The following is a 144,179-nucleotide window of genomic DNA, read 5'->3' as shown; positions in this document are numbered from 1 at the left end:
GATATGAAAATGGTTTACAACACTTTTTCTAAACATAATAATAAATCTAGTAGATTTAAGTTATTACTATTCTTCATTTTATAGGAAAATACTAAGTAGAAATCTATTTTGTGTTTCCTCTAAAATTTTTATGTTCATTATTTTTTATAACCATTTTTATAATATATACTCTTATCAGAGGACAAAGACTTGTCAAGAGAGACTGTTTAAATGTATGTGATCCAAGTAACAAAGAAAATCGACTCATATAATTCAAATAAATAATTTTATATGCATTTATGGTATGTCACGTTAGTATGATACGCCAAAGATTCAGACGCTAAATTCGTGTAATATAAGCTTTAATAAGCAAAGACGTTGTTTAACGTATGAATAATTTTTGATGATTTTTAGATAAATGGGGGTTGCTTCAGATTCGCTGTTAAGCAACTTCAATAATAATGGCTACAATCATAGAAATAAGGTATATTTTTTTTTAGATTTAGCTTTGCATTATTTAAGCCTTTTAAGAAGATTGTAAAATCAGAAATTGCAAATGAAAGACATTTGTTGCACTCGTTTAAATAAAACAATTTTATTTTTTCATCTGATGTAATCAGTTGAGGATTATACAAAACTTACACTATGATGTAATTTATAGTACATTCATTACATACAATATATTTTGAATACCAAACGCTTTAAAAATAATAAAAATTCTTATTTACATCTTCAATAATATAAATAAAAATAGCCTGAATAGGAGAACCATAGTAAAATTGTGTAAAACGTGCGCAAGTCGAGTGTGACTGACAAATCATTTGATAAGTACAATATAGTTGCCACGATTTGTACGGTCACATGGAAGTGGCTAGACTTTTTTTAAATAATAAAAGCTTGTTTCTGTCTTTGTATTTTTGTACAATATTACTTGAAAATGAATAGTATTATTAATTTTATTCAATATATTTGCTTTCGAAATAGTTTAATATACAGTTTCAAAGAACGCTGTAAATCTGCTTCGTCGTTTAACTATTCCTAGCAGCGTTATAATTTTGCTTGATCCCAACTGTCCTGAATGTCCAAAATTTCTTAATTTTTAAATTTTATTTCATATATGTAACTGGACCGTAATATATGACCTTATCTTCTCTATTCCATTATGTAACACGTGTATCGTGAAGAATTCCAACTTAAATTGTAATTAATAACATTTCTTGATTTTAAAAAAAAAGTTTTGTATGAAATGGATTTTTTACAATATATTAACTAAAAATATCAACAGAAGAGTCAAGGTAAGTGTACATAGCCCTACAATCGCAATATTTACATAATTAAGCTTACAGTATTAAGTGGGCACGGCAAACAACTGACGATGTGTCAACCGATTTCAAATGTTGGAAGGGAATTTCTCTTGAATTTATCTTATTTTTTGTCAATTTTTTCTACACATAAATTTCACGTATTGCCTGCCTTAACTATTTTTCGCATGCCAAACACTAATAAATGTAAGCTTGCTTACAACTTGTCTGGCCAAAGTTCGCAAATAGTCTTGTGCAAGAGTGACGTAAAAAACTGAAGAAAAAAATCACAAGATCTTTGATTAAGTACTTGTGAAGTTTCAAAAACATTTAGCCCACATATTGATACTCGTAACATGTATATATTTGTTACACGTATATAAGTGCATGCATGGATGTATGTAATAAGTCGTATTTACAAATTTTCTTGACTCAATTTCATCCAACGTAGTCCTTTTTTAAATTTTAAAACTTTTATTAAAGCTCAAAATAAACTGTATTTATTTGAATTATAATGATTTTTAGAAGTCGATTTTTGTTCGAGTTAATTTTACCCATTTTTATTGTCTTTGGGTATTTTATTGATGATTTGATGGACATTTTTAATGGAGAATATTAAGACTTGCATTCGTTGCAGAAGTGGATATTATTATTGTTCTAATTAGAAGAAATACAAAATATACAAACAAGAACACTTCAAACAAATAATGTAGTATCATGCATTGAAGTTAAGAACGAACAGTACCTATAGTAATTTTTGTGAATGAGTCGTTCTATAAATAGTGAAAAACATACAAATGTCAATTTTTGTTTTTTGAGTTACCTCACCAACTATTTAATATTTTTAAAAACAATCAAAACTTGCACCTATAAAAACCATAGAAAAAATGACTGTAATCGCTTTTTTTTAGATTAGAACACAAGTTATTAAAAAATTCAATGAAATAGTTTTAATGTATTATACAATAGTCAAGATATATGAAGTAGTTATTAATTAATTTTTTCGATATTTGAAATTTGGTATAAGCAGAGAAAAAAGGGAAAGGTCATTTTCAGGTTGTTGACTAGGTTGTGATAAGCGTAACATATTTAAATCGGTCTAATATTTCTAAACTGGTCCTACGATCATACGTTATTTTCACAACAACTTTACCTTTTTTTGATGTACCTTTAAAAAATTGACTGATGACACAATATATTTTAACCTCTAAAATTAATTATTCATGGTACTTATATACAATAAATTGGGGTTGAAAAAGGTAAAATCAAATTCCCTGTAATAAATAATGGTAAATACTAACTAAGCATGCAGATTTAATATTCTTAAGACGATTTCTTAATTAGGTGTGTATATATGGCCAGTTTAAAAATAAGGATTTAAGAAAAGCTTAAGAGGCAGGTAGGGTCATAATTTTTATAACAAATTATGACAAGTTGTACAATTTTCTTCCAATATATTTCTAATACGTGATAGGGTCGTTGCAAGCTTCAGTATAAAAACGAAATTGTTTTTTAATTAATAGATATGTGTCATAATCTTGCTTAATTTGTTCGCTCATATTTTCTTTTAAAAAATCATCTGCAACGATTTATTGAGCGTTATCAAGGTTTATACCTTCGTACTAGTGGTGAAGCAAGTTTGCAGCATAAGCTACAGGCCATATAGCTTCATCTTGTTTGGCACGCAATATGCGCTGGTGTTTATCTGAAGATGGTGTTAGCTGAAGCCACAGTTCTGTAGAATCTGCAACATTGCTTTCTGGACATTGACAAATGTTTATTAATTTACAAATTGGAGTTAAAAAATTATATTTAATAATTTTCTTTCAAAATTTGCACTGAATTTATTATTAACTACAGTTTGATCCAAATCAATGTCTTCTTCTGTTCAGATACATCTTAATAAATTAATGTTATTAATTATACTCAAGGTCGAATCTCGTATACAACAAAACCGTGTTTCTGCCAAAGATTTCAGTTTAGTCCCCCCATTTTTTGATTAAAATAGATTCTACCTCACATTCCTTGAAATAGTGTATAATATTAAAAATTTTAATCACTGTCTCGTTATCAATTAGTGACTTAAGAAGGAGGTTTCCCCTATGACTGGAACAAATAGTTTGAAGTAAACTAACACCATCAATCGTTTGAGCAAGTTTTGCACCTCTTACTATTTTAGCGTCATTGTCTGTTCTTATACCAAAAAAATTGGTTTCACATTTATCCTTTGCTTCTTTGACAGCTTCATTAATTTTACTTGCAAGATTTTTACCATCTTCTGTCTCTGTTATAACATTGTACAAAGTCAAGAATGTTTGTGGTACATTTACGTTGCGAAGAGAAAACACCGACTACTTTTGGTTAATAATTTTGTTCTTTTACCCATTAACTAGTAGAACACTGTTAGTGTTTTTGAACAACAATTCTTTTTTTTTCAACAACTTCATTATCTAGTTTTCTTAAAACGGTAGTTGAAAAATATTTCCAACCAGGAGGCTTGTAATTAAATGTATTGTTTTTCTGAGCCACAATAAATTCTAATAAATATAAGTCCTCAATATGCTTAAAAAGTATATTAGCAGTAATAAAAATTTTTGCTATAAAGATGTTTAACATGTTTGCAAACTCTTTTTGATCTGGATCTTCTACAGTAGTTTCATCCTAAAAATATTTAAAAATATTTAGAAAAAAACGATAGAGTAAAAAACATTTTATTTATCTTACACTTGCCACATGATTATAAGAATGTTAAAATTTGTAAATATACTTATACAAAAATACATGTCAGTTAGATTCTGTTTATAAAAATTTTTAACTACTATTTCAACCACAGGTTATTATTCTCTTCCAGTGGCCTCAATCGCGTTTCAAAAGCATCATTTGTTTATTTTATTGCACCTATCTACCTAACGAAAACTTGCCTGGTCTACGATGATCAGGTGATAAATCGGATGTAGTATGCTAAAAGATCAAGTGAAATATTACCTGATAAGTTACCTGACTTATTTCCTCATACTACAGCTTCGTTTGGACATCAAATAGATTTTATCAGTAATATAGCATAGGTGAAAATATTTTTACAAATTAACTGCAATGGGGAAGTTGTAAAGTAAAAAATTTTTTAACATTATTTTTGTATTTAATTTTATTAATAATTTATCATAATTATTTTGATAAACTATATAATAACTATAAAATTAAGAATATAGGGTGAAAGAAATAAGAGAGTCATCGTAAATAGCACTTAAAAACCCCCAGGAACCAGAATAAGTGGCATATACTGAGAGATAACTCAAATTATTTTCACCTTGTGCTGCACAGCTGTTTGACCACATTAACATCTATTTTTATCAACGCGCGAAAATTAAAATTAAAAATTTAATTAAAAGTTTAATGATTTAGAAGACTAACTAATGTAAAATTTTTTAAGGGAGTTGCGTCACTCCCGCGAGGAGGTGAAGGAGGGCAGATGTATGTAAATAAGGTGCCGTGATGAATATGCTGTACTAACATAGCCCAAAATGCATTTGTTTTTAACTTACCAGTACTCATTAATGTATGAATAATACACTTCAAAAAAATTACTAATTAAACAGTATAAAAATTTTTTTGTATGGGAGATAAAAAATAAAGAGTAAACAGCATAGTCAATCTGATATTCTGTCGATAAAAGTGTGCTCTGAGTTTTTAAAGTTAGAGATTTTAATGAAATAGCATTAAAGTACAAAGTCTCATCAAGGCCTTTACCAAGTTTTAAATCATAATTTTAAGTAGAACGGCTTCTAGAGGTGATTTTGTAAAAAGCCATCGTGCCATGTAAGGAATCGAGCTGACGGCAGACAGTGTACTCAGTACTTCCTTGTCTTTCGCATGAATGTAGCATACGAGCTAGAAAAAAATTTGTCTACGTTTGTGCAAATATCTCCATAACTGCAGATGCGATTTTGTTGAAACTTTTCAGAGAAGGAAACAAGGTAACTTCGTTAATTGTTTTCTTAAAATTTGGAGACGAAATTGTACACAAGTTTGATAATAACATCCATGCAATGTTTCTTTACAACATAAATTTTTTTTTTTTTTAACATTTTTATCGTAAAGTGAACCGCACCCCAACTCTCTTAATATTTAGTACATATTGAAAAGCAATTTCCTGATATAACTGTATTTTTATTTCTTGAATAAGCATTTCATATCAATTTAGATTTAGTGTGTGCTCATTCCGAAATAACCTTTACTCTTTCAGTAAATTGCGAGTTCTTTAGAATTATTAAGACGATTTTAGATTAATTATAATAATGTAACGTCGAGTAGCAGTGCACGATATCAATTTTTAAAATAACTAGTTCATTAAATATTTAAGGCAGTCGACACGTGCAAACATCATTCAACATTCATAACACACGCGCACCACAGCATTTAGGTACAGCTACAGAAATAACAACCGAACAAAGCAGCAACAAATTGTGCAATCCAGTAACCTTACGCGAAAACGGTGCACGCTACTCAATGATACTTCATACCCTGGTAACAATGCGCTCAATACATTGACAATAAGGTTTAGCAATAAAATTGAGGAATAAAGCCAGAGACGTTAAATGCCCTCCGGCAATCTTTCACTGGATAGGCCGATTTTCACCATTCAAATTGGGACTAGCTTTTTATTCGCCGAGATAATTATAAGGGCAGTGATATCAAACCAATTGATTGAGCAAAATAGGATAATTAGCGAGTATAACAATTTTTTACCTGTGTAAAGATAGACGGAAAGAGATAAGTAATACCAAAACTTCTTTCCCTCTTTCTGACGCGATAAGAGCTGGACGCGGGAAGGCAGCCTACATGTGTGCCGTACAATTGGCTCATAAGCACTCAGCCTAATCCTGTTTGACCATAAGTCATTAGTAACCTCCAATCTCCCCACGCCGAACCCTCTTTAGCGCGTAGAAATTGTGTATAAAAGCGGCCCGTACAGGCACGAAGCTCAGTTCCCCATCAGGTTCCTAACTCTAGTGTTTATCCTAGAGAAGAAAAGCCCTGCTCCCAGTGCACAAGTTGCACCTAATTCAAATCAATAAAAAGTAAGTCATCAAGTTATATATTTTATTTTTCTTTCACCCCAAATCGTTGCGCACGAAGTTTCAGTGTGTAATCCTGACTCTCGCGCGCAGCTGGACAAACCGCCACCGGGCCGGGCGATATCGCTAACATTACGTTAGCTGGCGCGAACGAAATTTTAACGTCTCTTCCAGACGCTCAGAAATCGCGGCCGTCGAGACTACGATGAACTCCGAGCCCCCGTAAGCCGCTGACGCAAAGCTAGAGTAAACCGCGCATTATCGGACGATAACACACGGTTAAGATCGGGTAGACGAAATCCCCAGATCCCCGTGTGCTGACGGATAAGTCCCAGTTAGGACCGAATGCGAGCCGACGGATTTGGCCTAAGTCGTAAGTGCTCCCCTGTCCCCATGCTATCGATCCCAGGCTATAAGGCGAAAGCCTTGGCCTAAAAATACGTGTCTCGACGTAACAAGAAATTTAATTATAAAATAATTTAATTATATTAATGAAGGTGGTCATTGGAAGACAGTTATTTTAGCCAGCGAGTGATAATTCAAGTTAAGATGGTATAAGTTATTACGGTATTCTGTATCTTCTTGTAGATGACAAATTTTTTATTATATAACTCGTCATCTTTTTGAAGTTATACTTCTAGAGGCGCGTTATGTGTTACAATAAGTCAACAATTTCAGAATTTTGACCTTGAGTAAACATGTGACGAAAGTAAATTTATCATTTTATCTTCCCCCTCACCTCCTTACCTTCACTGGGCTATGCTTGTCCCCTTTAACCTACCTCTACCGTCAAAGCTCACACACGAAAAAATTAAATTATTTATAATGACTTTAAATTTTTTGTTCTACGAATAATTCTAAATAAAAAAAAAATTTTTCCTCGAGATTTAAACTCGCGACCATTTGCACACGAGTCAAGTACGTTATCTACAGTAGTGTACCAGGTTATTTTGGCTTGGCTCGTCTACTACAGATGCATTGACGCCATATGCAGTCTGCTACACAATCGCCGATGCTTGCTTGCCCAAGGACATATTTTGTTACTCTCCTACTGCCTATGCGCCTATGATTTGACGCTACTGGTCACTTTAACATGTATTCTTATGAGAACGTCAAGAACTGTTGTCGACGTCAGCAGCTTCAACTATTTTGCTCCATAAGATTTAATACAGGAACTTAATGACAATGAAGGCAGTACCATAGAAACGTATAGCGGATACTAAAAAACTGTTAGGTTGCTAATCGCCAATGCTTGCTCGGCTGAGGGTACATTTCGTCAATTAACTATAATAAAAACAGTTGGGTTGCTTACTGTCAAAGCTTGCTCGCGTAAGGGCACATTTTATTGATAAATAATACTGTAATACTGTGGGGTTACATCACCGATGCTTGCCCACGAGTACATTTTATTTATAAATAATACTTTAGTACAGTTGGGTTTTTAATCGCCAATGCTTGCTTGCCCAAGGAAAATTTTTAAATGAATATCACGAAAAAACAATTGCGTTGCTAATTAATAATTTACACAAAACATGATATTTATTATTATTAATTTATTATGATTATTTTACCATTGAGTATGTTATGATAATTATTATTATCTATGAGTTCAAAAAGAGGACTTATTAAGTAACACAATGTCAACAGTAAATGTACAATGTTTAAAAAAAAAAAAAGATTTATGTAGTTTTTATCTTAAAAATTTTACTTTCATGTTTATGTACACTAACGGTTAATAATATTTACTAATAAACATGATGGAATGCCCATTAATATTGTTTCGAGATAACATCATAGGATGTATTCGAGGTAGAACGTTTTCCAAATACATTTTTGAGATGGATCATTTACTGAACTGACGTACTGTTATTACACTAATAGTAAAAATCGAAATCTCAACAAAATTCGCACATCATAAAAATAATTTAAAGATCAAATTTCACTATTGTAATAAATTCATAGCCACAAAATAGTTGTATTAAAACGTTTCTTAGATAAAATGTAAGAATTTTACATAGAGTAACAATGATTGTAAGATTTAAATTCATGAAATTAAAGAATCATACAGTAGTTATATCAGACCTGGTATAATTGTCGTACTGTCAGACTAATCATTAAAATACAGCATCTTGTATCACGCTTCATTAGTGCGCAGAGAGTCGTGTTCTTCGCTAGGGATGTATGAAATAACATGGTGTAAATCTCCACTCAAGTGTGATGCGTTGTGCTAGTCTTAGACCAGATTCAGGGAATAGTTCTAGCTTTCGACCAGCCTAATGAAATAGTACTAGCTTTATAGCGGGCTCGTTATATAATGCTAGTTTTCGAGCGGGCTTAGCGATTAGTGCTAGTCTTTAGAAGGGTGGTGTGAGTAGTGCTAATCTGTTCAGCTACAATCGTAGATGATTTATTTCAGTGTATATAGCTTGAAGTACTCATACTTGCTATGCAGATGAAGTACATCATCTTTATAGTACGTAAATAGATAAAAACTTATTTTTATTTGAATAAAAATTTGAATCTTCATCAAGTAATGACCAAAAGTATTACAAATCTTAATAGTAGCTTATGAAGAGTATATTTTTTAAGAGTTTTATTTACTGGTGAGCAAGTAATAGCAATGATTAGTCCAACTGTTTTTTAGTTTTGTATGAAGAATAAATTTATCTTTAGGTGAGCAATCGAGGGCGATAAATAGCCCAACTATCCGTTCTTTCATTTTAATAAACTAATTAATTCTCGGTTAAGCAGACGCTGATTATGAGTAGCCTAACCATTTTTTACTTATCTAAACGATAATTAACTTAATTTTTGGGTGAGTCAGCACCGGAAATGAGAAGTTAAATTGTTTTATACTCATATTTAATAAATAAGTTCTTGGATAACTCACGCTGGTAATGTTTAACCCAAGGTTTTTTTAGATTTTTACAATTGATAAAATTTTTAGGCAAGTAAGCATTAGCTATGAGTAACCCAACACCATTTGTTAGTTTTTTATAATACATACATTAATTCTTTGGTGATCTGGCATCAGACATAAGTAGTCTAACTATTGTTTAATTCTGTGCAACACTTAAATTAATTTTTTGGGCGAGCAAGTGTCAACAATGATTAGTCCAATTATTTATTAGATTTCTATAATAACTCAACGAATTTTTAGGCGAGTAAGCAGCTTCTATGAGTAGTCCAACCGTTTTTCATGTTTACACTAAGAAAAGTGGTGTAAGAAAAAGTGTTACAACTATAATAAAAATTACTATATTTTATAAGAAAGCTGAGATATACTCACCATATTATAAAAATTACAGTGCTACACAGTAATACCAGATTATATAAAAATTTGCTATTCGGCATAGTAATTTTTACTTTGCTTGGAAAAAGTTTTTACATTAAAGTAAAGAAGAAAAATTTATTTTATATATGCATATAGAGGGAGAAAATATAGATGTTAAACAGAAGATTATTATACATAGATTTAAATGTATGTACATATTTTTTTATAGTATACAGATATTGATGTGTTTTGAAAATATTTTTATTTCCAAAAAGATTTGCAGCGATTAGGATTTGAACCTCCATCCTTCAGCTTTCAAATCAGGCTCCGCAACCACTAGATCACGGAATATTATGTCTGCGCAAGTATGGATAAAGTACATGTGGGAGCGTGTACTGCTTGTTGTACACACAATAAAGTTAAAACTCAAAGGGTTTTCTGTAGAACACGGTGTTAACAACGGATAATTAGTCGATTTAATGTTAATCGTCAGCACGTATCAATTTTTAACTCTGATAGATTAAAAAATATGTTTCTCGTCATGATTACATTAGTAAAACCTCAAATTCAAAACTCAATAGGCGTATATACCTGTAAAAATCGTACAAAATTACTTTCGAACATAGTAATTTTTACTGTTCTAAATAGCAATACAGTTGAATGAGAAATTTTACAATGTCACATAGCAAATTTTACTTTAGGATATGAGACATTTTAAAACGATACAATAAAATTTACCATGTGTAGCAAAAATTATACTGTCACAATTTTTACTATGTTAGACATAGTAACTTTTATTATGCGGTGTAACAATTTTTGTAGGGCTACAACAAACTAATAATAATAATAATAATAATAATAATAATAATAATAACAATTATTATTATTTAAAATATAAAAAAAAATCACTACAAATGTATTATTTTGCGTCATCTAGTTAGTGTAAATATGTTTTCCTAAGAGATATAGTAATTTGTAGTACAGTTATAATACTTTTTTTAACACCAATAATTTCAGTGTAGAGTTGATAAAATACAGTTTGAAATAAATGCTATTAAAGACAGTTCAAACAAATGCCAAAAAACTACCATAAAGTTGATTGATTTGATCTAGTTCAAAGAGCTGTGTCTGCAAATCAATATACTTCAAAGTCATTTTTAACAATTGTAATCTATTAGTAACTTATTTATACAAAAGTACGACGAAAGGTGATTCATTTTCAATCAATTAATTTTAGTGAATAAATCAAGCCCATTTAAGTCGACTCAACAATAAGTTTGAGATTAATCTAATTTTCATGTGTGGTTATTTATTGTATTGATCCGTAGGACGCCTTAAAAAAGTCAAATATTCTGTTAGAATTACACCAATTATTTATGATTCCATTTGGAAATTATACCAATTAATATGCCATATCATTTTATCATCAACTTTACTTACATGCATGCGTGCATGCAACACGGTCACATGCAAAGCACAAAGTACTTATTAGTTTTAACATTTTTTTATACCTACAATTTTTTCTTTATTATTACTAGAAATAATTAAATTTGATTAAATAATAATGTTTCAGCACTGGTAATGGAAGTATTACTATTTATTAAAGATTTTTTTTTTGAAAAATACTTCATGCATTGCACGCGACCGCGTCGCACGAATCAACTTTACTTGCATGCATGCAACGCAAACGAATATGGCAGATAGGCACTACCGTACATGATATAACTTTTATTTTGTAGAGTATAAGCAAAACGAAGTTTGTTTAACGAACTTATCGTACCAAAACGTGACGCAAGTGTATGATGTACGTGATAGTAAATGAAATGTCATCTCAAGTCATGTTCTACTGTAATATTATATGTCATTTATTTTGTCTTATTAAGTATTGGTTTAGTTATCTATTTCATGATTCACTATGATTTTTTTCAATAAAAAAGCTTAGAAGCAAACGCTGTTACGATTTTTTATCTTTACCTTTAAAGACTTTATTAAAGTGGCTAAATACTCAACTACACACGTACAGCCTGTTATGCGTGAGGTCCTCAAATGTCTTAAAATTACAGTCTTTTCTCTCTCTATATAATTTTTCTTTACATTCTCCAACAAATTGCATACAGTTAATGAGGACATTTAGACTGATTACAATGTGTATTTAACATTATAACAGGTGTTAACGCATATAATTTGCAAAGTCTACTAGAAATGATTTTACCTCGTCTACATACATAGCTGCATTTGAGATATCGTGAAATATATTCGGCTAGTTCTTGTTATAGTTTTCTCTATCATTACATTTTTCTCTAAAAACATATATCTTAACAAAATTTGAAAGTTTTAAGTAAATAATTATTAGACAATACCTGTGTTTTTCAAATCATCGTTGCGAAATAGATTGAAAAATTTTTTTACATTTAATACACATAGCAGCTTCAATTTTATTAGAAAATTGGTCAGGCAATTTCAAAAAACCACTCTCATCTATCCTAGCTCCTCGTGCCATTATCATATGTTAATATCAGTTAAAGTATAATTTAGGGTTAAAATGATAAGTCTGCAAACAAATAGCTTGTATTGATTTTACAGAAATTACGTGAAAGCAATTTCATAAATAACAGAAACAATCTAGTCTTAAAAAAGAAACGATACTGCCATGTACAAATATAAAAAATTTAAGACGTACAATACTAATAATAAATAATGCGGTTAAGTACTATATGTCAGCTATCTCTCTGTAAAGTATTGTGTGTACTAAGTAAAATTTAAAAGTAAAAGTTTTGTTGAAACTATGCAAAAATTTGCGCCCTAATGTATAAAGAAAATACGAATTTCAAAAAGGAAATTTAAGGATCCATATATTTCAGCTCAGTCAGTCAGGATTTAATAGGCACTTAAGGTATTTGTGACAGCCACTGAAGCAGACAGCACAAACAAACAATACAATCAAAAACAGACCATACAGGCAACACAGTAATCACTGGTAGTAGAGGAAAAAGGCAGGTAGCGCCACGGGCTGCAGCAAGAGTAGGTATGTTTGCTAGTCACCGATAACCGACGATCAATGAAAATAGTTTGACCGTCAGTAAGGCAGCATGTGCACGGAACTGAGAAGATTATCCAAGCAAAGATCTCTAGGTGTTCGGTATGCACAACCCTAGGAAGTCATCATTCACAGAACATCCTCAAGCATGGAGACACAGCCAGTACATGGGACCTGCAGCGCAGCCTCATGCAGATTTATAGCAACAACCGGGACGATGATTCCCACATCCAGTCACAGCCTTAAGCACAAGCTCCAGCGGCGTCAAGAACCTCACCACTAGAAGCACGAGATGAGAAACAGTGGCACAGATACAAGAATGACGGTAACTAAGTCGAAAAACAGTTAACATCAGTGTAGTGCTACAGGGAAGACATTATCTAAGTGTACAAAAGTGAGGTTAGGCCAGAGCATCAGAGTAAACAGGAATACTGGGCCCCGAGAGACATGTAGACACCAAAATGCAAGGTGCAGGCCAACTCAGCTTCCGGAGTAGGCTCACCTGTAAGAAAAGCTCCATCCAGAGATGTTAGCTAATTCCTAAAATATACTGAACTCTGGAGAACCAGGAAAGTACGTCCAACACCACTTACCTCATCACAGAGTGAGTGTCAACATGTACAAGAAAGAAAAAAACGTTCTTCATCAGCTGATAAAGGCAAGAGTTGCCGTCCAAAAAAGAAATGTAGATTATTAAAATTCAGAAAAGATAAGGTTGAAAGAGTACTTAATGGTACTTTTAAACTAATCACCGATCTTCTACAGCAAACTATGACGCAAACAGAGAAAGGGAATAAAAAGAGTTATTTCATGATTTATAACTATCTTAATAATGCTCCAGTATCAAAGCTGTCCATCAAACAAATGAAATAAAATACAGCGGTAATAAAGATATGATGTTTGAATCTGCTATCAGTCAATGTGACAATAATAAAAATCTCAGGGATTATGATAATACAAATATCACCATTCCAAACCAGACGGATAATGATTATAAAAAAATGTTCAATAACACATACTTACAAATAGTTGATGAAAAACAGAAAAATTTATCAGATTTGGTATATAGGCTCCAAAAAGAAAATGGAAAGTACAAGTTTGAAAATTCACCCACAAATTTAGATAGCAATGGAGTTGGAATAAATGAGATAAGATTTCCTATAATGGAACTACTCGTGATAAAGTACCATGATACATATTGTATCACTTAAGATGATTTGGGTAGATAATATGTTTTTCTGGAAACTGTAAGTGCACATCACAAGCGATTGAGCAAGAATTGACCTATTAAAACGCATGAAAGTAATAAATTCAATGCAATTATAGCTCTGATGCTTGATTCCAGTAGCAATAAAAAGGATGGATCATTGTTACCTTACTATAAAACTGATAAACCAACGCAGCAGTAAGTGGATTATGTACACTGGGACGATCCAAATGAGCTGGTGGATCGAACTTACTCATGACTGAAAGATCGGCAGGAAATCCAAGCCATGATAATAAGATAATATCGATTATAAAAAAAGTCACAAGAAGGAGGGTATATATTCTGAGTCGTAGTTAAATTCAAGTCAGTATTTACAAAACAGTAGATTGTGCAATACTGCAACAGCAATAATCTCAAACGATGAAATGAATCTTACAAGTAAACCTACTCACATTCACCGATTTAAATAAAACTTCAAATAGTGGTAGAGAATCAAAAAATAAATGACACGTACTTTTTATCGGTGGAAAATGATTTCTAGGGGGTGAGATCTACCCTTAAGTTTTCATCCATAAAACACATTTTCTGTAATATTTTTTGTTAAACTCAATATTTTTCGAAAAAATCCTATGAAAATTGTTCCCATCAAAAAGCACTTATAACTTAAGAAAAACTTTACAGTCAGGATTACATCCCCTATATTTAAGGGGTTCAAACTATGTTTTTTATAGTAAGTTATTATTCTGAAAATTTTGAAATTTGTTGAAAGTTAACAAAAAAATGTTTTTGCATATTGCATAACACGCGCAGTTGACCAATATTTGTATTTTTATTAAAACAACCTCTTTTGGTAAACTGCCCTTATTCAAAATAAATTACTTATGCCGTTTAAGACAAAAAGTTAAGCTGAAAACTTGATACACGTGGATTTTTCGGGTCGCTGACTTCGTATACATTGTCAGATTTTGGAAATTAAGAATGATAAATACAATATAGCGGAACAAGGATAAGAATTCAACACATGAAGGACAGCGAGGGTTTGAAAATAAGAACTTTCGACTGATTCTTATACTTTTTATCATTTATTTGTAAATTCACTTGGTAAGTACAATATACATAAGAAATGTTTTTTATTAAAAAACATAATTTGGTTCTTAGTGATTTATTGAACAATGTTTTCCTTCAAAATTTCTTCCTTATTTTGTTTTTATTTCTTTTTTTTCTTTATTTTCATCTCAAACCGTACGAAAGCTCTTTTTTCTGAACGACTGTACAATGAATAAGTTTTTATTTATGTTTAATGAGCCAATCAAACTAGAATTTCCAAAATTCATTTTGAAAAATAGATATTCAAAAACTACTTAAATGTATATACAATTACTTAAGTGTGTACTAATATCGTATAAAATTATTCCTAACTGAAAAATAAGTACAAGATAAATTCTAACTCTTTATGGTAACCTATTAGTCCTCAGCAAAAGTTCACTAAATTTTGCAACTGCGTTTTTGCGGATTTTCACTGCTTTTTGAGCAATTATTATTGAACGTTATGACAGCCAACCAGTGCTGAGCATATTCATAGAACTTTGTTTTTTAACGATACATTAAGAATTACCTGCTAAATGTATCTGATTTGTATCCTGTAAACCTTAAAGGGGTGGAGTTTTATATGTATTTAACACGTGTATATCCAGGCGCTTAGGTTCATTATATATAAAGGCATTGATTAAACGTATTGTATGCAGTAAGAACTCCGTATGTCTAAAGTTCCCTGGTTATAAATTAAATATATTTAGCTGGTCATGGTTAACGTATTGTTAAATTACAAGGTTTAACAATGGGAATCATGCATAAAAGTTTTTTTTTCTATTTAGTCCGTCTTGTAGAGTTTTAAAAATAACCAACACGTATTTTTTTTTTTTTCTACAAATTAAAAATTGTAAAAGATACAGTACCTTAAAGTCACGGTTTTTGATAGCTTCGGAAAACGCCGTGCATAGGTGACTTTGTAAAGCATACATTAAACATGTGTATGTTACGATTACTTACGAAAAAAATAAGATGTGTAACATCATAATTAATTAAAAATTTTTCAAGATACAGCGATTTGAAAAAAGTAACAAACATTCACCTAACCTGAAATAGTACGGAAACGCCTAAATAAAATTTGTTCAAACATAAACTCTATCAACATAATACCACATCTAAATTTTCCTAAGAGTTTGGAGAAGAAATATTCATTTTTACTCTTATCGTGAAAAAACAAAAAAATGTTATTTACCTTGTAATTGTAACGTCATATACACAGGAAGTATATATATATATATATATATATATATATATATATATAATTATAAACAATAAAGAAACTTTAAGGTGCTTTTTATTTTGAAGTTTTATTTTTTAGAAAAAAAAAGAAATACATGTCGATATATTTTAAAACTTAATAAGACGGACAAAAAAAAATTTTCTATGCAAAATGCTAATTACTTTAACATAAGTACCAGTTTGCAAACAAAACGTGAAGTAACCATTGTATAATATGTCACTGAAATTCTTAAGAAACAAATTTTTTTTAAACTTGGCCAATTGTTTGCGGGAAACTAATGGATTTTAAAAAAAGTTAAATAAGATCTTCTTAACTTTAGATAAGCCAAGGAATTGGAATACATTTATATTTGGTTGAAAAACGAAATTTTTTGTATTGTTAACGAAATATGTTGATAACAATTTTTTTAACACCATATGGTAAGAATCACTTATGATTCGTTTTCTGGGGGGAATATAAATAGTAACACTTTCAATTTTGGGGAGCTCCTTTGTCCACCTGGGGTCTTATTTCTTTATACGATATACGTGATCGCTTTCGAGATTGACCGTCACATGCATGCTAAAATTTGACAAAAACGTAACAAACGTCCTCCACGCATGCACCAACTAGGTTGTATAACAATTAATCTCGAACGGTATAGCGTACATCGAATAACGAGATAAGACAACTGGGGTCTTATTTCGTGATTCGATGTACATGATCGCTTTCAAGATTGACCGTCACATACACACTAAAATTGGACAAAAATGTAACAAACGTTCTCCATGCGTGTGCCGACTACGTTGTATAGCCATTAATCTTGAACGGTATTGCGTATATCGAATGACAAAATAAGACTGCCAAATCGACCTTGGCTCATAGATAAAAATTCATGCTATTAACATGGTGTCAGTTTTGGTACATGGTTCGTACAAAATCTAATTTTGTTTCTAAATTTCCATTTTTTTAATTTTATTTGATGCCATCAACATATTAAATAATCACATCAAATTCAGCTGTGACATCCCGTGTTATATACTTAATATTTATTACTGCAAAACAAAGAGTTCATTTTTAAATTATAAAAAGCAAAAGCTCAGCGATCTCGAACTATCGAGCGGTATACTTGCTTCTGCAATCGCGTGATATATCCCTTACTTCTTTTAAAACAAGCTGTCGTCACAAAACTCAAACTACGCGTGCAACCTCAAACAATCTGAAAAACGCTTATCTTACAAAATCAATTCGCACAAGTACACAAAGTAATGTGATTCATCAACAATTTTAACATTCTTTACTGCGGATGTACAAAAGAAATATTTTACACAATTTCGACAGCAACTTGGACTTAATGTAAGACCTAAGAGATCAGCAGTTTTAACCATCAATTACTGTGTAATTATTGTACCACGACTGTGCTCGTGTCAGTCGAGGATAATGAGGTTAAGCTCTAATTTGTCGTTCGGATTCCCAACTTGATGCGTCCTCCTTAAACACAAGAGTATAAAAACTCCTCGCACGTAACAATATTTGCCTTTTGTCTTTCATCAAGTGCTCCAAAGTAACTATAAAGGTTGGAGAGTGACTTCTGTTGCGTTTTTCAATCGGATATAAGACTTAGTTCGGTGATTAAGCTACGTGTTAAAAGCGTGCATTTCAAGCAAATGTAAGACTTAGTTCGGTGACCAAGCTGTGTGGGAAAAGCTCGAGCAAACCAGGCCACTGAAGGCTCGACTAAAAAGTAAATCAAAGAGGAACAAGAAAGAGATGACTGTCGACGTGGGTTCCAACGTTAAAAGCAGCAGCCTCATTATTGTCATCGCGACGAATACTCTCGCGTAGGATCAAAATCATTGTTGTGGTCCATCTTGTAAGATATTGCAACTGCGTGCGCGCAAGCAGCGGCTTACCAACGATCATGGAAGTAAGTTAAGTTAAGGAAACTATAAATTGTATAACATTGTAAATGCGAATCTGAAACTTAATTATTTATACTATTTGTAAGATTCACTATTTCTGGCTTTTCTAAATTCATTACATCATCAGATAAGACATTACTTGGTTGTTGATTAAATTAATTTTCTTAATTTAAAAACATTTAAATTGCTAAATTATATGAAACACTTCAAGATCTAATAATTCTAATTGATGAACACATAATTCTTACCTTAATGAATAAATATAATATCAAGGAAAAATAAAACAGACGCTGTATGACAAAGACCTTTACAAGGACGTAACATAAAAAGACGAATAAGATACGCTACTACCGTATGCCATGAGACATAAACTCTAACAGTAAGTAAACGTCAGCTCAGCGTACACCACTCTATACGTATTGCTCGGTGAAACCTAACACCACAACACCAAGTCAACGATTTTAAAGAAAAGTATACTGTAAGTAGCAGCAAATTAGGCTTTCTGGCCGATGGCTGGTTCCTGATAGACAAAAACTTAATTTATTTGTTGGTAGAATGAATCTACGAGCTCCACCCTTCATTTATAGAAATTTGGACGTAACACAGCACTGTCAAAACTTACTAGATGAAAAAATTTACTTTTCCTACAACAGTGTACCTAAACTGACGCTAATAGCATGAATATTTATCCACGTGCCAAGGCCGTACTAGATGTCTATTATAGGTAGTATTGTTAACAAATTATCATATTACAATTCCGTACTTTTTATTTTAAAGTTAGAAAGACGTACCTTCATACACTAACGTAATTGTGAATAAATACGAATTCTTTAAAACCTCTGTTTCATACTTCACGTTAAGTGTTTTTTTGTTTCGATTTAACTTACCTGTTATACAGTTATGCGTGTTTGAAAGAATCAAGAAAAATATTAGTATACGTTTACATTTTATAGTTCAATTCATTAAACAACAATAAATTTAATTGTAAATTTTGAATTCATAGCTACATACAGAATGTTTATGAATCCAAAAAATATTTTGAAAGTACTCTTTCAAAACTTTAAGGATACAATTTTTTATGTAGAATTCATTACAACAAGAGAAGAAATATCATTTGCTCTTTATCTAGAAAATTCGACAAAAGATGAGGTTAATTGTCAAGTATTTGTTGATACTAATAATAGTTTATGCTTCAACGATTGCAGTGCTGTACCTGAACCTGTTGCAGTTAAAGATGATGAAAACATTACTCTGATGACAATTGTATGACCTACAACGATAAATCTGATAATTAGATTGATCTCAAGTATAAAAAAAAAGCCATTTAGTTTTAGCGCTTAGCAAAAATCAAGGGAACAAGTTTTGAGGTAGTACAACAAAAATTTAAGAAAGTTTTAAATCAGAGAACACTGTACAGATGAAAAAAACAACTAAACGAGGGTGGTGGAAGAATTGATCAATTGTATCATGTATCAGAGTACGTTTTGGAAAAAGTTTAATGCATCGTCTGACAAATCTGTCGCTTTACGTTGTATCGATTAAAGGCGATGGGCTTTGAAAGCCAGAGAAGATGTTGGGTTATCTGCTGATTTATTTGAAGCATCATGTAAATGGTTGCGTGCATTTAAAATACAGCATCACATCGTATCTAAAAAAAACTGATAAATATGTGACACGAAAACAACTGTTGAATAAAGCTGAACTTCGAGAAAGTGTACATTACCGACCAATTAGGTTTTAATTTACAAATACAAGTAGGTCATACACTTTCAGTAAAGGGTTCATTAAAGATTAAATGTGTCACGCAATCGTTAACGTCTTCAACACACAGTTATACAATCCCATCTTTAATAAAATGCAGATGATGAGTTAAAATCACCTTTACTCATTGTTCTAAAAATATTGTTGTTTACCCCTCCAAATCGGGAATATTAACCTCTTATCTAGTTACTAACTTTTGTAGAAGAAAGCTATACTACAGGATGGTTTGTCTTAATTTTTGAGATAATATTATATTTTAGACATTAAATATAGACTAAGAATAAGCGTAAGTGATAAATATGAGCGTGACGTTACAGTTATAGATGTTATCGGTGTAGGCAGTAGGAAATTGTTTTGAAACTATCGGAAGATTCGATGAAAGTGCAGTCTTGTACTGGCCAGCCTCCATATTGTTTGTATTGTATTGTACCATTATATATATATATATATATATATATATATATATATATGGCATTTTTTTTAATATTTACCCTCCCTGCTGTCCAAAAATGAAAACAGCTAAAAAATTATAATAAATCACTATTTTGTAGCTTTAAGCCTGTAGTTTACAAAAACGAGTGGCTCTTTCCGAAAATAAAAAGTGGCGGCTGATGGCATGACTCTGACTGTCGATGAAGACCGCAAAAAATGTTAAAATAAGCAAATGTCTTGAAATCTTATCATATTGCAAGCCAAAAAATGTGTAAATATGCTTCTTTTTGGTTGTTTCAGTAAAGTTAAGCATATGCGTTTTAGTATAAAGACATATTTTGGTTCTAACCTCAAAAAACAGCTCTAAATCGTATTTTTTTGTTAAAATATTCCATGTAACTATCGAGATAAGCACAAAAATATTTCTCTTATGCGAATAACCTTAAATAAACCTTAATTTAATAAGGTCATTAGTCTGTGAGAAAACAAAATCTGTCTGTAACCTATATAAACAGTCATTAACGTCTATTTTGCTAGTATAAACTTCAATTATCGTACTAAGATGAGTCACACTATGAATTTCGTATGAGAAGAACTGTGAAAATTTAAACAGTAAGAATTTTAACAAGACACATTAATAAATAATACTTATTGAATATTGTACACCCATACTCTAGAGATCCTTCAAGCTTTCCTACCAGATCTTTCGGAATTTGTACTAGAGTAAAGTTTTCTTAACTCAAAAATGGTTACATGGTTAATTCTAACTTGATATAAACAATACTCAATTTATAAAAATATTAAATTTCCAATAGGTATATTGCTATAAAAATCAAAGTACTATATTTTAATTTAATTAAAGCACTTATTTGTGCTCATTGGATACTACAATATTTACTCAATACATGGATTCTAAGCATACATTATTCAATCATTTACTAAAAACAATGGGGCTTGATCAAGAATTCATTTATATTAAGTATTACGACTTTAGAATTAATTCATCGTGATTTATTATTTAATCTCATTTATCGCCCTAAAGTAAGTGACATAAGTAACACAATAAGTTTTTTATGTGATCCACAGTATAAATTTAAACTTAAATTAATTTCATGATTACGCGTTGCAACGTTGTTCTCTCAATTCGCTACTAATTTCGATAAACTTGACATAGGCTTATCCTTTAGTATCAGTATCAGCTTATTACTAGCAATATGATTTTTTATTATTTTAGGAAGAAATAGCTGTACAATTATAAATTAACGAAGTTGGTAAGGTAGAAACTTTAGATAATATATATAATGCTTTAAGATAGTAAGATAATTTATAAATTATAGGTAATTTGTTAACTATTTTTTGTCTACGATATCTACAAATCGCTAATTCCAAATTTAAATCAAGGTGTACGAGGCGTATGCGTGAGCACACGCTAGGCTCAGGTAGGGTGATTGGGAAGACACAATAAAACACAATAAAATCAAACAGCATAAAAATAACAACTTTTAATGTCACTCACAGGCCAAGAAAACACAGTTAATATACACAAAAATTGTAAAAATCAAATTTATACCGGAGAAAATAAATACTGTCTATATTCTTAAAGCAACGAACTATTGAAGTATATAAAAGTGAAGAATGTAGAAAGAAAAGAGTCAAGTTGAATAACACGATATGTAAACACGCACTGGCCTTGAGCTCGCAAGAGATTTTGAAAGTTACTCGAAATAAATGTGAAACTGAAAGCACTGATAGAGTATAACTGATTGAAATATTGAATAACTATAAATCACTGTCTGTTAAAAAATGCACAATTACTGTCTGTGGAAATACACTAGAGTTTCACTGAGTCTTGCTGTTGATAATCACTGGTAGTTCGATGAGATTAACTATTTGAGCTGGTCTGCAAATTATGCAATGAGCAACTTAAACAAAGCACTAAGTGTACTGCACTGCACAACTGAGTTTTGTCCACTGTATAGCGAGAGTTAATCAGAAGATTTACACTAGCATTTAAGGTGATGTATGCACCTTCGAATGCTAGAGTTTGGCAACGTAACTTAAGAGAGTCTTTCTTCGACGAGAGCTGAGTATAATCTGGCGCTTACAGTATACAAAGCTTGCCGCGTGAATACGCACACACACACCTGCATCGCGCCAAGTCGACCAAGCGCACACGCACAGAGCGTTGAGCCGCCAGAGACAACAAATGTACACAATGTACACAAAAGCCGGGCCTACTGTCGGTCGCTCTCATTTCCAACACAAGGAAAAGTCGAATTTTGCATTAAATAAGGCTTTATTGTATTTTAATTCAGTATAATCTAATATCATTTCGATTTACGTGGACTAGTGTACCTATATATACGATGGTGTTATATACCGTCTATATATAGAACCATTTTATATATGGACACACTAGGCACAGTCGCGCCATCTGATTGATGAGCTTTTTGCGATATGCCTTCATACTAGCAAAATAGACGTTAATGACTGTTTATATAGGTTACGGACAGATTTTGTTTTCTCACAGACTGATGACCTTATTAAATTAAGGTTTATTTAAGGTTATTGGCATAAGAGAAATATTTTTGTGCTTATCTTGATGGCTACATGGAATATTTTAACAAAAAATACGATTTAGAGCTGTTTTTTGAGGTTAAAACCAAAATATGACCTTATACTAAAACGCATATGCTTAACTTTACTAAAACAACCAAAAAGAAACATATTTACACATTTTTTGGCTTGCAATATGATAAGAAGAAGCAAACTCGTTTCGACAAATTTACCTTAGTTTCTGCGATGTAAGATAAAATACTGTAGTCGAGGTAAGGAAGTACAATAGACTATACGCACGCCCTTAAAACTTAGTATTAGTGTATTGACAGTTCATAAAGGTAATAAAATTACTCGTGAAAGTATTATGGTAGCAGCATCCATGACTTTCTTAGGTGAAAATCCCTGTTATGTCCTAAAATTTTCACTTTTTTTCCTTAAATTTTTAATAGTTTCTTATCATACAAAATGATTAACGTTTAGGTATCATTCAAGGCGCTTGGTCTTTTGAATCATTTTAAAGACTTTCATATAGAAATATAAAATTTCTTTTTTGTTCGTTAAAATTTGATTTTCAAAAAAAATTTGTCATGTATAATAGCATTATTGAATGAAATAATTGTTGGAAAAATGTATTTAACTGTAAAATAGTCCAAAAGCCTTTTCCTTATTATGTTCTATAACGTATGCGGGTAATTGTTGTACAAACCGAACTCCATTCTAAGTGAACCATTTTTTATTTGGCAAAAACTTTTTTTGCGAGTTCTATATCTAAAAAAAGGAGTATCTATTTGAGGAATTTTTTTTTTTTCTTTAGTGAAAAGGATTTCAGTTTTAAGATTCTGGTAATTTTTGCTTGAAGACTCATTTTCGGAAATCTATAAATGCGGTTCATTCCAAGCTAGAGAAAATTTTTTTTTCTCAATTTGAAGGTTAAAGAGTAAATTTCAAGGAAAAAGTAAATCCAAAAAATTTTTTGAAAAATTTTATATTTTTATTAACAATTTAAACTTTGGAATTCATTTTTAACAATGGAACCCACCGCAAAGCATGTTTTAAGTATGACCATCGTATTGTACGTCCAATTTTCTATCGAAAGTGCTTTTCTTATAAATGGTGAAACGATTAATTATTACAATTGTATAAAAATTTAAACTAGCACGATACCTTGCGTCGGCACCCCAAGTTGCAAAGTGCACCTGATATTCTCGCCTCAAACTGTTGCTCTCTGGATTTTCTGATAAATAGTATATGTAGTACTTTTTACTTTTTCAACTGAATAATATTATTTGTATTAATACAATCGAATAAATCAGCACCTTCCATTATTCAATACATGTAGGATGGAATCAGTAATCAGTTAGAGGCAAATTAGAAAATAAATTATGTATTATTTTCTTGATGTTAACTAAAAATGAGAATATCATAATATCGTATCTTAATATCATATTAGTGTATATATTCATTTTTTACTTAAAAATTTTTACAATATTTTTTTTGTACAAAGAGAATTGCTTTGCTTCCAACTCTTGAAGTGAGATTGGAATCATACAATTGAATTTTAAAGTTACTTTTATCATTACAGCTTTTTTAGAACGTAACAACAGTCGTTTTTCTTCTTCTTTGTACTTGTCATTGGTTATATAGCTATACGTTGTATGTGGTAGAGCTTCTGTAACCTAACCAAATAACTCTTTTGGTGTACGGATAGGATTATTAATCCTTTGAAGGCTTGCTGTAACAGCAAGACGTTTCAGAAGTCCACCTAATCCGTCACATTATCCTTTGCCATGTGAAGTTGGGTAGAAAAGCCACTCAGCTGCCATTTTAAAATCTTCTAAGTAGTGCGTAAGATTTATAAAAATTTTTTTGTATTGTCCACTTCCCCTTTTCAGAAAGTATATTATTTCATCGATATACTATATCAAGTAAATTTAGAATTTTCTTGATTACAACTACGTACCATTTGAACTGGATTATTTTCTTTTTTTTAATTTATGGATGCCCAGACGAGAGGAATCACAGGTTTTTGGTTTCAGTGACTCATTAGTTACTGGTATTTTCATTGCAATTAATTGACGTGCATTTCCTTTTCGCAATTTTAGTGTTTCTTTCCTTGAATGTTTTGTTAATTAAAAGGAAATAAAACAAGAATCATTACGAATACTTTGGCCTTGTGAGATTTTAGACCGTTTTTTTAGGCATTTTTTTGTTTTTTGTTGGCTCATTCCTGATGCACGCGTTAACCTATAAACACAGGATCCAATCGTCGCAAAATGTTATAGTAACTATACAAAGAACATAAAAGTATTATAGTGCACAGTTAAAGTAAATAAGTTTACTACTGATGACTGTATCAAAAACTCTGATATTATGGAAGAGAAAATGAAGAAACTTCAGCCACCTAATAGAAAAAAATTACTAAATAGTACGAGGTAATTTTTTCGCATAGATTGGTGAGAGACTCTAAAGTAAAAAAAAGATAGAGCTTTTCCACCAGTCATAAAAACTTAGTTTCATGACCGTCAGCCAACGCTTGTTGGCACAAGATTTAAATTTAAGAACGAAGATTTTTTCCAATTAAACGACGTATATTGTACGATAACTATTTTATTAATATTGATTTATAAATGATATTCTCTATTTGAATAATAATCAAATAATAGTTACATAATGCACCATTTCTACACATGACGTAATATACATCATACTATAATCCAGTGAAAAATATGTACTTGGCAACTTGGGTCGCTCACGTCAAGTACCGTGCTAGTTTTTTTGATTTTTTTTCAATAGTAACAATCGCTTATCGATTTATAAAAAAAACCATTTCTGATAGAAAATTGGACATAGATTACGATGGTCATACTTAAAACAAGCTAAATAGTGGGCTTTCTAGCTAAAAATTGATAAAAACATTAAAAATGTTTATAACAATACGAGATTTATACAATTTTCTGTATTTTTTTTCTTAAATTTCTAACTTTTAAAATAAAAATAAAAGTTTTCTCTAGCTTAAAATGAATTGGAATTATAGATTTTTGAAAATGAGTCTTCAAGCAAAAATCACCTAAATATCAAATTGTTTCATACATGAACAACTGTGGAAAACAAACTGTAAGGTTAAAACTGTCACTACACGCGCATGTACATACCAGTAGGCCAAATCATCTTACTCCACACTCAAAGAAGCATAAACTGCCGCCCCTGGTTCGAAGTCATTTAGTTTAACACTGATATATTTTATGAAGTGAAGTATAATTCTCGATAGAACGTTATTTATGTTTAAACATCATTCAGTCTCTGAGCAAACGAATTTTATAGTTTGTTTTTCTTTTTTTAAATTAATGACGAGTGCGCAATAATTGGTGCCTGTGTAGTAATTCGGTAATTTACCTCTATATTGAAATGAACAAAAATTAATGAAAGAACCTTCTAACTTAAAAAAAAAGTTTACTGCCTGTCAATTATTGTTGGATTCGAGTCCCAGTCTAAAATAATTTTTTTTTTTTTACTATTTCCTTCGTATATTTGAAGTGATACTACTGTTGTGTGTGCTTAGAAAGTCGTGTATTCGATTAAGTTAGATATTTTGTACATATGTTTTGTAACCTTTTAACTACGAAACTAGGCATCAGTGATAAAACCACGGTTATCAAACACTAGAGAATAAATAGTGCTTCTATAAATCACATTCAAAAAAAAAAAAAAATATAGATATTACTAGACAATTCAATAGTAAAACTGAATGATAAATTTTTATAATAAAGAATAAATATAATGTAAATATTAAGTTTTAAGCAACTAGATGAAGTACAAAATAAATTTATAACTAAATCCATAAAATAAGTGGTAGACTATTTAACGTATTTAATAAACTTACAAAATCTGATCGAGAATTTTTGGCGAAATGGAAAATTACGTTAACGGAACTAACTTAAGTTGTGTGAAAACTGCTCAGAGATAACCAAAGTCTTTAATTTTTGCGGTTGAAATCAAAAAGTCGTTAATACAGCGATTCATCTTAAGGATGAATAAAAATTAAACATTAAAGAAACCAAAATTAAAAGTTCAGCAAAATACTGCTGTAGTCTTGAAGGTAAAAGATATTAAAACGTAAATCATTAATTAATTTTTTTATTTTCGGTGATTAATGAGTCAATAGCATGGACTTGTTCTGCAGCAAAATCATGGAGTAAGTAATAACTACAGGCGTGTTCTCATTAGCTAAAATAATCAGATAATCACAGCGTTGAAAGAAGCTGCCAGCTACAAACAATTTTTCAATAATCATTATCAAGCGCGGGAGAAACAGTAATAAAAATAAAGTACACAAAAAACTAAACGTTAGGGATCGTTTATAGTGAGCCGTTGGATCTGGCGCTCGCTACAGCTAGCGGTAGCCAACCACAGGATACCCAAGGCAGTGGATGGCTGCAGCCAGCAGCATTTCAGTCTGTAGTTCATCCATAGGCCTATTGTATTTACAAATTATACATGAGGATGCAGCTAGCCACTGCAGCCAGCCGCTGCCTTCTGTGATTGGTTGACGCTTGCTGATGCTAGCTATAGCCAACAGTGACTAGCGATAGCTCCAACTGCCTACTATAAACTATCCCTTACAGTAAAATACTTTTGCTTGATAAGAAATAACAATAATAAACAAACATTAATCTATAAATATATATAGTATATATAAACAAAAAATATAAATAAATAAAAAATATAGTAAATACGAGTAGTCACGGTGGCGCAACGGTAGAGTTGCAGTTCCGTCGATCTCCGAGGTTAAGCTGCATTCGGCGCTGTTAGTACTTGGATGGGTGACCGTCTGGTGACCATTCAAGTTTCGCCGTTTCGCCTGTGCTCTTGATTCTCGAGAGTCGATTAACTGTTTCTCTTTCGCTTCGACATCATGATCATAGGTGTGACTATAAGTTGGTTCAGATGTTTAAATGCGTATAAACATCTGGTCATAACTCAGGTGCACTGATGGCTAAAAAACACTATTCTTGTGTAAAAAAAGCCACATCTGAGTCTATGATGAACAATAAAAAAAAAAAATCTACATTTACGAGTAAATCGATACTGCACGTTTATTTTCGAAGTTCGTAGAAGTTTTCAATAGTTTCAAAGTATAAATCAAACTTCTTTAATTGTTATTTTAAAACTTAAAATCTATATGAAATTGAAAATAAATCTTCAACATTAACTTACTTGTAACTATAGATTATGTTCTATTTGTTATTATTACTTGCATCGATAATAGTCACACGAGAATGACTACATGTAGCCCGCAAGATGGTAAAGTAGTGAATACAAATTGTGAGTGCGTGTTCCAATGCAATATATTACAATGTTATGTTATATTTAGGATCAAAGTCAATTTTAATCGCATATATTCATTAAAACAGCTGTAACGAACGATATCAAATAAATCTATATGGAAATCACAAAAAGTTATAAGTTTTTATTTTACTTATATGACCATAGATTTTCATCCAGTAAACGCCAAATCAATTAAATATTTACATTTATTCTTTCACTTACACATTTTTAAATCCTTATTGCCAATGGCTACGTTCTTACATTTGTGTCTTTATTTTACTTCTTTTTCAGCGAACACTACTATGCAAAATGTTAAGAAAGACTTTCGCAATCTGGTTGTGCCCTGCTCTGTTAAATAGTTTTGTATCAATCTGTCTACAGCACGTACAGCTAAAGCAACTCTCTGTACTCATTTGCCGTAATATGTGAGGGTGACGTTCGATGCCCTTCACATTAAGCCAGACTTTAACGTTTGTAAAAAAGTCACAAAATAAATAGTTTGTTACTTTCTTGTGTAAATAAAAGCTCGTGCCCTTCTATTACTGATACTGCGTGTACTCTCGGGTGCACGGGTAACAGTTATTTACGAACCATATCCGAGTCACTCTCCCGAGCAGTTAATGCTCAACTCGAAAATCTCCGTTACCACCTCCACTAAGATCATCGGTTTCAGACTTGCGACTAACTAGACGCTGTCCACTATTTGAAGATGAAGAATCAGAATCTTCAGAAACAACTAAAAAGACAACAGAGAATAAGCCTTAAATTATTTTATGTATGGTTATCTATAACATTTTAATTTTAAAATAAAATTTAATAAAAAATAGAGAGAGAACTTTAGAAGTAGTTGTGCTGTACTCGTATGGTTGTTCTACACAGGAAGGTAGAGCTGGTTGGAGTCCCTTCTATTTTCTCTCTATTTATTATATTTTATAACATTCAGAAAGCTCATCCCAAATTGAATGTGATAAAATAAATCTAATCATTCTATGTTAGAACTTTCTAGAAGTCATGCCAGCTGAATCAAGGATCAAATATACCAATGCAGACTTACAGTACTTTGAACTGACAGTGAAAATGTTGCTGCAGTCATTAGACAATGAAGCTAGCATAGATGTTGATGATTTAAACTGACGTGAATGGCTGAAATTATCTTTGGAGGCGGTTGCTACACTAGAAGAGTTGCTTACTACGTCAAAATTAACCAAAGAAAAAAGACAATCATGTATATTGCTAGCAGCTAATTTCATTTTTATTTATCGCATTAAGAATGAGCTTATAAGATTTTTATTTAAAACTGCAGAAAAGTTGAGAACACAATCAGATGTATCAGTAATACTTACAAATACTGTAAGATCATGTATTATTACGAATCTTGCACACCTAGACATTGAATCATTTTTAGATAAAGCAAAATTTTCATTCGAAAAAAATATTATGGCAGTTGTCCAAGAATACGGTACATGAAAGATAAACCCCAAGCTCTCAAGTGAATATGTGGTACATCAAGATGACTCTGAGAGTAGTAAAATTAAATACTTTAATACTAAAAATGCTTCAATTTATAAGTTAGCAAATCTTAGTGAGCGGTTTGATTACCATGTAAGTGAGCCACTATAACGAATATAAAAGTCTGAAAAAAGAGATTCAGGCTAAAAACTTTACATTTGATGATAAGCGTCAGGAAGTTTAAATATATCACAGGAAGTTTTTAGATTAAATTATCGCATGTTATTCAAAATAAGATAGCTTGTGTTAATGTAAAAAACGTTTATGATAAGTTATTGTAAAATTTCGATAGCAAAATTCTGTCTCTGTAAACCTATACGTCCTCCAAAAAGTTAAAAACTATAACAACGTTGTTTCATGCTGTATAACGTCGGTGAAAAAAGAAAAGCATATCAATTTATTACTCGTTCAGAATTACTATACTGATGAAAATAAGAAAGAAATAGATAAAACTGCTCGTGGAATAGATGTTCCAGAACTTAAGATCCACTTTGTATGGATTAAATATTTATCACGTTTAGTTAGATATCAATTAACAAGGAATAAATGTAAGTGCTTCATTAGTGATAGATGTTTGAATTTCTTTGACACTGAATATAAAATTCAAAAACACGAAATCGAATGTGTAGTGGTTAATAAGTGTAAAGTAAAACTTCTCACTAAGAATTGAAGTGTGCCCCAGTTCAATAATTTTTATTATAAAGAAGGAATTTCTTATATTATATATGCTGACTTTAAGTGCCTTTTAAAACCAGTTGAAAATTATGATAGCAAATTTTAAAAACATCAAGCTTACAGTATCGGATATTGTATTCAATGCAGTTTTGACGGTACATGTTTAATATATCATAGGTACAAACAAGAGGAAGATATAAATGGGGCTGAAACTTCTGCAGAGTGGTTTGTGGATAAACTTAAAGCTCTCGCAGATGAACTAGACCAAATGTATAAGGGAGCAAAGCCAATGAATCTTACGAACGGAGGAATGTTAAACTTCACATTAGCATAACCATGTCATATTTATGGAAAAACCTTTAGAAAAAAAGTTAAAAAAAGAGAGATCATTGTAATTCAACAAAAAAATTAAGAGAAGCCACTCATGCAGGATGTAACATTAACTATAAAAATTCAAGATATATATCTGGTGTATTTCATAATCTGACTGGATATCACTTTCACTTCATAATAAGAAAATAGCGACAGCTGCAGACTTCAAAGATCGTATTACACTAATTGCTGCAAATAAATAAAATATATATCTTTTACAAAATATATTGGTGGTTGTAATATTCACTTTAGATTCATTGACTTATTTAGATTTATACTATCGTCGTTGGAAAGTCTAGCATCTTATTTGGATCGATACGATTTATCTTCGAGTGAATATCTGCAAGATGATTACACTCAAGATTAAGAAAAAAATTATTTTTCAGGAAAGATTTTTTCCGCATGCTTACATCACTTTCTTTGAGAAGCTAAAAGATGAAACATTTTTTAGCAAAGAAGACTTTTATAGCAAACTTATCAAGAGCAACGTCTCTGATCATGACTATCATTGTAATTTAAACGTATGCAAAATATTTAGTATTAAATCTCTTGGTCAATACTTAGATTTATACTAGAGGACTGACGTATTATTGCTTGCGGATGTTTTCGAAAACTTTTCACAACTTGTACATATGCGTATAGACATGATCCTGCACACTATTGCACTACACCTGGTTTAACATGGAATGCTATGTTGAGATATACGCAAGTTAAATTAGAGCTTCTTACCGATATACGTATATTATTATTCATTGAGAGTGGTATAAAAGGTGGTATAAGCTAACTGCGATGCGACAGAAAATAATAGATACATGAACAAAGGTTATAATCCCGTAGACGAAAAATTTCTTGTTTACAACGATACCAATAAGCTCTACAGTAGAGTTATAACATGGACCTTACCATCTGGTGGCTTTTAATAGGTGCGTGATCTGAATAGAGTAAATTCTTCCCATGTTTGGGACAATCACTTTACTGCTATATATTAGAAATCGACTTGGAGTATCCTTGGAGCTTATACGATGACCACAAAGATTTATCTTTATGTTCTGATTATATGACATCACCTAGTAGAAATCAAGAGAAACTGATGACTACTTTATACAGTGAGAAACATTAAATCATACATCGTCAAGCTTTCTAGCAAGCTTTAAAATATGGATTTATCTTACATTAAATACATAGAGCATTTGAATACTGAGAAAAGAAAAAATACTAAAAATTAGTTTGAAAAATTTTTCTTTAAGCTTATTTTATTAAAAAATTTAAGTTTATTAAAAAATTAATAAACGCGGTTCTTGGAACAACAATGGAAAATAAACAAAAAAAAGTACACGTAAAGCTTGTTAATAAACGGCATGGGCGCTACAGTGCAAAGACCCTTATTGCTAAACCGAGCTTTCACAGTCGTACAATATTCGCTGAAGGTGTTATGGTCATACAACTTTTACAAGCAGATATCACAACTATACAGCCTATCCGCGTTGGACAAAGTGTACTCGATGTATTGAAAAATCTAATACATGACTTCTATTATTAATACATAAAGCACCATTTTGCAGGTATGTGCAATTGACCATTCACAGGCACTGATAGGTTGATCTACGAAATTCAAGATAAAGACATTTATAAAGTTATGGGTAAAGATATCAATAAGATTGATACATCAGATTATGCAAAAATGATGATCGTTTTAATATACCTCGAAATAATAGAAAAGTGTTTGGGCTCATAAAGGATTAGAATTCTGGTAAAGTTATGCTCGAATTTATCGGTCTTTGTAGTAAAATATATTTCGGAAAATTGGAGCTCATTCCAATGCTGGATGAGTCAGAAAGCTCATCAGATCATTCTCACAGTCAGATACAAAAGCTCATCCTACATAAGGAGGTATACCAGCCTGTGAAAGTCACACCCAATGTTGAACAAACCAGAAAGCACACTAAATCCTCCTTCAAGCAAAATACAAAGGTTTTTACTCTTCTTGTGTATCAAGAGATAGAGCTTAACTTTGAGATGAGTAGTTACTTTTATCCTGACGATAGTAACTTTAAAATCGTGGATTGATAATATATGTCTGTATAAATAAATATATTAAACACGCGCGCGCGCAACACAAATTTTAACTTGTCTGTCTGTCTGTCTGTGTGTGTGGGCGTGCGCGCGCGTGTGTGTGTAATGCAAGCATTATATACTTCAAAGATAATTACTAAAACATGGAAAAATTTGCTGGCTGTCAGCATTATTTCGAAATTGTTAACATATATACAATTGCCATTCATATTTGTCTACTTTAATTTCTGTTAATATTTACAAACATATGTATGTTCATCGATAAAAAGAGTTGAAGGTAAAAAAAGTGAAAGTCCGTAGAGATAAAAATAGATAATAGATTTAACATCAGATTTAACAATCCAACTATTTGAAGAGATATCAAATTTTAATCATTTAACAAAAATTTTCTAAGAACTTTTTTCACAAGGTAGACATTAGAAAACTTGGTCTTCCAAAGTTCTTGTTTGCAAAAGCCATCATACACTGATGAACTTTTATGATTTCTGAAGTGGTTAATAGTTAGACTTGTTTTTGATATTTTAGTAACTGTGAAAATCTCTATAGACCAATTTGGTGGGTAATTTTTTTCAAAAGCATTTTTACCTCACTTGTACGCACTTCATTATTAACTTTAAATTTTTTTTTCTTCCAGGCTTACCTTGAGAGTTGTAGCGTTTCAAAATTTAGCTTCATCCGTTAATGTAACATTTTTTGGTTTCATAACTGTTGTGCGATTTTTCCAATTACTATAGGCTGTAATTAAATTTGGCAGTTATTTGAGCCATTAATAGTTATCATTTAAATTTAATTTGACTAACATTCTAATTTTCAATATGCGATTAAATCTTTCACTATCAATGCTTTAAGGATACTTTAAGTTAAACAAATGATTTCTTACTTTTCCATAAGATCTTAAAAATTTTTTACCTCTATCGGTATGCGAATTTCTTGGTACTCTTTCTCGATTTAATATGGATTCCACTGCTGCTTTTACGGCATTCTCTATTTTCGTTTCACTAGTACGGCCCATGCATACTTAATAAATATGTCAATAATAATAAGCATGTATTTATAACCTTTGTTTTCTCTAGCATTTGGTGTAATTTTAACAATTCTTTATTTTTCCTTAAACTGATAACAATAATGAGTTAGATTTTCATTTACTTATATAGCAAAGAAGTGTTGTATGCACAATGGTACAGTACACCACGAGCATTTATAATTGTGATTTCGTCACACAACATACAGTTTGTACCAGTATTTTCTAAACAAAAATCAACGGGTGCTTCAAAAGGACTAGGCTTATTTGAAATGTAATCGCTCTTTGACCATGAATATTCAAACATGTTAACGAATCGAAGAGATGAGAACTGATTGTAGATAAGCGACTAAATTTTCAGAATATTGTTCCTCAAGTGCCAGTCAATATGGTAATCATACAAAAGAATGAGATCTGAAAAAAACTTATAAAGTTTTTCCAGTGTCTGAATGGTATACATCAAGTGATTGTATAAGACCAGTTGTTCCAGTCGGTATAAAAAGAACTTTTATTTCTTTAACGTTGTTTTCAATGTTCATAAATATCTTCTCTTTTTGATCCATCCCACAGTCTAGTCACTAAATCGATTTCTTACTGGCTGTCGGTATCAATACTTTTGTGGATCATTTAGTTCGCAAAAATCTTCCATAGCTAGTCGTACATCCCAGTGAATGTCCCTTCAAGACGTTCATCACACATACGGTTTTTTAACAGATTTTGTTCAAGCATCAAAAGTATACTAAAAATACCATAAGAAATACACAAAAAAAATTACAGATCGATCAACGGTACCCTCTTTCACATGTTTAATCTTTAAAATTTGCAATTTTACATGTAACCTTATGGAAAAACCACTTAATATTACATTTATAAGATCTGTATAAGCCCCTCAGTTTTTGTTTGTATAAAAGATTACACCTAGATAAATCTGTTGTATTTTTAAATAGATCTAAGATTTTTTTTTTTTTTTTTAATAACACAAAAAAGAAGGGGTCAAGTATGCGTAAAAGCGTGTATGTAAGTTCATCCATTTGACAAAAATAATTTCCAGCGTTGCTACATATATTTGCGCTCCTCCTACCTCTTTGAATTTTGTTCTGAATCTCAAAGGAAAAATTGTAACAGAAGAAAACGCAGTAAGAATCAATTATTATCGTATGTATACAGTACCGAAATTTGTTTTTTTTTTAATTATGAAAATTGTGAAAACATGTGAAAAAATTGCATAAACAACAATTTATTCACTTATTTTAAAAGTAACAAATTTATGATAAATAAATGAATTTTGAAAAAAACACGTACTAAAAAAAAATATTTTATTAAACAACTTATTAATTGAATGAAGAATGAAACCAAATGAATGGATACACAATAAATAAAAATAACCATTGAAAATAAGTTACGAACTGTAACATAAACTGAAGTAATTGGTTTGTCAATGTAGGGCCCGCTCATTGTAGAGTAGGTAAGGGCCGTGGCTAGTATGCAAGAGGTCGGGGGGTTCAAATCTCTTTAAAATTTATAAAATTCAAAATGTGTGGTGTGGTGATGTCATGTGGTGCAGAGGAAACCGGAAGTATGTCACGGGGGACGAGGTAAGAGGAGGGAATCAAGCAAAATCCACTTCCATCACACTTTTTCTCAAGGTAAAAATCTGAAATCGTTGATTTACCCTTACGTATAACTTGCCTATAGAAGTATTACTTCAAAAACTTGATCTTAACTCTGATATCAAAATTCCACACTCCTAAGAATTGTTGGATAGATAATTATTATCAAATTACTTTTTACACCAACCTTACCTGATTTTTTGTTGTTGTTAAAAAGCTCTTAAAATCCAAACTTTAATTGTTCTGCTCACATTACAGAACAACTTTTAATTAAAACAATCAACATAATTATGACGTGCAGACAAAAAAAAGACGTATAAAGGTACCATCATTATTTATTATTTCGTAACAAGAAATAAAATGTTTGACGTTTACAGTAAGCAAATATTTTTCGTTCGTTTATATTGTTTCATTAAATAGTGTCTTTCAAACACAATGTTCAACATAATTTCCTGGAAATAAGCCTGTTATTCCATCCATAACACCTTCCCACCAACCGTCGTCGTTTTTCTTTAAAACATATATTACCGAGCTTTCTTGAAAACTTAGTTCATCTTCTTTATCCGCATAGTAGTCGTAAATAGCAATCACTGAAAAAATGAATGGTAGTTAATTATTGAAATCAAACAACCAGCTACATAAGCAATAATTACAATTATTAGTATTCTTATTGTTTGTATTTTTACAAAAGTCATTTCTATTATCTCTTAAACTAACTACTTTTTTATATAAGTAGTAAAAAATACAGTAGTTAAAGACACCTTTTTGTGATATTGACTTTTTTTTACCGTGGGCACAAAGTGCAGCTGCCGCTTTGCAACCTTGGGCTACACTTTGCGTCTCGTAAATCACTTTAGGCCCATTAGCAAAAAAGTTTTCTGCACCCTCCGTGCTCTATGTACTTTTTTGTTCTGGGATTCGAAGTGATTTACTAAGCACAAAGTGTGCCCACGAGCGTTAAATTGTACTTTGCACCATTGGTACGGGAAAAAATACACGTAACTCGAGCATGTACATATAAGAACCACGCCTTTTGGGAGCTTATGTTTGTACTATGTGCCGTAGTAACGTAATGTGCCATTTTCTATACAACAGTTTTTTTAAGCTACCTATTATTTATATACTACTGTTTATCCAACCATTTATTGCTTTGAGGTTTTCAAAAGAATAATTTAATAGCACATTTGATAACTTCCAATTTAAATTATTGAGATTTAAAATTGATCCTTGCAACACAGGGAATTTTTCAGAAATTCGTTAATCATTACTGACATCCAAGTTAAGGTTTTCGGCTGTAACTATACTAGATTGTACGAAATAAACCATCAGCAATAAGAAAGCGCATACATAAAGTAGTAATATTTTAGCAGATATGCTTGTACATCTTGTGATTCTCGTTCAGTACATGGACTAACGTAACCAGCAACCTAAAAATAAACGAGTGAGAAATCTAAAATCGTTTACGAACGTATCAATTGTCAAATGTCATTAGAAATTAATGAAAAAGGCAGAGAAATTGCAGAAGTGGCTGCGTAAAATAAAGCCAAATGAAAATATTAAATGTAGATTAAAGTTGAACAACATTACATACAATTACAGCATTTCTGACTATTTACAAAAAGTGACGCAACGAAAGGAAAAGTTGATAATCCTGTTAAAAGTGGCCTGCTGGGGTGGGCGACTTCGAACAACAAAAGGGAGTTACGGTGGTCGAGAATCATTTCCGAGGATGTTAAATTGGCTGTAGAGATCAATCAACGATGAGAATGTTGGATCGGAGGCTCTAGGCATGGTAAGGCAGTGCTTCTGCTGGATTCTGATGCCACCGCTGGAGCTGGTGCCGCTGATGGGTGGTTTATCAGTGACTTGAGGCAGTTAAGAAGAGACCATTGCCAGGGTATTTGTCTGCATCTCTCAGCTGTGAGGTAATAGCACCAAGGGGTCTACACAATGGTTGGCAAAAGTGGGTGAAAAAAGCATCGAGACGCTAAGTCTTATGTGATAGTAAACTTTGCTGTTTTATTAACATCAATTAGTGCTCTAGCCACTGCCGTAGTGTAGGTCTCGTCGAGCGAGCGAGAACCAAACTTTGGCTTATGATCAAATGATCCGGGTAGATACCTTCGAGAAGTCACGCAGCCCTTCTTATTTATCATAAGCAACTTTCTTACTTGCGATGTTTACCAGAAACTAGTAGTTGCCACCTAACGAGTGGTAGGCGGTACTTTCAAACGCAAAGTTTCAAATTGGAGCTCCACGCAACATTTGAGAATCAAATTCATGTAAAACGATTGAATTTAAAGATATTAATTATTTTTAAAACGAATAATTAATAAAATAATACGCCAGACGGTAAAAATCCTATTTTTGGAATTGACACTGATTAGTAGAAGTCATTCAGCCAAGCATATGAAGATTGTATGGTAGAGAATGGGAGCCACAAATGTCTTTGATTCATTGTGACGTATTGTCAAGTATATTTCTTTCCTTAAATGACTTATTAAAGTATAAGGTCGCAATCAAGTGTATTTATTTTAGTGTTATCTATGAGGCATTGTAACCTTTTTTAATGTGAATTCAATACAGTTTGTTCCATTTTAACATATAATAGAAAAAGTGGGCTTACAACACATCGCGTCGTATAAGAAATTCCAGGCACCAGGCAGGCAAGGATTGCCAGCCTTACCAGCGAGAAGTGATCCCTGAAACATACGGCTTTTCCGGGGATGCTAGTTAGCCTAGATCTGATGGCTCGGCAGAGGGCGCCGGCTGAACGAGCGAGGAGTAGAAGTCCTGAAATATGGAGTCCTCTCCAGGAAAAGACTACATAGTGGCCAGTGGACCCGATGCATCACTGGTGCATAGAGTGTCAGCTTAACTTGCGAAGTATTTCACCGAAGATACTTGCACTGTGCCCATGGATTAGGTAGAACATCAGTAAAAGGGTTGGAAATGGGTATGGCAATACACCTACACACATAAGTGATGAGTAGGTGCAGTGTGCCGAGATCGTGCTGAGAACTCGCACACACTTGTGCACAGCCAGGTTCTGATTGGCCAAGCGCTTGCGCGTCGTTCGAGCGTCCAAAACTCGAAGACAGCGTGCATAGATCAAAAACATTAAATCCAAATACCTAATCTCCCATAACCCACTGCGATAAATGTTTTTTATGCTTTTTAGTGTAAAATATGAGTTTTATCTAATCTCAAGTAAACAATCTTAATTAACCAAATAAAATTACTGGTATTTAAATAACATTCTACCTATAATAGCATGAATCCCAAGCAGCGTAATCCCAGTATTCACTGCGCTCGCTTCTCTGCAGTTTTATCTGCTCGAAAAACCAACAAACTTCCAAGCCAGTATTCCTTAACGATCCAACGTGCTCGCTTGTCAGTGCTTTTGTTTATTACCTAATTAAACAAAATTCCAAGCAGCTCATCCTTAGTTATCCAATGCAATCGTGTACCTGGATTCATTATAAATTTAAACATAAGCGAAAACTCAACAAGCTAATTTCTAGAGTCCTGCCGTGCTTGCAGGACCACGCTAAAAAGCTTTTCTTCAAAAATTAAGGAAAACTGAAATATCGTAGTAAGTACAATTAATATAAAACTATAATTTAAATGGAGTCAACAAAAGCTTAAACAAGTAAAGGTTAAGCTCTGGTACCTACTATAACCATATGTAAGTTTCAAGCAATACGGATCATATTGAGTGTTAGCTCAGTTGGATACGCGTTATGTTTTGGACCCGAAGATCATGGGTTCAAGACTAAGTGTCGAAATTTTTTTTTGTCATTTCATATTTTAAAGTACTTGATATTCATTCATTGATACATATTTATTTATTTATAAATTATTCAGTGCAGTAAAGCATGCATGAATAAAAAACTCACTCCCTTAAGCAAATACGCAAGGTTCACTTATTTTTAAATACGCTCATTAATCTACGTTTTAAGTAATTTATTGCTAGCTACCCAATACACTCCACTGCCTGAAATTTTGTCTATTCCATTAATAAATAAAATTTCAAGCTTAGCCACGTTTTTTTAATGATGCGTATTTAAAGAATTAAGAGTTTTATCCCAAGTAATTTTAAGCGCTCGCTTTACTGCGCTTTTTTTTTACTTAATAAGTACTTAAAAATTTTGGAGCCTCATCCCAACTAATTTCGAGCGCTCGATTGTACGCCTTCCTGTATTCAATAAGTTTTTAAAAATTTAGTAGCTTTATCTCCAGTAATATCGAGCGCTCGCTTGTGTGCGCTGCGATTTATGAAATCATAACTTTAAATATTGAGAGACGCACACCGAGATACTGTAAGCGCTCGCTTGTGGGTGCTTTTATTAATTCTAAGCATACATTTATGATTAATATGATTATATTTAAATTATGTATTAAAATAAAAAATTTCTTTCAAAGTTATCATTTAATATGACAAATATGTTAATATTATTTTATGTTTGTTGACGTTTGTCACGCTGTTATATGTCATTATTGATTAGACAGGCTTTCACACCACCCGAGCGGTACTGTCTTCGGCACGTTGGATTTTCATTGAAACTATCGTGTTTGTTGATGAAGTATTGCAGTAAAAAAAGTAGAGTTTTGGTAGTTGAATGATTAAAAATTAACTTGAATGGTTTGTTTATAAAAAAATTTAATTTTGTTGATCTACACATTAGTTTTAATAGTGGTATTTCCTCGCCAAGAGACCTTTTTTTTATTTTTCTTATTTCCAATTCTCTGGTTACTTTACAATAATACTGTTATTTTTAGTCAGTATTTCAATATCTAGGAATTATTTACTAAAAAGATCTCGAAGCCATAAAACCACTAAAACTTACTGCAAAAATACTGTTTCTCTTATCAAATAAGAACTTAATTTGAAATACAAGTATAATGAAAATAATAAAATACAATCGAGTGGGTAGAAAATTCACTTGTAGTACATATTAGCTCTATTAAACTTATCAAAATGGTTTTGCGTTATCACCAAGTTTTCGCAATCAATATTATGCGCCTTTCCATATGACTTTAAGAAGCATCGTGCATTAAGTAAGGTAACACTAGTTTGATTGATTTTTCATCCTTAAATTCATTTACAGCAGAAAAAATTTGCCTAGGTTCCGCGTTTAAGTGAGGTATAGAAAAATTCGTCTCACTAAAGAAGTTAAAGCGGGGTAAAGCTTGATTTTTTAAATTCATAATTTTACTCCAAAAAGTTTCTGTATCAAAATTTATTATTAAATTCTTTTCTTGTTCGTCAAAATTTGTACAAATACAAAATCAGTAAGAACCGAGTAATATGAATTATTTAACATGTTTTTTAAATTTTCAAACTCATTTTTAAACAAAACGTTATTAATTACTTTTGCACATTTATCCTCCTTTGTACGAATATTTCTCACAGCTAGAAAATCCTCTACAAGGTTTTTAATAAACGACACTAACTTATTGACTAGCCGAACACTGACAGAATTTTGTGCAATAAACATTGATACGCGCATCTCAACGGCATGAATTCTATCTTGAAATGATAGCCCTTGATTAACGACTTTTACGATGGTACTTGAATCGGTCGCAGCATTAAAATTATCGGTATGAGTAAAAGTTGTGCTATGAGCCATCAAGTCACTTTTACTGAAAAACTTTAAATCTTTTTGACAAACTTTACAGTAGGCCTTTTGTTTATCAGTCGCGTATTTAACAAGCCAATCATTCAATACCGAGTCGCGTAACTAGTCTTCCTGGAACGCAATAGCCGACCGTTTTTTTTATGTTGTACCCGTTGCGCTATCCTTTGGTCGTTAGTTGTTGTTTGTGACATCGTCAAGGCTAAAAACAAAAGCACTAAAAAAAATCGCGAAGAAATGTATTACGATAAAAAAAGAGGGGTATCCAATCATTAAGAAATTCATAGCGATACACTTTCTGCGATCAACAAAAACAAGTTACAATACAAACTTACAAATGGAGATTACTAAAAATTACGTAGACAAATAGAATATACAGACAATGCTGTAAATAATTACACGACCCAGAAAAACACCTACTCACACTACACACGTACGTGTGTGTTTTTAACATACTTTGATACAAAAATTAACCGAATCCCTTGTAAAACTGCAAGAAGCACGAAGATGCAGCTGCTTCTCAAAGAAATCCAGGTAAAAGAGAAATACATGCAAAGCTGTTGCTACGGTTTGACGTGTGACAACAGTTGACACAATCACGAGCATGCTTCTGCACGTGCAGAGTGTCTCCATTTGTTTGGGCTCGAATTACAATAACGCAATTTATGGAAAACCTGTATGATAATTTTGAACTAAGAGATTTTTTAAAAATTTGCAAAAAACATCTGCGTTGAATGAGTAGTAAAAACGTTGCACGTTTTTAAAAAAATAAGCGAATTCTCACGGCACATCAGATCAATTATGGCAATTTGTAAGTATCAAAAAATGATTCGACAACAATTAAACGTAACTAATGACAATGTCGTATATTAAATAAAATTTTCAAGTACAGACATAAAAATTCCGCTGTCATCGTCAAACTTATTATTTTACATAATTATGATAAAAAACAAGTAGTCTGATTAAACAAATGAGTAGTAACATTATAATTTACTTAAAATACTGAAAAACTGAATAAAAACACCCACAAGCGAGCGCTTACAGTATCTCGGTGTGCGTCTCTCAATATTTAAAGTTATGATTTCATAAATCGCAGCGCACACAAGCGAGCGCTCGATATTACTGGAGATAAAGCTACTAAATTTTCAAAAACTTATTGAATACAGGAAGGCGTACAATCGAGCGCTCGAAATTAGTTGGGATGAGGCTCCAAAATTTTTAAGTACTTATTAAGTAAAAAAAAAGCGCAGTAAAGCGAGCGCTTAAAATTACTTGGGATAAAACTCTTAATTCTTTAAATACGCATCATTAAAAAAACGTGGCTAAGCTTGAAATTTTGTTTATTAATGGAATAGACAAAATTTCAGGCAGTGGAGTGTATTGGGTAGCTAGCAATAAATTACTTAAAACGTAGATTAATGAGCGTATTTAAAAATAAGTGAACCTTGCGTATTTGCTTAAGGGAGTGAGTTTTTTATTCATGCATGCTTTACTGCACTGAATAATTTATAAATAAATAAATATGTATCAATGAATGAATATCAAGTACTTTAAAATATGAAATGACAAAAAAAAATTTCGACACTTAGTCTTGAACCCATGATCTTCGGGTCCAAAACATAACGCGTATCCAACTGAGCTAACACTCAATATGATCCGTATTGCTTGAAACTTACATATGGTTATAGTAGGTACCAGAGCTTAACCTTTACTTGTTTAAGCTTTTGTTGACTCCATTTAAATTATAGTTTTATATTAATTGTACTTACTACGATATTTCAGTTTTCCTTAATTTTTGAAGAAAAGCTTTTTAGCGTGGTCCTGCAAGCACGGCAGGACTCTAGAAATTAGCTTGTTGAGTTTTCGCTTATGTTTAAATTTATAATAAATCCAGGTACACGATTGCATTGGATAACTAAGGATGAGCTGCTTGGAATTTTGTTTAATTAGGTAATAAACAAAAGCACTGACAAGCGAGCACGTTGGGTCGTTAAGGAATACTGGCTTGGAAGTTTGTTGGTTTTTCGAGCAGATAAAACTGCAGAGAAGCGAGCGCAGTGAATACTGGGATTACGCTGCTTGGGATTCATGCTATTATAGGTAGAATGTTATTTAAATACCAGTAATTTTATTTGGTTAATTAAGATTGTTTACTTGAGATTAGATAAAACTCATATTTTACACTAAAAAGCATAAAAAACATTTATCGCAGTGGGTTATGGGAGATTAGGTATTTGGATTTAATGTTTTTAATCTATGCACGCTGTCTTCGAGTTTTGGACGCTCGAACGACGCGCCAGCGCTTGGCCAATCAGAACCTGGCTGTGTACAAGTGTGTGCGAGTTCTCAGCATGATCTCGGCATACTGAGTGGGTGGCCCCGGCTACTAGGCCAGTAGGCTATCACGGTACCCTTGTAAGAAAAAAAAAAAAAAAAAAAAAAAAAAAAAAAAAAAAAAAAAAAAATAGAAACGTTGCCTTAATTATAATAATCTTTAATGTAAAAAACAAGCTATACATGTATAAGTTTTTTAAATCGTTTTGTAATGCTCTAAACAATATAATACTTACAAAATATTTAGTCTACGAGCATCACACATTTTTAAGTATATTTCGTTAACAATAGTTTTATTGAATATTTGGAGCCACATAGTATATTACTTAGATAAATTACAGAAAACAAGGCTATGATTCTTCATTCTTATGTAAATTTTATTTTTCATTATTATATAAGACGTACACTCAACAACATTTTTACTCATATCACTAACAACCCATTTTGAATTTTTTCTTATTATTTTGATCGATGTTTTAAAATCACATTTTTTGATGTTAATAATAACTTTTTTTTTATACTGTTTATTTGTCGTTTAAGCTCAGTTGAGTCGTACACACTAGCCAGGTAAGACTTATAAAAAAAAAAAAATATATACTAGAAAGGATATAAGTATAACATTAATATGTTTTTAAATTTTTTTAAGTTTAAAAGTGTTAATGCAATAAATTGTTTCATCCTATATACTTCCAGCAAATTAATTAAAATTTTTTTTGTATAACCTAAATGTCTAAGTGCAGTACAAGTTGCGTGCGAAATATTGAGTTATGTCTTGAACTTAACCTTTTTACGTTTTCTATCTTTTTTTTTGTTAACTAGCTTCCGTTTCAAGTCCTTAATACTTGACTGAGCAGCTTTCAAAATCATTCTTCTTTCAACTACTCTCTCCTTTTCTGATTCTCCACTGCTATCAGAACCTCTTACTAAAGAATGTTGATACTAGTGTTACGTCGGCGCAACGTATTATTTGAGCCTAAGCTTTCGCTCAATAGCTCGGGATTCACACTGGGCGCGTAGGTGGGACGCGGGGTTAAAAGGGTAATTCAGCTTAAAGACGCGTTACTCAAAAAGGGGTACAATTGCTTTCACACGACTAAGACTGACTGCTGTGCAATATTCCGATGCACTTGCTCGCGGCTGTCTTTTGTCAAGAGCGGTGTATACCTCGTTCACGATCTAAAAACAGTTAACACCGTCACGAGTAAGGATATCGTATGTAATTTAACCTTGACACACTAATATCACGGTAGGCATTTGCCTTAACTCGATCGTTCGATGTTATTCTGATAGTATTATTACCACGGAGAGCAACGTATTGTCCGTGGCTGATTTGCTATTACCGGTGACCGAAGGGTGCCAATACTGTGGCGAGTAATGGCGTTCGCGAAAAACACTTTATACTGGAGATTGATTTGCTGTTACCGGTGACCGAAGGGTGCCAATACTGTGGCGAGTAGTGGCGTTCGCGAAAAACACTTTATATTTCCCGGTGATCCACGGGTATTAATATGGCATTCGCGCAAACAAAACGCCTTATACTTCCCGGTGATCCACGGGTGCCAATACCATAGCGATTAATGGCGTTCGCGCAAACAAAAACGCTTTATACTTCCCGGTGATCCGCGGGTATTAATATGGCGTTCGCGCAAACGAAAACACTTTACACTTCCCGGTGATCCACGGGTACCAATACTAGGGCGAGTAATGGTATTCGCACAAAAGGAAACACTTGGTCAAAAGAAAGAATATGATATGTGGTCACTTACTTTTATTTACAAGTGAAAGTTGCTATACAGACGTTGAACCAGCGTGGATGTAAGTCGCTCTCAAAGAAGATCAAGTGGCAGTAGAGACGGACTCTGGCAACCAGTTGATCGTTCGAGGGTGGTAGCGAAATTCGACTGTGTCCTCGCTTCGCAGAAGACTGGGTTGTAGCGGAGTCGGGCTCTCACTACTCAGTCTACTTCGAAGGGTATCGTCGAATTTCGCGTGCCGAACTGAATTGCTTTACCTCGCTTCGCAGTAGACTAGGTTGTAGCAGAGGCGGACTCTTACTACTCAGTCCACTTTGAAGGGCTATCATCGAGCCGAGTCAAGTCGAGTCAAACTCTGAACTACGAACTGCAAAACTGATTTTCCTCTGGGCCTACGGGCCTTTTTATTGCGAGAAGCGGACCTCGGTCATGCGCTGGCTCGAAAAACGCAGGAAAACTTGCCGGGGGAAAATTTTGAAGAAAAGACAATAGCCGAAAATCTAATTGGCTAGAACTGCTCTAGTTTATCCACTCAGAAATTGGCACATCCCACATCCGGCTTATTCTCTTCTGTGCGTCAAGAGAAGGGAAGGTGATTCACTTACTCATGCCCTTCCTTTCTCTTTTACATCAAAAGTTGACAGAATTTTAATATATTTTAATCTTAACATTACGACCAGGTATTGTTAATATTTACTAATGCTACACATTGGTTGTTCGTTCAGCTAAGTTCATTGCAAAAAGAGCGGTGAAAATCGCTTAACAATTCGGTTGATGCTAGGGTGAACAAACGATTGGTGAGATGTTAGTTAATACTACTACTGAAGCGCCAAAACGGTGGCTGCGGCCGTACTAACTTATAATTAGCGGTGGTATTTATATTATAATAATAATAATAATAATAATAATAATAATAACAATAATAATAATCATAATAATGATAATAAGAATAGCAGTTGTTAGAATACTAGTGCTTTGCTTGTTGTGAGTTAACATAATTTGTTTTACCGGTAGTTTGAATGTTTATAATGTTACGAAAATAATGCGGAATTTTGGTATAATTTTGGTAAACATGTTTTTCTGCTGCTAGTAGTTGGAGAGGGAGTCGTCTCGTGGTACCCTGGGGAATCAGGACTCTGTTACTCCTATTGGAGGCAGGCATACGGACTCTCTCTCCGAGTCAAGAAAAAGGGAAGGGTTATTTTCCGTTTTTCCTTTACATTCAGAAAAAAGTGTTAGAAATCAGCTAGATTACAAATTAGACTATTGCAGTATGTTTATGAAATTATTAATTCGATGAAAAAATGGTTACTCTGTAAATTATAAGTTTGTTAACTTGAATGGTAAAAATCGGATAGTTCTTCGAAAGTCGATAAGATTGCTTTCGTGGGCTTATGTAAAATTGTTGCTGGCTAATGGTATGCAGGTTTAATGGTGCAGCGTGTACAGGTTGCATTAGCAATATACAATAATTTTACCATTTGCTACTATCTTCGCTTAGCCTATGGGTTTTAACTCTAATTTATTCTAGTTTTTAACATTATACTAATATCTAATATTAAACTTCAGCGCAGCTGTTCCCAGTTAGATTATTGCATCGATTGATTTTCATAATTATTTTATTTTTACTTTGCTCGTTGTTTCCGGTCAGCATAGGCCAGCATGCATGTATTTCAGTCATGCATTGTCGTAGTACCTTAGCTAGGAGCATTCTTGCAGGTGATTCACCTCTTTGCAGATGCACATTGGCCTCTGCATTAAGTATTCTAAAATCGGCGCGGAATGTTTTGAAGCAAGAGGAAAAAAAAATTAATGTGGATACACCGATGTTACACTAGTAATATGAACACTTTCTTTTTCAAAAATATTGTTTATATTTTATTAGCAATAAATATATAAAAAAATTTATGTATATATATCTCCCTATATTATATAGTTGTGTTAACAAAAGTGAGTCTCAGCTCCTTCCCGCTGCCCCTCAATCCCCCCGCTCCCCCGCAGTTTCCCTTTGATTTACATAGTTATTTGCTTGTTTTAACGTTATTTTTGATCAAATTATATTCGAGTAATCTCATCCCCACTCCCCCTCGCTCCCCCTCCACCACCCCTTTACCACCCCCCCCAAAAAAACTTGTTTATTGAATGTTTTGCCATCATAAACGTTAAGAAATATACGTAATTTAGTACCCAAGTCATACCTCGTTTTTAGGATTTTTTAAGTCTCTGATCATAGGTCTCCCTCTTTCTATTTGCTCCCCCTTACTCACTATATGTCTCTGAAGTACTATTATTTGTTTAACTTAATTGAACTTTTACATTTCAAATCTCTTTCTGGTCCATGTTTACTTTACCCAAATACAAAATTCTTGATTACTTGAGGATTGACTTACTCCTTTGTGAGTTCCTTAATCAATACTTTAATACGCTACTAATGTTTCTACCACATTATTTAAAATTTAAAAAAAATGTGTATATTTATTGTAAGATGTTAATATAGCTCTACTTATGAAAGAAACATCATTATTAAAAATTTTAGAACATATATCATTTGTTTTCTATATCTAGAGGAATTCTTAAAAATTTAAATTTTTCTTCTCTTATATTCAGTAGCAATAAAGAAAATTTTTTATCAATAGAACGTATATTATTTTTAAAATAAAAAATATTAAACAAAGGCCAAAAATTAGAAAATTTTTTTGTTTCTTGAAGAATAGTAATTTTGCTACCGTTTTTTACCTCTGAAAGAATTTGACGGAAGTCTCCACCTAAAATTATTATTTTATTTACAAAAGGTTTATTACTACTAGATAAATCTTTTAAAGTCCTATCATTAATTTTTAAGGCTTTTTTCGGTATCATAGAAGATTTATTCCAAATAGTTACTTGTACATAACGTAATTTTTGTTAATTTTGCTTAAACTGGAAGAACGCACTTTCTATAGTGCTTAAGTGTAAAGGAAGTCTGAAAGTTCTGTGAGTAATCATTTCCTTTGAAAGCAGAATAGAAGCAATACCTGTCCAAGCCATTGTAAGAATTTTTTTTTATTGATATGAAATAATAAATCAATATTTTATATAGAAAATTTTTTTCAGATCGATCGATCAGGACCATCATTTTTTTGCAAATTTTATTATTTCTTGAAAAATAGTAGTAATAGTAATAATTGTATTACACAGATCTATCTCCAACTTCAAATTTAGATTTCAAGTTCTATGTAGATGTAAAAGGAAGAATTTTTTTTCGTTACAATTTGGAAGTCTAATTCACTGTCACATTTTTGTTTAGACACTTTGTAACTTTTTTAAACGAATTTAACGAAGTAAAAGTAAACGAAGAAAAAAATACCAATGGGCCAAAATTTTAGTCCTAGAAAATTAAAAGAAAAGTAACAATTAACTAACGATACTGTTAATATAAAATCAATTTGTGATTCTAACAATATGGTAATTTTTCAATTTTTGACGATATTTAAAATCTTTTATTACGTTGTCGTTTCAAATACATAAAAATTAGGCATTAGTCAGGGAAAATAAAAAATGATTGTTAAAAATTCATGTAATTAATTATGATCAACATACATTTATTACATATATCAATTTTAAGTAACAATTAATATAATTTGTTTTTTTTATCATACTTCATAAATCTATATTTGCAATTACGGGGGTTGGTGCGCAGATCGCGCAGGGGGTAGAGATAGTTATCAGAGTTTAGAACGAGGTCTTAGAAATATCTATTGACACGTACAGGATAGACAGCTCATTTAAAAAAGGGGGCTACTAGAAGGAGTAGTAAAGATCACCAATAAAAAATTTAAGGGCACATTCCTCTTTCTATACAAACTTAACCACTTTTATTTGAAATGAGCAGCTTGTTTTTCATATTTCCTTAAAAGCAGCCGAGTAATCATTTCCCAGCGTAGAACATGTATTCCCGAGTATTTCTGAAAAATGCCGTAGTCTTCCGAAATCTGTCAAATATACTTTATCGTATTTTTTTTCATACTACTAATCATTTTTATCATCTTTTAAGGCTTTATAAAATATTAATACAAAGCTTATTTTGAAAAAATTAGACTTATAACACAACAAGGGAAGGAGAAGTTGGCGGGCGGAGCGCGCAGACGGGCAGGGCCCCACTAATATGTATGTGTGTGTGTGTGTGCGTGTGTGGGTAGGTGTGTACCTCTCCGCTCTCGAATCTTTAGGCAACTCACATAGGCCCCAGCTAACTTGCTTGGGAGCCCTGCTAACTTTCCGATCGGGTATTGCATGATATTTACATGAATATCAATAAAAATTATTGTTTTTCATATCTCACTAGAATAGCTCTTTGCCCGATTCCTCTCAATCTTTATTTTTAAAAAGTAACAGAACCTTGAAAGTAGAAAGATTACTTTCTGTGCTAATGATAAGCCGATTTTTAAATTTGAAAATTCGAAAAAAATTATAAATAATAAAAATGGTGTTCGTTACCAATGTTAGTATTAGTCTGAGTTAAAAAATATTTTTTTTGGTATTTTGAGGTTATGTCACGTGAAATGTCTGAAAATTTGAGTAATGTCTGATATTTAATAGAATTCTACAAATCTTAACTATACATACATTGTTTTTCATACCTTAGCAAGATTGCTCTTAGCCCTTTCCCTCATAATCTCTTTCTATAAAAAGTAACACAACCTCTGAAGTAGTCGTGCATCCAAACTATACTGGCCGAACGGCCACTTCTTGTGTTCAGTGAACTGCTATTCACTGTTGTACATAGGTACACCTATGTATACATTTATACCTACATGTTATATACTTACGGGCGCACATGTGGTGAGTGTGTCATCATAAAGATATGATGGATACATATACACCTATGTACTTTTTCACAAACAGCTGCTTACGTATTCGTCCGACTTTTGGAGCAGCTTGTCTAGATCCGTGCGAGCTTTGTACAGTAGTACTATATACGTACAGGTTAAGCGAACGCTCGCCTCTCAGCCGAGCTACATGGTAGGCGGAGTGGGTAGTGTTAGGTTCTATTTTTGTTACGGAATTTCTTGATACGGTAGCCATGCTCAAAGCCCACGATAAAAGCTATGCAATAGTTAAAAAAAAAAGTTAAAATGAAAATCTTCAGAAATATTCCCCAAAACGTAAGCAACTTGTAGTGTCATTAGTGGCAGCACTGCACGCTTTTGAACATGCGCGTGTATATATGAATGTTTATTAGCATTACTATTTCGACAGAACGCATATAAGTATCGCATAAGCATTTTTTAATTTTAACGATATCTGCTTAAATAGATGTTCGATTAAGTTATCCTAAAACAGGCCAGGATTTCGTTGTGAATATAAGCCAGAGAACTGCTGAGAAAGCTAAAAGTGGTACCTACGTTTAGTAATTGTTTTAATTTTTTTCTTAAGCAAAACATTTTACACTGCGCAACTTCTATACATCTAAAGGTCAAGTGTAACACGACCTCTTATGAGTGTATGCAAGCTTATGCCTCTGGACTAGATTCCAAAAGTAAATAGCGACTTGATCGTTAACTTTATGCTTACATAACCTGTTTATTATTGAGACGCACAATTTTGAAGATGTTTATTAGTGAATGTTAAGAGCATGTAAGGACAGACATCAAAATTAAAAAAACAAGTGTTTTGAAACATCATCTGCTGATGAATGTGATGATTTGAATAAAACGGCATTAGTTACAAAGTAAAAAAATCTCCACCGACATTGCGAAGCTATTTTATGTTCTCCTCTGCAAGCATTCAATTTAATGTAGATTCTTCAAATAATGATAACATTCACGTCAAATATCATGCAATACTTAAACTGCCAGTTATTTAATTTGACATAACCTCAAAATATTAGAAAGCATTTTTACAGTTATGTTCTTACTGGCATTACTTATAACCACTTTTAACATCATTAATACGTTTTTTTCATTTTCTAAATTAACAATGCAGTCATAATTTTAGCACAGAATGGGATTTTTCTACTTAACTGGTTAGATTACTAATTTGTTAATTTGAAAATGAAAAGTCGGGCAAAGAGCGATTGTTAAGTCAAATTATCTTAAGATTACGTTGAAAAAAGAAAATCGGTTTATAATTGAGGGCTGTAGGTGGTTTTGAACGTTTTTTTTTTTGTTTAGCCCCACTATGCGCCGTGCTGAAGTATACTCAGTGCTCAGTTTGTGCTCACCTTTTATTTTGAGTGTTGCTGGTGAATAAATGTACGCCTAAAATTTGTGGTTAAAGTGTTTAGAATCTAAATGAACAAAGTTTATTTATTAATAAAGAAAGTGATGAAAAAACAGTAAAAGAAAATGAGTGAGTACTTCATATACATACATTTTATTACTATTATAATTGCAGTATTTTTTTGTCTTTTGAATTTTTTAATTTATATATAATATTGCTAGAAAACCAACTCAAATGTTTGACATAAAATAAGTGATCTTAAAATTAGCTTTTTTCACACACACACATACACAGAGAGACACAGACAAATTTTTAATTCTTATTATGTATTCATGTATATAAATATATATTTATTCCTTATTATGCATATGATAAACACCATTAAACCGAGCACGTGTACTATTTAGTACCTATGTTCTTTAAGTATAGGTCATACACATTAAATCTGCGCAGATAAAGTATCAGTGTTATCGACTGTGAAAGAAAACTAAACGTGACCATGTTAGCTTACCGTCACTGAAACTTACCCCAGACGTCGCTAAGTAGGTGGGGCGCTGAAATTGGGCAGCGCAAAATTTAAAAATTGAAACCCTCATAAATAGAATGTAGTTGTGATGAATTCGGAAATTCCGTACCCCGAATTTGATTTTTTTAGAATTACACACCTGGTGAAATTTTCCAAGTCTGCTCTACGTGTTATACATCTTTGGAGAAAGAAAAAATTCCTCTTATGTCAACCTACAATGGTTTTGCATATCCAAAAATTCGATCAGATTTACCAACGTTAAACCTTTTAAAGCAACGATTGATTTCACCGAGAATACCATTCACACAAATTTGTAGACTGAGACACGTTAATGGTCAGTACGATATTTATGGCCAGATAATTAATGTTCCTATCAAAGTTAATACAATGGTGAAACAATCGCCAAGAAACATTCAAGATGACCAATGCTTTTATGTGCATTTGAAAAAGAAGTTGATTCACAAAACTTGTTATGTCCACGAGCTTATTAATAAGAGCTATATTGAAGAGTGGTTGTCGTATTTAGTATCTACGCTTCTTTGTATTTATCATGACATTAAAGTAGATGAATCTTTTTTTACCGGCAATGAACGTACTTAGCAATTGAATATGGATGAAATAAGTGAACACGTGCTAATTGAAGACAATTTAGTTGCGCAGCAACAAATTCTTTTGTGGAATGATGATTATTTTTTGAGTCAAGCACCCGGAGAATATAACAGGCCAGTCATTATTTAAATGGATGAACATGCGGAAGAACTATCTTTTCCGACAATCTACGGTGATCAGTTTCAAACATACAGAGATGATGTTACTGTTACTCCATTCATGCAAGCTACCAGCGAACTTCGGCGTACTGATAGGCACGCGTGCTACTGATCCACAACACCTTTTATACATCGCTGCTAAAATCATGAGGTTGCGAGTTAGTGGATATGTCAACGTTACGTTTAAGCATGTTGGACAAGGTTCTTCAATTACGAAAGAGACCATTCAATCTGATGAATAAATTAATAATTGTTTAGAAACAAATCTCGCATTTCTTCGCTGCATACCAAATTCTGCTTGGTTTTGGTCAGATCGCAAAAAAAGTCTTTTTGCAATGATCAGGCAATTAGGGCTACCAACAGCTTTTATGACTCTGAGCGTCAATAAACTGACTGGAAAAATTTTCTCAACTTGAAAAATAGGCTCAACTTGTGAATGAAGATGCCGTAACTTGTGCTATGTATTTTAATCAAATGGTAAATTGTCTGTTAAAAGTTTTGCAATCAAAGAAAATAAGTCCATTCAGAAAATGTAGAGTAGTACATTATCTCAAAAAAATAGAATTTCAACATCGTAGTAACCCATATGCGAATGTTCTTCTTTGATTGAAAAGTGTCAGCGTCAGAGGTGTCTGGAAATATAAAACTAGTAACACACAAACACACATTCACGTGTTATAAAAAAATAAATACTTATAAAAATCAAGAATGTAGATTTGGTGTACCATTTATACCAACAAAAAAAAGTATTAATTTGATACCTATGAAAGACACTGATCCCAATTACTCAGAAGCACTTTTTAAAGAATATAAAAAAAGATTTAAATTTATAAGAATTCATCTCGAAAATTTTGACTACGAATTTTGATGAATTTTACTCGCATAATGATATTGTTTCTAATGATCATTACTACAATATTATTTGTGCTGGTATCAATAGACCAAAATCATTAAATAAAAAAACACCAGCAGAAAAATGGCACAACACTTTCAATCCATTTGTTTTACATCATTTGAAATCGAACATGGATTTTCAGATTATACTAGATGAATATGCTTGTGCCACATATGTTGTGGAATATGTCAATAAACATAATAAAGGGATTAGTAATTTGCAAAGACAAATAATTGACATAACGGACGAGCATCCGGAATTCGATATTGTCGATATCACGAAAAAAATGAGTATTTACATACTTCAGTCTGTTGAAATGCCGGCACAAGAACCTGTTTGGTATTTATTAAGAGAACCTATGGCCAAGTCATCGGTGGTGACAGTTTACATTCCAACGGTATTTCCTACTGAACGTGCAAGAATTAGAAAATGTATGAAGGAACTTTAACCTTTGGATGATGATTGTACGAACGCTTGGAAAGAGAATTGGTTCGTTAAGCACTAGAAAAGACCTGAAGAACTCCACGATGTTACTTTGGCATAATTTGTTGCAAAGTATTACCTAAATGAAAAGGTGACTTACACTAAAAGAGGTATTACAAAAATAACAAGATACAGGAACTACAATATGGCTGACAATTACAAGGATTATAGGCGTGAGATGGTTCTGTTGCACGTTCCTTTTCGAAGTGAAGAAAATGATATTATTGCTGGAAACAAGTTCATTAAAATGTACGAGGACAACAAAGATACGATATTAGAACGTAGGAAAGAGTTTGAATCAAATTTGGACATAGAGAAAACTTTAGAAATTTGTCAATAGTTGTACCGGAAAAACGATGATGAATAAGAAGACGAAGAATTATTACGAGCGGTGGATATATTGCATGAAAGAGATCCTTACGACTTATTATTACGTGATCCAAACTCAACTGCTAACGTTGATTTACAAAATGCATCTCTGCATAAACTTGGCAGTATAGCTAAAAGAAGAGAAAATGTAATGGATCATCAACAATTCTATGATTTAATGCAAATAGCCAATGATCAACAAAGAGATATTCTAATGACTATAATTCATCATTTACAAACTTTAATTCAAGAACCATTTCAAATTTTTTTTATGGGACCAGCTGGTACGGGACAACCATTCGTTATCAAACTGATTTTGGAAATTTACAACAGGTTCGCAGATAATCATGGTTACTGTAATGCCTATACTACATGTGCTTCATCCGGCAAAGCTGCCTTGGCTATTGATGGTACAACTGTTCATACAGCTCTCAAAATTTCTCTTTCAAAACTTTTGCCTCTGTCATCAGAAATGTTGCAATTGTATCGATCTCTCTTCAGATATGTCAGAGTACTAATTATTGATGAAATAAGCATGATTAGTGCAGAACTTCTACACAAAATTAATAATTGTCTAAAACAAATAACAGGAAAAAACAGATTTCGGAAGTATAGATGTTATTTTGATCGGACATTTACGGCCATTTCCACCGGTAAGATCAACACCAATTTACAAGACAATCACAACGAACATAATTGAACCGCATTTATGGAAAAAATTAAAATTTTATCAACTTACCACAGTAATGAGACAAGCTAATGTTGCACTTTCAAAAGTTTTGACAAAAATAAGTAATACATATGTACTAGATGAGCATGAGTTTCAACTTATTGAATCGAGATTTTTCAAAAAAGAGGACGTTGCTAAATTATGTTTTGATGAAGTTCGTTTATTTTTCAAAAATGAAGATGTTGCCGCCTATAACCATTCGATTTTGAGCCAATGTGAAGACAAAGTTCTTTCATCGTCCGTAGACGTCATTATTGGCACTAAAAGTACTGAGCAAGAAGCTAATTTTAGACTTAAATTACAAAAAAAATTTGTTATTGACACTGGAGGACTTCTTTATCACATTACTTTTATTGTTAGAAAGCATTATCTTATGACAACCAACATCGACGTTACTGACGGTGTATGCAATGGTGCTGTTGGGAAATTGGTAAATCTAGAATTTGATTAAAGTAACACATTGATTAGGGTTTGGCTGAAATTTTGTGGTTCAGATAAAGTGGGTAGAAAAAAAGGCAAAAAGCAGCCCTTCTAGCAGTGCAAAATAGAGTCAGAAGTCTTGCTGTTCCCATTGAATTACGAACAGCAAATATTTCATTAAAATCGGATGAAAATAAATGTATAGCCAAACGCAAACATTTTTCATTAACTTCAGCTCTTGCTATAACTATACAAAAGTTGCAAGGTAGAATTTTTGAGGAAATAGTATACGAGTATGAGTATAGTAAATCACATTCTCAGGAACTCATTTATGTTGCGCTCTCTCGGGTGACTAATTTGAAAAATTGTATATCACGACAAAAAAACAATAATTCTACATTCAAGTTTTATCATAATCAAAGGCAAGCTGCATCAACTGCATCTTTGTTGCAAGAATTCGAAAGACTGTATTTAAATAGTGTTCAGACGACAGCTCAAAGTGTCTTGGATTTCATTAGTAATAGAAATGGCATTTCAATAATGACTTTCAATTGCCAAAATTTAAATAGTCACTAATACGATTTACAAAATTCAGTTACGAGACAAACAAATGTGTTACTTCTTGCTGAAACTTGCATAGCGCATGATAATCCCATTGAAACACCTAATTTCAATTATATTGTGCAATTTAAACAAGACACTGTTCCAAAAGATAGGGTAGCTATTTACCAAAATAATAATATTATTAATATTATGACTCCAAATATTGAAATAAATATTGCACACGTTAGCGATGTTAATGTTAGGCGCTCATTTGTTAAAAATATTTGTGCGTGCTTATACAAACTTAGACAGGGCCTACACATAGCCGTAGCAGCAATTTACATTTCTCCGAATCCAAAATTGGACGAGGAACAGCATTTTATTCATCGCACTTTACTGGAGTACACTGAAGAAGGGTCGAAAATACTTGGTACGAATGGTAATAATAATTCTTTAGACAATACTATTCACCTTAATACGACTCTGCTTCAAGTATTTACTGCATCAAGAACAATAGTAATGCTAAATACGTGAAATGTTAATTACTGATTATTGCATATTGTGTGTTGTATTTAATTAACATTGTACTTTTTCAAAATAAAGTGCGAGATATCTCTTCTCTTTGAATTCAAAATTCAACAGATCTACTTAAGGAGCGACGTTGGCACAGTGGTAGGCGTGCTTATTAGTGTTACAACGTTGTTCTAGGGAGCGGATTTTGCCATGGAACTTTCCTTCAGAGTAATTCCAGGGTTTTTCTCTTGCCCCGCACATCTTTGGGCCTGGGTGAATGCGAAACAGTGTTAAGAGGTATAGGGATTAGCGGATCCGATGCGCCAGGCAGGGTGCATCGGCCTTACCGGCAAGGAGTGGTCCCTGAAATATGGGGCTTTTTCGGGGATGCTAATTAGCCTGGATCCGATGCTTCGGCAGAGAGCACCGGCTTAACTGTCGAGAAGTGGAAGTGCTGAAATATGGAGTCCTCTCCGCGGAAAGGCTACACAGTGGCGAGTGGACTCGATGCACTATTGGTGCAGAGAGTGTCAGCTTGACTGACGAAGGTTTTACTAGAGATACTCGCACTGTACCCATTGATAAGGTATAACATTAGTCTAACGGTTGGAAATGGGTGCGGCAATGCATCCCCACATATGGGTGTTGAGTGGGTGGCCCCAGCGACTAGGCCAGTAGGCTGTCGCAGTAACCCGATAAAAAAAAATCCAGACATGTGGCACTCAGAGACTGACGCGGTAAACCTATTGCGTAGCATTTTTCATCAACTTAGGCAATTATAATTATTTATTTATTTTTTATTCATGCAGAATTTTTTTTTTTTTTTTACTATCAACTAAAGTTTTTTCTTTGATATTAATTCAAGTTACACTATTTGAGCGTGGTGACAGAAAATAAAAGTTTTTATAGCTCGTGAAACAGTCAACGATGGTTAATTTTAACTACCAGAAAAAACGATCGATTAATATTTGACACGTCAATACTAGAAGAATAAGAAAATAGCAAGATCTAATATCATTAAAGATTAATTGTGAGAAATATAATTGAATGTTTCAAATCTCTTCCTGTTGCATAACCAGTAACATCTTAATCGAATAGTTACACAAATTAAAGATGTTAAACTTGTACGTAGTTTAATAGTAAAAAAAAAAATAATAATAAATTAGTGAATTTTACAAAATATTACTGTAGATTATAATACTGATAATTTTGATTGTTAACCTGAAGTATAAGTATATTTACCTGTATATTTGAAATCATCAAATCTTATGGTTCCAAATATTAATAAGCCACGAGGACATTTGGATAAAATAATTCTTACTCACTGCGTTATAAAAACTTAAAGAAAATTAATGTTAACAATGATATAAATATGTTTTTTTAAGTATGATTTATAATAGTTAAACAGAATATTAATTAGCAATTGACTAATTAATTAATTAGTAGCGTGAATATTAATATTCGAATTGATTAGGTTACGGGATTACCGAATTTATCACGTTTATATTCTATTTATAAGGGTTTCTATTTTTAAATCTCGCACCACCCGATTTCAGCACGCCACCTACTTAGCAACACCTGGCGTTAGTTTCAGTGACGGTAAGCTGACACGATCACGTTTAATTTTCTTCCGCAGTCAAGGACACTATTCACTGTGTTTTACAAAGGTGCACCTATGTATACATATATACCTACATGGATACTTACGGGGTGCACATGCGGTGAGTATGGCATTATGAAGATATGATAGATACCTACACACCTATATACTTTCTCACAAACAGCTGCTTACGTATTCGTCCGATGTCAGAGCAGCTTGTCCCGATCTCGAACGCTCGGCCGATCTACATACTAAGCGGAGTGGGGGGTGTTAGGTTTTTTTTCGTTAAGGAATTTCTGGATTCGGTCGCCGCGCTCAAAGCCTATGATGAAAGCTATGTAATAGTTTAAAAAAAGAAAAAAAAGTAGATCTACCTACTCTGACTTTAAAAGGTAATCGCATCCAGTGACCAGTCTCTTCACGGTTTTTTGTGCTATTTCTTTTTTCTACAAGTTATTAAAAGTAAGCCAGGACTTTAGTGAGGTTCAGTTAATAAAAGGACTCTATTTAACTAAGTATATATTTATGTGTTTAATTGTGCCTCGTACACGATTAGTCTCAGGAGATACATACAGATATAGGAGTAAGGTACAAGCTTATTGTCACAACCATTTTTTTCCAGCCATACCACGCGTTAGACGGCACGTTAGTATTGGATTATTTTATACGTTTTCAGTAGGCTCTAGAATTCAGTAAGGTTTCTGAGGTTGTGCATGCAAATTACACATGGTTGCATATGGAAACAGAGTTGAATGACGCTCTTAATTCGTTGGCCACTCCAAAGACCCGAAAATTACGACGTCATTCTCGGTAATTATAAACACAAACTCAATCCATAAATTGTAACTAATTAGCACCCTATCAAATCTAGATCCAATCTAGAATCAAGAGAATATTTTCAACAGGATTCATGGGTTAAAAATCCTCTGCTACCAAGATATTACAGATGAACACATACACACTTCACAATCGATAATGAATTCAGTACGGCATTAACGCTGAATACGCCAATACATAGCCTAAAATGCCTAACCAGAGCAGTCTACGGCGTGGCACCGGTACAGTAAATATTTCAGCAATCTGGCAATCAGTGCAATTTTAAATGCATTCAAATCTTCTACCCTCAGAGACATAGAGCTTTTCCTTGGAAAGGTAACTTGTTACAGTGCCTTTATACCAAACTTTACTCTTAAGGCTCGTCCACTGCAAGATATGTTCCTTAGAAAGCCATTTAAATAGACTCCAGATACGAAAAAAGCTTTCTAAAGACTAAAAAATATAACGGTTTTTCCACAGGTTTTAATGTCTTATGATCTACTACTGCCTGTAGTCATGATTACAGATGCAAGCAACGTGGGATTTGGAGTCGTGTTTTATAACAAAAATTTTTGAGGACGAAACGATTACCTTTTTTTTCTTATCCTTCAATTTTTCTTTTCCATGAACTTCTTGCTCCTTAATAGAGCTATTAAGCGTGAATCTTAACAGATGTTAAAGCTTCTTTTCATGGAGAAAGTGCGTGTGTATATGTAGGTAAAATGTAATTGCACACATACCTGAAAATAAATAATTTTTCTGCTGTAGGAAACACTGCAAGCTAGATTTTGACATTTGTAATTGTCACGTGCAACAAAAAAAACTTTTTCAGTAACGTCATTTAATCTACACGTAGAAACTACACAGCTCAGTAAAAAAGATAAAATTTTTTTTAAATAAGTTACTAGGCACATGTTGCATGGTCCCCATAGTAAGTTCAGTCCGTGCTTGAATAGAATGAAAAACTATACAAAAAAATTTTTTTCTACTTTTTGCAATGCAAACAGTCTTAAAAAGAAATTTTTAACATAGGAGAACGACATTTACCTCTGACAATAGTATTAACAGAACAAAAAATTTTAAGAAAATAAATATGAGTAGATAATTGTATGTCTCGCAGAATTAATATGATTTCCTATTTGAGTATTTTCAATTTACATTACTTGCATTTCCTTTGGTAACAAGAAATATTTTGTTACTTAGTGTAAAATGTGTTAAAGTAATAACTGCATTTACAGTTTTTAAGTCTATATTTCTTGTATTGATACTTGATTTCTGATTTAAACGTCGTACCTCTCAAAAATATTTACTATTTGTGTTGTAGAGGCTCAATAATTGGGCTGCTATCCTATCACTAAGGACACTGATTAAACTTACAAATAAATCAGTTCATCAGCGAGTACATAGACTTCGCTTCACATTATACATGCTTACTGCTCTGTTTAGTTTGCTCAATACTTATTCAAAACGGCCATGAATAAGGAGCATAAGTAAGATTACAAATATTCAAGTATTGTGAAAAGAATAAGTCGACTATAATTGGGATGCACTAAGAGAATGATAAGTTGAAAGATTTATGTTGGAATCAACAAACAACTATAATTTTAACTAGAAAATAAAAAGTTTTTTACGAAAGGTATATGATTAAACTTTTTCAACATTGTATCCGTTTAATTTAAATGAATGTATACGACATGTATGACCACAAACAGTGAATCGTTGATTCTAGTGAAAAATAACAAGAACTCTTTCTTGAACGAGCGTCAAGTGGTTCACTATGCCGGAAATGATGAAAATCACGTCAGAAGCAGAAAAAAGTATAGAGAAAGAGAGAGAGAGAGAGAGAGAGAGAGCACACACTGAAAAGAACAGTGTGCATGGAAAAAAATGTCACAGTTCAGCAGTAGAAGCTAGGCTCTCACGCTGGTGTTGCTCAGACACCGGATCGTTGGCAAAGTTAGACTAGCGCCGGATATCACCGCATTAGAAGGCACGAGCATTCATGGATCTGGGGCAGCAAGAGTACTAGTATGTGCGTGTGTATAGGCAGTTGAGCTTGGGCAGCGTAGAAAACTATAGTATGAGAATTACTATATTCATGACACACACGAGAACCCCTCACCGATGTCCCATGGACGGAGAAAAGTAATAGTGCTGCTTGGGCTCGCCGTTGACTGGATTCTCACGTTACCAAAGCAGCCCACCGTAACGCGTCATCGTACATCGAAAGAAATAAAAACAAAAGAAGCAAACACAAACAAATTAGCTTAAAAAAATTTTTTTTTAACTTCAATTAGATTCATTGAATGAAAAGCGTCGATTGGCAAAATTATAGAATTCACAATTTATCGTGTATAGCAATAATAGTTCAGTTCAATTTTTAAATTTAAAAAAAGGAGATACGAACAATATGTAATTAGTTGAATATTCTAATAGTGTGAATAGTGGAAAAACTCAATAAACAAAGTCCTTTTCAGTCAATTGTCACTTTCACTACACTTTTTCACTGGTTTGACTTGATAGTACTTTTGATAACAAAGTTAAAACTCCGACTCTGTGAGTAGTTTTACCAAATCGACCACCACCTTTTGGAAGGTGGATGTGGCTGTCTGAACTGTAACTACACGCACCAGGCCATCATCCTCTTCGTGAGTATGAATCACCTTTCCTAATGACCAATGGCTTAGAAAAGCGTTGTTTTCTGTTAAGAAAATGATATCGCCAATTTGTAAATTTAGCTGGGGCTTGAGCCATTTGTTGCAAAGTTGCATATAATGCAGCACCTCCTTCTTCCACCTGGCGCAAAAGGAGTTTTTTAGGTTGATCAGCAGTCTCCAATGGCTCACTCTGCTTGACGGATTTGTATCTTCAGAGTAGGGCTCTAGGTAGGCTAGCAAGAAAAACCCTATACGAAAATGCACTAAGGTCAGTGCCATAGTTGAAGCATCGTCAGAGCTGAGAGGACAGAGTGGCCATGAGTTTAAACAGGCCTCAATTTTCGCACATAATGTCAAAACCTCCTTAAATATGACGGTTAAGTTGCCAATCAACCTCCTAAAATGTTGGTTAAAGGGTTTGGCAATTGACACCTAGACACTGCTAAAGTGTGGCGCTTAAAAAGGTACGAACATCCACTTTACCCCTCTCATGACTAACTGGCTGTTGACCCCCTCGACAAATGCAGATGACTCGGTGAATAACTTGCTGAGTTCTAGAGAAGCTCCCTTAATGTTAAGGCGATATCTGAAATCAAGGTAGAGCTAGTGCCTCTGTGTGCACAAAAGCAGCTATACTTTATCAAGACAGCGTCAACTGTTAAGTCCAATACCACCTTAACATGTATGGTCTTAACTAACTGTATGTAAAAATTAACACGTTATCTTTAGTACTTTTAGCACTTATTCCTTTAGAAAACAGGATTTGCAGAGGGCCCGCGTAATCAAGTTCGTGACAGTGAATGGCCGAGTCGGAGATAAAAAACACGCCGGGAGCTGTCCCATTCGTTGGTTTGCACCCTTGGCGTTGTGTCGTACGCAAAAGACGCATTGGTGAAACACTATGGCAATAACTCTCGTAAATCGAGTGATCCAAAATGTGACCCACTATAAATAGTTGGTCAATGCATTTCTTGAGCAATCCTCTTGGTTAGCTGACAGCTTCTAGGCAGAATGATCGTCTATCGTCAGCAAACTGACAGATTTGGGTGGCTTTGAAACAAACATCCTTGCAGCATTGACCTTGACTACCGTTCGGAACTCGCTATTTTTCAGACCACGAGTTATTTTGGTATTGATCTGATGACGTTTTATGGGAGCAAGAAATCTTAGAATTTTCAAAAAACTTGTTGTTTATTTAAGTGAGTTTGATTGAGTATAAGCAAAGTAATTCAACTGGTTCCTGAAGCTTGTGCGTGTCTGGCAAAGCCTCCGCAAAAAAAGGCATGAGCTTTTTGCTCGTCAAGTGGCTAGAGAGACTCAAGTGTTACGAGCCATGCTGGACCAGTCCACCATAGATAAGAAACCAAGCGTTAGCAAGTCGTTAGATACTGAGTCGTGCAGTCCACTGGATTCTAGGCCAACCGTACACACCTCTAAGGGCGTCTGGAAAAGAAGAGATGATTTCGCTTGTCCAACTTGCAATGAAAATCGGCCACTTGCAGAGCTGTCTCTTAAGCCAGTCGATTTGATAATCGGTCTAAGAATTGACAATTGTTAGTGGTTGGCGAAGACTTGTCAGTAACAGTGTAGCAAGTCTAGTAAGGAGTAAGCTCCAACACAGCTATAGCCTTGGAAACGAAGCTACTCTTAATAGGGTTACCTTTGTCTGGGCCACAAGCAGCGTCATCATATTTCCTGGAAGCACGACATAGAGGCATGCTGCATAAGCGTGCTTGGATGGGTCAGTGAATCCGTAAAGGTGTCACACGTGAGCAGTAGTTGAGTCAGTCCACCATGGTATTGAGACATCAGCTACGTGCGTTGGGTCATCACAAAAAGGAGCCAGCGCTGAAGTAACAGGTTAAACAGAAAATTAGTCCCAATCCAGTTTGTTACGCTAAAGTACCTGTATCATTATTTTTGGGACAACAATCACTGGAGCTAAAAACTCTAGAGGTTCAAACAACTTTGCGACTTCAGACAGCATTGCACACTTTGTAGATTCAAATTAAACATGAGGGAGATGACGCACAGAAAGTGAAGTGTTCTGTTGGTGTATTCAAAATTAAGCAAAGAGTTGGTACCCCCTCTTTAGATTTCACCACCACGCTCGACGTATCGTTTGAAAGGAGTCCATTGAGTAAGTAAGGTTGACTTGCTTAGTTTTATGCCTGCAGATTCTAGCAGCAAGTTAAGCTGATTTTTAATTTCTCGGGTTCTCTCTAGATCATCCAAGCAAACAAAAATGTCATCGACTTATAACTAATAACGAAAAGAGGCAACAGCTTCTGGGTATATTTTTTCTCCTTTTAGTGTAAGCTGTTTTATAACCCGCAAGTCTCTAAAAGAAGCAGGAGCCGTTCTAAATGTCGTTGTCGCAGTCGTAAATTCCTGAACTGACTGCAAACTGTCAGCTTGTCAGAGGATGCTCTGCCACTTAGTGTCATCAGGATGGATATTGAAGTGTGGAAACATGTCGACTACATCCGTTGTAAAGGCATATCTGAAGAAGCGCCATTGTGTTGAGACAGCCAAGATTTCAGTTTTTGGTTTAGAATTAGGCAAGAGAACGTCTTTTACGGACAGACCAGTTAATCCATTTGTAATATGTTGAACACAATGAGAATTTCGTGTAAATCATTTTTCTTAGTAAGAGCGACTCACAATTATTTGTTATACCATGCTTTTGCAAGTGATGAAAAATACATTTTCATACAAAATGTATGTGCGCAATATGAGACAGTTTTTGCTCTGAAAATGATAGATGACACGATTATCGAGCCTATTTCAACCATCAAAAGTTTGAGCTATAATTACACAAACATTAATAAGAGGTTGATATACACACTTCAACTGTTTATTTTCTCTACACTTATTAGATAATATAGCTATAAAAATTTTCAAAGCTTAAATCACTGACACTTTGATGTAATCAACACGTAAAAAGTAGGATTGTCTTATGAAACCCCAGTGTTCGTGTAATCTTTTACCAAAAATCACAAACAAATTCATACTACACTATTTTATGAAAAATTCGCTGTCTTAATGACAGACATCACACAAATATAACAGTAATTTCGCAATATTTTTTACCACGCAATAACAATTTTTTTTTTCAAACTTCAACAAAGCGATAGCTTTGAGGCCTAGTCGCCGGGGCCACCCACTCACCACCCATGTGTGGGGGTGCATTGCCGCACCTATTTTCAACTTTTTTTACTAATATCATACCTCATCTATGGGCACAGTGTGAGTATCTCCGGTGAAACACCTTGCCAGTTAAGCTGACACTCTCTGCATCAATGGTGCACCGGTTTACTCGCCACTGTGTAGCCTTTCCCCGGAGAGGACTCAAATATTTCAGGACGTCCATTCCTCGCCGGTCAAGTCAGCACTCTCTGCTAAAGCACCGGATCTAAGCTAATTAGTATCCCCGGAGAAGCCCCATTTTTTAGAGACCACTCCTCACCGGTAAAGCTGGCGATCTCTGCCTAATGCATCGGTAATATCTACCTATAGCCCTAGTACTGTTTTGCATTCACTCAGGCCCGCAGAACTGTGGGGCAAGGAAAAACCCCTGGAATAACTCTGGAGGAAAATTCCACGGAAGAACCCGCCATGAAACAGTCAGGGTTACATAGGTACTTTTCCAGATGAAAACAGTATTTGAAAAAATCTGCATTCACCGTGAATCGAACCCACGACTCTTAGAACAGCGTTAAATCAGTTACAAGCACGCTTACCACTGAGCCAATGCCGCTCTCTGAAGCATGACTATTTATTATTTGAAAACTCTCTTTACCTTTCAATGTTAACAACGCTTTAGTATGCTTAAATTTTTAACCTTTAAAATAAAAGACTATTCCAACTTCATCATACTCTACGAGGAATGAAAAAATTACAAAACTTTGTTATAAACATGTATACATCTAACAGCACAATAAATATCATTAAAATTACTTGTCTAATTCTGCAAGTTAACCTCCTTAATAAAGGAATTTATTTATAGTTGTTGTATAATGAGGCGTTATTTAAATTTGTGTACATAAGTATCAGGTGATACATAGACAAATGAAGAATTAACATTTTTAGAACAAAGTTCTTTATGTCGCGTACTCGGGGGGCTGAAATTTTAAAACCGACAGATTTTTTTAAACGGAAGTGGTTTACCCGAAGTCTCCTCCTCTCAAGTTTCCCCCCTTACATCGTCCTCCTCACCTACTGTTCTCTACACATTTCCCCTCCTCCCACAATATATGTATATCTGCCGCCAACCGTGCCGTGCTACTCTTCTGCACACCTTTGCCCACCATTCCCCTTCACACACCCAAGCAATTAATTTTTAAACAAATTTTAATTTTATTTTCTCACAATAATTTTTTTTTAACTTAGAAATTTTTTCTTTTACAATTCTTGCCAAAAAAAAAAAAAAAAAAAAAACACTTTCCACTTCAGAAATTTGAACCCTCAACCTCCTGCATATGAGTCCAGTACCTTACCCACTCTGCTACGAGCGCTGCCGACTATAGAAACTCAGTTTCTTATACTTATCGTGTGGGTTGTAACTGTAATATTCCATTTTTATATGCATTCACTGATAATACATTCAATTCATGATAAATTATGTATTAATATTCTAAATAATACATAAAAAAAAAAAAGAAAAAAAAAAGAAAAAAAAGTAATGAAATTAAGTATAAAAAAAAAAAAAATAATGGAGTGAAATAAAATATAAGCAATTAAGATGTAATATTAAAAAATAATAAAATGAAATATGAAAAAAAAAACGAGAAATGACAAAAACGAAAAAAGGGAATGAAAAATATAAGATAGAAAAGTATTAAATAAAAAAAGATTAGAAAAATATTTAATAGAAAAATAAACAATGAAATGAAAAAAAGGGAATACAAAAGAATGAAAATAAATATAAAAAAAAAAGAAAATGAAATAAAGGAAGTATAAAAAAATGAAAAAAAAAAATAATGAAATTAAATATGAAAAGAAAAGAAATGAAATATGAAAAAAAAAATATAAAAAAAGGAAATTAAACAAAACAAAATTAAACAAGAAATAAAAACAAAAAATTAAATAAATGAATAAAATATAAAGGGAATCAAAACAACAAACCAGGGGGGATTAATGGGTCTTGGGACCCACGGTAAGAACGAAGTTCTTTAAACATGACATGAGTATAAAAACACAATTTCTCAGGTGACAAGGGGAACGCCAGACCCGTAGGAAGAACGAAGCTCTATAAACGTTAGTACTACATTCATGTAGTTCACTAAACAAAAACTTGAAAAACGAATAAAAAAAAAAACGAAAAAAAATAGTTCAGTACTCACGATGGTTAAACTTCGTGAGAACGTCGTGCATAAATACAGTACATCAACTATATTACCGAACAGGAGTTGAGCGCACCAAGACCCATATACTTATATATTAAAATGGTATTAATGTAACTTTATATCTGATTTTACTCATAGTTATATGAATGGCTCAATTATTAATAATTCGTATACATAAAGTCCAATTATTCTCGTCCTGAGCAGTGAAGAAGTATATTTCATGGTGTTGAAGTGTCTTCTTTAAAAATGATAAAGTCAGAGTAACGGATACGGTATCTGCAAACGTTTACTTAGTTATTAATATATATTACTAGCAGCCCCCCGTCTTATCTTTGCCCGAGACTTCCTAAATCAAACACTGTAGTGTGTTAACATGTAATGTAAAACTTTTTCGGTAAAAAATTTTACATCTGTTCCTGACACTTCTCAGAACAAAAATCTTCTTATTAAAAATATATGTGTTCAGAATCCATACAGTTCTTTTGGTCAAATAATAAGCTGTAAAAATAAAAAAAATTTAATTATGCTGAAAAGTACCGCGCATTCCTTAAATCATAAAATAATCGTTGGCCTTTAAAGGCCGTTGATTTGCAGTTTTCCCGTATAATCTATAAATAGGGCTATTTTTTAAAGTTGGAAAGATTCAAGGCTCACAAAAAATATATATTCAAAGAAAAAAAAATTTCTCTTATCTCACAACTTTATTACCAGGGCAATAAAGTCCTGGAGCTTAATCTCTACATTTTTTATCGCCACAAAAATACAAATACATGTTCTACTTATTTAAAAATCTGAAAGAGTTAAGAAATTACTGTGAGGGTACAATGAGAAGCTAATCTTTCACGTAATGGATGGATTCTTTATTGGTCGATTTTGACGCTGCTGTTCCAATCTCGATAAATTTTCTGAGTCAGTTTCTTGATGCCTAAAATTGTATTCATTAGATACATTTAAAGTTTTCCTTCCAATTCACCCTCTTGCAACTTTTGGCATGATTAAGTTTTTTGTGACCTGTGAAGGCTGTTTTCTGTCAACTTTAGTAAGTTCTAATATATTTGTCGGCAAGGTAGTTCGACGACCAATGGCCCTAAAAAAAAACGGTGAGCTTCTTAAGTAAACTCTTTCTTGACTGCAGTTTACAGTAATTGTGACTGCCTGCATACCTCAGGGTGATCTTCTCTGGCCTGCTGTTGAAGCCCCAGACTGATCGGAAGAAAAATTAAAATGTCTGAAGCTTTGGAGGTAGTTGTAGAGATCTTTCCCAACGTCTCGTGGTATAACATCAAAGACGTTGGTGTCTAAAGCACCTTTTTTTGCAGACTAAGTTGTTTTGGTGATCTTAGATGGGGAGGTTGGTTCGTGATGATTGCCCGTTGGAGACTGCCCATTGGCTCAAGTTTTTTTTCCCTTTATAACTGTTAGGTTCACCCAGCGCAGACCTTTAAGAAGATCGGTGATTCCTGATTGAATGCTAAGAGTCAAGAGGGTAATATAGGGTCGTCGGTCACCAGGGTTCTCAGCCTGCGAAGAACAACTTCGTTCGTGACGACCGTCAGTGAATGACTGACTTGGTATAAGAGTGACCGTCTTTCATTAACATAATCTTTTAATCGACGAATCGCTTCCGGAAATGGTAGTATAAATGCATTTGTTAGCAAGGTAGTTTAAACTCAGCTGGCCCTTAAAAGAACCGATGAGATTGATGGTTAAGTAGGGGACGTAAATACTTATAATGGCTCCTGAATACGGCCAGTGGTAAAACTTCCAGCTATTCCTTGTTATTATTCTTGATGATCAAGAGCTGGCTGCGGGTAGCTTGACTCTTCCCATTAAAGTCTCTGTGTACGGAGTCCACGATGGAGGGAGGTACACCGCTGACCAAAGAATATCTCGTCTTCGGGTCGTTTCCCAGATAACCAATCGCTCATCGTTAGTCAAGAAAGTGGGCCTAGAGAATACCTCCTCTGTAGGTATGCCGTTGGGACAATCACTAAGATGGTGGCCGTTGTGTCTACCCGTACTCTTCAGGACTGTCTTACCTGGCTTGCATTTAAAGTAGAAAATTCTCTGACGGCACCAGGCCGGATGGTGAAACGGTCACACCCTCTGAAGAGTTGGAGAAGGTTGTGCTCTGGCTAGATACGTCTCTTGGTATTACGCCAGAGACGTCATCGGTTAGAATAATTTTTTATCGGTGGTACTCGTCGAGATTCAGGACAAATGTAGACCTAGGTCACTTGCCCATTAAAGAAGAGTGCTGTCCGTGACCGGGATATGCAGCTGTACGACTATCATCTACATTCTCTATGCAGCTCGATGAACTACCGGAGGACGACTGCATCAGTTTTCGAGACGCTCCGGCATATTATAACTACACTTATTCAATTCTTTAGCAGGTAGCCTCGATTTTGTGTCAACGCCACCTAGCGGATCTGACTAAACTAAAGTGAAAAGCTGGTGTATTTCTGCAATACTTCGAGCTTATTTATTGCTACTGTTATTAAATTTTTTAAGATAAAAACTATACTAAAATCATTTAGTAAGTGTCAAGAATCGGTGTGCAAAATTTTAGCAAAATCGATTCAGTAGTTTTTGCGGTTAGCGATTACAACGGTTTCAGCGACTTCGCTTTAAATATTAAATTAAAGAATTGAGCTGTTAAAGATTTATGTTAAATACTTCACTCGGAGAACTATGTCATCCGGGAAGATACATGAATATCTACCTATTTTATACAGTTTTTTGTCTAGAGCATTCTATGAAATTCCCTTACCCCCAACCCCCCGCACAACCCCTAACAGACACTCGTTGTTCCTCCACCCCTCACGCTACGTTCTTTTGAAGAAGAATGTTTTGTGAGCGTATACATTTTTGAATATTTCTTCCAAACATGTTTTTGAAGAAAAACTGATTTAAGCTTACAATTTGGAGTAGGTTCTTACAGGATTTAGTAATTTAATTGTATTTAGTAATTATATAGTGTTTAAACTGCCACTTAAATGAATTCAAACTTTTCAAAAGCAGTTCGAAATGTCTCCTAGTTAAAAATGAGCTTATTGAAAATCAACAAATAAATAAAAAAAATTTAAAGAACAACCCTCCAAAAATGACTTTCAACAAAGTTCAATGAATAACTTCTGTAAGAGCCTATATTAAACTGTAGAACAAACTCTTTTAACTTCGTCTATTATGTAAAGTGATTGCACTAAAGTCATTTTTTTCGTTTTTATAAAAAAGCAATCACAAAAACAGGGTGCGTTACATGTGACACACCGCAAAAGTGAGAACTTTGTGAATACTCAAAATATGTGGGAATCAACTCAGGGCACAAGAGTTTGTATATGAAAAAGTGAGAGGTTGGAAGTTATGGATGTTTAAAAATGTGTTTATAGATGCGTGTTTCAGAAAGTTTGTGAAGAACATGTTTATAGATGCGTGTTCCAGAAAGAAAATATAATTATATCAATTAGACACACGCACGTACACACGAAAATTGTTACTTGAGTCTATCTATCTACCTTCCCGTTAGCGATTTTACGTTACTAAAATAATTTCTAAGGTTATGTTGGGGCAGAAAAATGAAAAATGTTTTTTAAAATTTGTAATGACTTCGAAAATATGCTACAGTTCTTCCTTAAATTTTTCACTTTGAATTCATAGGAAATATGCAACACACTGAAATTTGAGGTTCTGTTTTCGCATAACTCAACACCTTTCTTGCGAGTAATTGAATTTATCGACATTTCCTATCCAATACAATATTGCCAAGGTAACTTGACTTTTTTAGTTAAAACTACCGTTTGTAGAAAATTGTCATACGCAGCAATTAAAAAAAAGTTCCACCTCGACTAGGACTTGAACCTGGAACTCTTTTCTCACCGGGAAAGTGCGTTACCAATTTTGCCATCGAGGTCTCGGCAACTCCTCTTCTCAATTGCTACATTTTATACTTTTTTGGCGATTTTTCAGTCCAACACCTTTCTCATATGGTATGCAAGAGTATTAGAATTTACTCTAATTTATCGATCGGTAAGTATTAAATGCGAGTAATTGAATTTGTTGATACTTTCCATCCAGTACAATATTGCCAAGGCAACTCGACTTTTTATTTGTTTTAAATACCTTTCTATTCGTGCGTTGCAATGTTTTTTTTACTTCGAAAAACTTGTAAAAATCGTTATTTTAGATCTATCTAGCTTTCTTTGCAAGATATGGCTTATTCCTTGATATTTGGAAATTACGCCATTTCATAAGATCCCGTAAAATTAACATTAACTGTCTGCATCGATCTGCTGTGTGTACAAAATTTTTGTATTAATTTTCTTGAATAAAATAACAATATTAATTAGTGTAAGTGTGTATTGCATCCGTACATGCACGCACATGTATACAGTAGATGGTACACACACGAGAGCATACATAGACACATACGCGCATACGTACACACACAAACTGTACACTTTTGTACACAAGTTACACACACATACATATGTGTGTGCATGTGTGACATACTACGCACACGGCATTATGCATACATAATACCATTTACCTATATGTAGCGGAATCTGAAGGCGAATGTTGAGACTCGTACTGGACTACCTATTTTTTTTTAACAAACTGATTCTTTTGGTACCTAATGTTCTGAGCACCCCGGATCACTAGGTCGAACAAAGCTTAGCATAACACTCCCGGAGCAGGTTAACTATCTGTTAACATAAAAAATGGATAGTAGTATCGATAGTATCGATATATAATACAATACTATGGCCAGTCTGCGGATAAATGGCATAGTCACGCTAGAGTCTGAGGATGGAAGAAGAAAAGAAATTTTGGCAATCTGTGTATACTAAGCAATCATATACTAGGTTGTCACAGTTTTCATGCTGATATTTGTGTTAAAAACCATAGTTCAGCTGACACAATGTAATATCGCATAAGATACACTGTAGTAAGATAGTAATAAGTAGTTTTTTCTTTGGTTGAAAATTCGGTAATTAAATATAAAAGTAAACAATGTATGCAGTCACCACGGCATGCTTCTCAAATTCGCCTGTGCGGTGCTATTGTGCTACTTGATTAAAATCATTAAATATAATGCAAACATCAGAGTTGATAGAACATAATGAAGTTTAATAAAGCAAATAAATAGATAAAGAATTTTAGAATATATATATATATATATATATATATATATATATATATATAAATAATTTAAGAAATAATTCATTAAAAAAAGGGAATAAAGAGTTAATTAATTTTTTATTAGGGAGTAACTTCACTAAAATTAAAAGATTTTTGCTAAATTGTCTAGGGGTATGTGTCCCAATCATGGACCCTGGCCTTATTATGGCCCCCCATAATACAATTTTTGATAATTTCAAGAAATAATTTGATTGGATTAACTGACAGTTTCCTAAAAATTTCGTAATTATTACTCGGTTTACGATTTACCGTTAGCATGAAATATAAAAGCATGTAAATATTACTACAAATTTATCCAATGGATTAAATAGTTACGACAAGTTTTTTACTGTTCTATGCATCGACTCTTGTTGAAAATTGTAAGAAACTAATCTTTTTGAACAGCTATTGTAAATAATAAAAGAGGTATTTAAGAATTAAAAAATTGTTGATTTGTTAAATACGAGTTAAAAAAATAATAAAAACAAAATAGGGAATTTAAAAATTTATTTAATATTTATTTTTAGAAGGGCCACAATACGGGCACTATTGACGGCTTTGTCTCTATTATGGCCCCTCGATTTCGCCGCACCTTAACCTTTATGTCAGCAACCACTATCCTACTTATTGTTTTGATCTCAACAGTGCAGTTCTTTATAAAAGCCAAATCATGAGTAAAAATCCAAAAAAGAGATGTAATTATGATAGTGATAACTTGGAAAAAGCCGTAGCTGCAGTACGTGACGGAACACCTTTAAGAACAGCATGTAAATCTTTAAATGTTCCGAGATCGACGGTACGAAACATAATTCAAAATCTGCACGCTAAACCGAAGCCTGGGCCTTCAACTGTATTGACTCCTGAGGAAGAAAAAAGTCTCGTAAATTGGATACTTAAAATGGTGTCACTGGGATGTCCCATTACAAAAGATCAGTTACTTGACAGTGTTGCTATGCTTCTGAAATCTAAAAAAAAGGAAAATCCTTTCACTGATAATAGACCTGGAGGTCATTGGTTTGAAGGGTTTAAAAAGAGACATTCAAACTTAAAACAGAGATAGAGTGAAAATGTTTCACTTGCCAGAGCCACAGTAACTGAAGATTCATTGAAAAATTGGCATGAAAATATTGCCAAGTATTTGGACAACTTAGGATTGCAGAATATAGTAGATGGTTCTAGAGTGTTCAACACTGATGAAACGTCTGTAATGTTGAACCCAAAAGGTGGTAAGGTTTTAGCAGCCAAAAGTAGCAAAAATGTGTACAAAGTAGTAAATTACAATGAAAAAGAAAATCTTATTCTGCTAGTCACTGCCAGTGCTGCTGGAATAATTGCTCCTATACTTATTCTTTTAAAGTATCAGAGAGTACCTAGTCATATATATGAAAGTCTTCCAAAAGACTTTGTTGTTGCAAATTCAGAATCAGGTTGGATGTCTTCACAGATTTTTTATGAGTATGTGGCAAACAAGTTTTATCCTTTTCTTGTAGAGTCACCAATTGCTTTACCAGTTTTGTTGTTTGTTGATGGCCATGCTTCTCACATAACTCATACACTCAGTACTTTCTGTAATGAGCATGGAATTATTCTCATAGCACTTTTACCAAATACAACTCACATTACTCAACCAATGGATGTTGGTTTCTTTTCTCCATTTAAAAGTTATTGGAAAAAAGCTGTAAATAACTATAAAATTGAAAAAAATGCCTAAGCATGATGTAGCTATGCTGCTTAGCCAAGTATTTTGAAAAATGAATTTAAAATCAATTTTAAGTAATGCCTTCAAGGTTTGTGGCTTGCATCCCTTTTGCATGTAAAATATTGATGTATCAAAAATATATATTAGATCAGAAAACCAGCAGACTCATGCATGTGAAGATCAGACTGATGAACAAGAATCAAGTAATATAACTTAATCAATGCTTATAGATTCAGTAGAAAAGTACATTAGTCCAGATACACTTCAGTTATTCAAAAATCATGCAGAGAGTAAAAGTGAGTGGACTGGCTCTTCAGATGACAAAAAACTCTTTGAATTATGGGTTAATATTTGTGGTGATAAATTTGATTTAAACGCTAGAACTAGTATTTCAACTGAAACTGAGATGAGTTAATTGTAATAAAGAAGTCCTAACAATTTCATTTATAACTTACTTACAATTAACAAACATGTATTTACCTAACAGGCTGAAACAAATCTGCAGTCCATTGAATATAATACAATGTGCAACTCTGAAATATTACCACTAAACTTACGTGAAACAGTAAATTTTTCCATTGATGGTCAAGGAAACATTTATAATATGACTGAAGGAGTGAGTTATGCCGTTACAAATGAGCAATTACTCAGCGGGGAAGTAAGTGCTGTGGTTTCTAATTCAAATGAATTCTTACTCATCGATGGAAAAAGTTCTGCTGTACTTCATTTAAATGAGCAAGCAGTCATCGATAAAACAACTACTTCAGCTTCGCATTCAAATGATCTCTTACTCATCGATGAAACAAGTTCTGCAGTACTTCATCCATATGAGCAACCAGTATTCGATGGAACAAGTACTGCAGCTTCTCATCCAAATGAGCTTTTACTCATCGATGAAACAAATGCCGCAGTACCTGATCCACATATCAGTCATCCTTTAATGAAAAAGTCACACTGTACCTGACCAGAATGACAAGTCATCTGCCAGTGCAGAAAATTATACAGTAGGTGAAACAAGTGAAAATCAATCTTTAATTGCTGATTGTTGTAATGATAAGAAAAATTGTTTATTTTGGCCAATGGAGCAGGCTAACTCAAAGAAAAAAAGAAAGATCCAACCGAAATGTCCATCAATAATGTCTTCAAAAGAAGGATTAGAGTGGTTCCAGGAACAGGAAAATAAGAAAAAAAAAATTTCAGAAGAAAAAGAAATGAGAAAAAAAATTAGAGAAGCAGCAGCTACAGTTAAAAAAGAAAGAGTGGAAGAAATGAAAAAAGAGAAAGCATTGAAGAAAGAGAGGGAGAAATCAAAAAAATTACCTGTTTCTAAACGAACCAAAAAATCTAAACAGTCCTGATACATTTACCATAAATATAAAACTTTTATTACAAATAACAAATTTTATTACAGAATATATTTTTCATGAAATTTATAGGTTAACACTAATAACTACCTTGTTGTGTATTTAAAAAGCATTAAGAACTGATAAATAAATCCACTTTTCAATCAATTGGCATCCAGCCTGCTTTATTTTATTCCAGAAAATCTTAAATACAGAGAAACTAGATAAAAACAGGGTCCATAATAGGAGGGGGGGGGGCTAAAACATGGACAGGGTCCATAATATGGGGGGCCAAAATGTGGACATGGACCATTATAGGGGGAGCCACAATATGTTCTAAATTCCCTGGGAGGGTCCATAAAACAGACAAATTTTTTTTTTTTTATTTAATAACTTATAATGAAAAAAAACAATTTTTTCATATTGAAAAAAGTGTATTTTGTAAAAAAAAAGTTAAATTATCTATGCGTTACTTTTTCATGGTTTTAATTTATCGACTTCTACGTATAAAATTTAATTGAACCTCGAACTTTACTTAAAGGGGCCATAATTGGGACACATACCCTAATGGGTGGTCAACTTTCTTAAGTATTACATCCAACTTTTTTTTTGCGAAGAGCCCACCCTCCTCCATTACAGTACTTAGAGCCTTAGTTTCAATAAAAAAGTTTTTGGTTTTCTTAAGTAACAGTTTTCATTCGGACATAGCTGTAGTATTAATTATGGCCTCGACATAGCTTAAACAAAAAATTTAAAATTCATCATCTTACCTTTCTCTATGTAATTTTTTGGAACCCATCCGGGGAGATCTTCTTCTTCCGGGACAATAGGCTTGATCGTCCCTGTACATGACACTAATCGGCCAAACTGAGATAGTTCATCTTGATCTGCAGGTGGCGGTGGTGGTAAAGGTGGGCTATTTGTACCATTACGATTTCCTTGAGAAATTTTGTGGCTCACTATACTATGAACATTGTAGTCCAAAACGTCTGAATTGATCAAAACCAATGTCGAGGGAGGAGCTGAAATTAAAAAATGATTGTATCAATACTCATTATTTTTATGACTCCAAACTTTTTTCATTTACTCTGCTATAAAAATGATCTTAGCTCTTACTTGTTACATAATCCATATACAATGTCGTAACGTTGCTAAGTAGAGAAACTTTAGCTTATTTTGGAAAAAAATAAATAAAAAATTTTAATGTATTGCATTTAGTTCAATGTATAACACTTCAAGAGTATTTTTGTATCCTAAATCCTTACTTGTACCATCTTATTACTTTTTTCCTAATCCTCCTCCTCTTTCACCAAGAAAATTTCACTAATACAGTTTGGTCATTATTCTTGCTAGATACTGTTTTCAGGGGGCAGCATCTGCCTTAAGTACACCACAGCTATTCTCAGATTTAATAAAAGGATCTTATTTACCTACCATGCACTGAAATCGACCATGTTTTCGTAATTTTTGAGCAAAATACGGATATTTTAGTTATTTAATCTTCACTCCCGAAATGACAGAATCATTAATTCATAGAATTAAATTAATTAAAATCCTATAAATAGATCGCTATCATGCCACACTGATGAGTTCCGGTTAGTGATCAAGGACGAAACGATTTCCTTCCTCTGTTCTTCTATTCCTTATTTTTTCTTCGAATACACCACACGCTCTATGATAGAGGCACCAAGTATAAATTTTAGCTGAAAGTTCAACTTAGTTGTCATTTAGAAAGTGCGTATGTATGTGTGGGTAGAATCTAATTGGACAGACAGGCGCAAATAAATAATTCTGCTTAAATCATCGAGTAAAATGCTGGAGTTAAGTTGATTTAATTTCAGTTATTTATTCTTATATTTCATGAAACTTAAGTGAGATCCATTTCGATATCTCCTTAACACTTTACTTTAGCTTAAAACACGCTTAAGAAGAAAATTTTTAAGCTTCGTACAAAACTGCATCTTATAGAGCACTGTAAAAAGATTCTGTAATTATGATGGTACTGAACAAGCAATGGTACGACAGCTATGTTGAAAAATCGACGAGTGCAAAGGAAAACCTCAAAAAAATCAAACACAAGCTGCTTATCCCAAAAAGCCATTAATGTCATAATACTAAACTACAAAAATTTGCTACAGTAACATAGAACAGCACTACATGCGACTCAAGAAATGTAGATATATCTCATAATTAGGTATCACCAGATGTGCAAGTCATGTGTCCAATTTTACAGTAGAAAAAAAAACACATGAACGCCACTTAAGAAAATATGCTTTTAATGTTGTATATCTTGGACGAGAATTGAAATTTAATATGATTTTTATTTGAATACTGTACCATTTTGTAGCTTTTGTATTTTACGTATGGTAAGGTAGGTAAAAACATCAGTATTTTTTTAATACTTTGTTTCATTGTTGAAGACAGAAAAGTTTACTTTATCTTTATTATACTTCTCTCCTTCCTTTATTATTAGATTTTCCAATGTTATATCAAATCCATCCTAAACTTTTGCAGTTTTATATAAATTAACAATTCTTATCATATTTCTAATATTATCCAGTCTTAGACTTTCATTAACGAATTCAAATTCCATGATTTTTTCACATCTTGCAAATATGTGTTCAAAGCCTCTTTCATCACCTTTACAAAATGCGCAGACTCTTTCCTTATTCTATAACCAAAATTTGTTGCTTACATCTAAGTTTTCACACCTCGCTATAGCTAGATGATTTATCTTTAAGCTTTTACGCTGAGGTAACTGGCTGTGCCTACACGCATAATACCTTTATACCTCGTATAATTTCGCGATTCTTTAATTTTGGGTTTAGAATTTTGGTTGTCCATGTCATTCATGAACTGTATTATCATACCTTTGAAATTTACTTTTTGGTTTTTCCAGATCTCTAGTAAGCGCTCAATAAAACCTTAGCTGCTTCAAAATTCTTTTCTTTCCACTCTGTTTGTACTCAATACTTCTCTTTAAAAGCATCTTCGTAGCGTAACTTTGTGAGCCTATCCTTTCGCTGATTGAAGGTTTGCTGATCAAAATAATCACCTTGAGATCCAAGAGTACCCTTACCTTTTTGATGCTTATTTCTTCCATTATCAAATATCTTGAACTTTATGCATTGTCACCTTTCTTTTCTTAAATCCTACTTGACTGTCCAGCACAACGTTTTTATCTTTCAGTTCCTTTACTTATATCCCTCTAAGTATCTCTGTGTATATTTTTCATAAATAGTGAGTAACAACGCGAATTTCTTATAATTGTTTAGCTCGTTTTTGTCTCCTTTTTTAGACAATGGTACAATAACTGCCATCTCCCAATCTGCAAGTATTTGCTCACCCTTCCGGTCCTTTATTAGTAGTTTCTTAAGTTTTTTGATTACCCCTATTTCTGCAAAAAAACATGCCTCATTTGGTATCCCATCGTACCCAGTAGCTTTTTTTTTTTTTGTTTGCTAATCGCTAGTGCTATTTCAGCCTTACTTAGTTTAACCTTCTTTGACGTTCCCTCTCCCTGTAACACCTTCTTTTTCTGGGTTCTTTCTTTTTCTTTTTTAATAGGTTTTGAAAGTGTTCTTTCCATGTAAATAAACTAACATTATTTTCATCGTTCTTTTCTATTATTGTACTTATGTTAAAATCTCCATACATGCGGGTCATTTCTTATACTCATTAAAGCTTCTTTTTTTTATTCTTCGAATTCTACTTCGTATCATAATGGATACGGAGGAGGAGAAACTCACAGATTCACAGTGATAATGGAAGTAAGTCCAGAATATTACAAACAGATAAGAGATAACAACTACAGAGTACTTGTTGAGTATCAAAGTTGTAGAACTATGATACGGTCAATAGTAAAACGTGCTATAATTGATCAAGATTTGATCACAATAGTTTCCAATACAATAATAAAACAGTATGCTTAAAATGTTCTGATAATTATAAAGTTACTAAATGCAGAACTGAAACTCTTAAGTGTATGAACTGTACCTACAGTAATATAAAACATGAAACTGCTTACGACGTCAATTATTAAACAAATAATTCTACAAAGCATGTAATCCCACAAAATAAAATAAAAAAACTAATTGATACAACTGATGATCCCATCGAACCTGCAATACCAGCATGGACTGGTAAGAAAGCACAGCGACTCAATAGGATATATAATTAACCGTTTTTATCGAGATCAACGAATAAACACGCTTATTCAAAACAATGGAGCAAAACGTAAATATGTTTGATGACGTGCTGACGGATATAGTCAAGCCGGAAGTTGTTACTGTGATATTGAGTCTTTTAAGGAGGACATAAGTAACAAAGACAAAATATTATACCTTAACATAAGAAGTTTAAATGCAAATTATGAAAAATTAGAAATCTTTATTGAGAGACTTATTATGAAATCGATTATAATTGTGTACGCTGAGTCATGGATTCTTGAACATTACAAGGGTACAAAGTATAGTATGATTTTAGAAAAATGAATAGAGCTGATAGACTAGTTGTATATATCAAGAACGAGATTAATAAAAACATAGAAATAATTGAAATAGTGAAACTACAAATGATACATACTCAAATACTGCTAAATAATGGAATCAATATAGATCTAACCTCAATATAGAGATACCACGATTTTGATTGCAATGAATCCAATTTGTGTGTTAAAAAGATTTTACAGAAAATGAAAAATACAAAGAATCACCTGATAATTAGAGATTTCAACATAGATATAGCTGAGTGCAATGTGATTGGTGAAGATTTTTAAAATAATCTAACGGGAAATGGATATTATCAAGGTCTTATTGATACAACTAGATCAAAAGATTCCAGTGAAAATAGCTGATATATTTATAATATTTTTATTAAAAAAAATAACTTTGAAACAAATACTTTTAAATTCGAACAACCAATACCTGATCATTATCCTTTGTTTATTAAAATCAACAAATATCTAAAAATTATAGAAGATAGACAAAATCTTCATTATAACTATTATAAACTTATAACAATAGCTAATAATTTGGTTTGGAAGGATATAAAATCAAGACATGAACTGAATACAACTGTTAATAAATTTATTGACGTGATATAGTATAATATAGAGAAAATTAAAAAAAAAATTAAATACAAATAGAAGAAAAGTAGCGTCCCTAGGAAAAATTAGATAACTTGTTTGATAATTAAATCTTGTAAAAATAAAGAAACTTTATATAAAAAAATAAAAAATGATGACCAAAAATAATCAGCTAAAAATTTTATATACCAATTATGTTAAGGTACCAGACAAAGTTATAAACGAGGCCAAAATAAAATACGATAAAGAAACCATCGAAGCGAATAGTAAAAATTCTAGGAAACTTTAGAGCATTACAAATTTGAAAGTAGGAAAAAAAAAAAAATAAAAAATAAAAATATAAAAAATATTTCTAATAAAAAAAGATATGTCGTAAGTGAACAAATTCAAAAGGCTAATTGTTTTAACGAGTATTTCTGTAAAAAAGGTGTAAATGTAAGTAAAAATATAGTAAAACCAATAACACACAGTTTTAAAATGCTGAACGAACGTAATATAAACTCGATTTATTTAAATTCTACAATTACTGTTGAAGTCTAAGAAAATCATAAAAGAATTAAAAAATAAAAATGGTGGAATTGAAAGAATAAATACAGAAGTTCTTCAGTTACTACCTGAGAATATTAGTGATGTACTAGCGCACATGCTTAATATGTGCATTAATAAATGGATATGGCTTAACGCACTAAAAATTCTTGATGTTACACCTATATATAAGTTTGGATACAAAAAATAAATGTCAAACTACCGTCCTATATTGCTTAAGTCTAACATAGTAAAAATTTTTGAAAAAATAATTTACAACAGGTTTATAAATTTTATATCTCACAATAATATCATTGCTGAAAATCAATATCATTTTACATAAGGAAAAGGATCGAAAGATGCACTAATTTGTGTAACCAAAACATTATATAATAACCTAGATAAAAGTATGCCCATTGCGATAAATTTTATACATTTGGCAAAAGCTTTTTAGTCTATGAGTCATACTATAGTGCTTGACAAGCTATATAACAACGGTATAAGGGGTAATGCATTAGACTTCATCAAAAGCTATCTTGACAATAGGTTTTAGTGTGCAGGAATGGAACAAGATCAGAGTGATTTAAAGAAAATTAATATTCATGTACCAGGAGGGACAGTATTACGTACTTTATTGTTTATAATATACATTAATGATCTTTCAACGGCTATGTTTAATGATTGTATTATGTCCTATGCCAACCGATACTGCAACTATTTCTGTTAGAGACTCTGGCACTTTAGTTCATAGTTATAAAGTTATAAGGTTTTGATTATTTTTTTTTTTTTTGGAAAACATTATAATTAAAGTTAAGGTAAGCCAGCCTGCAAACAGGTATTTGTATATACCTCTGCAGGGTTGAAAGGGAATTCATATGTTTCTATTGCTCAGCATGTTCTGTATTCTCTGGTTGTAAGTAAATAAATAAATAAATACTTTCTTTTGGAGGCAAGTTATTCTCCAATCTCTTTCAACCTTTACATAATCATCTTCACAAAATTTAACGATTCTCTAACAACACAGCTCTTTTTTTGCCTTTCTCTTTATATTCTTTTGCTTCCTACCTCACCATTTCGTATAACCGATTTTTCTTACCTTTATTTCAACAACTTTTTTAATAGATTATTTAAGTTACATTTTTTCAACCTCATCCATAACTCCTTGGTATCAATTATATTATTCTTTCCCTCTGTTTTGGTACTAGCTTTAAAAATGGAGCATATTTTATCTAACCACGAGTATAGATCTTTTGTAACGAGATCTCCCTCACAAATTTGTCCTGGGGCATTAACTGTTTTCTTCATTCCCCAGTCAATAGTCACTTCTACAGGCACATGATCCAACTTTAAACTTATTAACCATATGAAACATTTATTCATTAACCAGAACGTATTCTGTGACAGATTTTGCCCTGGAATTTACAAAGGCGTACTCCCCTCTTTCATTACCAATATTCATTCCAGTTAATAAAAATTAACCTCTTTTATAAATCACTAATACCCTTTCCTCACTACTTGCTACTTTTTTTTTACTGATTCTTTTTCTACTAATTTTAGTTATATCTAGCGACAACCCGCAGCTTAAATCACCCACTCTTACATTAAAATTTTTCTTAATTATTAGATTGCCTTTCTCTTAGAAATCTGAACATTCCAAGAAATTAATAATCTTAGATAGGACTCCTCTGTTGTATACGGAACTAATTCTGACACAATCAACCCCACCATTACGATCAGCTAATTTTGATTTAATGATACCGCCGTGGCAACCCTATGAAACAGGTTGTAAAAACGAATAAGAAGGAATTTTGGAATGCAGATTGGAGTAATCGGGATGTTAATGCTTCTTGCACGAAAGTATAGATTTCAAAGACCTCTCTACAAAAAAAAATTAGTTGCCAGATAAAACCGATTGCGAAAGTTCTGGCAACCCCTCTTCAAAGGGTATGAGAAATCATATTTTTTCTAGAAGTTAATTACAGCTAACTTTGAACGCGTCTGTATCAAATATTCTTTATTGAAAACAATACTCTATTTTAACTTGTGTGAGTCTCTAGAAAACAGAAAAAATGGTTACTTGATGAATAATTTTCTGTCAATTATTATTAACAATCAAAAAAAAAAATTTGAATTGTTTTCTCGCTTAATAATCATATATTATTGTATGCTAATAACGAAAAATAAGTTTTTCTTAAGTCAATATACAAGAACAAATAGTGTTAAAATGTAAATATTTTAAGGTAATTTAAAATTTTTCGCTGGCCTACAGTCTTAAGAATTTGAGACGTCCATGTATATAGGCATCTCTTAAAAGATGTGCGGAGGTAGAGTTCTGACATGATCAAAACTGTAGAGCATCGTGAGTTACCTAACACTAGAAACCAAGTGTACCTCGTTTTAATATTCATTGTACGAAATTGTCTTCGCATGGAGATGAAAATACAAGGGATTTCAATCAAGAAAATAAAGCAAGTTATGGAGATTTTTGTTAATTCAGGTAAGTGATACTTCAGCTATGTAGTGTTATTGTTGCCCAGGTAAAAAATAATTTGAATATTTTCAGATATTCATACATCATACTTTTTTAAACATTAATTTCATGATTCTCAAATATTATTGTTATGCTCTGCTACACAAACGTGTTTTTGGTCTTGGGCCTTTGTGGCTTGAAGGGTCACCGGTACCAGTACTGTTATCATGTTGGTTGAATAACCGTCATTTCTATGGACATTATTTAAGTTTGATTATAAAAAGAATTAACAAAACATTTTTTACTATACTTGTAGGCAAGCAACCTTTAGTAATACGTAGACCAACTGGTTTTTTTATTTCATATACTTATCAAATGAATTTTTAAGCAAGTAAGTGCCAGCGATAATGAGCTTAACTGTGTGATATTAATATTGTCAGCTCAACTGCTTATTGTAGTTTATTATGATAAAAACTATTTTTTGGAAACTAAGTGACGGTGATGCGAGGATTAGCCAAACCATTCATTAGTTTTGTGCAGTGATAGGATTATTTTACACGCGAATTAGCACTACTAAACTATTTTTTCATATTTGTATCAGATTTACCTTAATTTATGGAAAATCAAGTGCCAGCAATCAGTTACCACATTGTTGTTTAATTTAGTGTTATGAGTAAATAAATTATTAGGCTAGTATGCACCTGCAACACCTATTCTAAGTATTTTTTTCGTCCAAATAATACTGAAAACAATTTTTAAGCAAGCAAATGGTGACAATAAAAAATTAACCTGTTACAAAAACGTATTATTAAAAAATATACTTTAAGGCTAGTAAGCAGTAGCAATGCATATTCTAACTGCTATTTACGTTAAAACAATAATTCAATTAATTCTTGAGCAAGCAAGTGCAAGCAATAAACAACCAAACTGTTTTTTAAAGTTGTATTAGGAGTAAATGAATCAATTGGTGAGTAAGTGCCAGCAATATTAAGCCTTACTGTTATTGGAATTGTATAATAATTAAATTTTTTTTGGGCTTTTAAGTGTTGGCGGTAACTAAACAAACTATTTCTTAATTATAAATTTCAAGTGAACCAGATTTTAGGGTAGGAAGCTCTGTTTATTAGTAAGAAAGACAATAAAATTAATTTTCTTGCGAGTAAGGGCTAGCAGTGCGTTGCCCGAATAATTTTTTAATTTTCATAAAAATATAATTGTTTCATGAGCAAGCAAGTTCCAGCCATGAGAAACAAAAGTGTACTTTGATTCGACATAATAACTACAAAGATTCTCAGCCACGTTAGCTCCAGCAGTAATTAGCCAAATCGTTTGTGAGTATTGTTAAGCAATTAAATCAATGCTGAGGGGAGCAAGCGCTAGCCAGGGTTAGCCCAACTGTTTATAAATATTGTAAAATAATGAAATTCATTCTTTGGCAAGTGAGAACTTGTGGTAAGTAGCCTAAATGTTTTTTTATTTGTACAATGATTCGATGAAGTTGTAGTCTAGTAAGCACCAGCGTACAGTAGAAAGAAAAATACTTTTTTGGTAGAAAATTTACCTGCTCCTCAACTCTTAAACAGTTTTTTACATTTTTTTTCAATCAAAAGTAGAGTATTAGTCTTTAACGTGCAATTGCTGTTTTCATAATAGAATGAAATATAACCACAAAAAAACTATAAGCGGAACAATGAGAATTACTGATCATCTTAAAATACATAAAAACATCTTTTATATTTGACATAAAGTTAACAGTGATATGAGCATTTGTTCTTGTTACGCAGGAATGATAACCAAAAAATCTTAATATTTAGCCTGAATTGCAAAATAACTTTTTTTGTACTCATTTTATGTGAGGACGACATATATATACATATATATAAATATATATGAGGGATTCTTTGTAAGCGAATGACTCCCCCTTCTCCAAAATTGGTTTAATTTATTCAAGTTTAAAGGAAGGTCTGAGCATCTAGTTTTTAATGCCAAGTGGCTTATACATTGAGTCAACGTTCCTGATCCAATCTGGCTGCCTGGACCTACAGGTGACCTACAGATTTTCTTCAACAAAACTACTATAAATTTCGTAGCATGGATCCTGCAGGGGTCCAAAAATGCTATAATAGAGAGTCTTAAGCTCTTCTATCAAAATAAGTATGAAAAAAATTTTTTGTCTGCTATAAAATTGAAAATGTCAGCAGTAACACGTGACCTACAGCTTTCTTTCAAGAAAACTATTATCAACCTCGCAGCATAAACCCTACAAAAGTCTAAAAAGGCTTAAACGAAAAGTCTTCAGCTCTTTTATCAAATGTTGTATGAAAGGAATTTTTTTTCTGCTATGAAATCCAAAATGGTGGCAATAACACGCGACCAACAGCTTTTTTCAAGACAACTACTATGAATCTCACAGCCTAAATCTTACGTTTGTCTAAAAAGGCTTTGATTGAAAGTTTTGAGCTCTTCTATCAAAACGAGTATGAAGAAGATTTTTGTCTGCTACTAAACTCTGAACGGCGGCAAAAACACTTGCCTTGCGTGATTTTTTTAATCAAACTACTAAATAACTCACGGTATGAACCCTACAGGGGTCTTAAAAGGCTTAAATGCAAACTCTTCTAAAAAGATGTATAAAGAAAATTTTTTGTCTGGTATACAATCTAAAATGTTAGCAGAAATACGTGACCTACAGCTTTTTTACAATTAAGCTACCATAAGTCTCATGGCATAAGCCCTACAGGGGTCTACAAATGCTCAAATGAAATGTCTTGAGCTCTTATATCAAAAGCTGTGTATTTCTTGTTAGCTGTACAATCCAAAGTGGCGGCAAAACACGTGACCCACACCTGATTTTGACTAAAACTATTATGAGTGTGCTACATTTACCTGACTGAAGTCTAAAGAGATTTAAACGACAATTCTTAGTTTCATTCTCAGAAATCAGTCTGAGTTAAAGTTATAATTAAAAGTGGCATCAAAAACACGTCACATATGCGTATTTTTCAAAAATTGTAGGATAAAAATTTTTTTTTGTTCTACTCAGGTCCTAATTAAGCTGCAATAATTATTCATTAAATATGATGATAATGTTAACTTTGAGAATATATAACTGCTGTGGTTTCAAACTTGACATGTCGTTATTAGTTCTGCACCGATGTATTAATGCTATAATACGAACAAATGGATGTATTCTCCAAGTAGGGTATAGTTTTATGGTTTTATATATATTTTATTGTCAATATGGTGGCACTAACCACGTTATACTAGTATTTTCGGTACAAAACGAATTCCAACAAACATTTTTTCAAGGTTTATTAGGATGTATAGTAGCAGGAGAGTGATATACAATATTATTCAAAATAAAAAGTATTACTTAATAGTCTTTCGAACAAAATCGTGGCCAAAAACAAGTTGTATTCGAAATTCCTTGACCAACTCAATAAATGTTGTCAGATATTTTTATGATAAAAAAAAAGAACTCATGATGTGAATCATGAAATGAGAAACAGTTTGTAAATGATGATTAGTAAATTTAGCATTTTGTAGCAGACGAAAAATTTTGTTTATACTTTTTTTGATAGAAGAGCCAAAGACTTTTAATTAAAGCCTTTTTAGACAGCTGTAGGGTTTATGCCGCGATAATTATAGTAGTTTTATTGGAAAAAATCTGTAGCTCACGTGTTACTGCCACTATTTTGGATTTTATAGCAGACAAAAAAATTTTTTCATACATCTTGTAATAGGACAGTTGAGGGGGCTCCAGCGGGAGGAGTTAGGAGGTCACAGGTAGCTTAATTGATAGATAAAAACACGCTGATTCCAACGGTGTCCTGATTTACCCCTCTAACCCTGAAAAATTTTGAGATATTTGCTCTCAAAGTTCGTACATTATACATAGCCTCTCATAGAGCAACGTGAAAACATCGGTATTTTCTAACAATAATTAAGGAGTTACATTTCAGGACTGTAACTGTTTTATAGAAAAACATCTTAGCTTTCAGATGGTACCTTCAAAAATATAGGTAACCCTGGAAATATTTGAGATATTTTGTAAAGTATTGATCAAGTCATTGAATTAGCAGGGTCATGACGGGATGCCATCTTGTTGTTTGTAAGGCGCGCACTTTTGAATATTTCAGAATTACACTGCAAGTACTTACATAAGTTTCATGTCATTTGTAACTCTTTTTTAATCGTGTTCTCTTATGGATTACTTACACATATTTTTTTTTTTTAAATAAAATAGAACATTGAAAAATTTTAACTGAAATTATTTTTTATTTTATCAAAAATTGCGTCAATAATTTTTTTATTTGAAGTAACTCTTACTTTATTATTCACACTCATAGATAATAATGAGGTGATGCCATTTGTAGGGTCTTTTTTATATGCATCTACTAATACTTCTATTGATATCGATTCTTTGGCCATTTTATAAATTATCTTCTTATTAATAATACATTTTAATACAATAAATTTTTGTTTGTTATCATCAATTACTTTTTTATTTCTTTTTTGCTGTTGCAAAATCATTTCAGCATCCTGAAAGTCTTGATGACTTTTACAGTGATGTGTGATTTCTTTCATTTTTTATAACACAAAAAAACGAATTCTAAATAAAACGCTCTGTACGTGACAGAAGCTGCTGTTTGTTTACCATAGGTACGGACACATCAAATATATAGATGATGGTGCTCGCTTATATATACACGTATATATAGATATACTCACAGAAGTGATACCAACTAACCGAATAGTTTTCGGGTTGGTACCAGTGCTCACTGGAGCCCCCTTAAAACGTATGTCAGCGAAAATACAAGAGATGGCTACGGAGGAAGTAGAAAGTTTGTAAAATGAGGGCATCACCCAGAAATCGGCAAACGATTATAGCTCTTGCGCCAGTGATGATAAAAAAATCAGATGGTATGCACCGATTTTGTATCGATTTTCATGCCTTGAATAAGGTGATGACGCGCGACGTGTACCCGTTGCCAAGCATGGACGCGATTTCAGACAGACTGAGAGACGTGAGATATACATCGAAGATTGACTTGAGGCAGGCATATTTTCAAGTATCGATGGAGGCCACAAGTAGAAAGTATATCGTTTTCTCAATGCCAGAATCGGGACTGTGGCATTTCCTTTAGATGCCGTTTGGCCTGACCAATGCGCCGATGACCTTTTCACAGCTTATAAATGCGCTTTTTGGCCCTGATCGGTCTCCAGTTATCTTGAAAATCAAATAATAGCAGCCAGCAACTTTTTCGAGCACCTGCGCTATTTAGAACCTGTATTTCGACGTGTCACGGAAGTTGGCTTAGTGGTTAAAAGAGAAAAATGCAAGTTTTGTACAGCACGATTAACTTACTTTGGATTTACATTAAACAAAGAGGATCTGGGACTAGATTCCGAAAAGTTTGCTTCTATTTTGAAAGATCCAGTACAAAAGGATATTAAGCAGTTGCACCGTTTCTTGGGAATGGTCAGATGGTACAGCCGATTTGTAGATGAAGATTCCGAACTAAAAGTTCCTATAGCTCAGTTGTTACGTAAGAGGCAAGCATGCGAATGGCAAGAGAAGCCACAAGAGTCGTTTAAGAGGCTAAAGCGGGCGTTAACGGAAGTGCCAGTATAAGCGAAGCCGCATTTTTAGAAGTCTTTCATGGTACAGACTGACGCGAGCAACTATGTTATAGAAACCGTATCAGTTCAAGAAGAAGACGACGATAAACACCCGATCATATACATATGTTAGCCACGTCTTAATTTCAGCTGAGAAAAATAATAGCGTAACCAAGAAGGAGCATCTCACCAATGGGCGATTGACGCCGTGATTGATGCACTTTCCTAAATATCAGGCGTGGAGGTAGAAGTTGCAGCCTTTGAAAAAATTAGTGACTAGTGGTACATTAATATCTTGCGAAGGATGTCAAAAAATCCGGTAAAATTTAAGGATTGGCCAGTTAAGGACAGGAAATCGTATACACATCAGGCCGATTCTCTATTAGATCCAATAGTGCATCAAGAGGAAAAGTGGCAACTGGTAGTGCCAAAAGAACATACGGAGCGTGTGATGACTGATGCGCACTGTATCCCATTGAGTGGACATATAAGTACAGAAAAGACTGAGTAGCACGCGAGTATTTTTGCCAATGTATGTATGATGACGTTAAGATTTTTGTAAAATCGCGCAAACTGTGCCAGAAATTTAAGATACCACAGACGGCTGATGGGAAAGCAAATCGTTGAAAGAACATGGACCGTCGTGGCGGAAAATCTAAAGGAGTTTCCACCGCAGAACTAGAGTTTCCACCAAGCAAGAGAGGTCATAAGTACTTTATAGTCTTTCAAGACTTATTCATGCGGTGGATTTAGGCAAAACCTCTACAAAAGTTAAATGGAAAAAGTGTAGCACGAGCGTTGGAAGAGTTAATTTTATTTTGGTGGGAAACGCCAGATTATTTTTTGACTGACAATAGCCGCAAGTTTGATGACAAACCAATTGCCAAGATCTTAAGAAGGTACATATTACAGCATTTTTCACGCGTGAACAAGCTGACGTTCAACATAGACAGCCACGACTGTGAGCGCTGATCATCGTCACTGAGATGTGCACGTACATGAGTTTCGACATGCAGTCAATACCAGGACTAAAGCATCTTTAAAAGTTTTCCCAGCGTTTTTGAATTAAGATAGACACCCTAAGGTGACGAAAAGCTTAATCCAAAAATTTGAATCAGGGGAACCACTAGAGAGAATTTCGACTGAAGCGTGGGAAGATCGTGTAAAAAAACTTGATGCATTACGCGATTTGGTAGCCAAGCGCATCAAATTATATTTCATAAGCATTGACTGATGTAGATTTGTGCAATGTTATCTGTGATATCACTGTACATTGTGAATTTAAATGACTTATATTAATCTTTTATCATTGACTCGTTTGAGCGTTGTAAGCGTATGTATTTAACTGTGATATCTCGTTTAAACATTAAGAGCGATATAGACTATATATCGAAACTTTTGTACTTCTCTAAACAAATAAATCTACTTTTAATTCCAATTCTAAAATACGAGATTAAGGCAGGAGAAATATTATAATCAGGGGGTGAAGAGACGTGCATTTTAAAAAAGGTGCTCAAGTGCTGAGGCAAACTCATTTTTTATCCAAGGTGGCAAAAAAACTTTCGGAAAAATTAACACCACAGTTTAAGGGTCTGTACGAAATTATAGCAGCCAAGTCGCGAGTCGTTTACATATTACGATAAAGGAATATTCTTTCCTTTCAAGCTGCAAAGTAGGTAACAATGCGATGTAAAGGATGAGGTAATTTTCTTTCGCAACTAAACCCTTATTACTGTGCTTTTTTGTCTTTACCTTATGTGTTATTCCTTGAGGATTGCTCTATTTAATTCTACTTTTTTTTTTTTTTTATTTATGTGAGCGTACGGTTAATGCCAAGTGAGTCAGAGGAGGCCAGAACTCTAGTCCTCCCTCGTCCCACAGCCCGAACCACTCGGCCCGTCTGTCCCTGGGTCACCAACAATCATCGGTAATTTTCCTGTCCACCCCTCTGAAAACCCGAGCTACCGAGTTCTGAAGGATCTCCTTGAGTCCCTCAGTGATTTAAGAGGCCAGCGGATAGCGAAGAGGTTGATTTGCATGCAAGCTTAGCAGATGTCTGATGGATGCCCAAAAGTGCAAATCAGGAGTTCCACCAGGTTTCCAACAGACTTACCGGTAACGCCCCGGATTCAGACCTTATTCCTCTTTATTCCTCTAAATCCTGCTGCACCTATTTTTGACTTGATTGAGCAAGAAGAGTAGGACGAGATCAAGAACCTTGTTGGAAGCCATAAAAGAGAAGCAGGAGTCACTTCACCCACACTGGGTCGAATTCATGCACACCCACGGGCCAATGATCTGAAATCTCTGTCAGATAGCAAGATCGATGAGTTTATCTGTAGCAGAGTGCTGCCATAAGTGCGAGACTTTACTGCCCTCTCTGAGATGTCATGCATGCTCTCCCTTTTTCCCATAGACGGAACTAATAGGGAGAGTGCCAGTGACTTGCGGGTGAAGGCACTGGAAGCTTGGACCATGACAATATCCCAACGCTGGTTCGGCTCTCACTTGGATACATAGGGGGAGAGCCACGGAATCTTGAGCACAAGATAAGGGCCATGGCAGATGGCTGACAGAGATCGCGGGAAAGCAAAGAAGGTGGAAAACGAAGGCTAAAGGGCCACAGGAAATGCAGCTGAGCGACTCTGAGTCGCTCAATTTTCCTTTTCAGTCATCCTTTCCTGGCGAAGCTGGGCCCCTTGTGTACGTAGCCCATTTTAACTTTCCACCCGTCTTCAGAGTGCAGGCTTTCTTTTTTTGAGACATTATGAAATTCAGCTGTCAGCGATTCCGCGGTATCGACATCCTTGGTTCAACCCCCGCAGGCTCACTACCTGTGGCCTGGAGAAGCATCCCAGATCCTGGCAGGTGTAGGTCCCATGGATTGGGAGGATAATGAGCCAAAACATTTATAACTATCTTAGCCAACAAATCAATTCTTTAGACGCAGGTTTCTTCGGCTCTAACATAAGAGAAAGCCTTTTTTAGGATAGGTTACATAATGTCATAGAAGTTGCAAAGGTACACTAAAGCTTAGGGCTTGCTTAGTAGTTAAAAAAAAAAATAAGAAAAAAAAAAAAATCTACCAAGATTTGCGCTGTCGGCAAATTTTTAAACATAAAAAGTCACTGTAGCCCAACTGTGCTCCACCTAGACAGGAAGCTAGGATGCCATGAGACCAAATCTCAAGAGGGGTTCTTGTCAGTTAAAACAGAGAGGGGTGATGTTCCGAGAGATGAGGATAATACCTACCAAACCGAGGGTGGAGCCCCCGCCTCATGCCTACTTCACATACTGGGTACGTGGACATAATTCAGGAAATTGCGACTCACCTTTAGTCCGTAGGTGCGTCAGTCGGCACCCCCTCTCAAGCGAAATGCGATTACGATCCATGTCAGAAGGCAAATTCCATGTCCCCACTGCCAAGGTACTACTCAGACGTGGCCTCGCACGAATATGCGTCCAGGAAAAACGCGAAAATAAAGAAGCAAGATCGGTGTTACTTTCACTTACACGAGTCTCAGGCTTATCATGGAGTCAATCCCGAGTCATATCTACACTCGAGGATCGGGTGTGCACAACCCCCGCAAAACATATACCGTGTTAGAAAATGTCAAAGCGTTCAGTGGCCCTTCCCCCAAAATACGGTATCGCGGGTGCAAAGACGATTAGGAGTGGATAGAGCGGTGCAATAATGTACGTATCGTATCCTATCTGCCCACTTTCCCTGGTTCAGCTTAAACCCAGGCATTTCAATTCATGTTCTTGGAGGAGGAGGAGGAGGCAAAGAAAGTGGAGAGATGACGTAGGTAAATGCCAGGCAACCCTAGGTGCTGTGTGTGAAAAAATAAATAAATAAATAACAGTAAAATATATACAGGTAGTGCAAATTGACACTTGTAGGTTTAGCTATAGAGTCTTAATTTATTGCGCCGAGAAATTAGAAAAATAAAGATTTTGGGAGGGGTTCACGCAAGGTGAATGATGGTGACAAAGAGCCAAGTAAGTAGGTCGATCTGGTCAATACGAAGCTTAAAAAGGAGAAAACGATAGCTTCAATGCAGTAACACTGGTTAATATTGGGTAATTGCTTATTGTGCCAGTCGAAAAAGAAGAGAAAAGGAGAGAGTTAATCAGTCGTAGTTGTATTAGAAATTAATTGTACACTTGGGCCAGAGAAGCACCCCCTTCCCTAAATCACAATACCTCGCCAGATACACGCCGTTACAAGCAGGCCTAGGTCACGATCTTTATCCAGGACCACGTCGAGAGGAACTAGCAGCTAATATATCAACTGACAGGAATAAGGGTCTTTAGACCCCAGCAACTTACTCATAACGTTTTTCTGCTAACGGTTGAGTTTAATTTTGGAGTAGATTGGAGCATTTAAGGAAATGTCTGTTTTGAGGGAAGGGGTATAAGTAACAAAGTCACGTTTTTTCCTCAGAACCTGAATTCATGTGAGAGAAAGAGAGACAGCGACTAATTATCAGATGACGCTGGTAGCCGAAGGAACAGAAAAAAAAATATAGACATATTAAGCTTAGTCAGATAAGTGTGTAAAATTGTAGTTGTTAAATGAATTTGTAGGTATGTTCTATGGAAAGCGAAAGAAAACACAAATAAGGCTTGTGCATGCCAATATTTTACTTGTAATATGAACATTGTACCGTACTTAGTTTCTTAAAAAGGCACTGACGTAACTAGCGCATGGGTACGAGGGTGTGTGCGCGCGTGCACGCGCGCGCGTGTGTGTGTGTGTTGGAAATTGAGTGTAGTGTAGCCTTGTATTGATTAGTGACAATAAATAAGAACGTCGGCAAAGATTTTCTTATGTTGGGATTCATGTTTCATAGGTGGTTTTTTTAACCAAAAGCCGCTGCTATCCAACCAGCCACCTGTAACGGGACCCCCTTTTTGCATACGAAAGGCCTAGCCAAATAAGGAGGATAAAACTGCCTTAGCTCTAACAACTATGAAAAAATTTATGTAATTAGTGTACTATATAAAAAATTTTTTTTTTTAATTTTCCGGACCCCAATCCATTCATAGGTTCACTATAGGCCCTAAATGGTAAATTTTGGTTTTTTAAAGATATCTCCGCTATTTTTCAACCGATCCCAAAGATTCTTATTGAATTATAAAGACAAAAATAATTCATATTAACTGAAATTTTTTCAAAATTTTTGGCACCAAATTCAAATTTTAGAAAATGTTTGAAATTTTCAAAATAGCGTACTTCTAAGAGTTTTATCGGTACAGACTCAAAGAAAATTTATAAATTGTATTATATTATATTCTATTGCTATGAATTTTTCCATATTTTTTGAAACTTGGCAACCTGGATGAAACAAATGAAAACCACTTTTTCACCCATTTTTTCGCTATAATGGCTTCAATATGCCTTAAATGAACTATAGAAAACATTGATATATTTTTTAGCACTTTATTTAAGCTATTTATACTTTAGAATACTTTATTAAGATGTATAGTTACTTAGTGAAAAGAAAAAAAGTTTGTAATTAATAAAGTTGAAAATAATGTGAAAAAATAATTCCAAACAGAATTGAGTGTACGCTGAAAATCAGTTAGAGTAACAGGTTCGTGCAAAGCATTATTTAAAAAGATGTATGTAACTAAATACTTTCATTATATAATATTTGAACTTCTGTTTTTCGTTCTTAAACTAAGTTCTGTCATCTACATGCTTAGGAGATATACTGTCCAAGGGCGATTTGTGCGAGGCCACCGTCTACACTCACCTACGCGTACGGAAAAGGCCGGAGAGAAAAGGGTATAGTACGATAGGATCTTGTTTTGATCAAAATAGATATAAATTTTTTTTTTTTTATTTATATTAGAGTGGTCTACGTCTGGCTCCTTTAATAAGGGTACTACTATGGGCACTTAGCACTTGGGAGAAGGAAGGGAAAGAGGGATGGGACGCCTCCCATTACTGAGAGGGGGTAGGGAGAAAATAGGCAATTATTGCTGCGAGAAGGTCGCCTAAACCCTTCTCGAGGAGCATTGCGTGGTGAAAAAGTACATGTGAAAAATCACAGAGGTACTTGCCCGAGAAAGTCGCACTATGGCCGGGAATCGAACCACGGTGTCCCGCGGGCCAATCCACGACCTAGCCGACTGAGCCACCGCGCGCTCAATAGATATAAATATTGACTGTTGCAGTAATTAATTGCAAACCCTTTCGTTTGATGCCCATATCATGGGGGTGGATTTCAAGCAGCCGGTCCACCATCTTGGGGAGGTGGCCGTATTGGATTTGTAATGACGTTTCTCAGCTAGTCATGTATTGTCATCAGAACTCAGAGCGTGTGCCAAATTTCATCCCAATCGAAGACCGGGAAGTGGGTCAAGTTAAAATTCCAAGATTTTCCTACATACATAGTTAGTTACAAGTAAAGCTAAGAAAAGCGTGTTAAAAACATTTTAAAAGACATGAAGTGAAACACTATGAATATAAATTGTATAAATGTAAAAACTGTTCTCATGTCTTAAACCAGTATCCAGGGATGGGTGAAACCGTGATCACACGTATGCATAAAAGAGCTGTGGATTGCAGATTGCGTCGAAGAAAGTTTTCTTACCCTTATAAGTTCGACTGGTGCAGAAAAGGCTTATTGGACTACGTCAAAGAAATTGAAAGTATCATGCATAAGCGTTGAGAGTACATTGTTTACATGTAGCTGAATAGAGATTCTATTTCGCACTCAGCTAAGAAAAAAATGAGCAAATCTTGTTTTCTGATGTCTAAGGGTGCTTCTGTGTGACCGTATCAGTTTTTTGCTATGCTAATCAATACATTTGAAACAAAATGTAATAGTTTCTATAAATTATATTTCGATAACATAACAATTTTTAACTTTTGGTAACTGATTTCAGCATTGATTTAGCACTAATATTTTTGATAGGGGTAACCACGTTCTATAGATATACAATATTTTGTACCACATCTCCTAATACTACATTTGTCGTCTATAGCCATTAGCATGCTATAAGTATTATAAACAAATGAAAAAAGACTGCTTATTCCAATCGTAAGATTCATAAGTATACAAACGACGTTTTTAGTAACTCTTGCACGTGACATAGGTTTTTTTTCCTTATATTAAAAAAAATGGTGTAGTAAAATCACTATGCTTAGCATAAGATAAAGTAAAAATCTATGCTTTATATAGGGATTCCGCGATCGGTTCGAAAAATGTTGCTTCCAGATGATAAAATTAAACGTCAGGATATGAATTTTCAGGGAGGCTGAAACCTTCAGAAATCTTTTGCGATCGTGTAAGTAATTTTATTATCCTAATCGTAAAAGTCACATCTTTACTATGAGAAGTACCAGAAGTACCATCGGACTGGTAATTATTCTATTTCCAACAAAAAGATTATGTTATTATCTCCATTATATACACCCATTACTTTTGCATTTATATAAATATCTTTATTATTGTGTTAAAATAGTATTAATACTTCTAAATAAGTTTATAGAAATACTGACTTTCATTACAAAATTTTAATGAATAACTTAATTTTAAATATTTAGGTAGCTTATTACAAATGATATTTTTGTTAGAAAAATTGTTTCATTAAAATAAACACTGAGCTACATGAATTGAAATATACTGTTAACATAAAATAAATAAAATTCAAACGTATTAACAAGTACTTAATCATATTAAAAAAAACTTTCGAGCCACAATTTGACGCAATGATACATGATCTGAAAAGTGTTTACTTTCTTAAATGTACATCCACGTGGAACCAGCCACCCGGTGCTGCGCTCGCAGCACGTTTTTTCAGGAGAACGGGCTATATTAAACTATCTCACAAGCAACGTAAAATAGATAGAAAAAAATGTAATGACATTAGTTATTTAATTTTGACCAGCTCTTTTTAATGGTGAAATTTGTTTTTTGAAAAAATTTTTTGAGTAATAAAAATCAAGTTTTAAGTTCAGGTCGATTTGTCTCAATGTTTTTTGTTTTTTTTTTTTTACATAGACCAATCAAAAGAGCAACGTATAAGCTACATATCCTCAAATTTTTAGATTGGGAGAGCTAAAGTTATAGAAATAGTTAGTAAATGATGACTACAGCGCGTGGTCTCGTACGTTGCCATGCACACGGAGTGGACTAGTCACTGCGGCTGCTGGGTGATATACTTTTTCATACTCACTTACAATCGAAGAAAGCAAGCTAAGAAAATATCTAAAATATGTAAGCCGATAGATTTTTAGCTGCTTTATTTATTAGTTTGTTTGTTTGTTATTGCTAACTCTTTTTTTTTTTTTTTTTTTTTTTTAAGAAAATTAAATTAGTGTGAAAGGGTAATGTTTCCTAAAATACGGTTCAACTTTACCTATTATTTAACAGTAATAAAAAAAATTATGAAAGAATAAAATCACACAACAAGTAAAATGTAAACTCAAAACTCTATTATTTCTTTTGTTTTTTACCTTTTCTAATGTTTTTATAAGAAACATTTTTTTTTACTATTTTAGATTTTTCATTAGACGTATTTTTACAGCTTTCCTTTTTAATTTATTTTTCATTTCTGACGTATTTTCAGCTGACCTACTAACTTTTTTTTAATGTCAGAAGCAAATGTGATAATTTTAAGGCAGAAAATTTTTTCATTTCAAGCTGGTTTGCTCCTTTCACTGGTATTGCACAGTGTAATGACAGTGTACCTGGAATCGTTTTCAACGATTGAAACCTATGTTTTAATTTTTCTTGAGTTAATACATAACTACTTTTGGACGAAAAAAATAAGCAAAATTTTCTCAATATTCTTTAGCCCAAAAAAGAGATCTAGAGGTGTCAAAATACAAGTGAAGAAATCATTCTCAAGCTGGTTCGTCTTGCAATACTTTTAATGATAGCACCGATACCATCATATGCATTTTTAACGTGAACTATCGCATGAAAGTGCCATTCTGCTTTGACCGAAAAATCTTTATAATGTGAGCACAAATTCATAAATTTGTATTTGTTCTGAAAGTGCCACGCAGCACCGTCGGCAAAATTCATGATTTTTTTAACGATAGGGAATGTTTTCTTTATAAATTTAATAATGATTTCTTGTACACAATAAACCACAACAGTGTCATGAATTTAACTGTTGGAAAAAATAATGATGCTTTTATGTTCACATTTTGAGTTTTAATCCTTCTAATAAATTACTATTATGGCTAGACTGCGTTGGTGATTGTTGTAATAGAACAGTTAAGCGTTATCTTGAGTTACAAAAGCGTTATTTTTAGAGAAGTCCATTGATATAAGAAATTCTGCAGTTAATAAAGAATTTCTTAAATTGTGATGCAAAGTGGCTGGCTGCTTTGCTATGAAAAAATGTGTTTTAAGCTTTATTAAATCTAATAACAAATTTTTAATAAATGATTCAGATGAAGATCTATAAGTAGTATGCAAAGTTTGAAACATCTTTCAATAGCTCCAACTAGTACACAATTTTTGGACCGTAATTTCGCGAACTTGCGAAATTCAATTTTCTTGTCAGGACTTGCATTTTTAAATTTAAGGTATAATTCTGTTAAGTTATACAGCACGAGTCTTTTCGCAAAAACGTGTTGCTGCCATCCTTTTATTTAAAACAAATATTGTCTTTCATTCTAGAAATTATCCGACTATTATCATCATTTTCGTTGAATACTCTCACTAATTCTAATTAATTATCAGCTAATTCATTGGTTGGTTTACTTCTGCCTAATAAAGAATCATTCAACAGCTTACTTTGCTTTGACGTACACTCCAAAGTGAAGGCAATAATTAACTGAGTAAAAATTTTTCATTCATTGAAATATTCTCAGCTCGTAGCTCTTTTTTCAAATTTTTCACTACTTGAAATTAGCTATCGGTAATACATTATCGAGGATTCGTGTTTTTTCAACATTACAAATGTACGCAATCTAGGGTAGCGTGGGAAAAAATTTACTCACAGATTCAGGTACAGCCCTCATATTTGGTAAATGCTTAACACCGTATTCGTACGGATCAAAACAACGTTTAAAACTCATACAGATAGCTCAATGCAATAACGAACACCAATAAAAAAGACGTTTTATTTCGATTCTTCCAGCACTTGTACTTTAAAAACTATGCACTGCATAACTTAATACTTACACAATTACTTTTAATAATTTCTTTGAAACTTGCAAAAGTAAATATAGTTAATTTAAATTTAATACACCATTTAATTGAAGGTTGAGTTGCTGTAAGGAAACAAAAAAAATTACAAGAGGTAATTCATATGACTTTTGAACAGAATAAAACGATAATTGCAAATCAAAATAGATAGAATACGAGTAAATTTGTCACGAAAACAATAACAAAAACAACAGAAGTTAAAAAGAATATACTTGTATGTCTGAATTTAACGCATCTCTTTTCGTCAGCTAATTGCCATATAGCGGACTGAAAAAAACCTGTACTTAAGAGCAAATTTTTTAAATTCAACTCTAAATTTACAACCATTTTTTCTAATTAAAAAAAAAGAGTTAGCGATAAAAAACAAACAAATTATTAACTAAAGCAGCTAAAAATCTATAGGTTAAGGTACATGTTTTCAATATTTATTTAGCTTGCTTTCTTCAATTACAAGCAAGTATAAAAAAGTGTATCACCCAGCAGCCGCATTGGCTAGTCCGCTCCGTGTGCACGACAGCACGTAAGACCACACGCCTTAGTCTTTATTTACTTACTATTTCTACACCTATAGCTCACTTACTCTGAAAATTCGAGGGGATGTAGTTTATTATTTGCTTTTCTGATTTGTCTATGTAACAAAAAAAAAAAAAAAAAAAAAAAAAGGAAAGATACTTTGAAAAAAATTGACTCGAACTTAAAACTTTTTTTTCATTACTAAAAAATTTTTTTCAGAAAAAACCAATGTTACCATCAGTAAGAACATGTACAAATCTATCGATTTATATTTTTTTTTCTATTTATTTTCCATTTCCTGTGAGCGGGCTTAATAGAACGCGTTCTACTGAAAAAACATGCTGCGACAGCGACGTAAACGTGCTTATGTACAATATACTTAATACTTACTGATTATGAATTTCCATAAGCTCTCATAAATAACTTCCTTTCAATTCTGAGGAGATACGAGTAAATAAATGATCGTAATAATTTATTTCAGTGTAAGAATGCAATGCACGAACCGTAAAGCAGTCAATGCGAGATTCCCGAATCCCCATCCAGAGTACTTAATATCTGCATGTAATTTTAATACCAGACATTACTTTCACTATCTTGTGTTACTTGGATCACTGCATCTTTGCTATCGGAGCACAATATTACCATTGTCTCGTATTTTTCTAGAGATGTTAATAGAATCTTAATTGTCTTGTAATTTTGAAAGCCAATTGTATTTAATATGCAGCTAGTAAAATTAATATGCTGAGCATATTTCTTACTTTTATCTATGCTCAGTACACAAATTTTGATAGCGGATAGTCATATAAACATATTACTAGTAAAATGACGATGCTTCAGACAGTTGTTAAAATCAGATATTATAAACGCTGAATAGTAAAAAAAGTTACTACCCTCCAGTAATTTTACTACTGCATTTTTTACAGTATACATTATTCAGAATGGAACGATCATAAGTTTCGGACCCATGTCTGGATGGATCAATTTAACTATTTACTATGAAAAAATCTCGTTGTGGTGGCGCCATTAATGCTATAAAAGTAAAAGACCTACTTCCAAATGGATATTGAAAGCGGGCGAAAACTGAGACCAAGCTTGGCTGTCACGGCTACAGATTGGCACCTAACCTGCTCTACAGTGGGTTTATAATACGGCGCTGATTAGGGCGCAGCCTGTCCTGACTTGGCATTACAAACCTCCTTGCGGCAAGGCTTCATTGCTTGAATTGGCTTATGCACTTTAGATTGGCAACTTACTTTTAGTTCTACTTGGGCTGTTTTTATACTGGAAAATTTGGAACTGAGCTCTGGCATAAGTGGTACCACCTAAGGGTTAAATATCACTCTGTAAAGTATGATGGGTGAATCCAGTCTGGATCAGGCATGTAATTAGTTTCCAAGTAATTATTTAAATACCATGAAATAAAATTTATTTGATTTGTTGCTTGGATTGAATGCTTCGATGTTTTGGTCATTTGATTAATCAACCATAATTTTTTTGAGAAAACACAATAAAATAAAATAATAAAGTACTATTAATAATGCTTACTAAGGCCATGATCATATGGAGCATGTAATCCACAATACGGAACAACTTAAGCCTATGAGAATAAGAGGTCTCTTCCGTGCTACTCTCGTGTACCTCTCTTTCACTCGCATGTGCTGAAGTGGTTCTGTATTGCAGATTGCGTGCTCCATGTAATCGCACCCTCATTCTTACAAATATCATAGATCCAGACTGGATTATAATCACACAGAATGACTGAGGTTGTTTCTATACGGGTAACTGCGTATGATGATGGACAGAATATGCTAGGTAAAAGAATAATACTAGGCAATATTATTTCATCTTTTGTAATAAATATAATGCTTTATATAGTATATTGTAATACGAAATATTTATAAGCAATATACGTTACTTTTTAAAGTATAAAAATCACATGACTCATAATTTAAAACTGAAAACAAAGTAGTATTAAATCACATAACTCTTACTTAAAGATAGAATGTGTGAGGTTAGCGGACAAAACACGCAGACAGGCAAAGTCCCACTAGTGTACATATATATAACTCTTATCTGAATTTAAATCACTCTTGAATTTTTTTAAATAGTATTTGTTTTTTCAAAGATTACAAAAATTGAAACATTTACTTTTCTTGTATTATACCAATTTTAAGTTATACAAACATACATGAAAAACTTTGAACAAAAATTTTGGAGAAGCATTCAAACTTTTTTTATAGTAAATACATATTCAAATATTTTGTTCTCTACTACACTTGATGTAATTATTGATTCAACATATAAATATAGTGATGGAGCTAGTGTTAACGTAAGTCACATTTGACAAATGAAGATTTATAGTATTAAATACTTAAGATGGTAAATATTTATAAATTAATTTTTTTACTGGAAGAAATTTAATCCAAAATCTTAGAAATAAGCTGAAACTATAAGCTGATTATTGAAGTAATTAATAAAACTTTCTATGAGCCAAAAGAAAAAGAAAAAAAAATCTTGTTAAAAATGACCCTTCTCATCAATTATATAGTGTAGTTATATACACATAAGTTTTATTCTAAAAGCTTGACTGTTTTAGTCATTTGAATAATACTATTTTTAGAATTCTGTTGAGTTTTCAACAAATTATAAATTTTATTTTGGAGATGGCAGAAATGGATTTAAAAGAGATTATTTAAATGAGAGAAATGGTCAGCGTTGGCCCCGATGGTCAAAAATTTGATGCCGACCTTCAGAGCGCTTCTTTATCAGCACCACCGCCAGCCAAGCTGTGAACTATCTCTGATATACACATATGCATACATCTATATATAATTTACAGCGATAGTTCACAGCTTGGCCGGTGGTGGCGCTGATAAAGACACGCTCTGAAAGTTGCGGTCGGCATCAAACTTTTAACCATCGCGGCCAACGCTGGAAAGGGCAACAAATAAGTGGAGGGGGAGCTGTGAGGGAGTGGAGAGGAGCAGGGACAGTTTGCTTGGATATAATTAAATTAAAAATTACATGAAAATAGGCAAATAACTACGTAAATTATGGGGAGCTAAAGTAGTAATTGTATGTTGATGCCAAGCGTTTGTGTACGGGCACTTTTATATAGTAGCTTAAAAAACTTTGTAGAGGCAATTGTTAAACAAAACCTCACAAAAATGTACATTAAAAAGGTAAATAATGTAAAAAATGCTATTATAAATACGTGACAATGTATTATTTTATAGTGTCTATTTATTTAACGTAAGTAAGAAAGGGGTCAATAAATATGTATCTTACGAGTAACTTATGCGGATAAAAAAATTGCAAAAATAACAAAAATTTATAACGCAGTCAATTAGTAATGGTAATGATACATAAATAGGTAAACTTCGCTGAATGTTACTCCCATGTTCTACATACAACAAGGCAGCATTTACGTTAATATATTACAAGATAACTTGTCTCCCTCGCAGATCATTTTTTCCGAGTATTTCTGAAAAATTGCATAGTCTTCTAAGTCTGGTTCAATTTTGACATACTTTTTTTCATACTTACTAATCATTTATATCATTTCTTAAAGCTTTGTAAAACAAAATTTGAACTTGTTCAGAAAGTTTAAAAGTTATAGCATAATCTGTTAATGGGGGTTAGCAAACAATGCACACAGAGAAGTAAAGCCATACAAGTATACATTTCTCAATATTATTAACTCATTTCGTCATCACCGCTGCCACTGCCTTCACCGTGTACAAGAATTAACAATTTGCGGAGGTAAAGCGAAACAAAAGAACAGAAAGAACATAATATATATACTAAAACCATTACGCTCCATATGACCCCGCTCTTATTTGAATATTCTTGAGGTTGGCTGAAGTTGACCCAATAGTCTTTAATACGTTAGGAACTCATTTCGCCAATGTCGTTGCCACCGCCGATGTTGTGTACAAAAGCATCAGTGTACATCAGTTTCTTATAGTTATTAGGTGACAGAAACGGTGGAAATTTCTCTCTATTAATGTTCCTTATTTTTGCGAGCCATCGTATAGAGCCCTGATGAATCACAAAAATTTATTATTTTAACTTTGTCTGTACCAATCTGTATGTCATCTTAATAGTCATAGGTAATCATTTTAATATCCATAGAAGTATTCACTGCTCTGCTTAACTTGCTAACTCTTAACTTATTAAAAAAGGTCGTGAGTGAGGAGCAGTAGCTAGATTAGGAATGTTGAATATTGTTAAAAAAAATAAGTGGACTGCAGGTGCGATGCACTAATGAAATGATAAATCGAAAGATTTATCTTGAAATCAACAAAAAACTATAATTTCGACTGAAAAATAAAAACATTTTTACGAAAGAAATAAAATTGAACTACTCTAACATTCGTCGGTTAACTTGGTATAAGTGAACATACGACATGTATAACCACAACCAGTGAATCGTTGATTCTAGTAAAAAAAAAAAAAAAAATCTTTCTTAAATAAACGAAAAGTGGCTCACCAAGCCGGAAACGACGAAAACAACGTCACAAGCAGCAAAAAAAAAGAGAAAGAGAGAGAGAGAGCCCGCACACTAAATAACACGATGTGCACGGAGAAACATATCGAATTTAGTAGAAGAAACGAAGATCTCATACTAGTATTGCGCAGGTATCAGTCCGTCGGCAAAGTAAGACTAACGCGAGATGTCACCACATTGAGAGGCACAAGCACTCATGAAACCAGGGCAGCGAGACTACTCGTATTTGCATGTATATAGGCGTTTAAGCTTAAGCAGTGTAAAAAACTATAGCTAGAGAACTACTACATTCGTAATACACGACAATTCCCCATTGCCACCCTACTGTCGGAGCAAAGTGACAATGCATCTTAGACTTGCTATTAACTTGGTGTTACGATTGAATTCTCACATAACCAAGAACATAAGGTCGAATTAATTTATCAAGATATTCGGTACAAATGTATTGTTCAATCGAAGATCGCTTGCCAATGAATGTACTCAAAGTCATCCCTAAGATAAAAAAAATTTTTTCCGATTTTTTATTTTATTTATTTTTTTCTTTTCGACACATTACTTACAATTAGATAATTTTGTTATTAACAATCACGTACCATTACACAAACAATCTTATATACTTCAATTCCTTATTGACATTACGATACTTTTAATTTTCATATTAAGTTTATGAGGTGCTGAGCCTTTACAGATAATATTTGAAGTTTCTAAGTAAAAATGTATATAAATGTCTGGTTTATCAACACTCCTATTAGTTTCTTGATCTAAGATATGATACAATCTACATCTAATTGTAAAAAAAGTATCTTCATTGTGTAAAGTTAAATAACAGTAGTTTATTGAGTAATTACAGATATTAAATATTTCTGAATGACCTCTAGCAATTTAATAACACTGTGAGCACTGAGTTTGTATATTCTAACTGCAGGAGCACGTCAAAACTTCGGGATTTTATTGATCTTTGTACCTCATCTAAAAGTTGTCTAACACTCATCACACTTCGAAAACAAGAGGTTAATGGCACTACATAACGTTGGGTTGTTCAACTGTGGTATTCAATAATCAATAAGGGGTTCTCTCTGGTTAAATAACTGGCCTAAAGTCCAGCTCCAACTATAGCTTAAGGTCTGGTTTAATGTCTGGATGAATGTATTGGTGAAATTATAGCTAAAACTATGGATAAATGTCTGGCTGCATGACTGGATTGATGTCCGGCTTTGTACACTTTGAATATTAAATTGTATAATTTTTTCTTCAAGCTTTGACAACACAGTGCATTAGAAAAATAGTTGTATTTATTAAATAGTAAAAAATATATCTACAAACACAATGCTGGGCCTCTGACTCCGAACTTTATAAATTGTTTTTTCTGTATAGGTTGCAAATGCAGTGAAACTCTACATTGTAATGAAATAATTATTTTTCAAAGCCGAAAAAATTTAGCTCTGCTAATTCACATAAGTTTATAGGCATTTAATATTGTGTGTTGTAAATGTGAAACGAACTTTTGACGTTGTACACGAATGATTAGAGATGGTTGCATGAGTATGCTCATGTGCATGTAGGTGATTGCGACGTAACTGACTGAGACAATGCTGTGAGTACATATATATTCTTGTACACAGTAAAAATGCAGTAAATAAAATGGTCAGATTTTATCAACAAAATGACATACTGTCTCCTTTATCGATGAAAGTCAAGATTCAAAGATGTTTTTATCAAGTGTTGCCTTTTAATTATTTCAGTTTCTGGTTCTCGCTATGTACTCATCACATTTCGAAAACAAGACTGCGTGAGTTGCTGGCACTATATAACGTTGGTTTGTTAAACTGTAATATACAAGTAATTATTTGGCAGTGCCCGTCTGGCTAAAGGTCTTGCTCGAAGTCTGGCCGAATGTTTGGCAAGTAAGGTTCCTTCGCTTCAACTTTTAGGCGAAATACAGTTGATACTAAGCGTTACATACTTACGCTGCTTTATGCAAAAATTAATATGCTTATAATTTCACTAACAACAATTAAGAAAATAATTGCAGGGACTAGACGCGTGGGGCCTCGACCGGGGGCGAGGAAACGCGAAAATGCCCGAATACAGGCATCGGTTTCGGCGGCTCGCCACAGGGAAAGGGAAAAGCAGGGAGAGGCTAGAGAGAAAAGACGGGAGTGGCATTCAGAGGAAGAGTTCCTCATGAACCGGACCTAATCGGTCGAGTGGTTGAAGGGTGCTCAGCAACTGCAGGCTTTCTTCTCTGGGTCCTTTTCGGGGACAAGGCCTTCTTCATCCCAAGCCCCTCGCCTCTGCCTGTTTTTTTTTCCCGGTTTGCGTGAGTAAAAAGGGGGCTATTTAATAGGCAATTGAAAGGAGTTCGCGAATTATCATTACGATAATTCCTCGCCGCAGAAGCAATAAATCCCTTGTGGTGGCTTCGTAGGCGCACTTATCTCTCTTTGCTGACTAACTAGCCTACCTCCTTCTTTTTGAAGTTCATTTCTTCTGTTGTTTTTATATACCGTGCTCCCGTGTTGCTAGCCGATGTATCCCGTTGATTCTGCAAGGAGCCCACGATTGTACTCCTTATGTTTTTATTATATTATATCTGAGAAATTGTTGAGTCCCATAGAGTATAGAGTGTAAGGGATTTCGGTTATTAGTTACAACTATTATTTTGCGTTCTATGGTGATTAACCCAAAAATAAAAACGAAAGTCTGAAGTTCGTCATTGAACTAATTAAAATTATGATTTATTGATATTAGAGCCACGTCAATCGTAAATATTGTGTAAGTATCACTTCGGATTTATTAGCCAAAAACCAAATTTTGATATATTAGACAGGGATTTTCGGTGAAAATTTTACATGAAAACGGTATTCGCTCATACCTCAAACTTTTTCGACGAACTAAATGAATAAATAAAAGCAAGAATAAGCCCAGGAAATGTAGTAACAGTTAAGAAACAGCTGAAAAATTTCAAAGAAATACAGCATTAATTTTGTAAGTCCTGTTACGGTAAATAGTCTATTGGTTTACTAAGCGGAGGTCTTTTGTTATCCCGGTAAATAATTAGTAATATTATTTCAATTCTAGTACGAGTTTTTCACTCAGATATCAGCTTAGTAATAATTTTTTTATCAAAATGAATACCTTTCCAAGTAAGCCAATATTCTTTACCACTAACAACGCATCATATGGATCGCGGTATATCTCAGAGGGGGTTTTATTATTATAGAAACTAGCTCTATGTAAGTAAGGGCAAAGCTTTTCGCTGCAGCGTTGTATTGCAGAACTTTCTCCGTTCCTCAAATATTTCTGGTGGTCTGCCTTCGATCTTGTATACAAATTACACAGAATGAAGTACAAAATTAATCATACAAAGACAACACAACGGGAAGCAGTTTTTTGTTAAGACGCTCCTAGGGGTCAAAATGAAACAATGCTTATTAACATTGTAATGTTAAAAGTTATTTTATCTCTGTTTGAACTAGATCTTCAAGTTGTTAGATATGCATCAAAACTTTAAATATACGTTTAATATCCCAAAACAAACAATAAATGTTATGTAGGTTTTTTCCTGATTTCTATTATAGCCCTGCAATATTCATGTTTGGAAACTCTTTTATTAATTTAGTTATAAATCCGTTTATGCACTAGCAAAGTATCTTGATAAATTTCATAAAAATATTATGTAATTGACTTTAATAGATTTTTCTGTGATAAAACTTACCAGGCATATTGACATTATGATCCAGATTACATGTCATTCCAGATATAACAGAGTTGCTACTAGATAATGTTGATGATGCCTGAGTAGAACTTTGCAAAGGATAAACCGTTCCAATTTGCGGAGCTGGTATTATGTGGTTATGCATTGAACAAGATTGCTGAGTTGTATGTGTATGTACTGGAAGTGTGCTATATCCAGGGCCTCTTTCTCTTCTAGGATGCCCTAAAGGGTAGTTAGGTGCATAATGGCTCGGTACTTGAGGAGGAGCCACGGCAGGAGGTGTCCGATACTCTTTGGAACCTTTACTTAATGTACCTAAAAAATGCGTGCAATATATGAGTATAGATACTCTTGCAAAACATGTACAAAAAATAGCTTTAAGACAGTGCCTGTAGTAAATACCTTTATAAAATAAAGCGTCAAGCAAATGCATATATTAAACAAAAGGTTTGAATACATGTTACAAAAAAAAACTTACTTTGTCAAAAATTTCTATTCCATGCTAACAGTGAGAGATTTTCTCAGAGATTTTAGCAGTATAAAAACGTGGTAATCGTGTTCACGCAAATTATTATTTTTTAAATATTTTTTTCGTACTATTCTTTAGAACTAAGGATTTATAAATCATTATTAAAGAATTTCTCTCCTACAACAACCCTACCCAACTGTCACCCACCGATCAGAATAAAACTTTGCACATTGATATAATACTAAAAAATATTCAACCCGTATTTTTTTATTTTTTCGGAATCCACTTTTTAGGTATAGAAACCACCCCTAATAAACCCCTACGTGGCTAACCCACGTAACTATGGGTAGAGTGAGTTTATTCGACTGCTTTTCTATCAGAACATTACAATCTTGACCACAGATAGGCTAACCTACCTCAACCCTAATATATCACATCCCCACAAACCGTTACAACCCTTATAAACTACCCCTAATAACCCCTAAGCAGCCTAACCTACGTAACTCTGGGTAGAGTGAGTTCATTCGACTGCTTTTCAATCAAAACTTTACGATCTTGACCACAGATAGTCTAATCTATGTTAACCCTAATATAGATTATTCCTACAAACCGACACAACCCTAATAAACTACCCCTAATAACCCCTATGCAGCCTAACCCACGTAACTCTGGCTAGAGCTAGTTTAATTACTTCTTTATGTACAAAAAAATTAATTTATTGATTTTAAACAGTTTATAACACTCTTACCACAATCTTTTTTATCTCACCAGATATTCAACCGTTAAAAACCACTTTTACCAACGCCCAAATAGGCTAATCTATCTAATAATTTTTTTAACCCACGTTTAGCGTCATCCAGGAAGAACGACGAGGATGGAGTAGGTGTTTGTTTCCTTTGGGGTGCTAGATTGTCGTGAGTCCCCTTGCCTCTTACGTACTTTAGCATTTACTTTAACCCATCCTAACTACAATCTTATGTTGATTGACTATACCTCTTTATCGCTTCTACATACAGTAACTCATTATACTGACTTGTAAGTGGTAGAAACTACCCTTGCATGACAATAAAGGCGGAAATCTTAATATTCTTAAAATTAAATGAAGATTTATGTGTACTTATTATCTAAACTCACCCTCTCAAGTCTGCTCACATATTTCTCTAAATCTTAAAGAATCCTATCATCCTAAATCTTGTAAGCCAACGTCTTACTCTAATAAAGACCACTTAACTAATCTAATTTAGCGCTTTCATCTTAATTGTCACAATCGTACGTTAATCAACCAAATCTTCGTATCACTTTTACAAAAGCTGATCTCATCTCACCCTCTTACCTATCCTCTATCAGCTCTGAAGGGGTAAAAAAATATCCCTGAAATATAGTGGATTGTATTACAGGACACGCGTGTGGCACGAAGTCCCTTTCATTTGCAGGATCATCATATTAATCATTTACATGATCGGCTTTCGTTATTCCCACCCTCCCTTTTATTTCAATTTGATTATTGATGCAATAAATAACTATATTCGTAAATTCATTTGCAATATACATACATATTTATCAATTTTTATTTTTAAAGATTGTGTTAAGCATACAAAAAAAATGTGTGGGTCTCGGGACACCCAGCAGAAGTAATACTTTGATATGATGTGTTGCGGAATCCAATGATATCTTAATTATATAGTGCAAGATATGTCAATTTATTGATTTTGATTTTAGAATCATATGAACTAATTGTTCGAAGAGTTAAGTAAAGTAAAATAAAAAAATAATTCGCTTTTTGTGTCTCTTGATTTTATTTTCCCTTTAGCAAACCCGTAAACATTTTTGTGTTTAGCCTATTCTCTCACTTTTTTTTGCTTTTTCCTAACGTTTTCTCGCAACCTTACAATTTTTTTCGGCTAGTTCCCCACGCTGAACCCGGCATAAAGAACTTCGTCCACACCGATTACAGACCACTGAATTAGTCCAATTTAAATACTTTTTATTTAAACAACACTAATATTATGGAAATCAATCAAACTATCTAATAGCTCTAATATTAGCAAACAATCTTTTTATCCTATATCTACCCTTTTTCTCAACCAACTCACCTATTATATATTGCCCATCTTAATTAACTAACCAATTTTTTTTTTTACGCTCTCCCAAACCAACTGAATATTCTTACCGTCATCAATACTAACCCTAGTATAGAACAGCTCTATCTTTTACAATCCTCTAACCAACTCTTATTCTAATAGTAAGTAAACTAATTATTAAATGAACATAAAACTGGTAGTTCACAATGAGTGTAATGCAAATAAATAAATTATAAAATTTTGTATCTATTCTAGCACTCTTATTACATGGTCGTTGAAACATAATGAGATACCCTGCTAATTTTTTACCTAATAAAAAAAAAGCTCTTCAAAAAAGGTTTTATTTTTACTAAATTCATGCTTAAACATGTTTGTACTTTAAGAATGTTCATCATTTGCATTCGCATACATCAATAATGTTTAAAATAAAAGTCATTGATTAAGCTTGCTCATCTTCATATTATATTTTTCACTAATTTTTTTCCATTCCCAAATCAAAAGTTAAATTTTAAAATAGTAGTAATAAAAGCTTGTTTTTTATTAAAATGATAATTTATAAATTCATAATGCTGATGAATCCAAAAAAAATTCTAACTGTGCTACATTCTGCCTTTGATGGCTCTGAATGCAATATCAAATCAAGAAAAACTCTGAAGAACGATCTTTTGCTTTTAATCTAGCAGATATTGTAAAGACATGTTCCGATTTCTCATTACTTATCGAGACTAATGAGACTTTATCCTATAATGAAGAAAGCGTCACGGCTGAAGCAGTAGAGGTTGATGATGATCCTCAGGTAGGTGAAGAATCTTATGATCCTGATGAAAATGATACAAATCTGTTATCAAAAAATGGTATAGACTTGGATTATAAGATAAAAGTGGTCACTTAGGGGCATTCAGGTAAGAAAAAAAGAAGAAGCCTTGAATCTGTGCAAAGTAAATTTGTAAAAGTCAAACATCGAAAACTGCTGTACAGATGGGAGCAACAAATCGAAACAAAAGGATCAAAATCAGAAAAACTAATGAAAACTTTCAAGTACATTTGAGATGGATTGGATAGTGATTTTAATAAATGTTTACCAATTTACGACGCAGATTTAAAAAAGTGGGGACTCGAAGCTAGACAAATTGCACAGTTATCCTCTCAATCGTTTAAGGCTTCATCAAAATGGATACATAACTTTAAAGTGAAGCATGGAATAGTCTCTAGAAAAATCAATAAGTTTGTCACTGCTGCGCAATTGACAAATATTTCTGAATTGTCAAAGTCAGCTTCGAAATTCGTAGAAAAAATTAGCAAAGATGCAGAAAATGTTTATAACTCTGATCAATCGGGATTCAATTTAAAAGCTCATGCTGGCCAAAAGTTGTCAAGGGGTTACTAAAAGTAGAAAGACTTGCTCAATCAATTAACTCATTAATCCATAGTTATACGGTACAACCAATTGTTTCAGCTGATGGTAAACTACATTCTCTCTTACTAATAGTCTTGCAAGACACTTATAGCCCATTTTGGACCAATCGTAAAAAAAAATGTATAGAGCAAATAATATTTTTATTTGCCCTTCTAATTCTGGTAAATTACCATCTCAAATGGCCGCAAAATGGTTTGAACAAGTAGTTTTATCTTTTACTGGTAAGAATTCTTCACTGTTATTGGATTCTTGGTCAGGACAAACCGAAAAAGTATTTGAAAAGACAGATAAAGGAAATGAAACTGTTCAAATACAAACTAAACCCGCTGGAACGACTGGTATGATTCAACCGTTAGACGTGTATGGCTTTAGACCGTGGAAAAATTCAGTAAAATGCTTTTCTGATATAGTATTATTGAACGATATCAAAATAAATCTACATTTGCGAAAAAGTATTTTAAAATTATAGTCATTAACACACTATCAGTTTTCAGCACCTAGATTTATAAACATGTCTCAACACGAATGGTGGACATGTGACTACGTAACAGAAAGACCGGATACATTTAAAACTCCTATACAATACCGCTTTCAGAATATTGATGAAGAATGTACACTGTGCAGCCAATTTTTGATTATTAAATGCGCTTGGTGTTCGATAAATTTAAAAATACAGCATTTTATTGCTATTAATGAAGACAACTCACCTCACTATTGTAATAAACTTGCATAATACATGGCATCCATTCATACAACAACATTTGTCAGGGCTGTAAAACGTGAGAGGCAAAAGGGACTTACGATGATCAAGCACCCCGACGTAAGAGACAAGGGAACTCACGATAATCAAGCACCCCGACGTGAGAGGCAAGGGGACTCACGATAATCCAGCACCCCGACATGAGAGACAAGAGGACTCGCGATAGTTAAGCACCCCAAAGGGAACAGACACCTACTACGTCCTCGTCGTTGTTCCTGGATAACGATAAACGTAGGTTAAAAAAATAGTTAGATAGGTTAGCCGATTTGGGCGTTGGTAAGAGTGATTTTTAACGGTTTAATATCATGTGGAGATTAAAGTAATTATGGTGAGAATGTTATAAACTATTTGAAATCAACAAATTCATTTTTTTGAACACAAGAAAATGATATAACTAGCTCTACCCAGAGTTACGTGGATTAGGCTGCTTAGGGGTCATTAGGGGTGGTCTATAAGGGTTGAAATAGTTTGTGGGGATGAGGTATATTAGAGTTGAGGTAGGTTAGCCTATATGTGGTCAAGATCGTAATATTCTGATAGAAAAGCAGTCGAATAAACTGACTCCACCCAGAGTTACGTGAGTTAGCCTACTTAGGGGATTTTAGGGGTGGTTTCTACCCCTAAAAATTGGATTCCGGAAAAATAAAAAAACACGGGTTCCATATTTTTTAGTGTTATATCGATGTGCAAAGTTTCATTCTGATTGGTGAGTGACAGTTGAGTAGGGTTACTTGTAAGATTGATTTACTAATTAATTAAAAGTATAAAAATAGAATAAATTATTTTTTAACAATTGCATGTCCGTAACAGTATGTAAATGCATGCATCACATATAATATAGCGACAGCTATTACTAGTTTTTCTAATGACTATCTTTAAAAATTTTCGATTTTTCTTGGACACAGTTAATATGTACAAGTGTGCACAACCTGATATTCACTTGGCTACAGAGAAATTTTTATTAAATTGACAAGGATATAATTTGCTATATTCCTAATAAAGTTTACGTGATAGGACTCAATTTTTGTGACTTGTAGATTTTGCAATAAATTAAAGGTATTTCGATGAGGTTGTGTTGGAAGTACAGCAAAGTACGTACACATTGTTTCATTCAAATAAATTATTATTTATTTACTGATTATCAACTGGAGATACGAATACTCACAATAAAGTTTAAAAAATTTAGAACAAATAGTCTTACAGATATAAGCCTGAGACAAGTTTACACTTGGTGCAGGTACGAACAGAACTGGAGCGTTATAGTGCACACTTGCACGAGTAACTACAGCTAACTACTGCTATACTATACATCTATACACCTATTCGTAGTGTTAAGCTTACTATACATCTATTCGTAGTGTTAAGCGACAAGTAGCACCACCCCAATGGTTAAAAGCTCAGCCAATTCTATAACTATTCATAAATAAGTGTATTGGATTTCACTGATTACGTACATGAAGGATCCCGTAAATACGTTGAACGACAAAATGTAGCAAATGCAAAGCATATTTTTTAGTGTGCCATAAAATCAAAAAACCTTATACCAAACAGATGTGGTCTGTTTATATTTGAAATCGAATAATTTATTTAGAAAACCACATGAGCTGGAGATTGAAATAAGCCCTCTAAGCTCCAAAAGAAAAAAATGATATTACTGCAACGGTTTTGCCCTACTGGCTTTGGAGAAAGCTGTTAACACATTTTAATAGTCTTTTGTCAATGTATATGGGTTATAAAATGTAATTAATATCTGACACTGAAGGATATTAGTTTTTACACTCGATGTATCATATATTATAATCAAATAACCTTGATAGTAATTGTCCTAAAATGTTCACTGAAAACAAATGTTGAAGTAGTGACATTTTTGGTTATGATACACGCTTTATTCGGTATACTAAGAAAAATAATTTTATTTATATTTGAACTATTATCGCAACTAGAGACACTAGAAGGAAAGCGATAGAGCTTTTGCTTACTCATTTTAAGACGAAAAAATTAGTACTTTTGTTTACTACTGTTCACCACCAATATACTTTCTACTACATACTAAGTAGTAGAACTGGTTCCATTTCCAACCGTCAGGTTGGCGCTACTTGTAGCTTAACACCGCGAATATCAGTAAAACTAATAAAGTCGAAGTTCAATTACAACATCCTCTCTTTAAGATGTGAATTACGAATTTACTTATTTTAAATAAATTTATAAGGACATCAAATCGGTTTTAACAAATAAACTATTACAATTATTCTACAGTATTTATGAATTAAATGATTTATTGATAATTAAATATCTTACAAATAGTATTAAGTCGAATTCAAGTCTAAAACAAAACATGTTTGGACGGCTAGAGTCCAATCAGTCCGAATAATCTCTTTTTGACGCAATTGGGTAGTGATCTTGTCAAAATGTTCTTTTAATTTTGCCTAAATTAATTAAATAAATAATTACATTTTACACGTCGTAGAGCCGAATTTCGAAGTTTTTATAAGAGTAATGTTGATGAAATTATACTGAAATCTAATCATTTTTATTTTTAGAGTGAACAATACATATTATATGAATGTAATGAATTAGAACCAGTAGTTAATTTTAACTTCGAAGTGTACGCAAAGACATTTGTGTCTCCAAAAATAGCTTTTATCTTTCTTTGAGGCGAAATTTTTTTATTATGTTTGCTGATATAAAAATTTAGAAGCATCTTGTAACTGTAACTTTAAAAACTTTAATTTTCCATTACTTATTTCCAGAGCCTACTAAATATCCAGATGGTCATATCTTTCATGTACTCAATCAACCAGATATTATACATGGATTAATATGGCTTAGACTTTAGAATAAGATAAAGAAAAAGTAGATTTGATGCGTTTGAAAAAAATTATCATTACGCATGAAATTATTAAAGACAGAGTAACTAACAAGTAAGTTATCATTATACTTTGAATATTAGACGTTTCTTACGTAATTAATTTCTTACGACAGAATGCTCTCAAGTAACATTTATTATTTTCATAGTCACGATAGCATAAAAACGTGTTCATAGCTACAGACAAAATGCTGCTCCATCTCACTTGAGTCATCAATTTATATTGATGCCGATGATATGATTATAGATAATGCAGACTTACTTAATTACGGGCGTATAAACTCAACACATGTATATACTTTTTATTACATAAGGAGCTGTAGTATTCCAAAGTAGGAGAATAATTGTACCAATCCGTTAGTATACGTATTTGCCCAGGTCTGGCACTGTTCCGTCTCAAAGAAAAAAGCTGAGCCACTGTCAAGCGCGTTGGCACAGACACGCTACCGTTTCAGACCACTACGCTTCCAAAATTGGTAGAGCGTATGCGCCATAGTGTTAGTACTGTACAGTCACCGCTGTCGGTAATGCAGCTGTACTGACGTTCTTTTAGTGTAGGTATTTATTTAAAAAAAAAAAAACTTTAAGCCTGTCATCCTTCGTTAAATGTACCTGGTGTTTGATGGCTATATTAAGTACTGCATATGCAATGTTAGAAAGAATAGTATTTGTTGCATAGAACAAACTGTCTACACAACTTTTTTGTAAGAAACGTTTAGGTGAGATTCAGTTTCAGCTAACGTATTTTTACTCAGATTATTTTTTTTTTATTGAGCCTTTAACAGTGATCTACTCGACTAGTTATCATAGGTGATCTTTGCAAATATACGTTATCCATACCAAATTATTTAAACATCTTGACGATATAATGACTTTGTGACAGAGTTCACATTCTCGTTTCTGCATCTCAAATAATTTTGTTATGAAAAAAACTTAGCTTTACCCAGATATGTCATATCGAATTAACTTTGCCAGTAAGTTTTAATTTCAACTAACTTCTGTGGACAATTCATAGCCAGAATCATATCCTCCACATGCAATAGCGATATCTTAACTTCATCCCCATCTTATTAAGTAAATAGACAAGGCTCTAACAGATATGTCTCAAGTTCTAATTTGTTTTAGTAAGCCACTCGTTCTAACGTTAACAGCTAATTTTTAATCCACGAAGCTATCGTTGCAACTTACAGACTATATTTTTACAAATAGTTTTATTAATATTAATACGTACTAGGATCTCTATATGAATTCCGTTTTTTATTTTACCGTTTAAGAAAGCTATTTTTACTTCAGATGACAGGGGTCCGAGTCAAATTTGTTACAGTTATAACTGTAAATATCTATCTAACCAGGGCTGATCGCGAAACAGAAACATTAATCATGCGAATTGCCATCTTTAAAGTCCCTAATACCAAGTCTAGCTTTGTTTTTGATTCCACCACTTTGACCGACCTTTTTCTCAAAAATCCATCTCGTCTCTAGACTACACAAAGGGATTTAGTGACAGTTAAAGATGGTGCAGTGCTGCTGGCGAAAACAGCGTGCGTGGTAGGGGGGCAAAATAATCCGAGCAGACAGCGAAAAAAGCTGTGCGTGCGCGCACGTGAATTTGAGATGCAAATGCACGCTTTTTTCCACGCAAGCCACTGGAATTTAGATTGAGCGGCTCCAATATAGTTCGACACTTATTTGTAAGTACCTAACTATGAAACTTATACGAACATGTAAAAAGGGTGCCCAATAATTTATAAATACTAAATAAATTATATCAGACAGGAGTATTACGTAGATATATACATATTTTTATCTTTTAAATTAATTATAACGTAAATAGGATAAATAGAAGAATAAGAGCTGTCGTAGCTCAGTTGGATGAGGTGCAAGTCTTGGTTGGCGGAGATACGGCTGCTCAAGTGGCGCGCAGGTTAGAATCTCGGTCAGTACAATTCTTAGAAAAGTTTTTTCAAGAGTTGTTTCCGTCCGATTTTCGTTTCCAAGCCTCGCAGCTAACCCAACGCCATGCCACAGAACAACGCGGGGGTCAAACCCCACGGACGCTCTTGGTAGGTGCGGAACCAGTTGGGGGAGTGAGGGGTCATAGGGGTAGAAAGAGGGAGGTACGCTACCACAAGGCGACCCAGAGGTAAGCTTTGTAGGCGTCTTGTATGGATGCAAATCTCGGGAAAAATTTGCGATGACTAGGGGTGCTAAAGAGGGATAAAAGGGGGTAAATGGGAAGAAAGGGAGGGTGAGGGTTCACGGCATAGTTGGGGGTACTGAGGGCTGGGGACCTAGGATCACAACCCTTCACACTACGGTGGTAGAGGATGCCCGTAAAAATTAACTTGAGTGGTGTACGGGTGGAACTAAAAAAACAAAAAATAAATAAAAAAAATAAAGTAAAATAAAAGAGCAAAAAAGTAACGTTGTTTAAATTTTTATTCAAATTAGATGGTGAAAAATGTACATACATCTCTAAAATAACTCTTCTATTCACGCCGTGTATGTTTAAATACACATTAAATACATGTAGATATCTAAGTAATACGCCTGTCTGATTTACTTTATTTAATGTATATGAATAATTGGGCACCCTTTTTACATATGAGTATAAGTTATATAGTAGGCACTTATAAATAAGTATCAAACTATACCAAAGCCGCTTAGTCGATGTTCCAGTGGCTTGCACGGAAACAAGCGTGCATCTGCAGCTCGAATACACATCACACCGCTTTTTCCGCTGTCTGCGCACGTTGTTTTGCCTCCCTACCACCCACGCTGTTTTCGCTATCAGGACTGCCCCACCTTAAGCTATAACCTAATCTCTCCGTGTACTTGGATTTGTGCCATAGTTTATTCATCGATGGACGGTCTACTATATTCAATACTTTGATTGATGAGGTTTAACTCATCGTTATCAGCTTTTCTCCACAAATCTCTTTCAGAAATTTTCATAGCCCTTTAAAATAAAGACGTATCATAACTAATATTAGCAAGCAAAGCATAGTGCATATCATTACTGTTGCGCATTATTTTGTTATCAACTCGTTTATCTATATCCGTATTAAAGAAGAGTTCAGCATTTTTTTAAGATACTTGGGAAAAAATGTTTTGCGGGGAGGGGTCAAATTATGTTACAATATCTTTATGTAAATACTGCCTTACCGTATGTAGAACACGGAAATAAAATTCAGTACTTATTTTCACATTGTGTTGAGTATCTTTACTGTATTGGAACAAGAATATATTAATTAATTTTTTATTTTAGTTGGTTAAACTTTTTTTTAAATCTTGCTTGCAGATTAAACTTTCGTATTTTTAAATGGGTCTCGCAGTAAGTTCAATAGTCAAGAGTGCTCGTGACGCCACCCACAAATTGTAGCTGGGTTTCACTCATATAATAGAAAGCAGAAAAAAGTAAGAGATATATTTATGTAATAATCAATACAGGCTCAAAGTGTATTTACATTTGCAAAACCAAGCCACAATTAATAGGTGACGATATCAGTGCTTTTCACTCTGGAATTCACTGCTAGTAATGTTTTTGACATGAAAATGAAACTCTAAGTGAGATAAAAATACAGCATAATTTCGGTATTGTCAATATTTTCAAGATCTTTACAATTTTTTGTCTGCGGATAACTCCGGTTATACGTATATTTAACCTTCTCTGCAATCTACGCATTGATCCCCCTGTAACTAAACTATTTTCTTAAATTAAAAAGGACTATGTTGAATGTATAAATAAAGTTAAAATGACATTTAATTAATTATCACTTGAAAATAATATAATAACACTTATAAATAAATAGCAATTTTTATAATATTTACTTTTCAACATACATTTTTGTAATATCTTTTCTTTAATGAAAGGAAGGCACATGAAGAATTTTTGTAATATGGATACGGAAAACAAAAATGCAAGAGGAGTGATTGGGTAAAATACGAATCAATAGATATTTGTCTTTTTTAGAACGAGCACAAAAGAAATTTTCCAGAGAAATGAAAAAGAATTTTTCCTTATTTTAAGAGGGGCTAAGGAGGGAGGAAAAAAGTGGAAAAAATTGTCAGGGGGCGAGGGGGGCTGACATAAAATACAATTAAAGTCATATTACAAAGAAACAGAAGAAATTTTGTTTTATTATGAGGGGGGCCGAAAAGCGATAAGAATAAGGAGGACAAAGGAGAAAATTGTAGACAGCCCTTCTCAGATAACTATATAATATAGGATGTTACATGCACATATTTTCCTATATCATATAGTGATAATTCCAAACAACTCCCCACCTCCCTCAGAGCCTCTCAGCCACCTGCTAGATAAAATAAAATTATATTAGATTTTACCTTATTTTCATTAAGATGAAGATTCGTTTAGCCCTCTCCACTTTCGTCTGCCTACTGTTCGATTTAAAAAAGCCTTTCACAGCCTATCCTCGGCCCTCTTCTACATAAAGTAAAACATTATCAGTTTTAACCTTATTTCTATTGGATTAAATTCTCTTTCATCCCCTCTCCACCCTTTACTGTTATATAACCCTCTAACCAAATAATTTAACAAGCTCCACTCATTTTTTTAAAGAACTTCCTCCAACTGCATCTCTAAATAACGTTAAATAGTTGTTTATCATATCATTTTTAGTTAAACTGGTTTTTGCACCCCTCCCTTCTCAGCTTTTTTTACACTTTTTAAAAAACCCACTTGAGCCTCCTTAAAATTTCTAAACATATTGTCTGAGCAATACTCCAACATTTTTTCTAGCCCTCTCAAGTTACTTTCCACTACTCTCTTGGAAATTATTGTATCTAGAATAATCAGAACAAGCATCAGATGTTTTTTATTTATTTGACACTTGCAATAATTCTATTTTTCCTTCTCCAACATCTAATAATCATTTTAAAAATATTTTGTCAATCGAAAACTTTTAAAGAGTTTTTTTTAGATTCTTCTTTGAGCTTAGAAGTTAAATTTAGCTGTAATAAAGTATAACTTTTTTTATTGTTTTCGGAAATCTTCAATTAAAATTAATTTGATTTTTGTAAATAAATTTTTGCCTCAAATATTATCAGACGTTAGAAAACACGCAGAAATATTTCTCAATTGACTTAAAAGAATAACATTACATGCTTCTTCAAAAATATTATAAATTTGAAACTCGTGTTCCACTAAACCTTAAGTAGCGGTATCTTTACATGTCCTACAAAGTATTTTATTAACTGCTTTAGACATTTCAAAAGGTTCTGCTCTATTAATCCGATTTAAAATTCATCTAATTAAAAAGCGCTCCAAAATCTTCAGAGACACTGTGTTAAGTCAAACTCTTGTTAAACCATTTTAAACTCTTTCCCGATTCACTTAAGTTTTTAATACTGGATTAAAACAGTAGTGCTCTCAAATATTAACGTAGCAAACTTTGTGCAAAGATTTCTGAATTGTAAAAATTCAATTGTTGTTAACGTGGAAGAATATTTTTACCTGTTTCATGTCTGTATGATAATAAAAAGCAACTATTTAAACAGTAATAGTTAGAGATACTTAATTTAACATCACAATAATTTTTTCTTTATTGCAATGTTTTTTGCCGATGTTGTGGGTAAAAAAAAGCTATTTGAAATTAAAGAATTCAAGGTCACATTTGTGACACGACACCTACATCTCTGGATAAAAATTCTGATGATCCATTTCACAGTATATATATATATATATATATATATATATATATATATATATATATATATTAGTGGGCTCCAACCCCCTGCGCGATCTGCACGCCAACCCCTCCCCCACTATTGTTGTGTTACAAGTCTAATTGTTTCAAAATGAGCTTTGCATTAATATTTTGTAAGCCTTAAAACATGATAAAAATGATTATTAATCTGAAAAAAAATATGATAAAGTATATTTGACAGAATTCAGAAGACTGCGGCATTTTTCAGAAATACTCGGGAATACATAATCTACGCTGGGGAATGATTAGTAGGCTGCTTTTAAGGAAATATAAAAAACAAGCTGCTAATTTCAAATAAAAGTGGTTAAAATTGTATAGAAAGAGAGATGTGCCCTTAAATTTTTTTTGGTGAGCTTTACTATTCCTTCTAGTAGCCCCCTTTTTTTAATGAGCTGTCTATCCTGTACGTGTCAAGAGATATTTCTAAGACCTCGTTCTAAACTCTAATAACTATCTCTACCCCCTGCGCGATCTGCGCACCAACCCACGTAATTGCAAATATAGATTTATGAAGTATGATAAAAAAAAAAATTATATTAACTATTACTTAAAATTGATGTGTGTAATAAATGTATGTTGATCATAATTAATTAAATAAATTTTTAACAATCATTTTTTATTTTCCCTGACTAATGCCTAATTTTTATGTATTTAAAACGACAACGTGATGTAAGATTTTATATATCGTCAAAAATTAAAAAATTACGATATTGTTAGAATCACAAATTGATTTAATATTAACAGTATCGTTAGCTAATTGTTATTTTTCTTTTAATTTTCTAGGACTAAAATTTTGGCCCATTGGTATTTTTTTCTTCGTTTACTTTTACTTCGTAAAATTCGTTTAAAAAAGTTACAAAATGTCTAAATAAAAATGTGACAGTGAATTAGACTCCCAAATTGTAACGAAAAAATAATCTTCCTTTTACATCAACATAGAACTTGAAGTCTAAATTTGAAGTTGGAGATAGATCTGTGTAAGACAATTATTACTATTACTACTATTTTTCAAGAAATACTAAAATTTGAAAAAAAAATTTTTTTTATCGATGGTCCTGATCGATCTAAAAAAACTTTTCTATATAAAATATTGATCTATTATTTCATATCAATTCAAAACGAAATTCTTACAATGGCTTGTACAGTTACTGCTTCTATTTTGTTTCCGAAGAAAATAACCACTCACAGAACTTTCAGACTTCCTTTAGACTTAAGCACTATAGAAAGTGCGCTCTTCCAGTTTGAGCCAAATAAACAAAAATTACGTAATAAAGAAGTAACTCTTTGGGATAAAGCTTCTATGATACCGAAAAAAGCGATAGAAATCGTTGATAGGACCTTAAAAGATTTATCTAGTAGGAATACACCTTCTGAAAATAAAATAATTATTTTAGATGAAGAGTTTCGTCAAATTCTCCCAGTGGTAAAAAACGGAAGCAAAATTACTATTGTTCAAGAAACCAAAAAGTTTTTTAATTTTTGGCCTTTGTTAAATATTTTTTATTTAAAAAATTATATACTTTGTTCGATAAAAAATTTTCTTCATTGCTATTGGATATAGGAGAAGGCAAAATTAAAATTATGAGAATTTCTCAGACTTGGAAAACAAATGATATGTGTTCTAAAATTTTTAATAATAATGATGATTCTTTTATAATTAGAGCTGTATTAACATCTCACAATGAATATACACATTTTTTTAACAAAAAAATTTCAAATAATGTGGTAGAAACATTAGTAACGTATTAAAGTATTGATAAAGTAACTCACAAAGGAGTTAATAAATCAGACGATAATATTTATTTCTATTTCTCTACAGAAAATTTGGATAGTATTTAAGAACGGCTTCCTCCACACGAATTTGATTTACAAATTAACGCTATTGTTACGTTAATACGAAATTTAAACGTATCTGAAGGACTTCGCAATGGTACCAGATTACGAATCACAAAATTATTTAAATATAACATCAAAGCTGAAACAATCACAGGTGAAAAAAAAAAAAATAAAGTCTTTATTCCAAAAATAACACTAAATACAAACAATTCTTTTTTGCTACTATTTATATTGTACAGAAAACAATTTTCATTTACCTTAGCTTTTTCTGTGACTATCAATAAATCTTGATGTCAAAGTTTTGATGCTTTGGGATTATACCTCAGAAAACCATTATTTTCTCATAGGCAACTATGTGCTGCATTGTCTAGATGTAGAAACAAAACAAAAAGTTTTTATCTAATATGTTTTCAAGTACACCATCATGGATGCAAAATTTCATCAGTGTAACAAATGTAACTCAAAATTTTTAAATCAAGAATGTCTATCATCGCACGAGAAAATTCACAAGAAAAATTTTTTTGTATGTGATCCATGTAGCATTATAACATAAGAGAAGAAAAACTATTTGCGTCACAAAAAGGAATGCCGAAACATTGAGAAAAATTTGAAGTGTATTAAATGTGGGAAATGTTTTAAAAGAAATTATCACTTACAGAGACATTTGAAAAGTTATGAAAAAAACTTTCAGAAAAATATTTGTCAAAATTGTGGGGAAGGTTATGTAAGAGCAGAGCACCTAAAAAGACATTTTAAAGTACGTAATCGAAATAAACATCGTAAGTAAGATAATTGTAAAAAAAATTTTTGTTCTGGTCAAATAAAATTATATTTGAAAATTAGGCCATTTGTAACAGTTAATTTGTCTACTAATAAAGGCTTTACAAATTTGTTTACATTATATATGGGGTAGCTAGGGAGGAGCCGGGGGGAGTATGGGGGGAGCTGAAGGGGAGCGGAGGAAAGATGGGAGGAGCGGGGGGGAGCTAGCAAAAAAGTAGGATTACTCGAAAGAAAATGAAAAAAAAAACTACCTTATTTGGGGGGAGCTGGGTGGTAGCGGAGGGGGATCGGAGGGGAGAGCAAAACCTCGCTCTTACTCTTACGACTATATAATATAGGGAGATATATACACACATACATAAATACATATTGATCTCACGTCTATAGAAAAACGTTCACCATAGTAGCTTATTTTTATAGTTTATCATTTTTTGTGTATAACATTTCTGTTTTTATCTCTTTTATTTCTTGACTCATTTTTTTTCCAGTATATTATTTTTTGATTTTATTTTAAAATTTTTAAAGATAGAATAATTCAAATTACTCAAATAATTTTAAATACGGTGAACAAAATTTAAATTTTTGAACTTAATGTAAAAAAAGTCTTAAATTCATAGTCATAATATCATAGTCTTACCAACGCCTCAAAATTGGTTCCAGCCCTCTTCAGACACTTTCTATTACTCTTTTCACGATTATTTCATATAAATAATTTTTTAATCCATTGCTACACCACTCTTGAGGTAATGCCATACAGGGCTGGTTTTTTTTCTTTTAAATTCTTAATATGTTTAATAATTGCATTATTAAATATGTATAAGAGCATGACAAAACAGTATTCAAACAACTAATTTATTGACTTGGTACATTCAATTATTATTAAAATGAATTTTCGTGCAACAGTTCCACGTATTTTTCTATACTATTGCAAATAGATAAAAACAAATTTTCTGTATCCACCTCGGATTAATAAAGTTTTTTCTTAAACAATATTTTTCATTTCTAAATTATTATCTTGTTCTATTTAAGTACACATATTTTTTTATTTTAGCAATATGATAACGCGACGTATAATTGAGCATAAGTAACAACCCATGTCATATACTTAATATTTATTACTTCGAAACACAGAGTTCATTTTTAAATTATTAAAAGCAAAAGCTCAGCGATCTCGAACCATCGAGCCGTACACCTGCTTCTCCAACCACGTGACGTATAACTTACTTCTTTTAAAATAAGCTACCGTCGCAAAACTCGAACTACGCGTGCAGCCTCAAACAATGTTATAAAACACTCATCTCACAAAATCAATTCGCACAAGTACATCAAATGTGATTAATCAACAATTTCAACATTCTTTGCTGAGGATGTACACAAGAAATATCATACACAATTTCAACAGCAACTTGTACTTAATGTAAAATCCGAGAGATCAGCAGTTTTAACCATCAAATACTGTGAAATTATTGCACCACGACTGCGCTCGTGTCAGTCGAGGGAATTAGGTTAAGCTCTGATTCATCGTTCGGATCCCCAACTTAACGCGTCCTTCTTAAACGCGAGAGTATAAAAACTCCTCGTACATAAAAATATTCGCCTTTTCTCTTTTATCAAGTGCTCCAAAGTAACTATAAAGGTTGGAGAGTGAGTTCTATTGCATCTTTTCAGCGGATGTAAGACTTAGTTCGGTGACTAAGCTGTGTTACAAAAGCTCGAGCAAACCAGGCCACTGTAAACTCACCTAAAAAGTGAATCAAGGAGGAACAAGAAAAAAAGGACCGTCGACTTGGGTTCCAACGTTAAAAGCAGAAGCCTAATTATTGTCATCACCACGAGTGCTCTTGTGTAGGATTAAGAACCTCGTTGCGGTCAACCTTGTAAGATCTTGCGACTGCGTGCGCGCAAGCAGCGGCTAACCAACGATCATAGAAGTAAGTTAAGTTAAAGAAACTATAAATTGTATAAGATTGTAAATGCGAATCTGAATCTTTATTTTTTATACTATTGTAAAATTAACTATTTCTGCATTTTCTAAATTTATTAAATCATCAGATAAGACATTACTTGGTTGTTGATTAAAATAATTTTCTTAATTCAAAAACATTTCAATAACTAAATTATATGAAACATTTTGAGATCTAATAATTCTAGTTGATCGACACATAATTCTTACCTTAATGAATAAATATGACAAAGATCTTTACAAGGACGGGAGATACAAAGATGAATAAGATACACTATACCGTCTGACATAAGACATAAACTTTAACAGTAAGTCAACGCCAGCTCAGCGTTCACCACTCCATATATATCGCTCTGTGAAACCTAACACCACAACGCCGAGTCAACGATTTCAAAGAAAAGTATACGGTAAGAAAAAACAAATAAGGCCTTTGGGCCGATGTCTGGTTCCTGACGAACAAAAATTAAATTTATTTGTTTGTAGAACGAAGCTACGAGTTCCACCTTTCACTTATAGAAGTTCGGACGTAACACATGCAAAAACAGTGATTTTCTCAATTATAATCTATTATTAAAAATTCGACGTTGAGATTTGTATACGGTCATGTAAAACAATAAGATTAGAGATAGTAGGTTTCTGTATTAAATAAAAGGTTATGATGATAAATTAGAAAACGTTCTGTCAATCGAACGAATATTGAGAATACAATTTAGAATACGAAAAAAAGGTCGAAGATACGATGATTCAATACTTTTTTGTACAATCATGCTTCTATTACTATTTTTTTAAGTTAGAGGGACCTGTCTTGAATCCCCTCCCAAAAAAATTAATTTTTCATCAAAATAAATATTTGTTTTATGTAAATCACGCAATGATCTTTCAACTATGTCCATGGCTTTTTTTGTGATCACAGGTGCCTTGTCGATGTGATCAAATTAACTTCACTAAATTGTTTTGTTTCACAGATTCAAATTTTAAGAACGAATTTTCTATACTGCTTAAATCAAATTATAAGCAAAATGTTTTATGACTCTTCATTCATTTGAAAGTAATATTGATGCTTTTTTTAAGTCAGTTTTTGTTGGTGTGGGTAAATTGAATTTTTTACATGATTTGTCTTTTAAGTGTAAAATTTTATTCATATTTTAAAGTGCACAATTTCTGTATTCATTAAACTTTAAAAGGCAAACTGAAAGAATAAATTATTTGACTGATATTCAAAAATTGGGGGGTTGGCGTGCGAAGCGCGCAAGCGGGCAAATACCCCACTAGTTTTTATGCTTTCTCGTATCATAAAAAAATTTTTCCCTACAAATTTACGAAGACATCTAATTTTCACCTAGATCTTAATAATAAATAACGATTTCAATTTTAAATCATCATTAATATCTCCTATTATTTCTGGTCCCTCTGATCTAAGATGGAGTTAAAGATAAAATGGATCGAACGTAACTTTAAATTAAAAAAGGTTTTTAAATACATTTACAGACAAAGTGCTTTGTTTACCTGAGTGAGCAATAAATTTAAATAATTTATTTTCCTGACATTTAGTCAAATTGATAATATAAGCAAAAAGGTGGCATACAAACATCAAATCTCACCTTATAAGTTTTGTTGTTTGCAGGTCTACCAGATATTCTGGTTTTATTTTATTTTGTTTATCTAAGTTATTCTGACTACATTAAAATAAATATTTTTATTGCTGTCACTAATTTTTCCTTGTTTTTTAGCTGTTTTCGACGTTTTTTAATTAATCTCTTTAACGTTACTTGTTATTCTTCTTAAATATGTTCTTTATAATAAATTCTCTAATTCAATTAAATTTAATAAAATTTTATTGAATCCATTTTCATAAATGTTAAATAAAACATTTTAAAACTGTACTTAAATTATTTATACTAATAATTGCATGAACGGTGTTGAATAATCAGTGACAAATATCAAACTTATACCTCTAATAAGGGTTTAGAGGAATTGAAACGACTTGAATGCTTTTTCACAGGTTATGGGACCAACAGACGCTAAACCATTTTATTTGAATGGTTTTGTTAACAAAAGTTATATAAGTTACATACTAACAGAATACTTATGAGTTTGAATTTATTTTTTCTTGTAGGAATTAATTACAAAACTAGATAGAAAGATTTGAAGAGATAGATAACTGAACTAAAATTCTCGTGCGGTCTAGAATGTACGATTTCACGGGAAGCTTTGAGTTTTAAACTGTAAAGTAAGACAACAAGTATACGTGGATTCGTGCAAAAGAAAAAAAGGAGGAATATGTAAATAATATTAAATAAATAATAATAAATAAACGTTAATAATATATGAACATAATAATCCAAATCTAGTATATTTATCATTGTTAAAGTAATCGATTGTTTTCTTTCAAACTTCCGTAAAAAAATTTATTTTCGGCCTATTCAGGTGTTAGTGTTAGTAAGTTTGGCCATTTTTCCTAATTCTTAAGTTGTTTCGTTAGTATTAGTTTGTTTAAAGTTACGATGTTGATTGTAAACTCTGTCTTGAGGCACAATTTATAGTGCTAGTCATACTAAGCTAGATTCACGTTTTTATTACAGATGAAACAAAGCCTTTCCGTATTTATTTGCATTTTGCGTAAGTGACTATGCACTTAAAAATCTGATTTATGTATAAGGTTTCCATAGAGAGTAAATGATTGTCTGTATTAGCATTTTTTACTTTTCAAATATTGGACTAAATAATCTTTCAGTCCCTCGAGTGCTTATTTCGTTGAGTGGTCCTTGCAACAATTGGCAAATACCATGTATATGGTCCGTTTATTCCGTTTATTTAATTGGCACTTTTGCCATCGATTTTTTTGGCATGTTTTCATTCGACATCATTTCAAGTAGATTTTCTGCAGTATTTCATAATTAGTCATTCTTCTATTAATTGTTACACACAGTTCTACAGGGTTGTGAGATCTTTTCAAGCATTTACAAACCATACGCCTCTTGGATTAATAAATTATAGCTACATTATTCAGCTTCTATTTTCATGATGATTAGTTATTAATTAGCCATGTATGTTATGTGGGGTCTCGTGTGCGTATGGTTTGTGTATTATATTTATTGGTTAATTAATGTCAATTATGTATGTAAGTTGTATATGTTTAATCCGTGGTCTTACTATTTTAAAAAAATATTAAGAAATAAGAAGCATGCTAATTAGTGCTGATGGTACACAGTCTTAACTTATCAATAGTCAACTTGTATATAAAAATCTCTTAACTAAGTCCTAATTTAAGGTATTAATGGTACATGTAATATGTATGTTTGTATGAATTTATCTACACAGTTTGATGTTTGGTGTATTGGCAGTAATAACTCTTCCTCTATATTTTTTTTTTTTTTTTTTTTTTTTAGAGTAAGAATCCACATAATAAGAAATAATTTCAAAGTGTGTAATAAGAACTACTTTTTATTTACATGCTAAAGAGAATTTTTGACTTATATACTGAAGACTTAGGAGTTTTATTCGATTGATTTTCTTGAGTTTTGTTCATTGAGTACTATCCATGAGTGGTAAGTATAGAGTTAATATTTTTCTAGTGTTCTGATGAATAACATCTTACTTACTTACAGTACTCGTTTTTCACACAAATGGATTTTCTATTAGCGCCACGAATTTCAATTTTTCTGTCAGTTTTCTAATATCTTTAGCCATTGATCTTTACATTTCAAAGAAAAATAGGCTAAGGTGAACTCATCCTCTTTGTAAATCGTGTAGTACACCAATAAAATTATTGTGTGATTGAATCATATGATGTGGCTTTAACTCTCCTAACGTAAATAGTTAAATAATTTAAAGCAACTTTGTTTTTAAATTGATGATAATCATTAAAACTAGGCAGTGTACGTAAAAATAATACTTTTGCATAATAATACAGTATGACATTGTTTTTTAATAAAAGTAAATAATAGAAAACAGTTTATCTTGAAAACGTAACGTAAAATTGACTATGTGAAAACAGAGGTTCTTTTTTTTTTTTTAAAATCCAATGTTATCAAAATTTTGACCTTAAAATTTATTTATAGTCATGCAAGACTAAAGAAAGTCGCTTTATGCATTAAGTGAAAGGTAAAAATGATTAGATTGCTGTAACCAGAGTTATTTTTAGTATTAAAACTTTTTTCCAATTATTTCTTCATTTGTAAGTTTTTTTAAATATTTTATTCGAGTAATTTTGGAATTTTTAATCTTGTACCGTTACATGTACACATACATCAACTATACTATATTTTTGTATCAACATAACAATTGTTCCAATTAAAAAATGTAAGTATATTCGTCTTGAGAAGTAAGTATAACTTTTTTATTTAAAAGTTTAAATCATCAGCTAGCATCCGTTGTTTTTCATTTATCTGGCACTAACGCTGACTAAATTTTTTCTTCTTTGATATCTAATGATAATTTTGAAAATGTTTTGTAAATTTTGTCAAAACATCAGTTAGTATTAAGTTTTAGAATGTAAAACAATGACCATACTAATAATTTGAAGCGACTATAGCCAAAGAATGATGATTTGAAATTTTTTATTTAATATTAAAATAATTTTTTTTTTTTTAATAATCTAGAACCAATGTTGTAAATGAAAAGAAAAAAGGTATTCATCACTTAATAATTTGATGTTGTCACATCACACCTCAATCTCTTATACACAATTCTGATTATTCTTTTTTACAGTAAACTATCTGTGTGTGTGTGTGTGTGGGTGTGGGTGTGTGTGTGTGTATGATGACTTCACTACCGTAGAAAAGGTTCGTCCAAATGGCTAGTTTTTATAATGTCAAGTGTTTGTTGTTTATGTAGAACGTTTTTATTTGTATCAGTTCCATTTATTAAGACATTTTTTTTCCTAAGTATTATTATTTGATCTTACTTTTCTCTTTGTGACACTTAAAATTTTTTGATTTTATTAAGAAACTGTAATATTTATATGATCTTGAAACATTTTTCTACATAACAATATTTTTTGTTTACAATTTCCTTCAGTTTTTCCTCAATTCCGACATTATTTTATTGTATTGAGTCATAATGTCTGCTGTCATTATACCCAGAAAAATATTGTTTAATTCAAATTACTTTAATAATTTTTATGAGTATGAGTGAATTTAAACTTTTTGTTTTTAATTGCTACAAGAATACCGTAAATTTGAGCAAAACTTATTAATTTATCTTCTGTTCCAAAAATTTCATTACTTTTCATAAATGTTTATAAGTGGTGACTCAGTCGGCTAGTTTGGCATACGGCAGACCGTGGTTCGATTCCTGGCCAATGCAACTTTTTCGGGCAAGTACCTCTGTGAATTTTCACCACACAATGTTCCTCGAGGAGGGGATGGGCGACCTTGCAGCAAAATTGCCTATTTTCCCCCATAATTTCCCCCACCGTTCTTCTGATCATAAGTGGCCTTTCATTCCTCTTCCCTAAGTGCTAAGTGCGTAGAGTAGTGCTTTTTATAGGAGCCAGACAAACAGCACTATAAAATTTAAAAAAAAAATTCACATGCAACATTAGTCACTTTTTGAAGTATGAAATCACGCGACACATAATTTAAGTTTTAAAATAAAGTTGTTACATTAAATCACATAAATCTCGTTTTGAGATAGAGGTATTAGAAGGGGGTGGAGCAAAGTCCTACCAGTATTTATATAGTCCTGAATATTGAAATAATAATCTAATTCATCCAAAGACAAGTTAAGAGTCGTTAAACAAGTTACACAGATAGACGACATTACACTGTAATACCAGGAGAAGTTTGTAGAATAAGTGATAGTTTGCCATCAAATAATAACGATCAGGATAATAAGGAGAAGCTTTTGAGCTTAAATAAATATGACGTGTAGTTCAAAAATAAAGCGGGTACTAAACTTATAATTATAAGTTCAAGACTGCTAAATCAAAAACCTAGCATTTTTGACGAAATACGCAATTAATTTACTTAAGTTTTAATCTTGTAGCTGACTAAGAAAATGACTTGACTTGGTCCTGGTAGACCTCATGAGCTAGATTCGGATCTTTGCAAAGGTTAAGTTTTACTATTAATCGAACTAACTATTGATTGAATTAAATAAGAAAGCCACGTAATCGTAAGTTGCCTCGCAAAAGATCTAAAATGATGGAATATTTCGTGTGGAAAATTAAAACGCTGATTTTGATAAGAGGATGAATAAAAGATATCCAGACTGACCGAAAGTTAACTAAGATATAGCAGAGTATTCGTTCAATGTCGATTGCAGATTCTTTTGAAGATATAATGGTCATTTAACATGACATGAACAAAAGGTATGAGTTATATACTAATCAGTTTTTTATGCACCACTGAAACCTTTTTTTTTTTTTGCTGTAAAAGTTGTCTTTTAGTCCCTCGAGTGCTTGTTTCGTTGAGTGGTCCTTGCAATAATTGGCAAATACCATGTATATGGTCCGTTTATTCCGTTTATTTAATTGGCACTTTTGCCATCGATTTTTTTGGCATGTTTTCATTCGACATCGTTTCAAGTAGATTTTCTGCAGTATTTCATAATTAGTCATTCTTCTATTAATTGTTACACACAGTTCTACAGGGTTGTAAGATCTTTTCAAGCATTTACAAACCATACGCCTCTTGGATTAATAAATTAGCTACATTATTCAGCTTCTATTTTCATAATGATTAGTAATTAATTAGCCCTGTATGTTATGTGGGGTCTCGTGTGCGTATGGTTTGTGGATTATATTTATTGGTTAATTAAGGTCAATTATGTATGTAAGTTGTATATGTTTAATCCGTGGTCTTACTATTTCAAAAAAATATCAAGAAATAAGAAGCATGCTAATTAGTGCTGATGGTACACACTCTTAACTTATCAATAGTCAACTTGTATATAAAAATCTCTTAACTAAGTCCTAATTTAAGGTATTAATGGTACATGTAATATGTATGTTTGTATGAATTTATCTACACAGTTTGATGTTTGGTGTATTGGCAGTGATAACTCTTTCTCTCTATTTTTTTTTTTTTTTTTTTTTTTTTAGAGTAAGAATCCACATAATAAGAAATAATTTTAAAGTGTGTAATAAGAACTACTTTTTATTTAAATGCTGAAGAGAATTTTTGACTTATATACTGAAGACTTAGGAGTCTTATTCGATTGATTTTCTTGAGTTTTGTTCATTGAGTACTATCCATGAGTGGTAAGTATAGAGTTAATATTTTTCTAGTGTTCTGATGAACAACATCTTACTTACTTACAGTACTCGTTTTTCACACAAATGGATTTTCTATTGGCACCACGAATTTCAATTTTTCTGTCAGTTTTCTAATATCTTTAGCCATTGATCTTTACATTTCAAAGAAAAATAGGCTAAGGTGAACTCATCCTATTTGTAAATCGATTAGTACACCAATAAAATTATTGTGTGATTGAATCATATGATGTGGCTTTAACTCTCCTAACGTAAATAGTTGAATAATTTAAAGCAACTTTGTTTTTAAATTGATGATAATCATTAAAACTAGGCAGTGTACGTAAAAATAATACTTTCGTATAATAATACAGTATAACATTGTTTTTTAATAAAAGTAAATAATAGAAAACAGTTTAACATAACATAAAGATTTACCTCAGTATGTCATACAACAATATTTTAATTGTAATTTTATTGATTTCATGTATTTATTTTTAATTTAAATGAACTGCGCAATAATATTACGCACAGTTTGATACTTTTGTAAATGCATAAAAGTTTAACTTTATTTATTTACTTAAGATCAGTTAACGTCAAAAATTTTTTTCCAAAGAATATTCTTCTGTTTTCGTATTACTACAGTATTCTATTCGAATAGGAATTCTATTTTCATTCATCCATCTTGAAAACGTAACGTATAATTGACTATGTGAAAACAGAGGTTATTTTTTTTTTTTTAAATCCAATGTTATCAAAATTTTGACCTTAAAATTTATTTATAGTCATGCAAGACTAAAGAAAGTCGCTTTATGCATTAAGTGAAAGGTAAAAATGATTAGATTGCTGTAACCAGAGTTATTTTTAGTATTAAAACTTTTTTCCAATTATTTCTCCATTTGTAAGTTTTTTTAAATATTTTATTAGAGTAATTTTGGAATTTTTAATCTTGTACCGTTACATGTACACATACATCAACTATACTATATTTTTGTATCAACATAACAATTGTTCCAATTAAAAAATGTAAGTATATTCGTCTTGAGAAGTAAGTATAACTTTTTTATTTAAAAGTTTAAATCATCAGCTAGCATCCGTTGTTTTTCATTTATCTGGCACTAACGCTGACTAAATTTTTTCTTCTCGGATATCTAATAATAATTTTAAAAATGTTTTGTAAATTTTGTCAAAACATCAGTTAGTATTAAGTTTTAGAATGTAAAACAATGACCATACTAATAATTTAAAGCGACTATAGCCAAAGAATGATGATTTGAAATTTTTTATTTAATATTAAAATAATTTTTTTTTTTTTAATAATCTAGAACCAATGTTGTAAATGAAAAGAAAAAAGGTATCTATCACATAATAATTTGATGTTGTCACATCACACCTCAATCTCTTATACACAATTCTGATTATTCTTTTTTACAGTAAACTATCTGTGTGTGTGTGTGTGTGGGTGTGGGTGTGTGTGTGTGTATGATGACTTCACTACCGTAGAAAAGGTTCTTCCAAATGGCTAGTTTTTATAATGTCAAGTGTTTGTTGTTTATGTAGAACGTTTTTATTTGTATCAGTTCCATTTATTAAGACATTTTTTTTCCTAAGTATTATTATTTGATCTTACTTTTCTCTTTGTGACACTAAAAATTTTTTGATTTTATTAAGAAACTGTAATATTTATATGATCTTGAAACTTTTTTCTACATAACAATATTTTTTGTTTACAATTTCCTTCAGTTTTTGCTCAATTCCGACATTATTTTATTGTATTGAGTCATAATGTCTGCTGTCATTATACCCAGAAAAATATTGTTTAATTCAAATTACTCAAATAATTTTTATGAGTATGAGTGAATTTAAACTTTTTGTTTTTAATTGCTACAAGAAAACCGTAAATTTGAGCAAAACTTATTAATTTATCTTCTGTTCCAAAAATTTCATTTCTTTTCATAAATGTTTATAAGTGGTGACTCAGTTGGCTAGTTTGGCATACGGCAGACCGTGGTTCGATTCCTGGCCAATGCAACTTTTTCGGGCAAGTACCTCTGTGAATTTTCACCACACAATGTTCCTCGAGGAGGGGATGGGCGACCTTGCAGCAAAATTGCCTATTTTCCCCCATAATATCCCCCACCGTTCTTCTGATCATAAGTGGCCTTTCATTCCTCTTCCCTTTTTTTCCTAAGTGCTAAGTGCGTAGAGTAGTGCTTTTTATAGGAGCCAGACAAACAGCACTATAAAATTAAAAAAAAAAATTCACATGCAATATTAGTCACTTTTTGAAGTATGAAATCACGCGACACATAATTTAAGTTTTAAAATAAAGTTGTTACATTAAATCACACAAATCTCGTTTTGAGATAGAGGTATTAGAAGGGGGTGGAGCAAAGTCCTACCAGTATTTATATAGTCCTGAATATTGAAATAATAATCTAATTCATCCAAAGACAAGTTAAGAGTCGTTAAACAAGTTACACAGATAGACGACATTACACTGTAATACCAGGAAAAGTTTGTAGAATAAGTGATAGTTTGCCATCATATAATAACGATCAGGATAATAAGGAGAAGCTTTTGAGCTTAAATAAATATGACGTGTAGTTCAAAAATAAAGCGGGTACTAAACTTATAATTATAAGTTCAAGACTGCTAAATCAAAAACCTAGCTTTTTTGACGAAATACACAATTAATTTACTTAAGTTTTAATCTTGTAGCTGACTAAGAAAATGACTTGACTTGGTCCTGGTAGACCTCATGAGCTAGATTCGGATCTTTGCAAAGGTTAAGTTTTACTATTAATCGAACTAACTATTGATTAAATTAAATAAGAAAGCCACGTAATCGTAAGTTGCCTCGCAAAAGATCTGAAATGATGGAATATTTCGTGTGGAAAATTAAAACGCTGATTTTGATAAGAGGATAAATAAAAGATATCCAGACTGACCGAAAGTTAACTAAGATATAGCAGAGTACTCGTTCAATGTCAATTGCAGATTCTTTTGAAGATATACTGGTCATTTAACATGACATGAACAAAAGGTATAAGTTATATACTAATCAGTTTTTTATGCACCACTGAAACCTTTTTTTTTTTTTGCTGTAAAAGTTGTCTTTTAGTCCCTCGAGTGCTTGTTTCGTTGAGTGGTCCTTGCAATAATTGGCAAATACCATGTATATGGTCCGTTTATTCCGTTTATTTAATTGGCACTTTTGCCATCGATTTTTTTGGCATGTTTTCATTCGACATCATTTCAAGTAGATTTTCTGCAGTATTTCATAATTAGTCATTCTTCTATTAATTGTTACACACAGTTCTACAGGGTTGTAAGATCTTTTCAAGCATTTACAAACCATACGCCTCTTGGATTAATAAATTATAGCTACATTATTCAGCTTCTATTTTCATGATGATTAGTTATTAATTAGCCATGTATGTTATGTGGGGTCTCGTGTGCGTATGGTTTGTGTATTATATTTATTGGTTAATTAATGTCAATTATGTATGTAAGTTGTATATGTTTAATCCGTGGTCTTACTATTTTAAAAAAATATTAAGAAATAAGAAGCATGCTAATTAGTGCTGATGGTACACAGTCTTAACTTATCAATAGTCAACTTGTATATAAAAATCTCTTAACTAAGTCCTAATTTAAGGTATTAATGGTACATGTAATATGTATGTTTGTATGAATTTATCTACACAGTTTGATGTTTGGTGTATTGGCAGTGATAACTCTTCCTCTCTATTTTTTTTTTTTTTTTTTTTTTTTTAGAGTAAGAATCCACATAATAAGAAATAATTTTAAAGTGTGTAATAAGAACTACTTTTTATTTACATGCTAAAGAGAATTTTTGACTTATATACTGAAGACTTAGGAGTTTTATTCGATTGATTTTCTTGAGTTTTGTTCATTGAGTACTATCCATGAGTGGTAAGTATAGAGTTAATATTTTTCTAGTGTTCTGATGAACAACATCTTACTTACTTACAGTACTCGTTTTTCACACAAATGGATTTTCTATTGGCGCCACGAATTTCAATTTTTCTGTCAGTTTTCTAATATCTTTAGCCATTGATCTTTACATTTCAAAGAAAAATAGGCTAAGGTGAACTCATCCTCTTTGTAAATCGTGTAGTATACCAATAAAATTATTGTGTGATTGAATCATATGATGTGGCTTTAACTCTCCTAACGTAAATAGTCAAATCTTGTTCTAAGTATTAAGTTCAATTTCATAATTTAAGGTACATCGTGTAAGAATTCAACCATTTTTTCAGTGCATGTTCATGTTTTTTGATACTATTGTATAGTTTTTTAAACGAATCAGTGAATACGTGGGTATTCTATTCAAATGTAACTATGTATTATTTTTGCTCCGAATTCAATTGATCAATGTTGCTACTTATGATATTAATGTCATCTTCGGTTGCCAAGCAGAAAAGTCCCTTAGCTATGCTGCCTAATATTCCAAGAGAAGCCAATCTTTCAATCTTCATACTGGAAGCTGGAATAACATCGTTATGTTTACTGTCAGTTTCTATGGTATTTATTATATTATGTATGATATTCTTTTGTTTTTCAAATGGAGTCACTTTTAGATTTATGAGATCTATTTCTACATAACTGGATTAATTGGAATATCCAAGTTGTATACTACAATGTCCAAAGGTTTAATTCAATCCCTAAATAGGTATGTCCTATTCAGAGTTGATTAATATAAAACGATTTAAATCCTCCAATCTGCTGTGTTAATCCTCATGATATTTAATCGTTCATAAAAATACCTAGGTTTGATTGCAAGGATTATATAGAGTGATTGCTAGTATAAATGGGTTCTGAAGCACTTCTACTATAATCACCAAATTAATCAGGGTACTCCTCTTTCTGTCTGTAGTTTGAATGGTAAAGTTTTCATCATTTTGTAAAACTTATTTCGGTACTAATTTAAGTTTATCTATGTTTTTACTGTATGGCAATGTATAGTCACGTCAGATAGTGTCACGGCGTTTACTTTCCGATATTCAATTTAAAACCGATACTTACTGTCTTTTTTACGTATCATGACTACGGGACTGCCCCAGAGAGGATCTCTTGGATTGATAGACCACGCTACTCTGAAGCATCTTACTCATGTGGGCGTGTGTAACCTCCTGGATCTAATCTGATACTGAGTAGGACTTTTGCTTGATAGGCCTTGAGCTCGTGACCTTGATCTCCAACCAAACCCACGTAGTGTGTTCTAGAGGAGCATAAAGGTCCACATAGCGGTCCAGGAGTATCTGTAACTCCTTTTGTTTGTTTGGATGAAACTTTATTTAATCGTATGGCAGCAAGTCGAATCTCACCCATCGCTGTCGGACCTACAGGGACCTAGATCCCGTGTTCTTTTAACACCAGGACTCTATCAACTGGATCATGCATGATCCCAATAAAGTTAGCACCAACGTAACAATCAGCGTCAAACTCAGGCAGTACGATGACGTCCACGACCCATTTCGCCACTCCTACCTCGAAGGTAGGGTAATGGGACCTACAGTGCGTGACGGTTGCCCATCGGCCATCGCCGTGCTTTCCAGCGTGGGAAGTAATTGACGGCCACAAGCGCTCGCTATCTGTAGCCCTACTATTCACATAATCGTATGAGTAATGGTAAGGTTATGTAGCACTTGTATCTTAAAGCCGGCTACTTCTAGCTGTAGCCACTACCAGCGCGTCCTTTAATGTAACCGCCACTTGTGAAGATTATAGAGGGAGAGGCGGCATAATACCTTCGTTTACATCTGCCTCCTCTCATTTTCCTACTCCTTGTTTCTGCAATACAGAGCGTAGTGGCCTACGTGGTTCCACTTAAAGCAGCGTAGTTGTGACTCTTGATAGGGGCACGTATCCCTTGGGGTGCCAGGATCTTTTGTGCCTGACCTGCTGTTCGTATTCTACCTCAGTGAGCGTGAATACATACTTCGCCAAAGATGTCCAACGATTCTTAACGTACAAGAGGTCTAGTAGTAGCTTCACCATGTCCTCGTCGATAGCAGATTTTCTCGCCTTTTTTTAAATCAAATCTTTGACTATTTAAGCCGTGTATTCATCTCACACGTCGAATTCAGCTACATTAGGAAAGTTAGCCAACTTTTTCAGCAGCTCCTCAATCGCCTTCGACTTTTTCGCTGCGGATGGACGGTATCTCCTGCACGCTTGTGTTCAGAGGTTGAGGATCGCTCATACCCGCAACCTTTTGCTGTTTAATGGCCTCCATGGCCTTAGCCTTAAGCATGTCAGCTGGCTCCAGCAGGAAGAAGTGTTCGGGTGGGGGTAGTTCGCGAAATGCGCTTCTCAGCTCAAGGAGTTGCTCTGCCTCAGTGGTTCTTCGCAGCAACTCTACTAGGCTGCAAAACTTGTCCCGTCTGACTTGATCCTGTACCTCAGGTCGATATTCTTAATTTACGTTAGGAAATTTAGCACGGGTTTGCCAGCGTACAAAGTGCATAGTTGTGCGTCAAAGGTTAAGTGGCGCTGTACCTTTTTATCTGAACCTTACCATTCTTGGCCTAACACTACAAATTTTGCCCCACTTATTAATTATTTGTTATTTGTATAAGAGAAATATCAAAGTTATCATGACCTTTGCCCGTAAACTTTACATCCCTTGGTCGGAAAACCTGTCTAAGGTCGCGGCATTCGGAATCGATATACGACCTGATTGTCCCAAACGGTATTCCTACAGTATGTAGAAAATTCTCCCCCCCCCCTTCCCAGCCAGGCTTAACGTGTTGGATCACCCAGTACAGCCGAAACGGCAACTGGTGTAAGTATATCAGGCGTGTTAATAAGTTTACTACATAAGTATGTAGCCACGTTGTAAACGCTTGCATTTGCGTTTAACAATCAGGTGGCACAAATGAACACCTACTTATTTGTGGGTAGCTTACCGATACTGAGTATCGCTTGTTACCATGCATCCCAAGTATATTGCTAGCACCAAGCTGATTGGTGTATGTGACCACGGGGGTTTGATCAACATGTGTAGTGCCATCGCTGAAACGTGTGTGGACGTTGACGGTTTGTCAACGTCTCTTTGGCCACTCTCGGGTAGCGTTACTTGCGATTCAACTAAATTCGCAAATGCTCCCTAACCGAAGATTTTTTCGTATCTATTTGCTGGGGCAACAATAGTTGAACTTTTTCTCCTTTTCCGTGTGTCGAAGGGCATATCTTGAAATCTTACATTCCTCAAGTGAGAGTGAATCTTCCTGCCAATAAAATTTGAGCTTAATCGTGTCAAGCTCACGATATCTTCATTAGCTACTAACAGCTTCTCCAGCAAAAATCTGTTTTTTTCTTTAAGAAGCTGCACCGGTCGAGCTCTTTTATCTTCTTCCGCATTCAAGGTTGAACGATGATATATTAAAAAGTTCGTCTTCACCCGTAGTCATCGCTTGAAGATCAAGGGTCCTCGGTCTGCGTGTTTGACCTTACCGCTTTTCTCGTAATGTCGAAGAGTTCATTTACCTCACCACTATCACGTACTGCTTGAAGCAGGTGTATGAATTCATCGCCAGTCTCATCGTCACGTGCTTCTGTGAGCTCCTCGCAAGCCTGCATCACTAGTAGATGTCGAGCTTTTACGCGTCGGGTTATAGACGCATTAATGTCATTTGCTGGCTATAAGTCTTCAGGATGGTAGTTTCTAGCAAGCCATTGATAGAGGCGATGAGCTCTGACTGTTTTACTACCAGTTGTTAGAAGCTGTAAATTTTATAAAAAATCGCGTTCAAGAAAGTCCTTTATTAGTGACGTACACAAGTTACACACCTGGTCCTCTTGCTGCTATGGTAAAGAGAGCTGCTAGGTAGGGAGAATTTTTCTCAAGACTTTAACTGGACGCAACTTTCCGCCTATTGGTCTGTTTTAATGCTTTAAGTCACATATTTAATTTAATGTAGCTTCTTATTTGAAGCTGTATGCTGTGATGAATTCAAATTTCCTCAACCATCTCTTTTTATGTATGTATGTACGTGTGCGGTACAATGTAAAACGCAGGTATGTTCAGTGTACCTTGCACACGTACACTACTTCTATCATGCTCATAACTCTGCGAGCCTCGAGAAGCCAATAGCCGTGCAACACTGTACTTATTGCGTGCGCTGTAGACGGACGCACGCTGCCTGTGGAATTCCGATTTCACAGGCTAAGCTTGTTGGCTATCAAAAAAATATTTCGTCTTAAAATATTTTTATCTCTCTCGCTCGCACCCATACACAAAAATTAAGTGCTGAAAGTCAGAGTTGGCTCAGAATTGTCACGTAAACAAAGCTACTGTTTTGTTTACGGGAGCAACATACTCAAGCCTGCCCGTGTATGTTGTCTATGCACAAGTAACCTACTGCACTTCACTGTAGTTGTAGCTGGTGTTCAATCGCGGTAATGGATATGTCAAGAGTAAGATGAAACGTAAAGGAACCCTAACCTATTTTCAAAGCACCTGAAGGTGATTGACGTCTTGAGACAACTACACTTTTTCGATATATTATGATGTATCGCGTACCACGATTGAACCCCTACTGCTACAGCTCCTACTTTACTAAAAATGTTTTTTATAGTGATATTCAACGTCTCCTACCTCAACATAATGTTGCACGATACCTCCTCTAGTGGATTTTTGTGTGAGGTGCCAATGTTAAGGGGTATGCGCGAAGCAGTTAAAAGAGGTGAAAGCTTCGACCTTGACCTATCCTATGCCCTTTACTTCTTTACTCTTGTTCCCTTAACTTACCTAGCCTTCCTGAAGTGGCCTAACGGTGTCTCACCATTACTAGCGTAAATGAGTTATTTAAAACATTAAATTCTGTAATTATCTGCTTAATGAATTTAATTCTTTAAAGAAGTGCAATAAATTTTTTTTTCTTGACGTTAAGAATATTGAGATCGTGGGGTAACTTTCTTTGACACAATCCACTATTAATAATTTTTCAGCTCTATTTTGCAGATATGTAATCATGGCCTACCAATAATCCGTAACTTACTACGTAGGACTAAAAGAAATATTCTTGCTTTTTGACTGCTGAAAAAAAATCGCCTATAATGACGAAAAAAAAATTCATCTGCCTATACGGCTGGCACATAGAACTCGTATTATTTTGGCTATTTCTTCTTGTTTTAGGTATTCTACTTTGCCATAGCAGATGATTGCTCGTACAAGCATCTTATCAAGTACTATAATGAAGCAAATTTTAACTTGTGACTAAGATGAGGGGAAAGATTGCTAACTCCAATGCTACGGTGAAAGACCACTTTTTGCCATTGATCGGAGCGACTCGCCGCAGCCAGCCGTCGAAGCAGGCGCACATTTTTCAAGAGTACGACAATCGTATTCAAGAGCGTGCGCCTATAAGGAGGTGTGGAATTGTCGACTACAGCTGTATATAGCTGAGCGCACAGCCAAAGTAAGGGACGACACGATTTTTTCTCTCTGTATACTTTAACTGTTACTAAGTATATGCTAGTTAACTGACTCTTGCTTCAATCTCATCTATCAATCTTGTTGAATTAAACCGTGGAACTAAATACTTACAATTATATGCACAGTCTTTTTATTTCAAGACATTTCTATTTTATTTTTTCCGTACTTTTAATACTAATTTTGCAATTGAGTAATATGTTAAAAATATATTTAGCCTGTTTTTAAGGATGGCAGTAGAGCTATAACCACCAATTTATTATTTTTCCTCATCATAATGGCTATCAACTGTAGGACAAGCTCTGTAGGTTATTAATGAAAAATTTTATTTTGAATATTATGGAATAAAAATCTGAACAGGAATAAAAAATAATAGATCTTACAGATAGAGATTACTTTTTAAATTATTTATCAGTTGAAGTTATGCTCTTTTCTTGCATGCTATAATAAATAAAATTTGTTAATAAGAACGGAAACTTTATAACTGATCACGGCAATGCAAAATAATACATTTTTTAAGTTATCCTTCTATAGGCGCGTTCTGCACTACAGAGTAAATGAACGATTTCAGATAGGTGACTTTGAGAAAAAGTGTAACGGAAGTAGATTTTGCCTGATTTCCCCCCCTTGACGTACTACCGGTCCCTTGTACACCACACCACACCACTCATTTTAAACTTCATGAATTGTGTTTCTTTTTTTTTTTAACCAGTTCTACAAAAAAAAAAAAAAAAAAAAAAAACACGGTTTGCGAAGAGATTTGAATCTTCTAATTCCTGCACACGATTAATGTCCTTTACCTTAATTTTTTTAGTTAAAAATTTTTTTTAAGAACTTAAAAATTAATATTTTTCAGCACAGAAGCTTTCATATGAGTCAATTAACTTTTTTTTTATTTATTATTAATTTGTTACTTTTAAAATAAACAAATAACTGTTTATACAATTTTATCACATTTTTTCAAAATTTTAATGGTTAAAAAATAATTTTTTTATACTGTATAAATACACTAATTGATTTTTATTGCGTTTTGTTCTTTTACAATTTTTCATTTGTGATGAAGATGATTTTTTGACTTAAAGACGTTTATCATATATTTAGTGGTGGAAAAATTCCGCTTAAAGTTCAGAGTGGTGGACGAAGCGCAAATATATGCAGCAACGCTGGCAATTATTTTTCTCATGTAGATGTACTTACATATACGCTTTTACACATACTTGACCCCTTCTTTCTTGTTTTATTGAGAAAAAAAAAAAAAAAAAAAAAAAAAAAATTATAGATCTATTTGAAAACAAAACAAGTTTATTTAAAAGAAATTTTTCGTACAAACAAAAATTAAGAGGTGTATACAGATCTTATAAATGCAATTTTAAGTGATTTTTCTGTAAGGTTAAATGTTACATTGCACCTTTTTAAAGGATACAGTTAAACGATCTGCAATTTTTTTTGGGTATTACTAATACTATTTTCAATATACTTTCAATGCACAAATGATATCTATCAACAAAAACCAATGTGTGATAGACGTCCTTCCTGAAAGGAGATTCTTTATCAAGTACAACTATGCTATTAAAGAAAGCCGTGCTACAGGACGGTTTGTCTGAATTTTTTAGATGCAATTATATTGTGGGTATTAAATACGGACTAGGAATAAGTTTATGAGCGTATGTCATAAATATGAGTATGACGTTAGAGATGGAATCAGCTTAGGCCGTAGGAAGTTTTTTGAAAATC

At 33.0% G+C, this 144,179-nt stretch overlaps 1 protein-coding gene and 1 pseudogene across 1 annotated transcript; one reads left to right on the top strand and one right to left on the bottom strand.

Moving 5' to 3' along the window:
- Positions 1 to 35,763: 35,763 nt before the first annotated feature.
- LOC106637204 (uncharacterized) lies at positions 35,764 to 138,337 on the bottom strand. Its single transcript, XM_089595768.1, has 4 exons — positions 138,136 to 138,337; positions 107,884 to 108,198; positions 76,029 to 76,280; positions 35,764 to 36,030 (listed from the first exon to the last, which is right to left on the bottom strand). The coding sequence occupies exons 1-4, from the start codon at positions 138,335 to 138,337 to the stop codon at positions 35,867 to 35,869; spliced, it is 933 nt and encodes a 310-aa protein (XP_089451894.1). The 3' UTR covers positions 35,764 to 35,866.
- On the top strand, positions 41,587 to 54,379 carry LOC149373722 (uncharacterized; annotated as a pseudogene).
- Positions 138,338 to 144,179: the final 5,842 nt, after the last annotated feature.

Source organism: Copidosoma floridanum, unplaced genomic scaffold (assembly GCF_036245765.1).
Source record: "Copidosoma floridanum isolate Cflo_tuat_1 unplaced genomic scaffold, Cflo_Japanese_pri ptg000028l, whole genome shotgun sequence".
NCBI classification, from domain to species: domain Eukaryota; kingdom Metazoa; phylum Arthropoda; class Insecta; order Hymenoptera; family Encyrtidae; genus Copidosoma; species Copidosoma floridanum.
Note: the sequence above shows the minus strand (reverse complement) of the source record. Positions and strands in the feature narration are given on the sequence as shown.

Excerpts from the sequence above, each read along its gene's own strand:
- LOC106637204 (XM_089595768.1), bottom strand. The coding sequence starts at position 138,337 with ATGGGTGAGATTCGACTTGCTGCCATACGATTAAATAAAGTTTCATCC. Across the intron at positions 76,281-107,883 it reads TCATAATGTCAATATGCCTG|CTCCTCCCTCGACATTGGTT; the intron begins GTAAGTTTTATC and ends TTTTAATTTCAG. Across the intron at positions 36,031-76,028 it reads AAAAAATTACATAGAGAAAG|TGATTGCTATTTACGACTAC; the intron begins GTAAGATGATGA and ends TCATTTTTTCAG.